The sequence below is a fragment of the Microcebus murinus genome, chromosome 4 (assembly GCF_040939455.1).
Source record: "Microcebus murinus isolate Inina chromosome 4, M.murinus_Inina_mat1.0, whole genome shotgun sequence".
NCBI classification, from domain to species: Eukaryota; Metazoa; Chordata; class Mammalia; order Primates; family Cheirogaleidae; genus Microcebus; species Microcebus murinus.
In genome coordinates this window covers 104,909,415-105,053,197 of record NC_134107.1, presented here as the reverse complement: position 1 = coordinate 105,053,197, position 143,783 = coordinate 104,909,415, and the positions used below count along the sequence as shown (strand labels likewise).

At 45.4% G+C, this 143,783-nt stretch overlaps 2 protein-coding genes and 1 pseudogene across 5 annotated transcripts; 1 reads left to right on the top strand and 2 right to left on the bottom strand.

The window, feature by feature from the left end:
• Positions 1–29,123: 29,123 nt before the first annotated feature.
• ZBTB44 (zinc finger and BTB domain containing 44) lies at positions 29,124–74,278 on the top strand. 3 transcript variants are annotated; one of them, XM_012783335.3, is made up of 6 exons: positions 29,124–29,531; positions 42,892–43,965; positions 58,165–58,249; positions 61,233–61,345; positions 62,711–63,011; positions 66,561–74,278. In XM_012783335.3, exons 2-6 carry the CDS (start codon positions 42,948–42,950, stop codon positions 66,841–66,843), a joined length of 1,800 nt encoding a protein of 599 aa, XP_012638789.1. In that variant the 5' UTR covers positions 29,124–29,531; positions 42,892–42,947; the 3' UTR covers positions 66,844–74,278. The 3 variants fall into 3 exon arrangements, with proteins under 3 accessions (XP_012638789.1, XP_012638792.1, XP_012638788.1); XM_012783338.3 differs by having other exon boundaries at positions 29,126–29,531; positions 61,182–61,345; positions 62,711–62,794; positions 66,561–66,693; XM_012783334.3 differs by having other exon boundaries at positions 29,127–29,531; positions 61,182–61,345.
• A 3,839-nt stretch (positions 74,279–78,117) lies between these two features.
• LOC142870551 (glutathione peroxidase 6-like) lies at positions 78,118–100,284 on the bottom strand (annotated as a pseudogene).
• On the bottom strand, positions 99,754–139,927 carry ST14 (ST14 transmembrane serine protease matriptase). Of its 2 annotated transcripts, XM_020286773.2 has the most exons (19): positions 139,686–139,927; positions 118,894–119,053; positions 118,507–118,634; positions 118,225–118,295; positions 117,252–117,409; positions 117,039–117,074; positions 116,522–116,762; positions 113,924–114,063; positions 113,375–113,472; positions 112,200–112,309; positions 111,953–112,083; positions 110,760–110,864; positions 110,290–110,400; positions 109,965–110,078; positions 109,505–109,627; positions 108,482–108,668; positions 101,366–101,640; positions 100,564–100,697; positions 99,754–100,467 (listed from the first exon to the last, which is right to left on the bottom strand). In XM_020286773.2, exons 1-19 carry the CDS (start codon positions 139,764–139,766, stop codon positions 100,306–100,308), a joined length of 2,565 nt encoding a protein of 854 aa, XP_020142362.2. In that variant the 5' UTR covers positions 139,767–139,927; the 3' UTR covers positions 99,754–100,305. The 2 variants fall into 2 exon arrangements, with proteins under 2 accessions (XP_020142362.2, XP_075858767.1); XM_076002652.1 differs by lacking the exon at positions 101,366–101,640 and having other exon boundaries at positions 100,362–100,467.
• Between the last annotated feature and the right edge of the window lie 3,856 nt (positions 139,928–143,783).

The window sequence follows — 143,783 nt, the reverse complement described above, 5'->3', positions numbered from 1 at the left end:
ATGTCTGCCCTTTGTCATTATCTTTATTATACTGAATAATAAGTATGACTGCCTTTTGCTCCAGAGAGAGACACTCATCTTTACTTTCCAAGGCTACTCAGTATACAAACATACTTGAAGAAATGTTAGTACCTTGCTCATAGATGTGCAGCAACATGAGAGATCCATGGAGAATTCTCTCTCCATAGTACCTAGAAACCAATGGTGGTAAATGTGTTATTAATATAATTCATAAGGCCAACATGCAAGAAGAAAAAGTGGAGTTATCTGAGCCCAGTGAGAGTTTAACCATGGAAAAAGACTTTTGTGTAATCCTTTGGACAGTTACTTATAGCTGTGTCCCAGTTCACTAATCATTTATTAAGCTCTATTAGTCTGTAAAAACCCACATATTTGGTTTTTATTTCAATAAAAATGTTTTTCATTTCTAGAAGTCTATTTGGTTCTCTTCCCTAGCTACCTGGTCAATTTTCACAGAGCATTATTCTTTCCTTATATATTAGTTACCTTCTTTCATCTGTTTAATCATTTTTCAAACTAATTTGTAATCTGTTAAAGACTATTCTATAAAATCAAGGCTTTGGAACTCAAATTATACACCATCTGACAAATATTTGCATAGTGGATCATTTCCCTATGTGGTTTGGAATTTAGACTATCAGCTCATTTTAAACAGGGATTGGTTTTCCCTTGTGAGTTTGTTGAGTTGTGCTACACAGTGCTACACAGTGGCTTTATAGTTGCATCTCCCAGGCACAAAAGGATTTCATTGTCCAGAATCAGCTTTTATACTAATACAGGTGGGGAACCTGCAGCCTTAAGGCCACATGTGACCTTCTAGGTCCTTAAATGCAGCCTTTTGACTGAATTCAAATTTTACAGAACAAATCCTTTTATATTTATTAATACATTTTGTTCATCTTTTATATTTTTATTTTCTTTTTAAAGTGAATGCATTTAAAATCCCAAAGAATAAAATAAGTTTCCACGAAATAATCTTTCCAGACTGACTGGCACAATTAGAACATTAGTAAGCCATAAGGGCTAAATTGACAGCTGCTACACTCATGGTTTAGTTCTAACTTCCCACACCTGACTGGTTGTCAAGAGTTTATGGGAGTCGAGTACGACAATCTGTTACCAGCTTTTCACAACGGTACAGTGTGTTTCGGTTTAAAGTGGAATTTGTGGGCCGGGCGCAGTGGCTCACGCCTGTAATCCTAGCACTCTGGGAGGCCGAGGCGGGTGGATTGCTTGAGGTCAGGAGCTCGAAACCAGCCTGAGCAAGAGCGAGGCCTCGTCTCTACTATAAATAGAAAGAAATTAATTGGCCAACTAATACATATAGAAAAAATTAGCCGGGCATGGTGGCGCATGCCTGTAGTCCCAGCTACTCAGGAGCCTGAGGCAGCAGGATTGCTTGAGCCCAGGAGTTTGAGATTGCTGTGAGCTAGGCTGATGCCAGGGCACTCACTCTAGCCTGGGCAACAAAGCGAGACTGTGTCTCAAAAAAAAAAAAAAAAAAAAAAGAATTTGTGAATAGTTGCACACCTCAGTAGTATTTTTTAATTCTGTCTGCTTAACAGCCCATCATGTCAAAGAAGACCAAGAGAATGCTGAAGGAAGAAAACAGGTTTTTAAATGAGGATTGAGAATTGCAATATTATCTTTTTTATGCTAAAGATAAGATGATTTGCCTGTTTTGTGATATTGCAATATAAACATTAAAGAAATTCAATGCTCATCAGCATTAAATACTTATAAGGACCATAAATATTTTAAATTAGAGGAAGAAGCACAAAAGGTTGTATTGAAGAAATTAAAAGATGAAAAGCAAAAGCAAAGCCAATTCTTTCAAGCAGCAGTAAGACCTGGAAATAATGCCACTGAAGCAACTTGTAAAGTAGTTTATGTACTTAGGAAAAAGGGGAAGCCATTCAGTGATGTATTATATAAATTGTGAGAGAATACATTGTTGAAGTTGTAGGATGCTTAGACCCCAATAATATTTCAAAGTGCAAACACTGCCTCTTTCAAAGAGAACCAAACTGATTGGCAGCATGAATTAGCCTTAAGAACAACTTCATGCAATACTTCTAAAGGAAAATATATATTATTCAATTGCTTTGGATGAATCAACTGATACTACTGACTCAGTGAAGGTTTTAGACTTTATTTGGGTCATAACAGAAGATTTTCTGTGCTATGAAGAGTTACTTGCTTTGGGCACTCTTGTGAAAAGAACACAGGGAATAGGCTGGGCACAGTGGCTCACGCCTGTAATCCTAGCCCTCTGGGAGGCCAAGGCGGGCAGATCACTCAAGGTCAGGAGTTCAAAACCAGCCTGAGTAAGAGTGAGACCCCATTTCTACTAAAAATAGAAAGAAATTAATTGGACAACTAAAAATATATAGAAAAAAATTAGCCGGGCATGGTAGCGCATGCTACTTGGGAGCTACTTGGGAGGCTGAGGCAGAAGGATCACCTGAGCCCAGGAGTGTGAGGTTGCTGTGAGCTAGGCTGAAGCCATGGCACTCTAGCCCAGGCAACAGAGTGAGACTCTGTCTCAAAAAAAAAAAAAAAAAAAAAAAAAAAAAAAAAAAGCCTGTGTTTGGCCAAATAAATAAATAAATAAATGTTTTAGAGAGTTCTCATTCTAAAGAACTACCTTATTTGCGTTTATGGGAGGTTCAAATTTAAAAAAATAAAGACACACAATAGTTATGACCAGCCTTAGAAATTCTCTTGACAAAATTAAAGAGAAAAAAATATGATCTAGGCTAGGCACGGTGGCTCACGTCTGTAATCCTAGCACTCTGGGAGGCTGAGGCAGGCAGATTGCTCAAGGTCAGGAGTTGAAAATCAGCTTGAGCAAGAGTGAGACCCCATCTCTACTATAAATAGAAAGAAATTAATTGGCCAACTAATATATACAGAAAAAATTAGTTGGGCATGGTGGCACATGCCTGTAATCCCAGCTACTCAGGAGGCTGAGGCAGCAGGATTGCCTGAGCCCAGGAGTTTGAGATTGCTGTGAGCTAGGCTGACGCCATGGCACTCACTCTAGCCTGGGAAACAAAGTGAGACTCTTGTCTCAAAAAAAAAACCAAAAAATATGATCTAAAACAAAGTCAAATCCTTTGTATGCTCAAACTGCCTGCTTTGCATTCCCTGCAGGATTTACAAAAAAAAAAGGCGAAGGCAATCCACCCTGATGGTTAGGATTTGTCACTTCCATTATCGTGGCCCAGGTTCTATTCCCAGTCAGGGAATCAGTGCCTGCAGATGTAAATCCTTTAACTTCAGGAGGAGAAACACTTATCAAAAATTGGTTTGACCATACCATGCTCACGTGTGGGCAGAATCAACATTGTTAAGATGTCTATACTACCCAAAGTGATCTACAGATTCAATGCAATCCCTATTAAAATACCAACGGCATCTTGCACAGATATAGAAAAAATAATTTTATGCTTTGTATGGAACCAGAGAAGACCACGTATAACAAAAACAATCCTAGACAAAAGGAATAAAATGGGAGGCATCAATTTACCAGGCTTCAAACTATACTACAAGTCTATAATAATTAAAACAGTACAGGGGACTCTGACTCGAGGAGGGAGGGGGGCACGGGCAATATATGTAACCTTAACATTTGTACCCCCATCATATGCTGAAATAAATAAATAAATAAATAAATAGTAGCTAATTGTAAGATTAAAAAAAAAAAAACAGTATGGGACTGGCACAAGAACAGGGACATACACCTACGGAACAGAACTGAGAACCCAGATACAAAACCAGCCTCATATAGCCATCTAATCTTTGACAAAGCAGACAAAAACACACACTGGGGAAAAGAATCCTTATTCAATAAATGGTGCTGGGTAAACTGGATAGCCACCTGCAGAAGACTGAAACAGGACCCACACCTTTCACCTCTCATAAAAATCAACTCACAGTGGATAACAGACTTAAACCTAAGGCGTGAAACTATAAGAATTCTAGAGTAAAATGTTGGAAATTCTCTTCTAGACATTGGCCTGGCAAAGAATTTATGAAGAAGACCCCAAAGGCAATCGCAGAAACAACAAAAATAAATAAATGGGACCTGATCAAATTAAAAAGCTTCTGCACAGCCAAAGAAACTATCACAAGAGTAAACAGACAACCTACAGAATGGGAAAAAATATTCACATGCTACACATCTGATAAAGGGCTGATAACTAGAATCTATTTAGAACTCAGGAAATTCTGCAAGAAAAAAATCAAACACCCCTATCAAAAAGTGGGCAAAGGACATGAACAGAAACTTTTCAAAGGAAGACAGAATAATGGCCAACAAACATGAAAAAATGCTCACCATCTCTAATCATTAGGGAGATGCAAATCAAAACCACAATGAGATATCACTTATCTCCAGTGAGAATGGCCTTTATCAAAAAGTCCCAAAACAATAAATGTTGGTGTGGATGCAGAGAGATAAGAACACTCATACACTGCTGGTGGGACTGCAAACTAGTGCAACCTAATCTCTTTACTGGGCATCTACCCAAAAGAACAAAAGACATTCTATAAAAAAGACATCTGCACTCGAATGTTTATAGCAGCACAATTCACAATTGCAAAGATGTGGAAACAACCCAAGTGCCCATCAATACATGAGTGGATTAATAAAATGTGGTATATATATACCATGGAGTACTATTCAGCTATAACAAACAATGGTAATAAAGCACCTCTTGTATTTTCCTGGATAGAGCTGGAACCCACTCTACTAAGTGAAGTATCCCAAGAATGGAAAAATAAGCACCACATGTACTCACCAGCAAATTGGTTTCACTGATCAACACCTAAGTGCACATATAGGAATAACATTTATCAGGCGTCGGGCAGATGGAAGGGGGGAAGAGGGAATGGGCATATACATACAAAATAAGTGCTATTTGCACCATCTGGGGGATGGACACACTTGAAGTTCTGACTGGGATGGGAAAGGGCAATATATGTAACCTAAACATTTGTACTCCCATAATATGCTGAAATTAGGGGAAAAAAAGTTTATGAAAGAAATAAGAAAATTACCAGCTCGAATAAATGAGACAGCATGAAATAGAAAAAAAAATTGGTTTGAGATCAAAGGACAGGAATAAACATTCTCAAGAAAGGACATACAGGCCAACTAATATATAGTGGAAAAAATTAGCCAGGCATTGTGGTGCATGCCTGTAGTCCCAGCTACTTGGGAGGCTGAGACAGGAGGATTGCTTGAGCCCAGGAGTTTGAGGTTGCTGTGAGCTAGGCTGACACCACGGCACTCACTCTAGTCTGGACAACAAAGCAATACTCTGTCTCAAAAAAAAAAAAAAAGAAAAAGAAATGACATACAAATACCCAACAGGTGTATGAAAAAATGTTAAACATCACATCATTAGTCATCAGGGAAATGCAAATTGAAAGGACAGTGACATATCGTCTTATCCTAGTTAGAATGGCAATTATTAGAAAGACAATGGGACATGGTCTGAAGGTCCCAAATGAAACAAAAAAAAGAAAAAAGTAACAGATGCTGGTGAGGATGTGGAAAAGGGAACTCTTATACACTGTTGGTGGGAATGTAAATTAGTACAGCCATTATGGAAAACAGCATGGAGATTTATCAAAAAACTAAAAATAAAACTACCATACAATCCACCAATCCTTCTACTGGGTATTTATCCAGAAGAAAGGAAATTGGCATATCAAAGGAATACCTTGGCTGGGCACAGTGGCTCATACCTGTAATCTTAGCACTCTGGGAGGCTGAGGTGGGAGGATCACTTGAGATCAGGAGTTCTAGACCAGAAGGAATAAGAACTAGATCCTGTCTCTACTAAAAATAGAAAAGATAAGCTGGGCATGATGGCGCATGCCTCTAGTCCTAGCTACTTGGAGGCTGAGGCAGGAGGATTGCTTGAGCCCAGGAGTTTGAGGTTGCTGTGAGCAAGGCTGATGTCATGGCACTCTAGCCCAGGTGACAGAGCAAGACTCTGTCTCAAAAAAAAGGAGGAGGAGATACCTGTCCTCCATGTTCATGGTGGCAGTAGTCACAATAACAAAGATATGGAATGAATGGATAAAGAAAATATGGTATATATACACAACAGAATACTATTTAGCCACAAAAAGAATGAAATCCTGTCAGTTGCAGCAACATGGATGGAACTGGAGGTCATTATGTCCAGTGAAATAACAGAAAGACAAATAACACATGGTCCCACTTATGAGTAAAAACTAAAAAGTTGATCTCTCAGAGGTAGCAACTAGGATAGTTACCAGAGACTGGGAAGGGGTTTGGGGGAGTGAATAGAGGTTGGCTAATTAATACAAACATACAGTTAGATAGAAGAAATAAATTCTAATGTTCCACAGCAGAGAAGGAAGACTATAGTTAAAAATAATGTATTGTGGGCCAGGTGAGGTTGCTCACACCTGTAATCCTACTCTCTGGGAGGCCAAAGTGGGAGATTCACACACTTCCAATTTGGCTCCTATAAGGTCACACAAGGTCAGAAGTCTGAAATCAGCCTCAGCAAGAGCGAGACCCCATCTCCACTAAAAATAAAAAGAAATTAATTGGACAACTAAAAATATATTTTAAAAAATTAGCCGGGCATGGTAGCGCATGCCTGTAGTCCCAGCTACTGGGGCGGCTGAGGCAGGAGGATCGCTTGAGCCCAGAAGTTTGAGGTTGCTGTGAGCTAGGGTGATGCCATGGCACTCTAGCCTGGGCAATGAGTGAGACTCTGTCTCAAAAATAAAAAAGAAAGAAAGAAAAAAACAATAATGTATTGTGTATTTCAAAATAGAACAGAGGGCTTGAAATGTTCCAAACACATAAAAATGGTACTAGAGGAGATGGATACCCAAAATACCCTGACTTGATCATTATACATTCTGTGCATGTAAAAAAATATCACATGTACCCCATAAATATATACACTTTTTTTAAATTTTTATTTTTCTAGAGATGGGGTCTCAATATGTTGCAGGCTGGTCTTGAACTCCTGGCTCCAAGTGATTCTCCCCCTCAGCCTCCCAAAGTGCTAGAATTACAGGGATGAGCTACTGAGACCAGCCTATACAAGTATTATGTGTCAAAAAATTTTTTTGTTAAAAAATGTGTATGACCTTAACTTTTGGGGATACTCATTTGTTATTGATTCTTTTCCCTTCTATGGACAGCTTTTGATTTCCTGTCTTACCAACTGTCCCTTTTTAATCTGTCATGTGAGGCGCACACAGGACGGTCGGACTTGGTGTGTAACTGGTCAGCTGAAAATCTGAGACCTAGCAAATATGGCCAGACAGAAACGTGGGTCATACCTTGCTTGCAGCCAGCAAATCTTTCCCTTCTTTGACCTGTCTCTGTGATGGGTCTCGAACTTGTGAGGACTGCTTTGCACCTGTTTGGAAACTCCTCACGCATCCTTGCTTAAATCATAGCCTTGATTAAGTTAGTTTTTGTTTATGGTGAGTCATCTGAAAGGTACCTTTGCAAAAAAAAAAAAAAAAGTTCAAAAGGCAGAAATATTGGCTGTTTGTTGTGGCTAATATCCAATAGTAAGAGATTTGAAGAGAATTTTAAAAAGAGTCTACAGTCAAAAGTCAGCTTAATTAAAGGCTAATATTCCAGCTATTGTTTTTTGTTTTTCCCAAGTTCATTCTGCTTTTCCCTTTGGGATTCTGTTTCTAGGAATTATTTTCAGTTGACTAAAATACCTTTTTAATTATGTTTGGTCCCTTTGTTTGCTTCCTTTCTTGTTAACGTGATTTTGTGCTTAAAAAATAAAAGTAAAATTTCATTGACATTTCTGGAAAGCTTAAAATCTCCAATTTGGCTCCTATAAGGCTTGTTCTTTCATTTCCTTCCACTCTTACCCCTACCTTTTTTCCACATTTGATTCCACATGAAGAAATCTAGAGGGGACTTCCAGTGGCCCTGAAACCCCTTGAGGAACACAAGAAGGCACCACACACACCCTTTTTGGGGTCTTCTGTTTTCCTCCTGGAGCCCCAAGAGTCATGGGCAGGTTCCTCTCACATCTAAAGCTCTGCTCTTTTTTGCACTGAATTCGCTGATCTCCCTGGCTTTGGGGGGTACTGAGGATCACTTGGTACTGTGGGAGAAAACTGGACCTTTGTGTGGGGATGGCCGGTGGGTCAGTAGTGAGGCCTGCAGTTTTGGAGGTGCCCGGCAGCAGTTGTTCATAGTAGGTGGTTATTACTGCAGTCGGCTACTCATTTCTTTCCATGTTTTGTTTTGTTTTTTAATTTATTTTTTTAGAGACAGAGTCTCACTTTGTTGCCCAGGCTAGAGTGAGTGCAGTGGCATCAGCCTAGCTCACAGCAACCTCAAACTCCTGGGCTCAAGCAATCCTGCTGCCTCAGCCTCCCGAGTAGCTGGGACTACAGGCATGCACCTCCATGCCCAGCTAATTTATATATATATATATTAGTTGGCCAATTAATTTCTTTCTATTTATAGTAGAGATGGGGTCTCTCTCTTGCTCAGGCTGGTTTCGAACTCTTAACCTCAAGCCTCCCAGAGTGCTAGGATTACAAGCGTGAGCCACCATGCCCGGCCTCCAAACTTCTTGAAAATGTTAAAATTCTCTCTTTGTGCTTTAAGGTGTAAATTTCTTACACTGTTTTCTCTAAAACTCAGTAAGGTCTTCACCTATGTGGGCCATATAAACTTTAACTTGTTCCATTTACAGAGGCACAACTGAATCCAACTGCCCCCTTTAAACCAGTGAGTTTTACCTAGCTCCAAATGATTCTCCCCCTTCAGCCTTCCAAAGTGCTAGGATTACAAGGGTGAGCCACCAAGACCAGCCTATACAAATATTATGTATCAAAAACAATTTTTTATTAAAAAATTTGTTGGATTATTTGTGTGATCCCCTTTAAATTACTGAGTTTTACCTGTCTCATGCTAAAATTTTAAAATCAAACTTACATAATCCTGTGTTTGTCTGTATTTGCATGTATATATGTATACATGCTATATGATACTAAATTGACCTATAAGTAAATGAATATTCATAAATTTAAAAACTAGCCCAAAGGCTTTTCAAATTCATGTGACTTGGCCAGGTGTGGTGGCTCATGCCTGTAATCCTAGCACTCTGGGAGGCTCAGGCAGGCAGATCGTTTCAGCTCTGGAGTTCGAGACCAGCCTGAGCATGAGCAAGACCCCGTCTCTACTAAAAAAAAAAAAAATAGAAAGAAATTAGCCGGACAACTAAAAAATATATAGAAAAAATTAGCTGGGCATGGTGACGCATGCCTATAGTCCCAGCTACTTGGGAGGCTGAGGCAGAAGGATTGCTTGAGCCCAGGAGTTGGAGGTTGCTGTGAGCTAGGCTGTTGCCATAGCACTCTAGCCCGGGAAACAGAGAGACCCTGTCTCAAAATAAATCCATAAATAAATAAATAAAATAAAAATAACAAAAAAAAATAAAATAAAACTTTGATATTTGACAAACTACCTAAAATCAAATTTCAAACTCTAAACTGTCTTTTTGATCTTGAACTAACTTTCAGACATTCCAAAAAGGACCCCTGGAACTCCAAGAAAGACAAATTAGGCTTATTTGGTCTGTCAAAATCATATAGGAAGCATTGTCAAATGAGAAATGGTTTTTAATTTTCTTTGAGTTATAGAGTTATATTTGCATAAATATGTTAATATATGTTCTGAAACTGTATGAGAGTCCTAAAAATCTGATATATCTTAGTAAAGCACTTTATTCTGATGCTTTTTTGCCCTAAAAAAACCTCTTTCGAAATCCTAAGATGTTGTGTCTTCAAGGAGGTTCATGGAAAATATTCTAACAGGTACTCTGAAATACAGACCTCTGCTTATGGCTTTGAGATTATTCAGTGGATTGGGTAAAACAATTTTTTTAAAAATCCAGTGGAAGAAAACTGTTGTAGACAAACTAAAGCTTAGAGACAAAAAAATTTGACTTACAAAATGGCTAACCTAACATCAGGCAGAACAAGAATTAATTATATGGTACTAAACTGATAAAGGACTGATTATTTTTATGACTTGTTTGCTTGAAACATGGCTGATTCTTTTTATATTTTGTTTTTCAGAGTTAAGAAAAGCTTTTTCTTTTCTCTTAAACTACTTATAGCTTACATCAATTGGGTAAAGTATACTTTTGTGAGCAAAATTCAAATATTTACCTTGCTCTCTGATTTCTCGAGAATTCAGAAGCTATTCATGAGTGTTCTTATTTTATGGCAATATAGTTATTTGTGTGAGTTCAATAAGAATCTGTAACGGGACACAATTGGAGACACTGGTTATTTCACCAAGGCTTTGACTGGAATGTCATATTTTCATATATGACCAGGCTGCTTTGAGAAATTGAGGTTGACTTTAAAGCCAGTAGACCCTGGAAAAAGATTGCCCTGGTACCTTGTCTACATGGTTCCCTTACAGCTATGGTCCTCAACCTCTGAGTCAAGAACCAATACTGGTCTGTGGCCTGTTAGGAACCCGGCCACACAGCAGGAGGTGAGTGGTGGGGAAGCGAGTGAAGTTTCGTCACTGTCTCCCATCACCCCTAGATGGGACCGTCTAGTTGCAGGAAAACAAGCTCAGGACTCCCACTGATTCTGCATTATGGTGAGTTGCATAATTATTTCATTATATATTGCAATGTAATAATAATAGAAATAAAATGCACAATAAATGTAATGCACTTGAATCATCCCCCAACCATCCCCCTGCCCCCTGGTCCATGTAAAAATTGTCTTCCATGAAACTGGTCCCTGGTGCCAAAAAGATTGGGGTCTGCTGCCTAACAGGATTCCTGACCTTGAGGTAAGTAAAGAATCCCACTTTCTGATAGGCTCAGGAACCTCAAGATATTTGAGGGACCTCAAGAAGAAACTAATTCACCCTGTTTGTACAGGTATTACAGGTATAGTCTGATGGTGAATCCTTGGCTTAACTTCCTATCCTTCAGAGACTTTTTAAAGTATAAAAAATGAGATTCCCTATTTTAAAAGATCCAGCAAAGCCATTTTTTAAAAACCCTATATGACCAATCACTATTCTTGATGTCCTTTTTGCAAATAATCAGGCCAAGTATAATAGACTAAAATTATTCTACAAATTATAATTTATTTTTCATAGAGATAAGGGACTAGAGAGAGAAAAATTGTGTTGCAGAAGAAAACTGTAATGCACCTGTTATTACATACTAGCACTGACCATTGTTTTTGAGTTTTTATTATTTGCCTAGAATTTGTACTGAATCTTGAACTCATTCCAAGCTACAAGTCTCCAAACTAACATTTCCAAATTTTTCTTCCATTCTTCTAACTTGGACTCACTGAAATTGCTACTACCTTTTCCCTGAAACCCTGCAAGCTGAAGCTCGTGTATAAACAGCCCTGTGACCTACAAACCACAGATAAGAAAAATCTGTCAGATTGACACTGCTTACTTCCACTTTAACCGACGGTGCTTTGAGTCTAACATCTAGACACCTCAACTGACTGCCCTCCAACTGATATAGAAACTAGCTTATGACTATTCCAAACATTAGCCTTTGTGTTCCTTCTGTTTAAGAGCCTGTCTGCAACACCACCTCCTAAAATGAATGAGACACAACTATTTAATTGAACTGGCCTATTCCCAGAAATAACAGATTAGTTTAATGGGATCCTTTGCCACCAAGCTATTAACTTGATTTTTCTGTCCACAGCCACCAACTCAGCTTTTTGTATGTAAAACTTCTAGGGAAATTTCTGATGGGAACGTTGAGGTGCAGAATGTGATTCCTCCAAAATATGGCATGTTAGCATGTTGAATACTTTTGAAAATTGATAAGCCTCAGAAAGAAGGTCCCTCTATCCTTATTTAGTTTCTGCTCATCCAAGGGCAGGGAGGGGCTCTCTGTAGAATTTTCTTGTCTGACCAAGAAGACTTTTTGCCAAAAGAAACACAATTGCCTTCTATCCACTCCTGAAATCTTATTTATTTATTTATTTTTAGACAGGGTCTCCCCCAGTCACCCAGGCTGATGTACAGTAGTGCAATCGCAGCTAACTGCAACCTTGAACTCCTGGGAGCTCAAGTAATCCCCCCCACCTCAGCCTCCTGAGTAGCTAGGACCACAGGCATGGGCCACCACACCTGGCTAATTTTATTTATTTTATTGTATTATTTTTCATGGCAGAGTCTCGCTATGTTGCCCAGGCTAGTTTCCAACTCCTGGGCTCAAGCAAGCCTCTGCTTGGGCCTCCCTAAATGCTGGGATTACAGGCATGAGCCACAATGCCCAACTAATCTCATTATCTATTTCAGAAAAGAAGACTCAAGATGACCTTTAGACATAGTTAATCAAAACATGGCTCTCCTGATGTACAGCTAATTGCTGTAGACTAATGTGGGCCTCCTTTTAAAAATGGATCTCTTGTTATCCAAATCTGGCCAATCTCTGAAACCTTGGATGCACATTGACTTTCGACAAACCCCCCTCCATGGGACGGGGCACTCTAGAAACATGTGTTTCTAGGGAAACAGATAACAAATCTGTGGCCAACCAACTGATAATTGATCAGCAATGCTTCTTCATGTCAGCTCTTCATCAAAAACAGGGAACATGAAATGTGATATACAAATGCTGTCACTGTAGTTCAAAGCTCAAAAAAGAGTTAGAAAGCCGTTCTAAGAAGTACTACCCACACAACCTGCAACGTTGCAAAAATAGAAACCAGGGACTTGCATTGAACCTTAGAACTAGGCCAGACCCCCACGAGATACTGGAAACTAGCTCAGTGGCACCAGTGAGGCAACTCCTCAGCAGCGACAACCAATGAACTACGGACTCATGTACTCAGCCAGCCTCCTCCACCAGTGATAATTCTTTAAAAACAACTTGTATAATTACCCTCAGTATCCTGGTAAAAATTCTTACTTTTCTTCCTCTCCTCCAGACACAATTCGGGCTTTAGCCAAATCTGTTGTCTACCAAATTGCAATTCCTAATAACCCCAGTGAATTCCTTCTTTTACTCCTTGACAGTCTGGTGTTTTGCCTCTTCTTGGCTGACAGAAGTGACATGAGAAGCTTACATTTTAATGACATCATTCTGTTTTGTTGAGTATTGACTGCAGAGAGGCAAGAGCAGACTCAGAGAGACTAGTTAGAAGGCTATGGAAACAGTCCAAGAAACAGATATTGATGCCCTGCCTCAAGGCGGTACCAGTTAAGGTGGAGAGAAATGGTCAGATTCTATATATATTCTGCAGGAAGTGCTGACAGTATATGCTAATAGACTGGATATAGGGTGGGAGAGATATTGAGGAATGAAAGATGATTCCAGGACTTTTACCTAAGCAACTAGAAGGATCTTGTCAAATTAGTTCAGAAAAACTGAGAGGAGTAGATTTTGTTGGGGAAGATAGGGTTGAGAAGGAATTTAGTTTTGGACATGTTAACTGTAAGATTCCCACCTAATATGCAAGGGAAGATGTCACATAGATAGTTGGAGTTGCCATAATATTGGATGATATCACTAAGGGAGTAAGTATAGATAGTAAAGAGAATAGGTCCAGAGACAGGGTTGGTGAGGGTGGGGCCAGGGGAGTGAGGATGATTAGCAAAGGAGACTAGGAAAGAGTGGCTAGTGAGATAGGAGGAAAATTGGGAGTATATAGTAGTGTCCTGGATGTTAATTGAAAAAAGAGATTTCAAGGAGGAGGTAATGATCAACTCAGTCAAATGGCACTAAATTATATAAAATGAGAATTGACCATTGGCTATTGCAACTCAGAGCTCATCGGTAACCCTGACAAGACAGTTTGGGTTGAGCAATGGAGAGGGAATGCCTAACTTAAGTGGATTTAAGAGAACTGACTCAGTAGATACTTGTGTGCAAATGTTAATGGCGACATTATTTACAATAGCCCAAGGGTGGAAACAACCCAAGGGTCCATCAACAGAAGAATGGATAAACACAACATGCTATGTACATACCATGGGATATTGCTCAGCCATTGAAAGGAAGGAAATTCTGACTTATGCTACAACAAAGATGAACCATGAAAACATTACGTTATGTGAAATAAGACACAAAGGACAAAAGGATTCCACTTATATGAGGTACTTAGAGTAGTCAAATTCATACAGACAGGAAGTAGACCATGCTTACCAGGAGCTGGGGCGGGGGACAGAATGGAAGCTATTAAATGAGTATTGAGTTTCTTTTCGGGATGATGAAAACGTTCTAGAAATGGATAGTGGTGATGATTGCACAACAGTGTGAATGTACTTAGTGCCACTGAATTGTACACTTAGAAATGGTTAAAACTGTAACAAAATGTATTTTTCTTGAAAGGTGGTTCAAGTAAAAAAAAGAAAAGAAATAGGGGTTAAAACAGTGAATCCTATGATATGTCTATTTAACCACAATAAAAACAGAAGTGAAAAAGAAGAATGGTTAGAACATGTGGAGAAAGGCAAAAAAAAAAAAATAGAAAAAGAAAAAAAAAGAAAAAGACGAATGGGCCTGTCGGGTGGCTCACAGGCGAAAGGTTCCCTTGAGATCAGCCTGAAAACATTAAAAAACAAAACAAACAAACAAAAAAAACCTGTCTCTATGAAAAATAAAAAAAAAAAATATCCGGGCGCAGTGCCATGCGACTATAGTCCCAGCTACTCTGGAGGCTGAGGCAGGAGGACCACTTGAGCCCAGGTAGCAATGAGCTATGATGGCACCACTGCACTCCACCCTGGGCCTTAAAGCGGCTGTCTCAAAAGAAGAAAGAAAAGAAAAGAAAGACTAGAGGGAGGAAGGGAGGGAGGAAGAAAGAAGAATTGAAAACAATATAGACAAATCTTTCAGTAAGTTTTGTTGTAAAGGGTGAGGGGGCAAAGAAATGAGGCAGTAGCAGGAAAGAGAAGAGGGGTAAAGAAGAGATTTTGTTTTAAGAAGAGTGAAATGACAAGTTATTTTATGCCTATTGGAGTGACCCCAGAGGGAGAAGAGAGGGGAAGAATAGCTCCAGCGGTGCCACTGAGTAAGCGAGAGGGGCCGGGCCGGGGCTGAGTGGCAGTGTGGCCTTTCCCAGAAGGAAAAGAAGGAGCCTCTCTCCAGGCAGTGCTGGGAAAATGAGAGTCTCAACCACCCTGACAGGACGGAGGCAGAGGACGTGGACCCACAAGCTGAGGGATGGGGAGGTGGCTATAGAGAGTTTGTCAAAATTCCCTTTTTTTAAATATAAATTTCCCCCAACCTAAAACTTAACTTTATTTTTTAGCAATGCCTTTTAATAAATCAGTACTTAAATTTTTTTTTTAATTGTGTTTCTTTGGAGACAGGGTCTTGCTTTGTTGCCCAGGCTGGCCTCAAATTCCTGGGCTCAAGAGAGCCTCTCGCATCAGCTTCCCAAGTAGCTAGGACTATAGATAAACACCACCATGTCTGGACAGAATTCTCTTCTGACAGCTTTGCTTTCTCTCTGAAATAGGAAGGATATTCCTTGTGGTAAACAGAGTAATGACCCCCCAGCATGTCCGTGTCCTAAACCCTGGAACCTATGAATATGTTACCTTATGTGTCCAAAGGGACTTTGCAGGTGTGAGTCAGGGTAAGGACCTGGAGATGGGCGGTTTTGCTGGATTATCTGGCTAGGCCCAATGTAATCACGTGAGGCCTTAGAAGTGGAAGACGGGAATGAAGAGCAGATACATGCTACGATGTGGATGAACCTTGAAAACATGCCAAGTAAAAAAAGCCAGGGACAAAGGACATACAGTATATGATTCCATTTATATGAAATGTCCAGAATAGGAAAATCCATAGAGACAGAAAGCAGATTAGTGGTTACCAGCGGTTGGGGATGAACAAGAGGAGAGAATGAAGGGTAACTGCTAAAGGGCGCAGGGATTCCTGGGGATGACAAAAATATTCTAGACTTGGTGCTGGGGATGGTTGCACAACTTCGTGGATACATAATGCTAATGACATTGAATTGTCACTTTAAATGCATGAATTGTATGGTATGGGGGCCAAGGAGAAGCTTCCCCTTCACCTTCTGAAGGCTCACTGAACATTCAACTGACAAAAGGCAGAGTAATTGGAGAAAAGTCACACAGACTTATCTAAGCGCACAGAGGAGAATCACAGAGGGCCCGTCCACCCCAGTGAGCTTCAGTAGCGGATCCGCCATCCGAGCAAAACAGGTTATGGGAGGGGCAGAGGGGAATTCTGTTGAAGGGCAACAAAGGATTACTAGGGACAATGAATGGATCCAGCTTAACATGTAAATAGTTCTCTTAGACAGTGAAGGGTCTGTTCAGGTGAGGTTACATTCTTGGTCTTAAAGGGAGCAGAAGAAAAAAAACAATTGTTCTCCTAAGTGGTTCTGCATCTTAGGCAGATAAAGGCCTGTGCTGTGGCGGGAAGAAGGTCAGAAGGACCTTGAGGCTTCAGCTCAGCATGTCAACATGTCATATTTTGGGGTATCAGTTTATGAACCCCAACAATGGCATATAAATTATATCTTCAGGAAAGCTGTTACAAAAAACTGTAGGAAAGGGAGGCAGAAGACTGGCTCAGAGAAACATGTGGCAATGAGGACAGGGTCAATGTTTCTGGCTTTGAAGATGGAGAGGACCATGAGCCAAGGAGTGCAGGTGGCCTCTAAAAGGGAGAAAGGGCTTCTCCCTAGGGCCTCCAGAAAGGGCACAGCCCTGCCCACTCCTTAAATTTAGCCCAGGGAGACCTGTGTCCAACTTCTTACTTACAGACTGTAAGATAATAAATTTGAATTGTTTGAAGCCACTATGTTTGTAGTAATATTTTATGTCAGTCATCAATTGAGAGTGAGAGTAGGGAAGGAGGTATTGCAGGTATGAGAGAAGAGTCTACGGCCGTACCACCCTGAACGCGCCTGATCTCGGAAGCTAAGCAGGGTTGGGCCTGGTTAGTACTTGGATGGGAGAGAAGACGAGATGGCAGAAAATAGTCATATAGGAAAGCAAAAGAATTAATTAACCAGGAAAATGTAGTATAACTGCCAAGCAACATTGAAAACACACTTAAGGGCATTGGGAGGATCGCTTGAACTCAGGAGTTGGAGGTTGCATCGAGCTGTGATCACACCACTGCACTCCAGCCTGGGCAACAGATGAGACTCTGTCTCAAAAAAATAAAGAAAGAAATAAAGAAAAGAACATCTAGAAATGATTAAACTTACTGAGGAAGGCATGTCAAAAGGCAAGATAGCCTGAAAACTAGGCCTCTTACACCAGTTAGCCAAGCTGTGAATGCAAAGGGAAAGGTTTTTGTTGTTGTTGTTTTTAATTAGAGACGGGGTCTCGCTCTTGTTCAGCTGGTCTCGAACTCGTGCCCTCAATCTATCCTCCCGCCTTGGCCTCCCAGAGTGCTAGGATTACAGGTGTGAGCCACCGTGCCTGGCCCCATAGGAAAAGTTCTTGAAGAAAATTGAAAATGCTACTCCAGCGAACATGCCAAATGATGAGAAAGTAAAACAGACTAATTGCTGATATGCAGAACGTTTTAGTGATGTAGCTGGAAAATCAAACCAGCCACAATTTTCCCTTAAGCCAAAACCTAATCCAGAGAAAGGCCCTAACTCTCTTCAATTCTATGAGGTGAGAGAGGTGAGGAAGCTTTGGAAGAAGAGTTGGAAGCTAGCAGAGGTTGTTGGTTCATGAGATTTAAACCATCTCTAGAACATAAAAATGCAAGATGAACCAGAAAGTGCTGATGTAGAAGCTGCAGCAAAATTATTGAGAAGATCTAGCTAAGATCCTTGAAAGGTGGTTACACTAAACAACAAATGAAGAATGATAGAATTACATCACCATTTAAAACTCCTAATAAAAGAATTGATCTAGGCATTTCTCATCAATGGCTGCTAACTTTATAAAAAAGAGAGACAAGCATATATTTATTGTGTGTCTTCTAATGAAAAAGAACACTGCTACCTATGAAGTAATCTTGACAAAAATTAAACTTGAATCTGATAAAACATTTAGATCCTACTACCAATTTACAGAAGATGTAGAGGACAAGGGAATATGTTAAGTACACTGTAGAGAAGTAACTGACAAAATCCAGATGTAGCAAACACTATAGAACAAACAACCTAGTCCTTTAAAAAAATATTGCTGGGAAAAGAAGAGAGAGAAAGAAATGCATAAAAAAATATTACATGGCAAATCTGTACTGACAGATCAGTTAGTGGTTGCCTAGGTCTGACTGAGGAGTTGGGGGAAAATGAGTGAGTGAGTGAGTTTCTTTCTGGGTGATGAGAATGTTAAAAAATTGACTGTGGTAATGGTTTCAAAACTCTGTGAATATACTAAAAACCATTGAATTATACACCTGAAGTAGGTGAATTGTATGGAATGGGAATTATATCTCAATAAAGGTGACATATGTGTATGTATGTGCATGTATATATGCATATAAATACATAACTAAAAGAAGAGATCAGGATGGAGAAGAAACTAGCTAAGGAATGGAACACAGTATTTCTATACAGAAGGAATACTGTGTGCAATGCAGAAAAGAGTATGGCATTTTAGAAGATGTGAAAAGAAAAAACATCTGTGACTGGAACATTCCTTGGAGGAGTACAGTGAGAGATGAAGCTAAAGACATTGAAAGGGCCCAGATGGTGCAGTGTGAAAACCATGCTAAGGGTTTGGAACCTTATCCTGAGCACAATAGGAAGTCATTGTTGGGCGGCATTATTACTATGCATTACAACTCTGGCTAACAGGTAGAGAACGAAGACAAGGGAGAGTATATTTGGGAAACCCAATAACAAGAATATTACAATTCTCCAGGCATAAGATACCGTCATCTTATTTTATGGTGGCGGCAGTGGGAATGGGCAGATTCAACAGGACTTGCTGATGGATTGGAATGGAGCTATAATTGAGTAGTAAAGGAATAAAGCTGACTTACTCAACTGTGTTAAGGGAGAGATGGGAACACTAAAAGAGGTGCAAGTTTCAGGGTAAGGGAGCCAGATTAATTTTTATACATATTGTCAATAGAAAAGAATTCAAACTCTGCAAAATGGTTTGAAGAGGTATATTCTGAGCTGACTATGTGAGACGGGGTGGCCTAGAGGGTCACATCCAAGAAGCCTTGAGCAAGTGGACTTGCTGTGGTTGGGTTACAGTTTGGTTTCATACTTTTCAGGGAGACAGAAATTACATGTAAAGTCATAAATCAATACACAGAAAGCATACATTGCCATTGGTTTGGCCAGAAAAGGCAGGACATTTTGAAGTGGGGCATTACAGGTTATACACAGGTTTAAAGATTGATTTGCAGTTGGTTAAAGAAATGAAGATTTGTATAATTGCTTAAAATGTTTTAAGTTGAGGAAGTCTGTTAATCAGAGACGAGCCACCAGACATATAGCAGACATATACCCAGACTCAAGGGATCTGTTAAGTAAATTGGTGCCCTGCAGGTGTGGTTTAAGCTTTGTCTCGTATAGCCTTAGGCCTGATGGTAAGTTACAAAGGAATGCCCAAGAAGGGATGAGGGCATGACGAGGATGTCTGATCTCCCTTCTCATAGCCAGTAACTCAGCTTTAGGGTATTTCTGGGGCCACTTGGCCAAAAGGGGGTCCATTCATTTAGCTGGGGGGTTTAAGATTTTATTTTGGTTCACAATATAGCTGAAACAATCTAGTAAGGAAGTAAGGTTGACTTGTACAACAATGGCTCTCCTCATTGGAATTATTCAAGAAAGACTATTATTGAAACTGAAAGGGGGTTTCTGTGTAGGTCCAGTAAAAATCCAATTACTGAGACAAGGAGGATAGCCATGGAAGAAAGGAATTTTTAGTATGACAGACGTCTTGTTGGGAGAAGCTGCCTCAAACCTGTCTCTCCACTAAGGAATATCATGGGCTCTTTTTTTTTTTAAGGCTAGTCAAGTGATCATGGGCTCTTAAAGGAGGGGCCATGTGCTTTGGGGCAAGTCCTGATGTGTCTCACAAGGGGATATGTGTGCACTGGGGACAGGTGGAGGGTGAATCTTGGTCAGAAGTGTGTCCTGGGGCCTTAAGAATCTCAATTCCTTTGTCTCGTATTATTGAAAAATCCATCATTTTGAGGACATTGGTACTTTAAGAAGGGAGCCTGCTAATCTCCTTATTTGCCAGCAAATTAATAAACTTTCTTTTCCTTTTCCTCAAACCACTAGTCATCATTCTTCCAATGTGACCTCAGGGACAAGTGCCAAATGTTCAGTAACAGAATTTGGCATTCCTGGGTGGGCCCATAGGCACCCCAGTCAAATGGCACCCCAAGACTGCCGGAAGAAGCAGGGAGTGGCCCCAGGTCAAAGCTATGGGTCTTTGTGGGTAGGAGCAACTTATTTTCAAGGTAAGAGAGCAAGGAACAGCCCCAGCAGCTGCTGGAGCCTGTTTTAGCTCTGAGGAACTCCCACCTCTGTCTCCTCGAAGTAGACCCAGCTCCCCACAACCTGGCCTGAGTTGAGGAGAAGAAATTGGATTTGGAAAGTGTCCAGACTCCAGGCCTATTGTTGGGTATATTCCCCGGCATGCACACTGGGACCCTGATTCCACCCATATGGGAGGGTTTCAGACCTTCCTGTTGGTTTTGTTTGTTTTGAGGAGCTTTTGGGGGATGGAAGTCATGAAGTTGAGTGGAACTAAGGAATTTGGTTTGAATTGGAGCTCATTTGTAGTTCCCACGGAATGTGGGTGACTAGGCCACCATTTGGGGAGAGTTTCCCAGGGAACAGGGGGATTAAGCCACCCATTTGGGCAGGGGTTTGAACCTTCCAGCTGTTTGGGGTGGCATTTATCCACTTTGGATTCCCATTTGTGAGCCTTCCAGCCCTGTGGCAGGGCATTTGAGGCACCGTTTGAGGCACCATTAGGGGTGGCCTTTGTCCCTTTTGGAGTCCTGTTTGTTTGATAGGCCCTGGCATTTTAGATTGTTTGTGTTTGGAGTTCACTGTATTGTTTGTGTTTGCTAAAGATTATTGTCGGGAGTGTGACCAAAAGTGGGGATTGATGGTCCTTGGTTTATCCTGAGCTGTTGGTTCTTTTGTGGTGTTTGGTACCACTTGTATTGAGTGTGAAGAAAAATGGTGGTTTATGGTCCTTGGTTTATTCCCAGCAATCTGTTGTTTGGATCCTCATTTTGATTTGGAGGTGCATTCTTTTTTTATTATTATTATTTCGGCATATTATGGGGGTACAGATTTTAAGGTTTCAATAAATGCCCATTCCCCTCCTCCCCCCTGGAGGTGCATTCTAAAGGGTCTTCTCCATTGCCTCTTCCTCCCAAAATTAATCTCAATTTGGCCTTTCTGTGCTTTTGTAAAAGGCAAAACCAAACTGTCTCCTTTATAGATAAATGAGAGCCTGAGTCACACGTAAGAGGGTGGGAACAGCTCAGGGGTGAAACACCATGGAGTTCAACCCCAATCAGCATACTCCCATCCACTGCGCTAAACCCCAGAGCACATAGGAATGGGAAACAAATCCTTAAAAAAAAAAAAGGAAATACAAGGAGAATGACCCCCTTTGGGTACCCCAGTTGGTTTATGGCACCTCTAATTGCAAGTATTTGTATAAACAGGAGGGTTCAAAGGCATGCCAGGTTTTCTAGATAGCCAATTCCTGTGCGTGAGTTTTTACTGAAGGGCAAATTATATCAAGGAAAATTCAGAGCTCAAATGGTCAACTTGCCATTATAGAGTTAAAATGTTGACTCTCTGCTGGGTGCGGTGGCTCACCCAGTAATCCTAGCACTCTGGGAGGCCGAGGAGGGCGGATAGCTCAAGGTCAGGAGTTCAAAACCAGCCTGAGCAAGAGCAAGACCCCATCTCTACTATAAATAGAAAGAAATTAATTGGCCAACTAAAAATATATAGAAAAAATAGCCAGGGGTGGTGGCGCATGCCTGTAGTCCCAGCTACTCGTGAGCCTGAGGCAGGAGGATCGCTTGAGCCCAGGAGTTTGAGGTTGCTGTGAGCTAGGCTGACACCACGGCACTCTAGCCTGGGCAACAGAGTGAGACTCTGTCTCAAAACAAAACAAAACGTTGACTCTCACGCTCCCTGCTTGAGATAAACTAATTGTTTATGGTATACAAAATGATCTGTGTTTGTATGATTTGTGATAAATGAGGTCCTCCTGCCCCCACCGGAACCCCCACAACTGGCCAGGGTGAGGTGCCAGGTGGGGCCACAGCCCTGGGGCAGACCTCCCAGGAGGGAGGACCAGCACACAGCAAGGGGGAAGGTGCATCTGCTGCCACTACCATCTTGGCCCCATGGGAGGGGTTGGGGAGGTGACCGCCTGAACTAACTCTTCAGTCCCACTCTCAGTAAATTATGGCTCAGGGTTCAGAATGGTCCCTGCAGCAAACTCAATTTGGGCCAGAAGGAACCCATAGCCGGGGCAGGTGATTTGCAGCAATATCAGATTGGGGCTTGAATGTGCAAGAACAGGCTGGGCGCGGTGGCTCATGACTATAATCCTAGCACTCTGGGTGGCCAAGGTGGGTGGATTGCTCCAGGTCAGGAGTTCGAAACCAGCCTAAGCAAGAGCAAGACCCCATCTCTACTATAAATAGAAAGAAATTAATTGACCAACTAATATACATAGAAAAAATTAGCTGGGCATGGTGGCACATGCCTGTAGTCCCAGCTACTTGGGAGGCTGAGGCAGGAGGATCACTTGAGCCCAGGAGTTTGAGGTTGCTGTGAGCTAGGCTGATGCCATGGCACTCACTCTAGCCTGGGCAACAAAGTGAGACTCTGTCTCAAAAAAAAAAAAAAAAAGAATGTGCAAGAACAGCTGAAGGGGCCTTTGAAATAGTCAAAAGGAATGGGTGAAAAAGCCACCCCAGACTGACTTTTTGTAAAGAAGAAGGAGCTTGAAAGTAACATTGCCAAAAATTGTAAAGGACTCTGGGTGGCAGGAAGCCTCCAGGAAAGCAAATATAAGTCCAGGACTTATATTGTTTTTAAGTCCAGGACTGAGACGTTGAAGGAGGGCACCTGGAGCTCCCTGCCTCCAACTATCCCCACAGGAGCCCTGGGCAAAATTGACAGTGGGGATTCGATTGGCACTAGCCTAACAGGCAGAAGTGGTTCAAGAGGCCCCTTTTCCTGGCCACCACCCCGATCCTTGGCACTAACCGTGCCTGGTGTTCTGCGAGCCAGGCAGGGGGCTGCAGGGGAGGGGCCAGGTGGCAGTGAGGCAGCCATAGACTAGCGGTGGCTGAGAAACTTGTCACAGTGGGCCCAGGAGGTGGAAGTGGGCAAGGAGCAGGAGCACTGGGGATTGTTTCAGAAGCAGCAGACGCTCACCTCCAGGGGGGTGAGGGAGGTGTGCCCCCAAGCTCCTGCTGGATTAATACCATGGCCTGGAGAAGTATGTTGGGAGTCGACTACCTCTCACCACCCTACCCAACAGAGAGACAGAGACATTGAGGATGCAAACACACAAGAGGAGTTTATTTTCTGGCTAGCCAGGGTCCAAGCCTTGAGCACCAACACAGTGGCCACTCTGGTAGGCAAGGCCCCCGACTGGGGTTGCAGCGTGCCTTTTATCCCTATGGTGCATACGCTATGCATTGGCTAATCACGCGTGGATCATGCATTGACCTTTAACATGATTGGTTGGCTGGTAGCCCCACTATACAGGGGTTCAAACAATGCAAAGTTGGCGCAAGCAAGCAAGCAACAGTTTCCATGGCACAGGCAAGCAAGCAACAGTTTCCAAAAGCCAGATGTTGCTTCCTGTTTCACTGGGGGTGCGGGGCCTTGCAGGTGTGCAATGACTCGACCCCTCACAAGTATACAGGAGACTGCCATTGCGCTTTAAAGTTTGGGCCTCAGCAAGCCTGCACATCGTTCAGTCAAGAAAAAGAGGCCGAGCAGGGAGACAATGGCACGCTGGTGATGGACACGTGGACAGACAGCTCAGCAAGGAAGTTGGCATGCACCCCATTGTCAACAGGACCTAGGAGCATACTCCGAAGAGCCCTGGACATTTCACGGGAGTGATAACAGACGCCCCTTTGTAGCGGAGGTAACCTAACCCAACAAGTAAGCAAAGCTCTGCACCTACAATAGAAATTACATACACCCTGGAATTGATTTAAGAAACCCATCTAAAGCGAGATAGGATGTTGCCGCTTGACCTGTTGGATAAGGGTAGCCCTTTAGAAACAGGCTTAAGTTAAGCCCCTAAAAAAATAGTTTCTGAGACCTTTCCTAGCACCCCGAGGAAGTATGGTAATGTAACCATAAGTAAAAGAGACTAGAGTAAAACAATATGTCACATGAGTGGGTCAGGTGCTACCACTATACATGAGTTTGCCTCTTTCAGGTCCCTGCCCCAGTTGGAAGCAGAGAAGTAGAAGTGACCCTGTGAAGTGCCTCTAATAACTCATCCATTGTTAAAATTGTCAGAAGTGAAACTTTGGTCCATTATATCTTTCCGTTGAGTAGAAAACGTTTTTGCTCCAGAATATGTTTTGGACTAAATAACTGAGTTCCTATTCTCCTCCACTGGTTTACCACATGAAAGTGTCTTTTTTTTTTTTTTTTTTTTTTGCCAGAAGTGCAGCCATAAACTGTCCCCAAAAGAGCTCATGGCTGAAATAAAACCCCTGGTATTTGCCTGGAATTTAAATTCCTCAGAATCATTCATGCTGGATTAATATTAATAATTAAAGTTTCCTCATACTGTCTAAATTTATTTCACCTGTGTACAGGATTCTGATTTCACAAAATCCTCCCAGCAGTATTATTTAACCTAGTGCCAGAGAAAGATGTGTGTATTCCTGCAACACAAAGGCAAGTCTCTACCAGCTCAGGAAGAGAAAAGGTAGGAGGCTGCAGAAGCCACAGAAACTGACCCTGCCCAAAGCCAAAACAGACAAGAGGGCTCTGGCAAAGATAATCTTCTTTGTGTTTTTTCTCACACCCTTTTCAAGTATCTAGTACTGTGCCCTTAAGGGCCCAACAGCTATTTGTTGGTTAATAGATTCTTCAGACCTGGGGCATGGGTTGGGTGGGAGGATGATAAAATGTTTAAATGTAAAATGAGAAATAGAAAAGAGAAAGAAGGGAAAGAGAGAGAAGGCAGGAAAATAATCTAAGGGGAAAAAATCATTTTTTTAAAAACAATATATGACAAACCTATAGCTAATATCATAGTGAATGGGGAAAAATGAAGGCCTTTCCACCAAGATCTAAAACAATACAAGATACCCACTTTCACCACTTTTATTCAACATAGTTCTGGAAGTCATAGCTAGAGCAGTTAGGCAACATAATTTTTTTTTTTTTTTGAGGCAGAGTCTCACTCTCTTGTCTGGGCTAGCGTGCAGTGGCATCAGCCTAGCTCACAGCAATCTCAAACTCCTGGGCTTAAGCGATCCTCCTGCCTCAGCCTCCTGAGTAGCTGGAACTACAGGCACACGCCACTGTGCCCAGCTAATTTTTTCTATTTTAGTAGTTTGGATAATTTCTTTCTATTTCTCACTCTTGCTCAGGCGGGTCCCAAACTCCTGAGCTCAAGCAATCTTTCCGCTTTGGCGTCCCAGAGTGCTAGGATTATAGGCATGAGCCACCTCTCCCAGCCAGGCAAAATAAATAAGTAAAGGGCATATCTATCTTACTAGAAAGGTGTCTCTCTCTCTCTCTCTCTCTCTCTCTCTCTCTCTCTCTCTCTATATATATATATATATATATATATATATATATATATATATATATATATGGCATATCTAAATTGGAAAGGAAGAAGTGAAATTATCCTTGTTTGCAGAAAAACTTATAAGACTCCACCAAAAAAACCTCTTAGAATTTATTTTATTTATTTTTTTAAATACATTGAGACAGGAACCTCTTAGAATTTATAAACAAATCCAATAAAGTTGCAGGAGACAAAATCAACATATAAAAATCAGTAGCTTTACTATATGCCAATAGCAATCAATCTGAAAAAGAAATGAAGAAAGCAATCTCATTTACAAGAGCTACAAAAATAAAATATCTAGGGATAAATTTAACCAAAGAAATGAAAGATATCCTTTTTATTTGAGACATGGGCTCGCTCTGTTGCCCAGGCTGGGGTGCAGTGGCATGATCGTAGCTCACTGCTGCCTGGAACTCCTGGGCTCAAGGGATCTTTCTGCCTCAGCCTACCGAGTATCTGGTACTACAGGCATGTGCAACTGCATCTGGCTATTTTTTTTTTTTTTTTTTTTTTTTGTAGAAAGTGGGGGGTAAATCTCACTATGTTGCCCAGGCTGGTCTCAAACTCCAGGCCTCAAGTGATCCTCCTTCTTTGGCTTCCCAAAATGGTGGGATTACTGGCATGAGCCACTGCACCTGGCCAGAAATGAAAAATCTCTGTAAAGAAAACTATAAAACTCTGATGAAAGAAACTGGAAAGGATACACTGGAAATGGGAAGATATCCCATGCTCATGGATTGAAAGAATTAATATCACTAAAATGTTCATACTACCCAAAGCGATCTACAGGTTCAGTGCAATCCCTATCAAAATATCAATGACGTTCTTCACAGAAATAAAAAAAAAAAAATCCAAAAATTTGCACGAAACCAAAAAACAAACCCCACATAACTAAAGCAATCCTGAGAAAAAAGAACAAAGCTGGAGGCATTACACTACCTGACTTCAAATTTTACTACAAAGGAAAGCAATTTTTGGTGTCATTGCTGCCAGTTGGGCAGCGGAGGAGCTGCCACCTTAGTCCCTTGAGACACACTTAGTAAAGACTTGCGTATATGGCCGGGCACGGTGGCTCACGCCTGTAATCCTAGCACTCTGGGAGGCCAAGGCAGGCGGATTGTTCAAGGGCAGGAGTTCGAAACCAGCCTGAGCAAGAGTGAGACCCCCTATCTCTACTAAAAATAGAAAGAAATTAATTGGACAACTAAAAATATATAGAAAACATTAGCCGGGCATGGTGGCGCATGCCTGCAGTCCCAGCTACTCAGGAGGCTGAGGCAGGAGGATTGCTTGAGCCCAGGAGTTTGAGGTTGCTGTGAGCTAGGCTGATGCCACAGCACTCTAGCTGGGGCAACACAGCGAGACTCTGTCTCAAAAAATAAAAAGAAAAGGACTTGCGTAGTATGATCTTTCGTTGACTATCCTATTTTAATGCCCTAGAAGAGGTAGGCTGAATTTATTTGACTACTTTATTCCCACCCTGATTCTTCTGCAGTGGTTCACCTTGTGCATACACTCTCAACACTCCCACCAGGGCCCCTTCCAGAGCCACTGTCTGTGGCTGCCTATCCCAGGTAAGCGCTCTGCCTTCTTTCCCTTCCCCTGCTGCAAATCTCCAAGCAAAACTTTCTGGGCCTAATTAGCATCTTTCTGATTTTTCTCATCCCTGAGATGTGGACAATAAAAATGATAGTGAGAATAATAATAAAAACCTGTGGATTACAGTTGCCGAGAGGATTAAATAACATGTCTACTTGAAACTTGTTAGAGACTGCAAAGGACTATACAAACAAGTTTTTATTGCCTGTATTTCTAAAGTGGATTTCAATTGCTAGAATTAGAGTGCTCAGGTGCTCAGCTGCTTGTCTCTCAGGGAGAGGATTAATGTGAGATGTTGCCAACTGTTTCAGAACAAAAATCCACTCTACTTCAGCGGGACGTCCACCCACCTTGCACAACGCCCTTTGGAAAGAAGACTTTCGGTTTGAAAGCTGGAGGCGTGGGAAACGAAGTGAAGTATGTAACCAGGAGCGCTGGAGGCCCATCAGCCTTGCCCCCGACCCGACCTATGCCCCATCCACCTCCACGCACCTGGGGCGCTGCCCCTGCAGCCCGGGGCGCCCCTGTAACGCTGGGGGTCGGTGCGGAGCCCGGCAGCCCACCAGGCCAGGCCCGGGAAAGCCAAGACTTGGGGCCCTGGGAGTCTTCACACCTTACAGGACTGGTTTTGCAGTTGACCAAGAACTCGAAAACCCCCAGGCAGTACGGGTTACTTTGGGGTGACGCTCACACTCTGTCCTAGGAAGGCCAGGGAAGTAAGTGACGGTGTGTGTAAAGAAAATGACAGATTCACGGTTGTGGAAGGGATAGGTTTATTTTTGGAACAAGTGTAGGTGTCCTGTGGTGAGGGAAGAAGTCCATTTCTCCAGCCATCTCAGAACTGCATGTCCTGCCAGTTCACCCAGGAAAATGCCAGAACCACCTTCCAGCACTATGAGGATGCCAGAGGAGGCAAGGCCGTGGGTAGGGGATCGGACCCACCCGCCGCAGGTCCGCGGTCCATCCAGGAGCGCGAGCAGGGGCGCGCTGGGTTCTCTGCATCCTCACTGCCTGCCGGCCGCCCCTTGGCAGGCCTCAGTTTCCACGTGAAAAATGGGCACATTACCAACTAACCTCCCTTGCCAAGAGAGAAGGGTTGGGGTGTTTCGGTTTCAACCCGCTACAGAAACCACCCTAGCAAACAGGAGCTGCTTCTTGTTAATTCAAAGAAAAAAAAAATGCGAGAAGCGTGAATCCTGAGGAGAAACGCTTCTTTCAGCGTAAGCCCTGAGGAGAAACGCTTCTCTCAGCGTAAGCGTGGAGCTGGCCCAGATGGCTGGAGGAAGGACGAACTGGACAGGGCTTTTGGAGCATATGAACGTAAATCTGCACTTGTGCACACAGGCAACAACGCATACAGTGTCAAGACACACAAGTCTGCGTCGTGCGGGTTTCAACACCTTAGGAGACTGAATCGCCCACTGTGCAAGTCCCGACGACCGGGAGGGCCCCTTTTCTGCGCTTGCGCGGTAATCACTTCTCCACAGCCTCGAGCCCCGCCCCCGAGCTCGCTCCGCCCCACCCCTTCCCCTCCCCTTCCTCTGCGAGGCCGCCCGCGCAGAGCATTGTGGGACACAAACAAAGTGCCCCCAAACAGGCTGGAGTGAGCGGAGCGGCAACGGCGGCGCCGGCCCGCACGCGCGCGGCGGCGGCTCCCTCCCAACCTCCCCCTCCCCTCCCCTCACTCCCCATCCCCTTCCCCACCCCGCCCCGCCGGGAAAACGCGAGCCGTCGCCGCGCTCCCCAAATCGCCGCCTGCCCTCGGCCAACCGTCCCCAACGGCCGCCCGCGCACGGCTCCCGGGCCCCCGGCTCTTCCCCGCACGCCCCTCCGAGCGCCGGGGGGTGCTTCCTCCCCGCCGCGTTGCACTTTCCCCCCTCACAGGCGCGCCGGTGGGCAGTGCCGCCATGCCCCAGCCACAGGCTGCTCACGGGCCTAGGCGCGGCGGCCCGAGATAGGGTCCCTGAGCCTCCCGGGGGAGGAGAGGGAGCGAGCCGCGCGCTCCGCCCCCTCCCCCCGGGCTGTCGCCGCCGCCGCCACCTCGCCGCTTCAGCCTGGCGGGGAGGAGGAGGAGCAGCAGCAGGCCTCCGGGCCCTGGCACCGCCGCCCGCAGGTAAGGGGAGGGGAGGGCCGGCGGGCCGCCCTGCCCGAGCCGGGGGTGACCGGGCGCTGCTCGCCGCCGGGGGCTGACACCACGCGTCTCGCACCTGGGCGCTGGAGGGAAAGGAAAGCATGGTCTGTCACCCCCATCTGCGCAGGGAGACACCCCACAGGGTACTAAATGCCACCCCCAGTAGCATTTAATCCCTCTGGGAGGAGACTGGCCTTGGGCCCCTCAGTCCACAGGCGATTGCCCCGATCTTTCAGGGTGCTGCCGGGCATTTGCACGCCCATTTGCCCAAAACCCTAACCCACAGCAGTCGGAAGTGTTACCTTCTCTCACCTGATCGGAACCAGGGGGCCTGAGACCTGTTTTTTTCCTCTTCTCTCTTAATGCTTTTTCCCTGGTACAGGAAATAAAAAGATGGCACTTCTTAAAAAATAAGATAAAATCACTTCTTTTCTTTCCTACCTGAGGATCGTTCTGCATCTAGTCCTTTCACTGCTGGCCTAATCAGAAAAACAGGTTACCTGCAAGTGAAATGATAAGTACATTAGAACTGATGAAAAGAAATTGCATCCGTGTGAGTTCTATGAACCTTAGCAGGATTTAGAATAAAGCCCAATAATTGTGTGCTTTATTTGAACCTACTTATAGAAACGAAGACAGAAACTTTAATTTCTTTTTTAACATGTAGGTAGATTATCTGTTGAGGTCAGGAAAAAATTCCTTATAACTTCCACTTATATTCTTAGTGTTTTATTTGGAAATAGGCTAATAGCAGCAAACTGCACAATTTGATAGATACCAGAGAGTTTGGATAGATGAGAATTTTTATTCCCTTTTCAGTTGGAATTCTTGGATTTAAAAAAAATTATATAAATCTTCATTTCCCCTATTACTTCACTTTGACTTCCAGTGGATTAGTAATATTTAGTTTTATCTAAGTAGTTTCCCCTTATAGAATCGGAGTATAATGTTTCCTCTAGTCTTGTATTTTAGGATGATTATATTCATTAATTATGAAAACCAGATTTACTCATTTTGTGCAACACTGCTTGGCATTTTACATATGTAATCTTATTTAATTCTGAGAACAACCTAATGAATTATTACTTAATTTTATAGATGAGATGGAAATTTACTGCTATTAAATAATTTGCTTTGGGCCACACAACTAATAAGTAATAGTTTAGATTTGAACCCAGATATAATTCCAATGTAGGTGTACTTTCTACTGTACCTTTTCATAGCCAGACAATTTTTTTTAACCTTGTTATGAAAAAATTTCATTCTGACAGTTGTGAGGAAATATAGTGAATAATCCATTCAGTGATTAGCATTTTTGCGGTATTGTTACCTCCCCCCCTTTTTTTAATGTGGAAGGCTTCATGAAATTGTCATCCTTGTGCCTCCCCCTTCTCTGTATGTGTGTAACCATTTGACAGTAAATTGCAAACAGTAACCCTAATATTTAGTATACCCTAGTATACTATACTATAATATACTATAATTTACTATAATATAGTAAACCCTAATATTTCAACATGCACTTCTCAAAATAAGGACATTCTCCTCTTAATATCATTATCAATACCTATGAAAATAAAAAATTCCAATCCATGTTCAAAAGTCTCTTTGAGCCCCCCCCATAGTCAGTTAAGATTCCTGCATTGCATTTGGTGATTCTTTATTCCCTTTTATTAAAAAACAGAATGGTACCCATTCCTTCTTTTTGTGACACCTAATTGACCAAATTAGTTGTCTTGTAGAATACACCCACATTCATGACTTGTTTTGTCTTCCTAATGTCATTTCATTTATTTCTCTATCTCCCTCAATTTTAACTGGAAGTTAGGTCTAAAAAATGGCTTGGTTACCATAAAGTAAAACTTATTTGGTGAGAATATTTAATAGGTGATGCTATGTATCTCATACTGCATCATGTATGAGGTACATAAGTCAGGTTGCCATCCTTAATGATGCTAAATGTGATCATGTGATCAAAGCAGTGACTTACCTGACCTATTATAATGATGTAAGGTTTGTGATTAATATGTAATCTTGGGGTAAAACTCGGACACCAAGCAAATATCCTGTTTCTATCTTTTGCTTAGTGATTTTTAGCACCCATAGTGACTCTTGCTTAAATCAGTTATTTTATTGGAGGTTCTCTATAAGGAAGAGACTTTCCTCATTAAATAGGGGTGAACAAATGTTCTAAAAATGCAGACTAACTGCTTAATTTTGTTCTTTTAGATTTCAATATTGAGTAAAGAGCTGAAGTAATAGTCACCTGAAAGATGGCAAATAAGGACTTTTTTTGTTATATTTTTGGGGTGATACCACTATGGACTGTGGATTCAAATTTATTCATTGTTTTATTACCAGTTATAGTTCTTTTTAATGACCAATTTGTCCCATATTTGGTCAGTAGAAACCATTTCAAGCTGGTTCTTTTGTCTTTTCTTTCTTTTTAAATTTCTTTTTTTTTTTAATTTTTATATTTTTGGGGGGAAAGGGAAGTTCCTCAGTTCTTCTTAACAGTCATATGTCTTTTGACACCCCTGCTCACCTTTAATCTTGGAGTGCTTTTTGGCACAATGTATCTCCAGCTTACCTTGTTTTTTTCTTTGCTTCACATCTGAAAAGGGCTGTTTATCCTGGGAATCTTGGTTCTTTTTAGTGAGAAATGGTATATAGAAACCAAGATTTGGATGTTTGGCACATGCATTTCTGCTGGGGTATCATTGCTTCTAGGTCCTTTAAGAGGAGAGAATTGAAAAATGGTTTTTTGTGTGTTTGTTTAAATGAGCTCATAGGGACATATTTAGTTCAATTCAGATTTAGCGTAACAGTTTTTTCTTTGTTTCTATATTTGTTTTGTCTTAAATGAAAATCTTGGTACCTAATAAAATTAATATTTGCTTTCTCCTGTATACATAAAATTATTTCTAAATTACAATACCAGTATTACTACTATCAAGATTTCTTTGTATCTATTTATAATCAGAGTACTATGTTCAAAAGTCACTTAATACTCTTTTCTGGTTATGCTACCAATTTGATATAGTTCATTGGTTTCATATTTTAAGATTTTATTTTTGAATATGCAAAATATACACATTTCAAAAGTCAAAATAGTGTTTTAAAACTATACTTAAAGAAACCTCACTCAAATTAGTTTTTTAATATGAAGTATTCTTTACCTTTGCCATATTCCTTTTTTTGTGAGACAGAGTCTCACTCTGTTGCCCAGGCTGGAGTGCTGGCTAATTTTTTCTATATATTTTTAGTTGTCCAGCTAATTTCTTTTTTTTTTTTCTTTTTTCTTTTTTTTTTTTTTTTTTAGTAGAGATGGGCTCTTGCTCTTGCTCAGGCTGGTCTCAAACTCCTGAGCTCAAACGATCCGCCCACCTCAGCCTCCCAGAATGCTAGGATTATAGGCGTGAGCCGCCGCTCCTGGCCCATATTCTTTTTAATACCTGTTATATTCTTATGTATCTTAAGTGCAGAAAGCTTACTGGAAGTTACTACATAGGATTACTGCAAAATTTTATAATTAGATTCTGATTCCTCTGGCAGAAAAAGCTGAGACTAATTATTTATTTATTCATTTATGAATGAATGACAGGGTCTCACTCTGTTGCCCAGGCTAGAGTACAGTGGTGTGATCATAGCTTACTGCAACTTCAAACTCCTGGGCTCAAGTGATCCTCCCACCTCAGCCTCTGAGGTAGCTGGGACTACTGCCCTGTGCCACCAAGCCCAGCTGTTTTTTGTTTTTTCTTTTCTTTTCTTTTTTTCTCTGTAGAGAAGAGTCTCACTGTGTTGCCTAGGCTGAACTCTTGGCCTCAAGTGATCCTCCTGCCTTGGCCTCCCAAAGTGCTAGGATTACAGGTGTGACCTACCACACCTGGCCTAGAAGTTAGCAGAGAATTAGATTTCAGGCTTGCTTTTGCAGATTTCTTATGTTTTTTAATTCCATAAAGGTAGAACTGTAGCTTTTACTTGAAAATTATGTCAGTGAAGAAGGCTGGATGTGGTAGCCATGTCTGTAATCCTAGAGCTCTGGGAGGCTGAGGCAGGAGGATCTGTTGAGGTTAGGAGTTGGAGACCAGCCTGAGCAAGGGTGAGACTGCCATCTCTACTAAAAACAGAAAAACTACCTGGGTGCAGTGGTGCATGCCTGTGGTTTCATCTGCTGCGGAGGCTGAGGCAGAAGGATCACTTGAGCCTAGGACTTTGAGGTTTCATTGAGCTCTGATGACGCCACTGCACTCCACAGGCGACAAGACCCTGTCTCAAAAAAAAAAGAAAAAAAGCAGCGCGTAGTTAGTAGAGGTTTTATGAATCTATCTACTTTTATGCCATACAGCATAATTGGCATACATACGCTATCTGCAGATATGAAGACATTTGGACATGTGATCAGTGGAGATAGTACATTTTGTTTGGATTGGAACAAATTTTGATAGAAATTCATAATTTTGTGGTCTCAAATAGAGAGCAGTGGTTGTCTAAAGTAGGCAGAGCACAATTATCAACCTCCTATCAACCAGGTGCTGAAAAACAAAAGCTGTGCCCATGGTGTGTTTTCCTGTGTTGGTTGTCATTGCTTTTGGTAATACAGCAAACATCTATTTCCTTCAGGGAGTGGAGTGGCAAAATGAGCATATGTACTGTGGATCCACCCACCCTCATTCAGTTTATAGTCTCAAGTAAAATAGACTGCCCAAGATTATTAGAACATACAAATTAATGAAGAATGCTACAAACAGTTGCATGGGTATGTATAGCCATGTAGCAGCTACAGCCCATTGTCATGGGATGAAGGAATTAATATGATGATGGTAATTGCTAACATCTGTTGTGCCCTTTCTATATGTTAGCTCTGCTAAACATTTTATACAGTATTGACACGGAAAATGTCGGGCACCAGGACATGGCCGCCCGCCGCCTCCCCGTGGCTCCTCATCTCCGTGGGCCAGCACTGTGCATGGCCGGTTGGAGGGCAGGCTGCTGGGGCTGGGCTGGAGTGCCACTGGGCCCAAGTGCAGCCGCTGGCTCCTGTCATCTGGCTGTGCCGCTCACATGATCCCGATTGGGTAATTTTTGAATCCCACTGTTGCTGATTGGATGTTAAAGCTTGTTGCTGATTGGACACTTTTTGGAGTCCTACCAAGGGTATAAAAGCAGGAGGAGAGCAAGGAAGGGGGTCAGAAGATCAGAAGACATGAAGAGAGCTGTGTAACAGTTGCTGGGTTGAGCCTGCTGTGGAAGAACAAAGACTGTTCTCCGACTCTTCACATGCCACTCGGTTCTTTCCCCAGTCAAGAGCTGTAACGCTAGCTGTACACTTGCTGTAACAGTATCTCATTTAAATCTCCCATTAACCACAAGTACCTGGGACTACAAGCATGTGCCACCATGCCCAGCGAATTTTTTCTATGTATTTTTAGCTGGCCAATTAATTTCTTTCTATTTTTAGTAGAGGCGGGTCTTGCTCAGGCTGGTTTCGAACTCCTGACCTTGAGAGATCCTCCCACCTCAGCCTCCCAGAGTGCTAGGATTACAGGTGTGAGCCACCGCTCCTGGCCTTAGGTACCTCTTTAATACACACTTAAAAAGTATAAAAAGTGAAGTATCAAAAATCAAGATAGACTGATGGATGGATAGATAATGTGATAAAACAATTATAATAGGATGTTAATGACAGAAATCTAGGTATGGCTATTCAGGCACTCCACCAGAAAATTCTTTAAATTTTGCTCTATCTGAAAATTTTCATAATCAAATGTTAAAGGAAGCAACTAAAAATGTATTCTTATATTACAGTATTGACAACTGTATAAAAACCAGTAACATGCTATATCCTTCATGTGCTTGTCTACAATGATCCTTTGAAACTTTTAGTAACTCTTCCTAGCCTTATAAAGGATAAAACTTTGCTCTGAAAATGGTCAAGCATCAAAGGCTGTTTGTTATAAAGAAGATTCCCTCATTAATTAGGCTCCTTTCAACTATAATTTTTAATACCCTTATAAATATTACATATATAGAATATAAATTTCCTTCCTGTGATTTTGCAACATTTTGTAGACTGATATTGAGTCTGAATTTATATAATCTTTATGGGGTATTTTTGCTTTAAATGCCACCTCATTTGCTGCTGAAAACAGTTCTCAGAATGATTGTTTGAAATTTATCTCTTGTTAAGTGAATATAACATTGGCTGTTCTTTGTTGTTTATATTAATATGTTTCTAATATTAGAAACCCAATTTTCACCCAATTTTAGGGAATGATCTGGAAATGTTTAGATTCTTTACCATGGGATCTAAGATAGTGGCTGTGTATGTGCCTTTAAAAAACATAAAGACATAAGATTTGTATTATACTCCTGTTTGAAAACCACATTAAGATATTGTATTCATTTCTTCATTATTATTTGTGCCAAGGGTGATCTTGGCTGGCACATTTTCACATAACTCATCATGGAGTAAATCACTGGCTTGTATTACCATGGTATTTCACATTGATAACTTTGTCTTACAGGAGCGAAAATAGGTGGGTAAAGCTTAAGAGATAACATCTTCCTGTTTCCACATTAAATATTCTTCCCTTTTAATACTTACATAGCTTTTTAAAAGATTATAAATGTTTGACACACCCAGTCATTTTACAATTTCAGTATTGTGTTACGTCAGGATATTACTATCTTTCTGCAGGTATTAAATGTATATATTTCTTTATGTTGAAGTGATTTGCTATTAATTTGGTTTTGGTGTATTCAGCACAGCTACAAACATGTTGGTACTGTATAACCAAGACTGAGTCTCTGGAATCTAATTTTTGTGGAACTACTACTCTCTGGCTTCTGAAACAACTTTAGATGATACCTTTTTTTTTTTGAGACAGTCTCGCTTGTTGCCCAGGCTATAGTGAGTGCCGTGGTGTCAGCCTAGCTCACAACAACCTCAAACTCCTGGGCTCAAGTAATCCTTCTGCCTCACCCTCCCGAGTAGCTGGGACTACAGGCATGTGCCACCATGCCCGGCTAATTTTTATATATATATATTAGTTGGTCAATTAATTTCTTTCTATTTATAGTAGAGACAGGGTCTCGCTCTTGCTCAGGCTGGTTTCGAACTCCTGACCTCAAGCAATCCGCCCGCCTCGGCCTCCTAGAGTGCTAGGATTACAGGCGTGAGCCACCACGCCCGGCCTAGATGATACCTTTTAAAAACTGTTTCCTCTTGGAATTAGATATAGCTTGAGAAGGGAGGATGTTTAGACTTTAAATAAGGCTGGAGTTTCAATCTAACTCTCAATAGGACTTTAAAATTTTCTGCTATAAGTCTATTTATATAATAGAAACTAAAAATTTAAGCTATGGGACAGATCCATATTTTTTCCCAGGAGAAAGACAGAACAGGTTTACTTCACTATGAAGTCTAACTTTTTCAATAAGCTACTTAAAATACTTCTGAAAGCTCAGAAATAGCTTATAGAGCGGAGGTGGGAAATGGCCTGGATGAGACAGGTGAACTAGGTGGGGCCAGGTGATGGAGGGCACCAAGGGCCTTGTTATGGATTTTGGTCTCTATCCTCATTAAAATAGAACTGTAAATAAGACCCCAAGCTCTCCAGACAAGATAGACTCTGTGCGACTAATAGAAATGCCCAAATTAAAATAATAAAAACCAAGCAGCCATGGTGAGGTAAAAAAGAAAATTATTTCCTCTTATTCAAATTTTTTTTTCTTGAGACAGAGTCTCACTCTGTTGCCCCAGCTAGAGTGAGTACTGTGACATCAGCCTAGCTCATAGCAACCTCAAACTCTTGGGCTTAAGTGATCCTCCTTCTTCAGCCTCCTGAGTAGCTGGGACTATAGGCATGCACCACCATGCCCGGCTGATTTTTTCTATATTTTTAATTGTCCAGCTAATTTCTTTCTTTCTTTTTTTTTTTTTTAGTAGAGATGGGGTCTTGCTGTTGCTCAGGCTAGTCTCAAACTCCTAACCTCAAGCCATCCTCCCAGAGTGCTAGGATTACAGATGTGAGCCACCACGGCCAACCTGTTTCCTCTTACTCAAATCTTAACCTGCTGTGCATTATGTTATCTATCTGATCATTGCCTACTCTTGGCAAGCAAGTATATTCAGTACTATACTGTCTAAGGAAAGGAACCCAAGCTCTGTAAAAATAATTTAAAGAGGTTTATTCTGAAGTGAATATATGCAACCTTGGCCCAGAGAGCCACGCCTAAGAAGCCTTGAGCAAGTGGTTCTGCTGTGGTTGGTTTACAGTTTGGTTTTATACATTTTAGGGAGATAGGAATTACATGTAAAATCATAAATCAATACGTAGAAGGCATACATTGGTTTGGCCCAGAAAGGCAGAATTTCTTGAAGTTGGCTTATAGGTCATAGGTAGGTTTAAAGATTCTATGATTTTCAATTGGTTAAAGAAATGAAACCTGGTCTAGAGGGTTGGAATATTCTAAGTTAATGTAAGAGGAAGTCTGTTAAGCAAAGAAAAGCCATGGTATCTGAGACTCAAGTGATCTATTGAGTAAATGGATGACCTGCAGGTGTGGTTTAACTTTTGCCTTACGTGGCCTTAGGCCTCTTAATGATTTTGTATCTTGTTACAAAGAATAACTCCAAAAGGCATGGGGAATAAATAACTAGGTGTGTGTGACCTCTCTTACCATGGCCCACAACTCAGCTTTAAGGTTTTTCTGTGGTCCCCTTGCCAAGAGAGGGTGTCCACTTAGCCATCTGGGGTGCTTAAGATTTTATTTTAGTTCCTATTACTATATTAAATGTTTGTGCTCTTTGATTAACAACATTTGGGTATTCTTTAGCCCAAACAAAATAAAGAATAAGACTTTCCAGGGACTTAGACATTCTTGTTTTGCTTCCATTTCATTTTTCTCTTTTACTGGTGGTATTTATGGGAGTGTGTGTTTTCTTTCTTCTACTTTTAGCTTTTTCTCCTTTTTACGTTTTGACTATGTGAGGTTTTTACTTTTTCTTTGGCTGTTTCCTTTTTTTCCTTTTGCTTTGAATTTTCTCACTGCTAATCTCCTTGTTGTGGCTTTCCATTGCTGTGTGAGGATAGTTTTATCTTTGGTACCTTAACTTACAAACCATACTTCTCAGATAATTGTTATTTACAGGAACCACTGCTTCTCATTTTTTGCCCCACCTAATACTGTTTTTTCCTTATTTGTTTCTACTTTCTTTTTTATTTTGTTTTTTGTTCGTTTGGCAATGTCTGGAGATATCTTTCTACTTTTTTCAACTAGGTTTGCTTAGCTTTACTTTGAGAGGCAGTATGGCATAGTGTAAGGAGCACAAATTAGCATGCTTCCTGGGTTCAGAACTTGACTCTGTTACTTACTAGATTGCATGGCCGTGGGCTGATTCCTTAATTTCGCTGCTTCATTTCCTCACTGGTGAAATGAAAATACCAAGTGATACCTATCTCAAGAGGTTGTGTGGAAATTAAATTATTTAATATGTAAAAAGTACTTAGAGCAATGTTTGGCACATATTAAATATTGTGTAAATATTAACTAATTGCTATTTTAACAAAAAGTAGTTCAAAGTAATTAGGTCTTCAGTACCTCCTAGGCATCCTTCTGTTTTGTTTTTTTCTCCACATTATTTTTCATATTTCATTTTCCTCAAAATTTTACTTTGTCTCCTCCTTTTTCAGCAGTCTACCTCTACTTATGACTTGGAAGAGAAATAAAGCCAGATAAGAACTCGCTACTTCTCCCAGTACCCCAGCAGTAAACTTAACTGTAGCTATACCCTTTCCTGTACCTTGCTCCCCCAGCTCCCAATTGCTAGGTCTTCTGTTTAAGGCTAATCCTTTCCCATATTGTGAATTTCATTTCCTTCTGCCTATCCAGAGACCTTAGACATCATTATGACCTGTTTCCTGTATCTTTAATTTTGCCTCTTCTCTGAATCTTTTCCAAAAATCATCAAAACATTCTCTTTATATTTTACCACAATAAAAAATACACATATCTGGAGGGGAAAGAGGAGAAAAACTATATTTTCTAGTTTCTCCATTCTATAAAAATATCAGTATCTTCTCTGGACCCATTATTTCCCTCCACCTAACCCCCTCGTTCTGTCTGTAGAACCAAACTACTTCTGATTGAATTGTCTGTACTCACAGTTTCTATTTCTTCATTTATTTGTATTTTTTATCTTTGTCTATGTCAAGTCTTCTAACTCTTCTACTTTTCCCTTATGTGCTATTATAAGGTCATCACTGACTCCTTTGTAGCTAAATAAAATAGACTTTGGTTTATATATTATTTGGCCAATCAGTAGCATTTGACACTGTCAATCATCACTCCTTGAAATACCCTACATACACCCTTGGTTTCTGAAATATGCTACTATCCTGGTTATTCTATCCATCTCTTTCCCGGGCTTTCCTTCTGCTGCCCCCGCCCTCATTTTTTTCTCCTCTTTTTTCTTAATCTGTCTAGCAAAGGTTTATCAATTTTGCTTATTTTTTCAGAGAACCAGTTTTGGCTTTAATTTTTTTCTACGATATGTCTGTTTCCTTTCATTTATGTCTGTGCTTTATTTCCTTCTATTTATTTTGATTTTACTTTGCTCTTTTTCTAGCTTGTTAAGGCCGAAGCCTAGGCCATTGCTTTTCTTTTTCCGTGACCATCATGAACTGTACAGTTCAGTGGCATGAAGTACATTCATGTTGTTATGCAACCATCACCACCACCCATCTCCAGAACTCTTTTTGTTTTTCAAAACTGTATCTCTAGGTGCAGTAGCTCACACCTGTAATCCTAGTACTCTGGTAGGCCGAGGCAGGAGGTTTGTTTGAACTCAGGAGTTGGAGACCAGCCTTTCCTCTTCCCTTTCCTCTTCTCTTCCCTTCCCTTCCCTTCCCCTTCCCCTTCCCCTTCCCCTTCCCCTTCCCCATGCCGTGGTGTCAGCCTAGCTCACAGCAACCTCAAACTCAGGGGCTCAAGCAATCCTGCTGCCTCAGCCTCCCGAGTAGCTGGGACTACAGGCATGCACCACCATGCCCAGCTAATTTTTTCTATATATATTAGTTGGCCAATTAATTTCTTTCTATTTATAGTAGAGATGGGATCTCGCTCTTGCTCAGGCTGGTTTTCAACTCCTGACCTCAAGCAATCCGCCTCGGCCTCCCAGAGTGCTAGGTTTACAGGCGTGAACCACTGCGCCGGGCCTCCCAGTCTAATTTTCATCTTCCTCTCATCCTATACCTCCAGCTATATTAAAATTTATACTATATATATGAATAAGCATGACTTGCGGGAGATTCTCATAATCCATTTTATTTGTCTTCTGCCCATTAAGTTTATTCTGAGTGTCCTGAGTGTCCTTCATATCATTTTCAGGAAATACAATCTTTTCAAGAACTAATAAACTTGGAGTTAAAGGTTTCCCTCCTTTACCACCTCAGCCTACTATAGGCCTGCAGTGGAAAACTAGGGTTTGGTTTGCTTCCTTTTTCTTTCCCTCTCTTACCCTACTCTGTCCTTTTACTCTTCCCCATTTGCTGACTATGGTTTCTGGCCCTTCCAGGATTAGGGGAGGCAGAGGTTGAAGAAGGAGAAATGTCAGTAATGTCAGTAGCAGCAACTAACATTTCTAATAGCATTGATTATGTAACTAGTTACTGTTCTAAACAAGTTAGCAGATAAAGTTAGTAAATACTAGGTCATCTAATCCTCAGAACTCTATGAGGTATTAGATTCTATTGTTATTATTTTACTGCTGAAGAAATTAAGATACAGAGAGTTTAGTGACTTGCCTAAGGTCACAAAGGTATAAATGACAGAACCAGGATGCAGGCCCAGCTTTATGGCTCCAGAAGTCTATGCCTTCAACCACTCCACTGTATTGTTTTTATATGACGTTGCCTTAGTCTTGGGCAATGTTTAAATCAGATTTGTGTCCTTTAGAGTTTTTCCAAGTATGTCACATTTTCCATAGACCTGAGACAAAGGGCAAAACAGGCCTCAAAGCCTCTTCCGTTGCAGGGGAGTAGGAGAGACTAGGATGGGGTTTGGAACTTACAACACACTGATTATTCTCAGCAAAAATCCTTTTAGATTTTTGAGATAAAGATAAAAATCTTTATCTTTGAACATCGAAGGTGGATATAACTCAAGGTTGAAAAATAGTTGTCCACTACTCCCTTGAATAGGTGGCCTTGCCCCTCACTTGGGAATGTAGTACAGCATCTGTTGCTGGGGCCTTCACCCATTCCAAGACTGAAGTGGTTTCATGTTAACATTCTGAGGCACATGTTCTCTAAATCACTGTTTAATTTCTTGCCCTCACACCTTTGTTCATGCAGATGGTCCCTGGATTATGACCATGTCACTTGCTCTAAAGGCATGTTTCCTCCCTCAGCCACATGATCCAGTCAGAGTAAGCACTCTTGAAGGCCAGGCTTCAAAAGCAGAAGCCAGTTTCTTGGGATGGAACAAATGAACAACACACTTTGTATATAGCACTCATATTTTCTTCCTTTTCCTCTCATTCCTATGAGAGAGATCAGCAAATATGTTAAATGATGGTTTGCATAGTAGACCAGTTCTAGCTGTCTAGTGTCTTGTGATTAGTTCTGTTCAGGAAGGATATATGGAGCAAGTTTATATTCGAACTATTACCACTCACTGTGGTCAACATGATTATTTCAATGCCTTTACCTGGCTGCCTTAGCACAGGAATTTATACTTTTTATCCTTTCTATTGTGATGTCAGATGGGGAATAGTCCCAGCATGAGCATTTTATCTTCTCAAATTAGAATAGTCAGTGACCTTTTTTATTCATCTTAAAAATCTCTTTCTTTTTCTTTTCCACTTCCCCCCCTTTTTCCTTTCCCTGTCTGTCTTTTCCCCTGTACATTTACCTGCATAGAACATTCAAAGGGACAATTATGTAATGGATGGTTTAGTGTTTAAACTGGCATTACCCACTGCATGCTTGCATTTAGAAACAGGAATAGTATGTACCTACTGACAAAGATACCATGACAATCAATCAATTAAAATGTGAAGCATTTAGAATACTGTCTGGCACATATAAAGCACTCTACAATTATTGTTACTTACAAACTGTTGCAGCCCTGCAGCTCATAAACCATTCACTGACTCCACTGACTGAACAATTTGGAAGGCAGGTAGGGAGAATATATTTTAATACATTCCCTACCTTGAAGTTTCTCACTGCCATCTTTCTTTTTTATTTAGCACACTGGCCACATGAAAATGATCTAAATCTCCTAGTTAAACTATTAAACCATCAATTAATGCTTTATTTTATATATTTTTTAGGACATTTCTGATTCATTTGCATCCTTGAAGAGCATCTGTAGAAGAGGAAGGAAAAGATGGGTGTGAAAACATTTACTCATAGCTCCTCTTCTCACAGCCAGGAAATGCTTGGAAAGCTAAATATGCTGCGAAATGATGGACATTTTTGTGATATCACTATTCGTGTCCAGGACAAAATCTTCAGGGCACATAAAGTAGTACTAGCAGCTTGCAGTGATTTCTTTCGCACCAAACTTGTAGGCCAAGCAGAGGATGAGAACAAGAATGTGTTGGATCTGCATCATGTTACCGTGACTGGCTTTATACCCCTTCTAGAATATGCTTACACGGCCACTTTGTCCATTAACACAGAAAATATTATTGATGTTCTCGCTGCAGCCAGCTATATGCAAATGTTTAGTGTTGCTAGCACCTGCTCAGAATTTATGAAATCAAGCATTTTATGGAATACACCCAACAGCCAACCAGAAAAGGGTCTAGATGCTGGACAAGAAAATAATTCTAACTGCAATTTTACTTCTCGAGATGGAAGCATTTCTCCAGTGTCTTCAGAGTGCAGTGTGGTAGAAAGAACCATTCCTGTCTGCCGAGAATCACGGAGAAAGCGCAAAAGCTACATTGTTATGTCTCCTGAAAGTCCTGTAAAGTGTAGCACACAAACAGGTTCACCCCAGGTATTGAATTCTTCAGCTTCCTACTCAGAAAATAGAAATCAGCCAGTTGACTCTTCTTTAGCTTTTCCCTGGACTTTTCCTTTTGGAATTGATCGAAGGATTCAACCTGAGAAGGTTAAGCAGGCAGAAAATACCCGGACTTTAGAATTACCTGGCCCGTCTGAGACAGGTAGAAGAATTGCTGATTATGTGACTTGTGAAAGCACAAAAACTACCTTGCCTCTGAGTACAGAAGAAGATGTCCGGGTCAAAGTAGAAAGGTTAAGTGATGAGGAGGTCCATGAGGAAGTGTCCCAGCCTGTCAGTGCATCTCAGAGTTCCCTGAGCGATCAGCAGACAGTGCCAGGAAGTGAACAAGTCCAAGAGGACCTTCTGATTAGTCCACAGTCTTCCTCTATAGGTATAAAGTCTTCTTTGTTTTTCATGATGGTATAAAGTTAATTCAAACATTTTGAAGTTCCTATTAGATAAGAGGTTTTGTGCTCAATCCTGTAGAAAATAGAAGAATAAAACATGATAACTGGATTTTTGAAGATGCTATTAGCACTACAGTTTTGGTTTTTTTTTACAAGTTACTATTGGGGAAGGTAAAAATATTTGGACGATATCTGATGGGACAAAGTCTGAGATAAGAATTCTGAATTAACTTTCAACGCAAAAAAATCCAGTTAATGTTTTATTCCTTATTCAAATACTCATTTGAAACTTAACCATGTGCCAAACATTGGTGATATGTAAAGAAAAACGCATAGTCACTGCAAAGAAGGAGTTAATAGTCTAATAGGGGAAGTAGATATGTAAATAAGTGATTACAATGAGCTATTAAGGTGCTAGGCTAGAGGAATGAAGAAAGTATTATGGGTACAACAAAGGAATAAGCAAGTGAATGCTACATAGTTGAGCTGGATCTTAATGCGGTAAGTAAGAGTTTGCCTAAGCAAAGGAATGACATTTCTATGAAAATGTATAAAAGCACAGAGCATGTATGCAAGCACAAAAGTGTGGAAGAAGACTGTGTGTTTGGTAAGCAGTGAATTCAGTATAAAATGATGTGAATAAACACAGATGCCTGAAAATGTGGGGATTAATGGGAGGTAAGACAAAAAAGGTGTGGTTGAGAGCAGGCTGTGACAAGACTTGAATGCTAGTTTCCTTTAGGGTTGCATTTAACTGCATATAAGAGAGTCCCTCCTGCAGTGGCTTGACCAAAAAGGATTTTATTTTTATCATGTAAAGTTATTCAGAAATAGGAAGTCCAGAGCTAGTATAGTGGATCTACACTGTAATTGGTGACCTAGGCCCCTTGTATATTTTTAATCTACCATCTTTAGGTTTTGTCAGTTGCATTTTACCCATTTATACTTAATTGCTTCATGGTTACAAGATGCTCACTTCATCTTTAACTTTGTGTTATAAAAAGGGACAGTGCTTATATCAAGAAAGCACAAGTGTTCTCAGAAATCCCTGAAAAACTTTTGCCAGACTATGCCACATGATCGTTCTTAGCTGCAAGGGAATCTGGGAAGATACTATATATTAGTTTGGTGCAAACTGCCTCAAACAAAATCAGAGCAGAATGTAGATTGGATATGCAACTAGCAGTGTGTGCCACAGCTAGGCCATGTAAGCTTGGATTTTATCTCATGGTATTAAGGGTCTACCTTAAAGGGAATGAAAAATAAAACATGTAGATATTTTAGGAAAATAGTGTGGTATTGGTATGCAGGGAATTTCGTTGAGGAGAGACAGTCTTAAAAAACCAGTTATAGTAGTTATCTTGGTATGAATGAAGACTAAAACTGTATATAAAGGAAATAGATACTGTGAGACTTTGAAAAAAAAAAAACCTGATGATTGAAGGAATAGGAGAGGTCAGAGTACTCTGATGACTAGGAAATTGTGGTAATACTTTTGATTATATCCTATTGATTCTAAGTCATAATTTTTCATATCTTATCATCTCTGAATCCAGATGTGTCTTACATCTGTAGTCCCCAGCCACTGGGCCTCAGACCAATACTGGTCCGTGGCCTGTTAGGGACAGAGCTGCAGAGTTCCACCTCTCCCCACCCCACCCACCTCGTGGAAAAATCGTCTTCCGTGAAAGTTAGGAACAGAGGGCAGCACGGTAGGAGGTGAGCGGCAGGCAAGCAGGTGTATTTATAGCTGGTCCCCATCACCAGCACCACTGCTGGAGCTCTGCCTCCTCCTGAACCCCCCACCCCCATCCATGGAAAAATTGTCTCCCATGAAACTGGTCCCTGGTGCCAAAATGTTGGGGACTGCTATGTTACATTACATTTTATAATCATTTAGTTATATTTTTGTTTCTTAATGGTACAAAAAAATGTGATAACCATATAATGGAATAGCTCTTTTAGCATATATTAATATTAAATGCAGTAACTGCAGTATGAAAATTAGTAGAAGAAGGTAGGAATCCAGATTTTGAGAAATGTGAGGTAAATTTTTTTTTTTACAGGGACAGGGTCTCTCTCTATTACACAGGCTAGAGTGCAGTACCATGATCATAGCTTACTGCAGCCTTGAAATCCAGGGCTCAGGTGATCCTCCTGCCTCAGCCTCTCAAGTAAGTAGGCCTACAGACAGGTGCTATCACATCCAGCTAATCTTTTTTACTTTTTTCTAGAGATAGGATCTTGCTATAGTGCCCAAATTGGTCTCAAGCAATCCTGCTTTCACCTCCCAAAGTGCTGGGATTTATAGGCATGACTCACCATGCCTGGCTCAACTCAGTCTTAAAAGTAATTCAGCGGCCAGGCGCGGTGGCTCACGCCTGTAATCCTGGCAATCTGGGAGGCTGAGGCAAGAGGATCGTTCCAGGTCAGGAGTTCAAGACCAGCCTGAGCAAGAGCAAGATCTGCTAAAAATAGAAATTAATTGGCCAACTAAAAATATATAAAAAAAATTAGCTGGGCTTGGTGACGCATGCCTGTAGTCCCAACTACTCGGGAGGCTGAGGCAGGAGGATTGCTTGAGCCCAGGAGTTTGAGGTTGCTGTGAGCTAGGCTAATGCCACAGCACTCTAGCTGGGGCAACAGAGTGAGACTCTGTCTCAAATAAATAAATAAATAAATGTAATTCAGCAAGGTCAATTTTGTGTAAATTATGCTTGCACAGTGACCAAGGAATGTCATACCACAAAGTGGTCAAAAAGGCAGGATTGGTGAGATTACCAATTTGAGACTTTTCCCAGATAGCAGTGGCAAATTCAATCTTAGTAGGAAAATATATAAGCTTAGTCGCAAGGGGCTAATCTTTGGGAAATATCTATATTCAAGCTTTGGAAGGAATAGAAGAAAAGGCAACAGTGAATCGGGATTTGTCCAAAAGATTAAAGAACCAGAAAGCCATATTGACATTGTTAATACCTTGTGTTTTTACCCTCTGTGTGAGTTTCTGCTGCTGCAACCTAGTACTGAGCTGCTGCAACAAAGTACCACAAGCTTAGTGGTTTAAAACAACAGAAATTTTGAGAGAGTCTTGCTCTGTTGCCCAGGCTGGAGTGCAGTGGCATGTCATCATAGCTCACTGCACCTTCAAACTTCTGCCTCTTGGGCTCAAGTGATCCTTCTGCCTCAGCCTCCTGAGTAGCTGGGACTACAGGCGTAAGTCACCACACCCAGCTTATTAGTATTATTTTTTTTTCATAGAGAAAGGGGTCTCACTATGTTGCTATAAGGCTTGTACCAAACTCCTAGCCTCAAATGATCCTTCCGGCTCAGCCTCCAAAGTGCTAGGATTACAGGTGTGAGCCACCTCAGCCAATCTCCATCTTTTGATTTAGAGCCCTCCCTAATCTAATGTGACCTCATCTTAACTTGATTACATCTGCAAAGACCCTGTTTCCAAATAAGGGCACATTAATTGGAAGCAGGGGTTAAGATTTCAGTGTATCTTTTGGGGGGACACAGTTTTACCCACAATATCCACTGAAGTTCATATTCCAGAATTTGGGTCAAGGTACTCATGAAGAATTAAGTACATTAAGTGAACACACATCCAATATGGTGTTGAATGGCAGAAAATCATTTGTTGATCTGACCAAGTTTTTGTTAAGCTAGAGTCTTTAATCTTCAGAACACTTTGGGGCCTTCTGGATGATGAACTGCTTAACAGATAATTATTATTTTAATCATTTATCTGAAAACGTAGAAACCCAAATACTAGCCTAATTGACTATCTTTGCTAGCTAGGCATGTGAAATAGTCATCTTTACTACTCTCAAGTGTATATAATCAGTTCAGATTCTGCCTTTATGATCTTTTTAACATGATTAGAGAAGTTATGAACATAAGTAGCATAAATCTTTCAGTTACATAAATAGAATTTATTGCCTGTATATTATTTTGAAGGTGGATTCTGTTACGAATCAGACATGAGAATAACTCTGACCTGTATATCATGTAATCATGTAATCCAAATGTGGTTTTTTTCCTTGCCTTTATAGCAAGTGTACTAATCAATCACTCGCAACAACCCTATTTTAACTCCAAATTTATACACTAACAGTCACACAGAAAAGAGTAAATTCCTGGAGTATCCTAGGAATCAATAAATGTAGGAAGGAGAAAAGAAAGATGTGCATGGTACTTTTCCCCGTATTTCATAAGAATACTTCCATAAGAGTACTTAATTTTACTTATTACTGACTTATTTATTTAGAGACAGAGTCTCACTCTGTTGCCCAGGCTAGAGTGCTGTGGCGTCAGCCTAGCTAACAGCAACCTCAAACACCTTGGCTCAAGGGATCCTTCTGCCTCAGCCTCCCGGGTAGCTGGAACTACAGGCATGCGCCACCATGCCCGGCTAATTTTTTTTTCTAGTTTTAGTTGTTTGGCTAATTTCTTTTTAATTTATAGTAGAAATGGGGTCTTGCTCTTGCTCAGACTGGTCTCCAACTCCTGAGCTCAAGCAATCCTGCCTTGGCCTCCCAGAGTGCTAGGTTACAGGCATGAGCCACCATGCCTAGCCAATTTTACTTACTAATTTAATAAAGAAGATATTTAAGAGGTAGCTTGTCATTCTAGCAACTGAGAATATAATATTTTATACTGTTTGAAAATTCTAAAATAATAATTTGAGTACCCATGAAATCAAATGAGATTTTACCTGTTATTTTAAGTTTTCTTTGTTGCCAGTTGCCCCATGAAATCAAATGAGATTTTACCTGTTATTTTAAGTTTTCTTTGTTGCCACTTGCCCACGGATAGGTTGTAAAATCTAACACCCTCAACTTGGGGCAAATAGAAGCGATAAATACAGCAAATTTAAAGGAAAAAAAAAAAGACTGCTGAGTTTATGTTGGCTCTTGTTACTTAACAAGATGACTCCCTATTCCCTCCTAGCCCTACTCCTACCCCTAGGCAAACTACTTTATAGATTTGACTGTTCTGGATATTTTATATTAAATGGGATCATGCAATATGTGATTTTTTTCGCACTGGCTTCTATTTTTACCATAATATTTTCACATTTCATGCATGTTATACCTGTAAAGTTTTGAAATGGTTTACCAACTAGAGATCTGAACTTGGCCTCTAGGGCTGGCTCAGATGGATCAATCAGGCCTATATCCATCCTCACATCATAGTTTATTCCTCATGAGTCACCATGCTAGGTACGCAGACAGATCACAGGAACAGGTGTTAGAAGGCAAGAATACAATTTCACCAAGGAGCAACACAATCTGAATAACCAAAATATTCCCAAAAGACTCTTTCTGAGAAAACAAAATAAACTCAGTAGTGAAGGACTTCACTGAAATATTTGAGCTCTATTCAGCATGAATTTGCTTCCCAGTCAAGGGCGCAGGTTTGCTCCTCAAAAGGGATTTCAGATCTGTACTCTTACAAGGTTCCTGGGCAAAGCAACAAGGACTTCTGAGTCGCAATGGGATCTCCCATTTCTGCCAATGCACTATAGCCAGAAGCCTCCTAGAATTGAACAAATTGAGTTTATTGGTCATCTGTAGCAAGGGAGATTACACTCTATGGGGTTTTTAGGGCTTCTTGGTAAGAAGGTGTTAGAAAGGACTTAGCAGAGGATTTGAGCTTGTGTTAGGTGATTTTAGGGAGCATTTGAGGGAGTGGGGTTTGCTCAGGACTGGTGATATCAGAATGTAGGGATAATTACAGGACTGAGTGTCTTAATAAATATTATCTGAGAATGCTGACTAAGGTGAAACTACAGCAACAGTGCCTCATTAGCTAGAGAGGAGGATGGTTGGTATTTTTGTGATTGCACATTGACCTTGTTTTTGTCTGTGCTTAAAAATATTTTTTTGGTCTCAATAAGGGTCACAGTGTGACCTGGTCTGACATTGGTGTTACATGAGACTCTTTATGTCCAACAGGAGAATACCATGGTCTAAATAAAAACACCAGGCCCACTCCTGAGTGTCAGGCCAGTTCCTGAATATTAGGGGCTGCTTTTCTCTTTTTTAAGTATGAAAATAGAACATTTTCAAAAATGTGTTGAATATATTTAGAAAAATGTCTCATACATGGTAACTGTTCAGCACAAGGTGATCACTATAATTATTTTTTAATTCCAGGAGAGTTTTTGTAAGTGTCTTGAGTACCTGAACAGTGGTAGCAACAACTTGAGTTTGATAAAACAGAAGCTATTATATCATACAGATTATTGGGGAAGAGAGTGAACTCTCTTGATAAGCCAGCCCTTACCATTTAAAGCTAATTGTCTCCTTAACCACTTCCATACGGCGCTCACTGGCTGGGAAACCTTGCCCACAGCCGGCACTCATAGTCCGCGCGATAGTCTGTGCTGTGCATTGACGACGAGTCAGTTTTGCTCTTGTGTGATGAGGAAAGCTTTAAAGCACTGAAAGCTTGTTTTACTTTACAGGCAGCTTTACTTGTAATGTAAATCAGAATAGGGAACATATACATATATGTTTTCATTATGTTATTTTTAAATGTTCACAATTTTATTTTGATAAATGAAAAATTAGAAAAGTCAAGTTTTATTATTAATGCTACAGTCGCCACTCGGCTCTGCACGTTCATCTGTGTCTATTGACTATAGTCGACGCTCGTACCGAAGTGGTTAAAGCAGCTCTGTTATTTCATGAGGTGAAAAGGTTCTGTCTAGAATTCTTAGTTTCTCACTTCCACTGAGAAGAGGATCCCTATAGCATAGAAAGGACTGTTCATTTTTTTTTCATTTCAGCATATTATGGGGTTACAAATGTTAAGGTTACGTATATTGCCTATGCCCCACCTCCCCCATCAAGTCAGAGCTTTAAGCGTGATCATCCCCCAAATGTTGCACATCTCAATCATTATGTTTGTATATACCCATCCCCTCCTGCCCCATCCCACCTGCCCGACACCCAATAAATGTTATTCCTATATGTCCACTTAGGTATTGATCCATTAATACCAATTTGCTGGTGTACACGTGGTGCTTGTTTTTCCATTCTTGAGATACTTCACTTAGTAGAATGGGTTCCAGCTCTATCCAGGAAAATACAAAAGGTGCTATATCACCATTGTTTCTTTCTTTTTTTTTTTTTTTTTTGAGACAGAGTCTCACTTTGTTGCTCAGGCTAGAGTGAGTGCCGTGGAGTCAGCCTAGCTCACAGCAACCTCAGTCTCCTGGGCTCAAGCAATCCTGCTGCCTCAGCCTCCCGAGTAGCTGGGACTATAGGTATGCGCCACCATGCCCGGCTAATTTTTTCTATATATATATTAGTTGGCTAATTAATTTCTTTCTATTTATAGTAGAGACGGGGTCTCACTCTTGCTCAGGCTGGTTTCGAACTCCTGACCTCGAGTAATCTGCCCAGTTTGGCCTCCCAGAGTGCTAGGATTACAGGCGTGAGCCACCGCGCCCAGCTGTTAACCAGCTTTTTAAATAAACCTTTGACAATACTAGAGTCAGTCCAAGGTAGCGTAGTTTTTATGTCTGCCTCACCAAGATTCCACTCACTCCTAGAAGTAGAATGGCCTGCCTGGTGTTGAGAAGCACGTGTGAATTAGATCAGTCTTCCTAGCCTGCCCTTACCACACCTCCAGGTGTTTTGTTTTTGTTTTTTTTTTTTGGGGGGGGGGTTGTTTTTTGTTTTATTTTACAAGTCTTTGCCTATAGGCTTTAATACTGGCTGCACTCTGAATAAGTTCACATATTGTAAAGTAGATTTTATGTCCATGGTAACCGAGTCCAAATATTGGGATTTTTCCAGGTTTTTATCTCAGGACAGATTTAACTTTTTTTTTTTGAGACAGAGTCTCACTTTGTTGCCCAGGCTAGACTGAGTGCCGTGGCATCAGCCTAGCTCACAGCAACCTCAAACTCAGGGGCTCAAGCCATCCTGCTGCCTCAGCCTCCCGAGTAGCTGGGACTACAGGCATGCGCCACCATGCCTGGCTAATTTTTTCTCTATATATTAGTTGGCCAATTAATTTCTTTCTATTTATAGTAGAGACGGGGTCTCGCTCTTGCTCAGGGTGGTTTCGAACTCCTGACCTCGAGCAATCCTCCCGGCCAGATTTAACTATTAGTGTTTAGTTCCCTTTTCTTTGAGAAAGAAGGTGAGACTGGGAAGACATTGGCAAGTGAACAGTTCTTTTTTAAAACAAAATGCAGCATTATTTGGTTTTCTATCCTACATCTCAATTAAAAATAAGTCAGAAGGATCAGGGATAAGTTGGATAGGTAGCCATGGGGAAAAGCATAAATGTCATTTACTAATAAGGAAAAGAGATAGAGGAAAGGCACGCCCAGAAATGTTAAACGCACCTATAGGGATAGGGTGGGAGGACCAGGAAGGATGGGGGTGCAGTTGGAGGGTGAATGTAAGCATCCATAGTCCAGCCTAATTAAAATGCCTATGAGTATATCAGTGTAGTAGAACACAGCATAATAACTGGTGTTCTTGATGGTTGCTATGAGTCATTAAGAAACAAAAAATAAATTATATTTAGTATTCTTTATTTAAGAAGTCAAGGCAGAATGCAACCCTGTCACAAATTTCAAGCATAAATAATTAAATAAAGTACATTTGGATGTCTTAAAAGGGATTAGGTTAGTTTTTCTGAAAATCTTAAGTGGAAAATTTACTTGTTTCCTAATGTCAGCTAATTCAAGTGCTCCAAAGGGGAAAATTGAAGTATTGGATTCTAAATTTTCATTAGGAGGAAATTCCATCCTATGTGTCCATTAACAGATGATATTTGTTAAGTGTTCACATGGATATAATGTTGTACTACTGTTAAAATTAGTGTATTTTAACTTCCATTAAAATATTGTAACCAGCCGGGTATGGTGGCTCATGCTTACTATGATCCCAGTAATTCAAGAGGTTGAGTTGGGAGGATAGCTAGAGCCCAGGGGTTCAAGAACAGCCTAGAAAATATAACAAGACCCTGTCTTTTAAAAAATGAAAACAGTTACCTGGGCATGTGACTGTATTCCCAGCTACTCAGGAAGCTGAGGCAGGAGGATTGCTTGAGCACAGGATTTCAAGGCTGTAGTAAGGTATGATCATATTTCTGCATTCCAGCCTGAATAACAAAGTGAGACCCCATCTATGAAAAAACTTTGGAAAAAACAGTATTGCAACCAAAAGCTTATTTGCTATTAAGGGACTCAAAGTTTCAGAGGCTTGGATTTGTTCAATTGGTACAATACAGGTTATTTGCATATGGTAAAGAAATGCAAAGTTCATTACCTAATGAGAACAGGCTAGGTTGTTTGGATCCATGGTCCCACTTATAAACAACAAATTGTAGATTTTTTAAAATTCACCTTAAACGTATTTGAAAAGCAGCAAAGATGGTCAAGGAACTTCCAGGTTACATTTGGGGAAAGCCTGGCCCAGGGAGGTAAGTAGATTATCAGAGCACTAAAACCAATTTTGCCTTTAAGACATTTGCTGAGACACAAATGGCCTTTTGGGTCATCAACTCAAAGAGCAAGGGGAATGGAAGTCATGGCCTAAAGTGTGTAAAAGTTTGAAGTCTTAGAGAAGTTGCTCCATGCTTATATAGTGACTACAAAGGACTATACCACTAGAACCTGATCCCTGTCCTCCAAACGCCAGCATACTGTAGGAAAAGCTGTTTTGGCAGTGAAAAGACTAGAAAATTAAAAGGAAAAAGGAAGGAAAACACATCCCTGAGAAGTGCTACCCACTAGCCCACTTGCATTTGACATCCTGGTATACCTAGTTTGGGTATGCCAAGGAATCTCAAACATCAAATTTGGTTTAGGTAATGCTGCCCTGAAACATAGCAGAAGCAAATATAAAGTTTCTCCGGAAGAGGGCCATATTTACCTTAACCCCAGAAAATCAGTCTCCTATAAATAATTTTCATGGGCAGCAACCACTGTCAGAAGTTAACCAGTGACACACAAAGAAACAAGGCCGAGAAGATGGGGAAAATTTTAAAAACAGGTAGCAGAAATAAATTGACATAGCCGATTGACATAGTTTTCAGACACAGATAATGAAACAAATATACTTAACTGTGTTCAATTAAATAATCACACTTGAATAATAATTGCAGAGAACAGTAAATGTAAAAAGTAAGATAGTAGATTTGAGAAAAAAATCCAAATAGGACTTCTAGGGGGAAAAATGATCCAAATAAAATCTCAGTGAACATTTTGGCATCAGATTGGACTTAGCTGAAGAAAGGATTGGGAAATAAGAAGATAAAGTAGAAGAAATTACTTCAGTATTACAGAGAGACACAAAATGGTGGAGACTACACAGTGGAGAAGAGGAGACAGGTGTGAAAGATACGCGTGTAGGTTTGGCAGAAGTCCTAAAAAGAGAAGAGAAAATGGCTGAGAATTTTCCAGAATTGTTGAAAGATACCAGTCCACTAGAGTTCAGCAAATCCCAAACAGGAATAATAAAAAGATACAGACCTAGGTACATTGTAGAGAAAATTCAGAAAAATTTTTAAATGACAGATTACCTTCAAAAGAGTATCTGACTTTTAAACATCAGAAGCCAGTGGGATGATATCCGTAGTGTGCTGAAATAAAATAACTGCCAATCTAGATTTCTGCACAGTGAAAAATAACTTTCAAGAATGAAGGTAAAATAGACATTTCGACACAAAAAGAAGGGGAAAAAGGAAACAGAATTTATCATCAGCAAATCTCATTTAAGAAAATTCATAATGATGGACTTAAGGCAGAAGTAAAGTGAGCACAGATGGGAGGTTTCATATACAAGAAAGAATGAAGAGAAGAGGTAAAGGTAAATATACAAACATGTATATAATGTCTGTGGGGATTAGTTAGAACAAAGAAGAAAAATATCAGACAATAATAATTTATAAATTGCCAGGTAGGACTGGATAGGAAATGGAGTTAAAGCTTCTGAGATCCTTGTGTACGGAAGGAAGTAAAGGTTTTAACTTTAGACTTTGATAAGTCTATTTCTAATTTCTAAGGTAACCAATAAAAACAAATAAGAAAATATTGCATAATTTCCAAACTGATAGAAAGTGGAAAATGGAATGACTATTACCACTGTGTTCAACAACTGATTCTAAAATGTATATAGAAATGTAAAAGGCTGGCTGGGCACGGTGACTCACGTCTAATCCTAGCACTCTGGGAAGCCCAGGTGGGCGGATTGCTTGAGGTCAGGAGTTTGAAACCAGCCTGAGCAAGAGCGAGACCCCGTCTCTACTATAAATAGAAAGAAATTAATTGGCCAACTAATATATATAGAAAAAATTAGCTGGGCATGGTGGCGCATGCCTGTAGTCCCAGCTACTTGGGAGGCTGAGGCAGAAGGATTGCTTGAGCCCAGGAGTTTGAGGCTGCTGTGAGCTAGGCTGACGCCACAGCACTCACTCTAGCCTGGGCAACAAAGCGAGACTCTGTCTCAAAAAAAAAAGAAATGTAAAAGGCCAAGAATAGTCAGAATGTTCAGGAAACAAATGAACAAGGTAAGAGAACTTTCTCTGCTTGGTATCAAGATTTATTATAAACTTATGATAGGCCAGGCATGGTGGCTCATGCCTGTAATCCTAGCACTCTGGGAGGTTGAGGCGGGTGGATTGTTTGAGCTCAGGAGTTCAAGACCACCCTGAGCAAGAGTGGGACCCCCATCTCTACTAAAAATAGAAAGAAATTAGTCAAACAACTAAAATTATATAGAAAAAATTAGCTGGGCATGGTGGCACATGCCTGTAGTCCCAGGTACTCAAGAGGCTGAGGCAGAAGGAGGATTGCTTGAGCCCAGGAGCTTGAGGTTGCAGTGAGCTAGGCTGACGCCACGGCACTGTAGCCTGGGCAACAGAGTGAGACTCTGTCTCAAAAAACAAAAAAACAAAACAAAAAAAACTTGTGGTAAATAGAGATTGGCATTAACACAAGGACAGACAAGCAAATGGAACTAATAGAGAACCTGGAAAGAGACCCATGCACCTATGTACACTGAATCTATGAAAGCGGTGGCACTGCAAAACAGAAAAAGACAGACTTTTCAGTATGTATGTTTGGTCACAAAATTAACTGCAGATAGATTAAAGAAAAGTCCTGAACTTCAAAGGCATACAGGTTTTTTATAAGATAACTGGAGAAAAAGATTTTTAAAAACAAGACCAAAAAGCGTAGCAACAGAGAAGAAGGTTAATAATTATAAAAACATTATAAACACACGCCATGGAAGGGGAAAGGTATTTATAATGTCTATCACTGACAAAAAGGGCTTGTATTAGAAATATGAAAAAAAAAAAAAAAAAAGACAGCTTTGCTCTGTTGCCCAGCCTGGAGTGCAGTGGGGCACGATCATAGATCACTGCAGCCTCCAACTTGTGGGTTCAAGCCATCCTCCTTCCTCAGCCTCCCCAGTAGCTGGGACAATAGGCACATGCCACCATGCCTACCTCTGAAAAGAACTCTTATAGTTAATAGGCAGACAACTCAATAAGGAGATTTGCATGGGCATTTCACAGAGGGAGGTTTAGTAAATATATGAAATGATACTCACTAATCACCTCATTAGGGAAATGAAACACAAAGCACAATGAAATATTACTATACCCACCAGATCAGCAGTCCAACTATACCATTGTTATAATCCAACAATACCAAGTGTCGATGAGGGTGTGGAGGAACACAACTCTCACACACTGCTAGAGTCTGATAGCAATGTAAATTTAGCGCACTTTAGAAGAGATTGGCATTTTCTAATAAAGTTGAAAATACACATATTCAATGACCTAGCAATTTGAATTTGTAAGTGTATGATAGAGAAAAAGCATGCTCATGTGCATTTCCTGTTTCCTGTATAAAATATTCACAGCACTGTTGTTCTTAATAGCCTGAACTGTCCATCGAGAGTAAAATGGATAGATTTGGGATGTTTTACAACAATGAAAATTAACTTCAGTTACATATAAGAACAAAGACGAGCTCACAGTATTGAAGGAAAGAAGCAGGACACAAGAATACATACAGTATGGCTCAGTTTATATAAACTTTACAACCAGACAACACTAAAATATAGTGTTTATGACGAACATTGGCAAACTTTGCCTTAAAGACCAGATAGTAAATATTTTAGACTTTACTTCCACATAGTCTCTGTTACAACCACAGCTCCTTGACTCTGCCACTCTAGTGCAAAATCAACCCTTGGATAGCCAAGGCTGTGTTCTAGCAAGAACCAACCCCAAGTTTATGGGTACATGTATTTGAGATAAAATAACTTTTTAAAGAAAAGGGATGGGAGGAAGGAAATGTTAACCATAGAAGATCAGCTTTTGTTTGTTTTTTGGAGACAGGGTCTAACTTTATTGCCCAGACATGAGGGCAGTGGTATGATCAAAGAAGCTCACTGCAACCTCAAATTCCTGGGTGCAAGTGATCCTCCTGCCTCAGCCTCCCAAGTAGCTGAGAATATAAGCGTGTGCCACCACACCCATCTAATATTTTAAATTTTTGTAGGAGATAGGGTCTCGGTGTCTTGCTCAGGCTGGTCTTGAACTTCTGACCTGAGATGATCCTCCTGCCCCAGCCTGCCAAAGTGCTAGCATTGCAGACATGAGCCACCATGCCCGGCCTAAGACAGGCTTTTAGAAGGGGAAGAGGATTACAATTGGGGTAAATGGGGACTTCTAGGATGCTGGCAGTACTTTTGTGTGGCTCATTGGAGGTTGCCTAGGTGTTCACTTTACCTTTTAAATTCTGTGTAAAAATTGTACAATAAGTAAATTGTATGTCACAATAAAATAAGTTTTAAAAACTAAAAATGTCAGTGCTTCCTTAAATGGTTGTTAATTATTAATGTATATTTTTTTAGTTTGCATTTGAATTGCTCTGCTTGTTTTCTGAAATTTTTGTCAAAGAAATATTCCTAAAAGAATTTAAATAGTAATGTAAGGCTATTGTCTTAACGTCTGACTTATTTTTAAATCATATAAACATTTAAATAAAAACAAAATATAGAACACTACTATTTTTGATTGGTAATTCAGGATATGAACCCTAGATAATGTATGTTAGAGGCTTGGATAGTTTGGAGTTACCATCATGGCTTATTCACACCAAAGTATTGACGCTGTCCTCTTTCTTTTATTCACAGGCTCAGTAGACGAAGGCGTTACCGAGGGACTGCCTACACTTCAAAGCACCTCTGGCACTAATGCTCATGCAGATGATGATGATCGGTTAGTACAACGGAGCAAGTAGTTCTCTTATAAGGGTTAGGCTTACACTCAATTCAAGCATTTTATCTCAGAATTGTGTAAGAACTTAGCATCATCACATTATAAGTGAGAGCCCCTATCTAAGCCTTCATTGGCACTTCCAAAACCATCTAGTCATTGCTTTAAATAGTATATGTATAAAGAGTTGGCAAACTATGGGCTAGAAGCCAGTTCTAGCCACTACCTTTGTAAATCAAGTATGATTGGAACATAGCCACACTCATTTATTTACGTACTGTTTGTGGGTACAGACTTGAATAGTTGAAACAGAGACTGTGTGGTGTGCAAAGCCAAAATATTTACTCTCTGGCCTGTTACAAAACAAAATTTGCCTAATTCTGATATATACACACCCGTAATTTACAAGCTATCTTCACATTGATCCTTTCTGCTTGATGTTTCCGTACATACGTATGAAAGCATTTCACATTTAACAAGGCTGAGACAGAACTCTTGATTTCTAACTGCCTGTCTCAATCCTGTTCTTCTGATCTTTCTCCCATTTTAGTAAGCAGCAGCAGCATCCTCAAATTTCTCAAGCAATCTCTCTTGAGAATTAATCTTTTTTTCCTTTATCACTCTCCATTCTTCCTCCTTATATTTAATCCTTAAGCGAATCTTGTCAACTCTACCTATGGATTATATCCCTAATCAGCCTATTTTTCCTGTCTGTACGTGTACTACAGCCACCCTTGTCTAAATCACAACCAAATTTTGACTTGACTACTGCAATAGCTTTCAAACTGGTCCCTCATTTCATTCTTCGGCTCCTCTAGTCCATTTTCCACATAACAACTAGAATCATCTTCTTTCTCTTTTAATTAAGTCAGATTATGTTACTTTTAAGTTATAGATTCTTTACATTCTCCATTCATACCTAAAATCTACACTCCTTACTATATCTTTTGGTTTTTTGTGGTTTTTTTTGAGATAGATCACTTTTGAGCTAGAGTGCCATGGCTTCAGCTTAGCTCATAGCAACCTCAATCTCCTGGGCTCAAGCGATCCTCCTGCCTCAGCCTCCCAAGTAGCTGGGACTACAGGCATGCACCACCATGCCTGGCTAATTTATATATTTATATGTTGGCCAATTAATTTCTTTCTATTTATAGTAGAGACAGGGTCTCGATCTTGCTCAGGCTGGTTTTGAACTCCTGACCTTGAGTAATCCACCTGCTTCGGCCTCCCAGAGTGCTAGGATTACAAGTGTGAGCCACCGCACCCGGCCTTTTGGTATATCTTTAAAAACCCTACATGATACAACTTCTGCCTAACTCCCTTTAGACCATTCTCCATCCTGTGTACTACTTTCTAGCCACATTGACCTTTCGGTTCCTGGAATAGCCATGACCACCAGTCTCAAGCAGCACCCAATCACTATTGCATCCTCCTAATTTAATCCTCTGCTCTGATAATTATTTGTCTCTCATCACTGAATATAGGTTCCACCAAATAACTGAATTCCTCCTCATAGAGAGTCCAAGACAATCTTAAAAACCATACTTGTTCAAAACTTGAAGGATTAAAGACATTCAAGCAAGTTTTCTTTTTTTTTATTTTGCAGGGGAGACTTGGTCTCTCCTGTCTCCCAGGCGATCCTCCTGCCTCAGCCTCCTGAGTAGTTGGGGCTACAGGTGTGTACCACCATGCCTGGCTAATTTTTCTGATTTTTGTGGAGATGGGGGTCTCTTGCTCATGTTTGTCTCAAACTCCTGGCCTCAAGCAATCCTCCTGCGTTGGCCTCCCAAAGTGCTAGGATTAAAGGCGTGAGCCACCACGCCCAACCTTTTTTTCTTTAATGGTTAAATTAAACCTGGTAGAGGAGGTTATGAAGCAGAATTACTTGAATAAGTTACTGAAAGTATAACAAGCAGAAATGTGCCTAGGTTCCTTAATTTCAAGTATTAATCAGGTCATGTGTTCTATATTAGATACTGTGCTGAGTAGTGGTGATATAGAGATGAAATGTGTGGTCCTTTTCCCTCAGGGAGCCAAATCAATTTTGAGGGAAGGAGAGGGGTTGAAGATAGACAAGTAACCAGGTAATAAGTCATTTGCAGAGAGTTCTGTTGCTCTGCATAGGAAGGTGCCTACCTGAGTCACTGATAAATCAAAGAAAGCTTCCTGGAGGAGCACGTGACTTTTTAGCTACATTTTGTAAAATTTGTGGCATTTGATACAGGGCAGCAGTCCCCAACCATTTTGGCACTGGGGACTGGTTTCATGGAAGACAATTTTTCCATGGATCCGGCTGGGGCGGGCGGGGAGCAGAGCTCAGGCAATGCTCAGCCCAGTTCCTAACAGACCGTGGACTGGTACCCAGACCTTGGCCTGATGGTTGGGGACTGCAGATAGAGGGTATATTTGGGGAGTATGACAAGAAATGAGGCTGGAAAGGTACACAGAGCTCAGATCATGAGGAGTCTTGTATCCCTACCATTTAGACTTTATTCCGAAGATAATGTCCATCGCAGGGTTTTAGACCCGGGACTGATATAATCGGAGAGATCACTGTAATACAGTGTGAGAAGGGTAGATTAGAGAGTGTGGAGCTAAAAGGAGAGCACTATTAATTCAGGCTTATATTAATGAGGCCTAAATTAAAGGAGTAGTTGGAAGTAAAGAATTAGTGAAATTGAGGATATCTAAGGTAAGATAGTTTATGAAATGTTCTATGGTTGTATGTCCATGCTAAATTTAAGATGCTAGACATGTTGGACAATAACATTATTCTTCATATTGTTATAAATAAAACTTGTAATCTAACAGTTAAACCATTTCAAAAAGTCTTTAAGTTTTTTTATCTCCTGTTTCTTTAACATTTATCTACTGAAATGTTTATTTAACTTAAAAATCAGAGCCTGGTTGCCTTCTGTGATCTGTTTTTTTTTAGATTGGAAAATGTTCAGTATCCCTACCAACTCTACATTGCTCCTTCTACCAGCAGTACAGAACGACCAAGCCCAAATGGTCCAGACAGACCTTTTCAGTGTCCGACCTGTGGGGTGCGATTCACCCGTATTCAGAACCTAAAACAGCACATGCTCATCCACTCAGGTAAAGTCGTCTTTCCTGTTGTTGCATAAATGAGCACTCTAAAACATTTTATTTTGGAATCCCAGTTAAAATAAAAAACAGTTGCTTCTGAGTTAAAAACAAAACAGAACTCTGGGAAGTCAAATGAGAATAGATTAGCTTAGGTCTCTTGGTGAAATGGTGCAGTATCAGAAAACTATTTGCTTAATTCATTTGCCACAGGCATTGAGTATTCTGGTTAAAATGTAGAGGTAATATGTAATGTGTAAGTTTGTATAAAAAGGTATTGGATATATTAGGTGTGTGTATATATGTGAGATAGAGAATCACAAACACAGATGGTAAAAAAATCGAGTTAAAAAAGTATATGTAGCTATTCTTTGTACTGTTCCTGTAATGTCTGTAAGTTTGAAATTATTTCCCAATAAAACTTGTTCTTGAAATTTTAACATTTTATTATTAACTTAATTCTATAATCCTAAATCTGTGTCCTGATAAGTCAGCTCTGTATTTATATATATATATGTATATATGTGTATATATATATATATAAGAGATTTTGGGTAGAAGGGATTTGAAACTAAGTTCAGTGATCACATGAGGTGACAGGATTCTTGTGGGCAAAGCACTGACCTCAGGGGTAAGAGCTCTTTGCTGCTGTTCTTAGCTGTTAGTATCTCATTTCCCCTTGATAAGCTAGGTTTTACAGTCCCTGTCCTAGCACCAATTCATGTGACTTTGATAAATCTACAGATTGTGTTTTGAAGAGTTTTTAAATTTTTCCCCAAAACTGTGATAATAAATTTGGGGAGATGATTAATATACTTTATAATTCACTTACTGATTTGTCAGTATTACATTAAATACTGAAAAAGCCAATCTATGAGAATGATGGTTCTATTACATTCAGAGATGTTAGGATTTTCCTTTTTTTTTTCTTCTCATTTCTCTGTGAGATAGAGAATGGAGAGTAGGTACTGGTTATTTACACATCTTTTCAACATAAATGTCTCTAATGAAATAAAACAATAAATGCTGTCACTTGGGGATTTTAGTTCTGTCCACGTACTGTGGTTAAATTGTATTTTGAAGTTAGCAAAATGAATGATTTAGAAGAGTATTCAAAAAATCAGTTGCAGTATATATTACCTTGTTTGCCTCCCTCCCCCTGCCTCTTTTATATCTTTTCTGTTTTAAGGACTTGAGACTTTTCACATATTCTGTACCTTTTCTGAAATACTTAATTAGAATACATTTTTGCTGGTAGTTTTTATCTTTTCAGATTATCTCTTACTATATAACATTATAGTTCAGAAATCTGTGAGGTTTATGACATTTCCGTTTATTTTGTTTTTAGATGATATTTTGTTTTGCTTTATTTTATAGGAATTAAACCATTTCAGTGTGACCGCTGTGGGAAAAAGTTCACCAGGGCTTACTCGCTAAAGATGCATCGCCTAAAGCATGAAGGTAAACGCTGTTTCCGGTGCCAGATATGTAGTGCCACTTTCACTTCCTTCGGGGAATATAAACACCACATGAGGGTTTCCCGGCACATTATCCGCAAGCCTCGGATTTACGAGTGCAAAACATGTGGCGCCATGTTCACCAACTCTGGAAATTTAATCGTGCACCTGAGGAGTCTGAACCATGAAGCATCAGAGCTAGCAAACTACTTCCAGAGCAGGTGAGGTGCACAACGAAAACCCAACCAGGAAAACTGCTTTCTAAACTCTCTTTTCCTGCTTTCAGGGCAGCCTGCTGTGTTTTTTCATCAGGTTGCCAGCTAGTCAGTCAAATTTGTATTAAATTCCCACTATCCATACTCTGATCTCCTGATCTGATAAAATTTTGCTGAATCTATAAAATTATAAATACTTCATAGTTGGTATTGAAAATGTTTTTCTACAGAAGTAAACTATCCTCTTGATTTTTTTTTTTTAATAATATAAGGTTAAAGTAATCCTATAGTGGATCTTAAATAGATCTTATTGGAAAATTTATCATGTCAGATGATACTTAGTGATGTTACTTCAGACTCTGAATGTTAATAAAATTCTTGACCACTTCTCTCTTTTTTAAAATTTTATGTAAAGGAATATCCATTCACCAATAAGAAAAATTTTACCAGCACCTATAATGGATATGATTGTTTAGATCAAATGAAGTCTTTCCTATTTTGTTTCAGTTTAGAGCTCCATGCTTTTAATATTAATAATTATAATAGAGTTACCTTTCTGATTTATAGGGTATCCAAGGAAATCAGGTTCTAGTTCTAGCTCTGTCACTAACTGCTGCTGTTTGAGCATGTCACTTTACAGATGAAGAAGCTTGAAACTTAGAGAAAAATAAAATGTAAGCTTTATACAAGATGGTTTCTAAGGCCCCCTCTAGATATAAAACTCTATTGTCTATTTTTTTAATACTTTATAAGAATTATACTTCTGTAGGAATCTTTAGTTTCATATAAAATGAAATTTTTCTAAATTCTTACATTTTAAATCACCTTTATTTTTCAATTTATTTTTCTTTTTTTTTTTCAACTACAAATATTTAGGTGCAAATCAAATTTTTTTTAAATTTAAGAGATGGGATCTTGGTATATTGCCCAAGCTGGAGTGCAATGACTATTCATAGGGCACAATCATAGCACACTATGGCCTTGAACTTTGGGCTAAAATGATCCTCCTGCCTCAGCCTCCTAAATAACTAGGACTATAGGTACATGATGGTGCCTGGCTTAAAACCTTCTTTTTAAATAAATTTCAACTTATTCCTGCATATATTTTGTTTTTCCCTTCAAACCAGACATTCATTTGATTTAATGCAATCATTTCTCATTCTGAATATGTGGTTGTCATATCACTAAACCTAGACTATACATACCATAGTCAGCAGTTTGTTCGGGACTGAAATGGTGTTCCAGTTTACCACTCCTGTTGTCTGTATCTTCCCATTACAGAACCCTATAGCCTCCATTCCTCTTGTCTAACACTTGAAGACATTTTAGAAAATATAACATAGGACATTCTAAATTGTATTGCAGATGAACAGATTTTAATTTTTTAATTAATACTGAACAATTCATAAAATAACTGTACATACTGTTATTCAGTGTATTAATTATTGGTTCATTATTAGTATAATGAACTTTTTAGTTCAGTAATAAAGATTTAAATAAAGCATCTAAGACTTATTTCATATGTTTATTGTTTTTTTTTTTGTTTTTTTTTTTGTTTTTTTCAGACAGAGTCTCGCTTTGTTGCCCAGGCTAGAGTGAGTGCCGTGGCGTCAGCCTAGCTCACAGCAACCTCAAACTCCTGGGCTCAAGTAATCCTTCTGCCTCAGCCTCCCGGGTAGCTGGGACTACAGGCATGCGCCACCATGCCCGGCTAATTTTTTATATATATATCAGTTGGCCAATTAATTTCTTTCTATTTATAGTAGAGACGGGGTCTCGCTCTTGCTCAGGCTGGTTTTGAACTCCTGACCTTGAGCAATCCGCCCGCCTCGGCCTCCCAAGAGCTAGGATTACAGGCGTGAGCCACAGCGCCCGGCCATGTTTATTGTTTTAACTACCAAATTTTTTCTTTTTTTTTGAGACAGAGTCTCACTCTGCTGCCTGGGCTAGAGTGCCATGGCATCAGCCTAGCTCACAACAACCTCAAACTCCTGGGCTCAGGCAATCCTTCTACCTCAGCCTCCTGAGTAGCTGGGACTACAGGCATGCGCCACCATGCCCAGCTAATTTTTTCTATATATATTTAGTTGGCCAATTAATTTATTCCTATTTTTAGTAGAGACGGGGGTCTCACTCTTGCTCAGGCTGGTTTCAAACTCCTGACCTTGAGCGATCCGTCCACCTCGGCCTCCCAGAGAGCTAGGATTACAGGCGTGAGCCACCTCACCCAGCCCTACCAAAAAATTTTTATGGTAGAAAATTGGAAAATACAGAAAAGTATAAAGAAGACATTTAAAATCTTTTCTGATCTCACATGTGAAGAAAGTATCCTCTGTTGATAAATTTGGTATATTTTTTTTTTTTTTTTTTTTTTTTTTTTTTGAGACAGAGTCTCGCTTTGTTGCCCAGGCTAGAGTGAGTGCCGTGGCGTCAGCCTAGCTCACAGCAACCTCAAACTCCTGGGCTCCAGTGATCCTTCTGCCTCAGCCTCCCGGGTAGCTGGGACTACAGGCATGCACCACCATGCCCGGCTAATTTTTTTTTATATATATATCAGTTGGCCAATTAATTTCTTTCTATTATAGTAGAGACGGGGTCTCGCTCTTGCTCAGGCTGGTTTTGAACTCCTGACCTTGAGCAATCCGCCCGCCTCGGCCTCCCAAGAGCTAGGATTACAGGCGTGAGCCACAGCGCCCGGCCAAATTTGGTATATTTTACTGTCCATGTTCCCTGTGGGGATCAATAATTAAGTTTTTTTTTTTGAGACAGAGTCTCACTTTGTTGCCCAGGCTAGACTGAGTGCCATGGCGTCAGCCTAGCTCACAACGACCTCAAATTCATGGGCTCAAGCAATCCTGCTGCCTCAGCCTCCAGAGTAGCTGGGACTATAGGCATGCGCCACCATGCCCGGCTAATTTTTTCTATATATATTAGTTGGCCTAATTAAGTATTTTTTGAGGATTAACATATAACCAATCTCAGGACATACATTTCCAAATTGTAATTCCAAGGCACTTTATCACTATTCTCATATACCAAATCTAATAGGATGCACATAAATTATTTTCTACGTTTCTTATCTTTATATGCTAGATTATATATATGGTCATTTCTGTTAGTTTCTTAACTAACTTATATCCAGTTAATAATACAAAGCTAGGGTAATAAACCTCTTACTCAGTGTGTAACCAAGAAAAGTTAAGCATTTAAGTTAACTCAGATGATCTTTGCTTAAGTGAGCATGCTGCATTTGTTTTATATATATAAACTCCTCTACATAGAAAAAGAAAGGCTGTCTAGGTGTCCAAAGCTATAGTGAAAGTGATAATCTGATGTAGTGGTAGTAGGGAGAATTGGATACCCTTTGGTTTTAATGGCTTTTGTTCATATTTAGTAAAGTTTATAAGTTGAAAGTTCCTCAGTTTGAACTTAAATTGAAGAATTAGTGAAATGAAAAGTGCCAATCCTGTTTTACAAATCAGAACTTTTTATTGTAACTTATCTATCACTGGTGTGAAAATTAATAATATATTTCATCCTTTGCCTCTTATCTAGTGATTTCCTAGTACCGGACTACTTAAACCAGGAGCAAGAAGAGACCCTTGTTCAGTATGATCTTGGAGAACATGGTTTTGAAAGCAACTCCTCTGTTCAAATGCCTGTAATTTCGCAGGTCTCCTCGACCCAGAATTGCGAAAGCACTTTCCCCCTGGGGTCTCTTGGTGGGCTGGCAGAGAAGGAAGAAGAAGTGCCAGAGCAGCCAAAGACCAGTGGTTGTGCTGAGGCCACCAGAGATGATCCCCCCAAATCAGAGCTGTCTTCTATAACTATTGAGTAATTTTGTGGTTTGGCTTCATTTTTGGTTTTTAGAAAGTGCCTGTGCTTGGTCTTGTACATTTAATTTAAATTTTTAAACAAAAACAAAACAAAAAAAGTTTGGGAAAGAGTTTCCCTTTTTACTTTATAAGCCCTGCAACTGATGTTTTATTTTTCATAACTGAGAGATTGCTTCTGTAAGTACACAGTAACATAACGTTGAAACATAATAGGAACTACGAGACTTAAGGGGAACCAGTTGACTTTAAAACACATACTGGTTTCTTCTTCCATTGTTAAAAGTAGGCTAACAGCAGATCATTAGGTAGAGGAGAAATCAGATGATCATTGACCTTCCTGAGATGAAAGGGCACTCGAGAAACAGATTAAACAGAATTCACAAATGGCCTGGGTAGATATTTACTACTATATACAGGACGTTGTACAATATTTTGTTGAACCTGTTGTTTTTCAAAGTATTTATGGTAAGCTTTCTTAAAAATTATTAGGACAAATACTTCTGAAATATGGCATACTCTTTTAAACTTTGTGATTTCTGTTATGATTTTTAATGGTGAAAATTTGGTACTGAGAGAGGCATCCCCTATACCTTTATAGCACCACTCCAAAGGCCAAGAAGCATGATTGAGAATAGTCAGGCTGTGGATGAAATGACCAGGAATGGAGAATGAAGTATGTAAATCTCAGCTTCATAGGAACCTTTTAAATACTGCTTTTCTGACTAAAATTGATGTTTACCTGGTCTTTGAATGTTAATGCCTGATTCACTATGTCATTGCCCAAGTCAGTTTTCCCCTTACCCCATCACCAGTATGTTTTCTTGCATATACTGGCGTGCTACCATATAAAGGAAAAATATTGGAGATATTCTATATTTTATATATAGGTTTATGTATTGTTGGAGGTGTTTTTATTGTGCTGTTTTGGACAAAATAAATAATTCTCTGTTGAGGCTACATTCTTAACCCAAGTAAGATTGTTTACAAAATTCCATATGACAGCGATACATTGTACTTGTTCCAAAATATTTTTAGACATTGTTAAGTTTATTAAAAGCAGTTACTATAGTTTTTACACAATGTAAGCAATAATGTCAAAGATGAGAAGAAGCTATAAAGTGATCACCTTACAACTCATAAATCTGTTTTGGGAAAATTGCTAAGACTATTGAAAAACTAAAAACCTTAAATTAATGAATATCACCTTTTCTGCTGCTAAAAATATGAAACTTTTTGATTTATAACTTCAGACTTGGGTATACTTTTTATATAGTGCCATTAAAACATCTCTGATCTTGATCTTAAATATTCATGAGTCCATGAATAATAAACTTATGAGAAATTTTTTTTAATGGAGATAGTCAAAGCTTAATAATTATGAAAACACTTGATTGGATTATAAAAGAAAAACAAAATACAGTTCTTTGGTCAAAACACAAGATCTGAATTTGGTTCAATGCTAGACCTTAATATACTTTTTAAATCAAAGTGATTGTTTCCGTTTTAAAAATTGGCTAATTCTGTAGTATCTCCCCCCCCCCCATAAATGTAAAGAAAGGGAAAGTAAACTCATTAGGACATTTTTAGATTAAGGTTCTTCTTGTCTCTGTCCATATTCTGATTTCCTTAACTTATTTCCAAGTCTTTACTCATGCACCTGTTTTTTACCCATTTTTCCCAAACATAGATTTGTTACCGTCTGGAAAATTAGCATGTACAGGTTATGACGGGGCTTCCACCACTTACTGATAGGGTTGAATTATTTTCTGCAACAGACTGTGATACTTAACTACAGTACTGCTGTGTCTCAACTGGAAAGGTCAGGAATTTTTATTTTTAATGTTATATATAGTCTTAGGAAGTATTATGCTTACAAATAAGTAAATTTCAAAATTAGTTTTAAAATCCCATATTGGCAAAACAAAGAATAGGTAAAATTATGACCAGGACTCATTGTTGCCCTTAGTTTCAAGAGGTTTTTTGTTTTTGTTTTTTGGTTTTTTATTTTCTTCTTAAAGAGCAAAATATAATTAAAGAAGGAAAGAAATAGAAGTAAAGAAATGTGTGAGAATTGTTTGCAGATGTATTGGTTGAAAGTGTTTTTAGCACATCCCCTATCTTGAGAACTCTACATTATGAGAGCACTGCACAATTTTGGCAGCTCTAAGGTATTCTGTGTTCTCAAAATGAGGAATTACCCATTACTGGATATTCTTTCCCAAATAGATTGGTATTTACAAATTGCACAGACTTCCAAGTTTTATGGAAAATTTGAATGTACTGTGAAAATGCATATCTGGTTAATAGTCTATTATCCAAATCTTATCAATACAGGTAACCAACCAGTATTTAACATAACATGATACAAACAAAGGCCTTTTTCTGCTTCAGTGAGGCTCTACATTTTCTTGAGATTTAGTTTAAGGATATTTAGTTTATGGGTCTGTTTTAAAAAACAAAGCTACAAGGGATGATTGTATATATAGTAATATTTAGATTTATTTAAAATTCATCTAAGAGAAGGAAGCCTAGATGTATAATTTTTACCAGAACATATGGAAAAATTGCAAAAAGATGAAAGCCAGTTATATTATCCCATCCACTAGAAATTACCAGTATAATTAAACATAAAAATATTCCAGTTTAGAATATTTAAGCATAGATAGCTATCTTTCTTAAGGCCGAAGAGGATAATTTTGTCATATTTAAAGGGCTTAAATTTTAGAATTCACAATAAATTGCCTTTTTAAAAATCAAGCATTTTATACAAGAAAAGATTTTATTTTCAATTTTTTAACTACCAAATAGGTGTGATATACTTTAGAAGTAATCAAAGGTGTTCACTTATGACACTGGATGTTATAATTCCTACAGTTGTTCTTTTCATTTTTAAACTGTATTTTAACAGTGGAAGCATCTAGCATGTAAGTGATTCTAATAATTAAAAAACAAAGGGATTAATATTGGTCGTTATATGTTTGCATTTTAAGTTTTCTATAAATGGATGTAAATGTAGGTTTTTGCCCACAAATATATTTAAATGGATTTTTCTTAATTTGAGTTGCATTTAATCTTTTTATTTCAAGTAATTAGTTACACATTGAGTTACATTGCCAGTTATTTTAAAGTTCTCAACTTCAGTGAGACAAAATATACTAAAATGTTTAAATAGCCTTATTTGGTCTTACATCTCAACATTTTAGTAACTTGGCTTACAGTAATCAGGTTCCATGTGATGACATATGTCCTTTGGTTTTAAAAACAAGCTTCCATTTTGTTAAAATATTTTACCACATGGAATAGACTAGTCTGCACAACTAATGTACTTAATTACTGGTAACTCAGTTACCTTCTAACTACTGAGCCACATTCTCCCAGTTTATAAATGATTCCCTGGGAACCCTCGGAATCTGTATTAAATCTTTCAGTCTTTTATCTCTTCTGATTGTATTCTCTTAATCTAAGTAGAGGCTAATTATCTAGTTTATTGGCTTCTATTTTGAAGATTTTCAGATCATGTTTTAGTCTCTTTTAGTTTTATAGTCCCTGAAAGATACAACACTATATAATGTAATGACAATTCTATAATAGTATACCACATAGAATTACTGTTATTACTTGATGAATGAACAGTCCTAAAATTTTTATATTTTAGCTGAAAGGAGTTTGAGATTTGTGGAACCGATGAACAAGTGAATTAGAAACTTTTATGTGGTACTTACCGTTCCACTCATCTGCAAAATATGAAGTTATAACTGAAATATACGTGCAAGTGAATGAGAATAAATAATTTTCTAGATATTAATTGGGGAAAAAACTAATAAAGTTCACATTTGAAAGAAATAGACTCAAAGTTGACAAAAGATAAGTGTGGTTTTCACTGTAAGTTATTGACATAAGATGCTTTATTTATAATATATTTAAAAAGTTATTGAGAGAAGAATGTTTAAGACTAGATTTGGTTTTTGGAAACAGCAGAACAAAATTGGGGAATGATGAAGCTCTATTGTGGTACATGTGTCTACAAGGAATATTTATAACTAAACATGTTCTCACAGGCTTTACACTGAAATCATGAAAATTTAAATTAACTCATTTCTTATTTTGCCTCTCTCTCTCTCTCTCTCTCTCTCTCTCTCTCTCTCTCTCTCTCTCTCTCTCTCTCTCTCTCTCTCTTTCTTTCTCTCTTTTTTTTAAACAGGATCTCACTGTGTTGTATAGGCTGGTCTCAAACTACTCCTGGGCCCAAGCAGTTCTCCCATCTTAGCCTCCCAAGTAGCTTTTATCTTTTAGTGTCATTTTTGCTTGACACAGGATATGATGACATAGAGTATTTTTATTTGGAAAGTGCTCAGAAAGATGAAGTAGCCAAAAGCAATAATGGCTCAGATTAAACAATGAAGTAAAATTGAACCATTCCCCAGATTCTACCAAGGAATGGTAGATGTGGGTGTTTCACTTTAGAATGTAGATAATGTTGAGATTTATGAGGAATAAAGGCTTTGTCAGTTATGGGATGAGAATTGTAACTGGTATATCCATGGTCATACTTTTTTTACTTTATACTAAATTACTATAGTTGGTATTTCCACTGTATCATAATGATTACATTTTTATGATAAAAAACAGTTCAATGTTTTTTAGTCACTGCAGAGATTTCAGGTTATATTATTGGAATCTCAGTTTGGCAGTATCTTAAAAAACGAGACTGCCTTGAAAGTGTTTGTGCAACTTCTAGCTAAGTAAGCTCCTTCTGTATAGGACCAGGCCAGTTCCAGCTAATACCATGTTCCTATGTATATAATGGTTTACAGGAATTTAAGAGTACCAACCATAGATTAAAAACAAAAACTTCTTAAAATTTTTTTTTGGCCAGGCGTGGTGGCTCACACCTATAATCCTAGCACTCTGAGAGACTGAGGCGAGCAAATCATTCGAGCTTAGGAGTTTGAAACCAGCCTGAGCAAGAGTGAGACCATCTCTACCAAAAATAGAAAAAATTAGCCAGGCATGGTGGCACATGCCTGTAGTCTCAGCTACTCGGGAGGCTGAGGCAGGATCACTTGAGCCCAGGAATTTGAGGTTGCTGTGAACTAGGCTGACACCACCGCACTCTAGCCCGGGCAACAGAGTGAGACTCTGTCTGAAAAAAAAACTTTTTTTTGCCTCAAAAAAAAAATTTTTTTTTAATTTTAAAGTGCCTGGTTTATAAGATCAAATTCTTTATTTATTTCCTTTCTTTTAAATTGACTGATTTGGCTGATTAAGCTCAAAAGTCCTGGGCTCAGTTGTGATAGATTTATTGATAAAATTGTTGCTTAATGGTTCGAGGAGCTACAGTGTCATGACTTATAATCAATTGTCCTTCTTTTCCAAAATGCCAATCTAACTATATCCAGATTTTATTATTCAATCAAGCAAGTTAAAAATCATTGTAAATGAATGTTCAGGTTACCAAAGTACATCACCTGCTGAGGAAGGATAAATCTTCCTGCTTTAAGAGAAGCCTGTGTCTCCTCTTAATATGTGTTGTTTCCCTTGGTGTTAGTGGAAGCTGTGTTCAAGATAGGAAGCCTTTTATGCAGCTCTTAGAAACACCTGCTTTCTAAAGAGAGCCTTTTCTATAATTAAGTTGTGTGTATTTTCTCTAGATTTCTTTTTATTTCAGTTATCAATTTAGTTTTCAAGTTAACAGATGCTATGTAAAGTCTCTCATACTGAGAGTAGTCCATTAAATTCTTGAAAGTTGCACTGCTTTTCATCTTTTCAGGTACCTGAAATGAATGACATCAGGTATTTGGAAGGAGTAAGATCATAAACTTTATTCGTTTTCTTCCTTGTATAAAGTGATGGCTTCTAATACTTATATTTCAAGGTATTTTTTAAAAAAGCAACAGTCCCTAATAGAGTAAAATTTGGTTTCAATGCAAGTTCCCAATAATATATTTAATTTTTCTGTTGTTACTGGTGCCTCTTGCTGCATCAGATAGAGATTGTCTGCCTCTTTGTAGGGCACCCTTGTGGCACCTTATGTGTAATTTGGAGGGTAGTATATGGCTTCTTTCTGCCTCTACTATCTTTTCAAAAGCCATTTTATAAAAATCCTAGGTAGCCTATTTTAATATTTAAATATATATATTTGTGAAAGATACTTTTAAAACAGACTTTTTTTTTTACTTTAAAAAATTCCTGTATTTCCATTTTTAAGAGTAAATTTAAACTTTTCCAGGACTAGGAAGTGTCTTTTTCCAGAGCAGCATAATGAGAAAGTCAGATTGAGTAATAGATCAGAATTCAGTGATAGGAGAAAATGATGTCTGGTTAGGGAGACGAAGGGAAAAGGTTTTGATGTAATAAATGAGTTTTTAAAATTGCGTTTTTGTTTCTGTAATTTCATATTTGCTGCTACAGTAGCTCAATATTTTACAGGGCTAACATAAATCTGGCTCCATTTAAAAACTGGAGTACTTTCTAGGGCGACCAGCCTAGGAGGAAACTGCACCAAGGTCTTCCAGATGGGTGACTGCTTTGTTTAGCTGATGCATGCTTTAATATTTGCCTAGAGCCCAGCAGAAAGGAATTCTGGGGGGAACTTTTTTAACCCTGCCGGTTATGGCATTATGATTCTTTTTGGGCACTGGCATTTTGTGAAACTCTCGAGGGAGGGTAATGCTGGAGAGAAAATGTGCATTAAATTGTGTAGATGGGTGTTTTTATGTCTTCTACCCCTCTCCTAGAACAGTACAGCTCTTAACTGTGCCAGTCCCCAGTTCACCAGCTTTGTATCCAGTCGTCATCTCATTCAAGTATGGCTTTACTTGGTGACAGTGGCCATAGCTAAGTTACTTGGCATGTTTGACTTTCGACAATAACAAAAATGGTTTTGGATTTTGTTTTGTTTTATTTCCTAAAAATGTATACACTGTCAGAACTTCACATTTTATATAATAGTATCTGGCTATTAGTATTTTACAGGAACCATAGTTCTTGGTGACTATATATATATATTTTTGTGACTTTTTTGTAAACTAAGTGCCGTTTCAACGTTACAATCATTTTTAGAGTTATTGTAATCAATGTGAATATCATGTTTTTTCAAATCTGTTCTGAGCCTATAGTGTTTGCTTTGTGAACATATGTGTATTGTATATATTCTGTATAGTTACATTGTACTGAAATATTAGCTTGTTTGATATAAGGAAAGTATGTATTGAGTACCTTTTTGCTAGCCTGATTGTTTAATCTTTTTAAAAAAGGTTTAAACTTTTTTAAAAAAAAAATCTTTAAACTGGCCTTTATTACATGGTCACAAATAAAGTTGCAGTTAGAAGGGATGGGCAGGGAAAAACTAGTTTTGAGTGTCTTTGGATAGAAACATGAGATTAAGATTTGTTTTTGTTTTCTCATTAAAATATCTTAATGCTTTATGGAATAAAACTTCCTGCTGTTGTTATTTATTACTGGCTGGAAGGAAGAATTGGTGATGGTCTTGACTGAGGTCAAGTGGATGAGAAAAGTCATCAGAATAATTCATTACTTAAGCAAATATCCATTGAATACGCACAAACTAGAGAGTATTACATTAGACAGCACACGTCAGTTTCTTGGTCAAGTAAGAAAAGAGCTATAAGTGCAAAGATTGCACAAACACCATACCCCAAATTGGAAGGAGGAAGCTAGTTGGAAGTCAGTCATCAAATCCTAGAGCTGTTGAACCAGGTTCTGTGTAAAGCTATGTACTGATTGGTTGGTTGCACCTTTAGAAGTTGTGATTTTTTCTGAAGTAATGCTCTACTGACTAGACCCATTGGTACCATTTCAGTGATATCTTACAACCAGGGAGTAAAAAATAGGTACATGGCCAGTGGGAAACAGCTCATCATATAGGTAATACACCTAAAGTCAGGAAGGGCATTCTAACTTTACATTCATCAATGTGGATTTTGACAATACTAGTCAAATACAGTACTTTTCCTTTCCTCCCCTTCTCTCCCCTCCTCTCCCGTATGGGAGAGTATTCTCTTCCCTGTGTCTCCTTTTTCTGTCATCCTCCTCTTCTCCACTTTATTGCCTAGGCTGGTCTCAAGCTATCCTCCCAAGTAGCTAGAACCACAGGCACATACCACTGTGCCCAGCAGTAATACTGGTCTTTAGAATGACAGCAAAGGCAAAGAAAAGTATTTTAGTGGCCCCGAGCTATCGGGGTCCTTTTAGAATTAAGTTCAGAGGAGAAGAGAGTAAATTTTAAGAAGCATTCTCTTCTAGTTGAGTGTGCTGAGCATTTTTAACAGCATTTTACCAAATCATTCAGGGTCATCAAACTGTGTTGATTTTCTCAGTAGCCTCAGCCACAAGATGATATATGTAAGTGTAGAATGTAGCATTTAAAATAATCACATGCTACAATTTGCATGTTTGCATATAAATTATGTACCAGAAAGATTCCTTTTAGAGAATGATACTAAAAGTAATAGCCAAAGATGTGTATCCCCCTCAACTGATAGAGTTGAAATGAATAGTTTTGGCTTTTGCTCTTTTGAATAAGAATGTTTATTCTAAATACACTTATGTGAGAAAGTTAGCAAAATAAAATCTACAAACATAGCAAAAATTTAAAGGGGGAAGACTTGCTTGCAAACATCAAATCCCAAAGTTTAATGTAATTTTTTTATGAGTAAATTTTTATACAGATGAAAAACTGCCTAAGGGCACATTCAGTCTAGAAAGAGGAAGGTCCCTCTTTGGCAAACATTTATAACTAAGGTTTTATTTGGGGATTTTTTGTGTCTGTTGTAGTCCAGAGTGGAGTGCAGCGGCGTGATCATACCTCACTGCAGCCTTAAACTCCAGGGCTCAAGTGATCTTGCCTCAAGCTAATTTTTAAATTTTTTGTAGAGACAGGGTCGCGCTATATTGTCCAAGCTTACCACTAGGGGTTGAATACCCTTGTGGATAAAGAGAAAGCTGTTTTGTTGTTGTTTCCTTAAATACCAATTGATTTACTCGAATTTTCCTGCAAAAAATATTAAGACTTTTATACCTACCCTCTTTATAGGTAAGGGAACAAAACGTGGCAGAGGTTGTAAGCAGAGTTGATATTCGAATCGTTCTGCAGGCCAGGCGTGGTCGCTCATGCCTATAATCCTAGCACTCTGGGAGGCCGAGATGGGCGGATCGTTTGAGCTCAGGGGTTCGAGACCAGCAAGAGCGAGACCCCATCTCTACTAAAAATAGAAAAATTACTTGGACAGCTAAAAAATATGTAGAAAAAATTAGCCAGGCATGGTGGCTCATGCCTGTAGTCCCAGCTACTCGTGAGGCTAAAGCAGAAGAATCACTTGAGCCCAGGAGTTTGAGGTTGCTGTGAACTAGGCTGACGCCACGGCACTGTAGCACAGGCAACAGAGTGAGACTCTGTCTCAAAAAAAAAAAATCGTTTTGCAGATTTGTACACATATCCCATACCCTTCTTTTGACCCCTGCCTAACATTTCTGGCTGCCTTTGGCTGGCAGTTGTGTAGAAAATGAGTGTCCCATTTATTAGAGAACCTGAAAAGTTAGACTGGCTCAGTACCCCCACACACCCCTAAAGGGCTGGCCTGGAATGAACTGCCTCCGATGATTCTTGCTGTCTAGACACCTCTGTTAGGAAAGCTGCCTTAGAACATAACAAGAAAAGATCACATCAAGTAAAAATCCTGTAGTCCATTTTAAATTAGGGGCTGAGGCAAATGCTCTCTTTGCCTCTCAAGCAACAACAGTACAAATAGTAAGACCTCATGATAACTTTTATCTAGGAACAGAATTCTTTATTGAATGCAAAGGAGACTACTTATAAAATTAATAAAAATTCCTTTTTGCTGTTTCAGTTTTTTTTTTTTGTTTTTTTTTTTGAGATAGATTCTTGCTCTGTTGCCCAGGCTAGAGTGCTGTGGCATCAGCCTAGCTCACCACAACCTCAAAATTCCTGGGCCTCAGCCATCCTCCTGCCTCAGCCTCCCAAGTAGCTGAGATTACAAGTGTGGCCACCATGTCCGGCTAATTTTTTTCTATTTTTAATAGACATGGGGTCTCCCTCTCACTGAGGCTGGTCTTGAACTCCTGACTTCAAGCAATCCTCCCTCCTTGGCCTCCCAGAGTGCTGGGATTATAGGCGTGAGCCACCGCACCCAGCCAGTGTTTTACATTTTATATAAAGCTAGCACTTTGAGCTGTACAGTCTTCAGAAACCCAGTAAGACTGGCAGGAAAAATAAGAACATCTGTGATCCATATAAATAGTTGAGTGCCCTTCCTCCCCATGACAGAGACATTAGATCCACGGTGAAATCTCCAGGCCACTAACAGGGCTGGGGTCCATATCCGTGTGGACTCTGTGCTCTCTCCCAAACAGTCATCGGAAGAGAGGCCAGGAACTTCTTGCCCTGCCAGTTCTAGCCTTGCAATTGCCTTTGGGCCTGGGCATTTTGCAGAATCCTTGAGGGAGGGCAATGCTGTGGGGAAATATGAATTAAGTTATGCAGGGGACATTTTTATGTCTTTATGCCAGGATCTAGTTCTCTTAAATGAGAGTCATTGTAACTTTTTCTTACAATGTGAAAAGACTTGCTCATGACCTTCTAAAGATGTGGACTGGTGGATGTTTTCTTCTCTGCGCTCTTACGTGATTAATAGTAATACCGCCACAGGGCTATCTTTCCCACCCCTTTTGATGACATTTTCCATTATTTTCTTTATCCCCACTGCACCTGGCTTAATTCTAGCCTTTGTTATATCTGTCCTAATAACATAAGCAGCTCTTAAGTGCTGTTCACTCTCTTTAGTCAGGCCCTCCCACCCATCCCTCACATTGCACTGAAGTCCCCTCTAATCCAGCCACTGCCTGCTTACGGTCCCCTGCCGTCCTTCCGCCGGATCCCTCTCCCAGTTTGTTTTATCTGGACTTAAGAGATAGCTCAGGCTTCCCTGTCTCAGAACCTGCCCCCAATCCCTGCTTCTACCTACCTCCAATTTCAGGTTAAAGGTCCCTGCTACTTCTTCGCATAGCACATTTTGTTTAGCTCTACCAAACCACTTCTCAGTCACACTGTCTTACAAATCTACCTCATAGATTAGTTGTGAGAATTACATAAAATACGTAAAATGCTTGGAACACAGTGCCTGTGTTCTAAGAATACAGTAAACTTTTTTTTATTCCCTGCAGAGTATTGTTAATTTGAGAATGATAAGAACAAGTTGAAAGTTAGGGGGACTCAGGGTGAGAAGAAAGCCCATCGTTCAGAATAAAGGGACATCGCTGCCCAGGTGCGTGAGCTGAATGCACTAAGGGACAGGCACCAAGGAAGGCTCTGGTAGGGTCTGACCCAGAGGGTTTGGGGACCCACCATGATGGAGATGCCCCTCCCTTCATGTGAGGTGAGGTTTCTGCTCTCACTCTGTATTCAGAGGTTCTACAAGAGAACTACTTGGTGGCAGAAGAACACAGGACTAGTTAGGGACAGGACGAGTTTAACAAGGCGTGCCTATTTGTTAGAGGGGAGAGGAGGCCACAAAGGGGACCTAGAGAGTCTTACTGCCAGTTCCTGCTTTTTTTAAACCTTCAGGATGGGGAAAGGATATCAAAACTTCTGTGGTTTGCTTTTTTAGGGGCATGGGTAGTCTGAACCCTAAAGTATGATTTTCCCCTGGAATACATTGGAAAAAATCTGATATTTCAGTATCAGAGAGTTGGGGATATGGGTTTTCTTTCCCTTAATCTTCTAACACACACACACACATACACAAACACACATGCACATACACACAAATACACGCCCACATATCCATGCTCACGCGCACATGCACGAGCACATGCTGGTTTGGGCTCATAGAGGCGGGGTAGGAAGAAGCGTGGAGCAAAGGCGGATCCTTTGTTAGCATGTCCTTCGTGATAAGCAGGGTGGTGATTTCTGCCGGTCACTAGCCCTTCCCTCTGAGTACTGAGGTGCTTCATGTACTCTGGGACGTCTGATGGGACTGTGCTGACGGGAGCCCGGTGGAGCCAGCGCATGGCAGGACTCCAGTGGGCCCCACCGGGGACTTCTCAAAGTTCTAGCAGATGTCAGGGACCTCAAGGGCTCCCAGAAGAGTTGGCTCGATGAGCCCAAAGGATCAGTGGTCAGAGGGCAGGAGTTCTTAAGGAAAACAAAGACCTTTTGTTCATTTTCTCCATTCACACCCCCTTTTTCAAAGAGCAGGAAACTGGGGACAAAGCCTCCACCTGCATCCACATACTTGAGCCCAGAAAGGGTTTCTGAGTTCTTTCCTGGTTCTTGTTTTCCAAACTGGTTGCAGGGAAAGCCCGACACAATGACACCAAAATTCCTCAGCTCCTCCTGTAGGGCATTCAGTTCAGGACACTGAGCTGCCAAGCCTCAACAGGCGGCGCATTGACGGGGAGGACACGCTTGCCTGCACGCCGCTTGAACTGCATGTACTCGCCATCAAGGCTGAGGGCTCCATCCTCACAGACGGTACCTGTCACATTTTCATTGCAGTCCGTCCTACCCCCTGCAAGTGATTGGCAGTTCCTAGGTGCTGGCTCCACATCCAGTAAAGCCCTAGTAACTATTTCATAAGTCTTGACTATTATTACAAAACACTGGCGTCACACACACTGTGTCTCCCCCATCTGACTAAATTCTGGCAGTCAGGGAGTCTGTCTCATATTTGTGTATCCCATGCAGAACCTGGCAGAGTAGAACTCAAAAACTGTTGCATGGATTATTGAATGTTACTAGGAAATGGTCATAAGCTCATTTTACCACATTGTTTGGAGGCACTGATCAGGAAAATTTATGACAAAATACCTAGAATTCTTTTCATCGAATTGCCTGATGATTGGCCTCAACTCTCAGCAAACATATCAGAGTCTTAAGTCATTTTTCAATGAAGGTCTGAAATAAAATCCTATAGGGCTTATGAATAAATACTAACTTTTTTTTTTTTCTTTTTGAGACAGAATCTCACTCTATTGCCCAGGCTAGAGTGCCGTGGCATCAGCCTAGCTCACGGCAACCTCAAACTCCTGGGCTCAAGCGATCCTCCTGTCTCAGCCTCCCGAGTAGCTGGGACTATAGGCACGTGGCACCATGCCTGCCTAATTTTTTTCTTTTTTTAGTTGTTTGGCTAATTTCTTTCTATTTATGGTAAAGATGGAGTCTTGCTCTTGCTCAGGCTGGTCTTGAACTCCTGAGCTCAAGCAATCTGCCCACCTCGCCCTCCCAGAGTGCTAGGATTACAGGCGTGAGCCACCGCGCCCAGCCTGAATACTAACTTTAATCCTCCGAACAACTGCCATCAGCCTGGTCAGAATTTCCCCAGGCTGTTCTCTGGATCACTGGTGTGTTCCATTTTCTCCCCTTCACCTGTTTTCTTAACCATTGAATCATCACTTCTCAAGGAAGCTTTCCCAGAGCCTCCCACACGAGGTTGGGACTTTTTACTGATGTTCACATAATCTCTTGTACTTACATTACAGTGGCAATGCACTCTTCAAAAGCAGTTGGACTGAACCCCATTAGTTCCCATTGAGTTCCTGTAGGACAGTGTCCATATCTGTCCAGATATCTGTCCAGATATGGACAGTGTCCATATCTGTCACTTGTACCAAGGGGTCCCCAGATCCAGAGCTGGTTGAATGCATGAAGTCTCTGATCTTAAGGAGCTTATGGTTTCGAAAGTAAAGAACTATAGAAATAAAACTGATAAAGAATTAACTGTTTGCCATGAGAGAAACACCAAAAAGTATGCTTTGGAAATTTGGAGGAGGGAGAGACCTGGCTTGGAAGGGTGAGGGAAGGCAGCGTGGAGGGGGCCACAAAAAGAGAGGTGGCATTTGTACAGAGAGAAATGACGAAGGAGACTGCTCCCGGAAGCAGCACAGAGCCTAAGAGGTCGAGTGTTGAGAGAACGAAGGTGGTTTAATTTGCCAAGCATTACAGGATCCCTGAAGGGGAAGGATGGAAGAAAACATTATTATAACTAGACTAGGACCAGATCAAAGAAGGCCTGAAAAATTGGAATCATATTCGATAGAAAATAGAGAACCATCACGAATTTTCAGGCAGAGGAACAACATGATCAGAGCTCTCTCTAGGAAGATCAAGAAAAGAGTAGATTAAAGAGAATGCATACAAATGTAACTGAGATTACTTAGGGATTACATCAGAACTTCAGGCAAGAGCCCGACAGAAAGGCATGGGAGGCCGGGCACGGGGACTCACACCTGTAATCCTAGCACTCTGGATGGCCGAGGCGGGTGGATTGCTCGAGGTCAGGAGTTCGAAACCAGCCTGAGCAAGACCCCGTCTCTACTATAAATAGAAAGAAATTAATTAGCCATTCATTAGCTATTTTTATATAGAAAAAATTAGCCGGGCATGGTGGCGCATGCCTGTAGTCCCAGCTACTCGGGAGGCTGAGGCAGCAGGATCGCTTGAGCCCAGGAGTTTGAGGTTGCTGAGAGCTAGGCTGACACCATGGCACTCACTGTAGCCTGGGCAACGAGCAAGACTCTGTCTCAAAAAAATAAATAAAAAAAGGCATGGGAGTGAGACAAGAAGGAGGGCTGTGTACTCGGGACAGCAGGGCTGCAATGAGTGCGGCGCAGCAGGCTGGGGAGAGTTTGCTGAGAAGTGGGCCTGTGCTCTCACACCTAGTTCTCATCTGAGCAATGGAGGATACCTGCTGTGTTCTAAGCCAGCAGTCCCCACCCCTTTTGGCACTAGGGACCGGTTTCATGGAAGACAATTTTTCCGCAGGCCACGGGGAGGGTGGGGATGGTTTCGGGATGATTCTAGCGCATTACATTTATTGTGCAGTCAAACCTCTCTGCTGATGACAATCTGCATTTGCAGCCGCTCCCCAGCGCTGGCATCACCGCCTCAGCCCCACCTCAGACCATCAGTAGATGCCCACAAGGAGCGCGCAGCCTGGATCCCTCACGTGTGCAGTTTACCGTAGGGCTCACACTCTTCTGAGAATCTGCTGCTGCTGCTGATCTGACAGGAGGCGGAGCTCAGGCGGGGCTGCGAGTGACGGGGAGCCGCTCACCTGCTGCCGTGCAGCCCTGCTCCTAACAGGCCATGGACTGGGTACCTGTCCACGTCCAGGTGCTGAGGGCCCTGGGGGTTGGGGACCACAGTTCTGAACTATACCAACACTACAAAAATGACTTCCTCAGATGCTTAGGCAGCCTCCCCGTTTTGAGCGGGAACTCTGTGTCTGGGAGAAAAATAGGGCAAGAATTAGGCAAAGCTCTGAGCCAGGTTCAAGAGTTGAGTTTCAGAGTTAGGCTGAGGAGAGTTTCCATCCCCCACTCTCCACCCTAACCCCCCCAGGAATAGTCACGCAAATGCAGTTGTTTAGCTGGTTATTTCGTTGTTATTTGCTTTCTAACAGTTTAGTTTCTAGTAAACCAGGTTGGTGGGGTAGAAAGCTCCGGAGATATTGCTCAGGTCCTACCCCTCTGCTGCCTGCTCCTCCTCCTCTCCTTCAGCAGCACCGAGCGACCGCACACAGGCTCCGCACGGGCAGCGCCGAGTGGAACCAGAGACCCTGCGGCTGGAGGTTGCATTCTTGGTGGGGGAACAGGGAGGGGAGGGGGGTATGACCAACAATAAACGAGGTAAACATAGCATGTTAGCCGGTAGTAGGTGCTAAGGAGAAAAATCAGAGAAGGAGCAGGGAAATGGAGGTGTTGGTGGCCATGTGAGGTAGTGACAGGACAGTGGGATGAGGGCAGGAGTGAAGCAGTGTGCCGCTTGGCCTGCAGCCCAGCAGCCAGGCAGCCTCCTCACCAGGGGGACTTTGTTTTGAGGTCTCTGTGGGGAGTAGCCAAATAGAATGGGCAATGCCAGAGAGATTAACACGTGAAACAGCAGAGAAGCCCAACATGCACGAGCTTTGCTTCCAGGCATCTTTTCCTGGACTAACTCAGAGGAAGCCTGTTTCTACAACACATGCCAAGTTGCTCTGAGGTAGAGCCAGGTGCTAGCAGCAGTCGTAGGTTTTAAATTTTTAAAAAGAGCAGAGCTCATTATCATATCAAAATTTTTGGCTTCTGTATGATTTTTTTTTTTTTTTTTTTGAGACAGAGCCTCAGTCTATCTCCCAGGCTAGAGTGCCATGGCATCAGCCTAGCTCACAGCAACCTCAAACTCCTGGGTTTAAGCAGTCCTCCTGCCTCAGCCTCCTGAGTAGCTGCGACTACAAGCACTCACCACCATGCCTGGCTAATTTTTTCTATTTTTAGTAGAGATGGGAGTCTTGATCTTGCTCAGACTGGTCTCAAACTCCTGAGCTCAAGGATCCTCTGGCCTCGGCCTCCCAGGGGGCTAGGATTACAGGCATAAGCCACTGGGCCAGCTCTTCTGTAGGAGTTTAAAATGGCATTTAAAAGCCCGCACCCAGACACATCCTTTCCTACAGGGGACTACACAGCCTATGTCTGCTAACCCCAGAATGCACACACATGCAGGTGTCCTTCACAAACATGCACACTTCTTCCACCCAGTAAACATGAAGTGGCTTTTGTAAAACCATTTCCCTTCCCCAAGAACTGCCAACGGGTGAGGAGACACACATAGCTACTCTGGAGAGGCCTGTGAAGGGGGTGAGATTTAAACAGGAGACGATGTGCATTTGCAGGGGAAAACTAAGCACCCGTCATCCACTGGTACTCAACTCATGTGGCAGCACATTCGTGCATAATTCCTCCCCCGAGCCGGGGTTCCACGGCACCCCAGAGCCCCCAGCCCATCTGTGTGACACCCACGAGAATTCCAAGCCACTACATGGACTCAGACTGTCAGGCGTGGTCCTAAGAGAAAGAAACTGACTTTGGAGCAGACTTCTACCTTGACTTTGCACATTGTAAGTGCCCCCAAACATGCAAATAGATACACACAGACACATACACGTGTACATGGAACTTCTCTCACTGCAGAGCAGGGGACGCTGGAGGAGAGGGCCTTCCCAGTTCAGTAAGGGGGCCCCTGGGGAGCCCCGGTCCTCACGTCACTGGGATGCCCTATAACCATTAGTCACGCCCACCCAAGTGCCCACTCCCAGGACTCCTGCCAGACCCCGGCCGACTGCGTGGCCCTGAACCTCCACCCTTGAAGCACATGCGACCAAAAGCCTTGTCACATGGAGTGAAATTGGTGCTGGCCTGCCCCCGCTCCCACACCCCTCCTCGCTGTGGGTAACAGGCACCAGTGGTGGAAGGAATGTCCCCAGTTTGCTGATTCTCTCCGCCCCGGGGCCTTTTGTGCGCAGCCGTTGCTTCCTCCCAGCTCTCACGTGTGCAGCCGACTTTCCAGGTCCTCTCCCACCGGGAAGTGTATGTTGGAGTGGGGTGCAGGGGGAGCAAAGCCAAGAGCCGAGGACAGCAAGCAGCTCAGCTTTGCCCTGCGAGCCCATCTCCCCCGGACGCAGCTGCCAGCCGCATGGCACTTGGCACCGGGTCCCTGAACCCTGAAGCGTGTCCGTGCGGTGACTAGGAAGTTGCATAACCTGTTCGGTGTCGACACCAAGGATGGGTCCTTGCTCGCCAGAGGCTAGCCCTGGTGCAGTCCGAGAATAACCGACGTGCAGGTGGACGTCCACTAATCCCAATGAGAAGGTGTCCGGGGCGTCACGCGGAGGCGCATTTGGACGCTGTCTGCGGTCCAGGGAATCAAGGGTGACAGGAACGCGTGGAAGGTAACAAATACGCTTACCTTTCCAGATCGAAAACTCATCTTTCAGTAGCTGGGCGTTAAAAAAGTGTTCATGACGCACAGGTGTGCTCCCTGCTGCCCCTTGAAGGTTCTTTCCTGCCTCCTGTGACAGGCAGGCCAGGCCCCGAGAGCGCTCACTGGCCTGGTCAGGAGAGGCGCCCCTACCTCCGCCTCTTCCTCCTCCTGGAGTTACGTTGAGGATGATGGCCGTGCCCATAGCGCCCCAGTGCCCAGCACCAGGCCTGGTGCGGTCAGAAGTCACGACGAATCACTCAGACGTGAGGCTACAGGACATGGGGCCACAGTAGTGGAAGCCCGGTGATCAGGGCAGAGTTGGCTCTCATAAAAAACCAAGGATCGTAAGAGCCTTAACATACTTCCTAACCGCCTCTGCCACCGCGCCCGAAATAACGAGGAAGCACCACAGGGAGGGCAAGCTCCTCACAGCCAGGGCCGCCCTTTGGCGCAACCCTGCCCCGCCGTCCGCCCAGCTGCCCTGGTACTTGGTGTGGACGTGGCTAGAAAAGCTAGAAAAGAAAACTTCAAGGAACTGTGGACGCAAAAATCCAAACTCTGAAACATTTGAAAGAGGTTTATTCAGAGCCAAATTTGAGGACCATGACCGGAGCCACTCCCAAGAAGCCTTGGGCAAGTGGACTGGCTGTGGCGGGGTCACAGTTTGGTTTTACACGTTTCAGGGAGACAGGGGTTACAGGTAAGGTCATCAGTCAGTACGTGGGAGGCATACATTGGTTTGGCCCAAAAAGGTGGGACACCTCGCAGCACGCAGGCTTACAGGTTATAGGTGGGTTTAAAGAGTCTTTGGCTGAGAGTTAGGCTTCATCTAAAAGACCAGAAAGGAAATGCTTAATTTAAGATAAAGGTGTGAGCACTCTGGGAGGTCCAGACCGGAGAATCTCTCAAGTGAAGATAAGGGTCTGCTAGGATGCTTGAGTTAAGATGAGGGGCTTTCTATGTTTTAGGTGATGCTAACGCTATACGGGGATGAGGCTGGGAAGCAAACCACACTGTATTTGGTTAACAAAACCTGCTTAGTGGGATTCTACCATTTGTGAGTGCGAGTCATCTGGCACCCTTAGGAAGGAATTTTGAGTAAGAGAAAAGATCAGAGTTCAGTCCTCAAGGTTAACACTGTTTAACCTTGGGGGAGCAAAGCTTCAGAGCTGTGAAGGCTTCCAGACACATTGCGTGGCATGAAAGCCGGGCTCTGGCAGAGGTGACCTGGGTGGTGTCATGCGTGGGTGGGTGGGGCTCTCTCTACCGTAAGGAGAGTGCTTGGCTCCCCAGAGCAGCGACCATGGTCCCCAGATCCCTTGGACTCCCTGAACCTGCTCCAGCCCAGGAATCTGCCAAGGACTCCCTTGCGATTCCAGCCTGGCCACTCCCAGGTCACATGAAGGAGGCCTGCGCCACTAGTGCAGAGACCGGCCGTCCAGGCCGAGAGCTCAGGGAACTGCTTGGGACTTTAGAAAGTGTCCTCCACGGCACGGGAGGCACTGCGTGATGGAAACACCCAGCAACCCGCGCCAGCCTTGGAGCGGGGCGGGGAGCGGGGCTATGGACCCGAGCGCCGCCCCAGCGCCCTCCCGCAGGCCCGACCCGCGCCCGCACCAAGCCTGCTGCTCCGGCCAGGACCGGCCCTGGCGGGGCTGAAGCCAAAGCCATCTTGCTTTACCCTCAACCCAAACTCACAAAACATTCTTTTTAAAACCAAATCAAAAGGCTTTTGTTTAATATAAATACCCAATGAAACAAACTATTTTTTTCAAAAGCCTTTGAACTAGAACAAAATGGAATTATATTTTCGGCTCTGGCTCTTGCTACATTCCCCCAGGTCCCAGTGAAAATCCTCGTCGCTGGTAATGCAGAAATATTTCTGTCCCCTCACACAGGTTCAGCTCGTGGGTGCTCTTTGGGACTGGCCAGCCTGGCACAGGGGATGGCCCTGGGCTGGGCAGGACCGGGCCGGCTCCGCAGCCCCGCGGGAGCGCCGTCAATCCTGGTTCCACCGCTCCGGGCTGAGGCCTCTGTTCCCTTTGCTGGGCTCCTCCAGGCCAAGCAGCATTCAGCGGAAATGCATGGCTCCACCGAGGAAGATGAGGGTCACAGAATGATCCTTCTGAATCAGAGGACGGAACATGTGGTTCTCTTGCCCACGGCCAGGACCTCAAGGAAACATTTTCTCCCTCCAGTCCCCGCCGCCCCAGGCAAGGCAGTAAGAGGAAGCAGATGGTTTGGCCCCCGAGGAAGGGAAAGGCCCCGGGGCTGCTGGGGGGAGCCAAGGAAATGGGAGTGGGAAAGATCTGGAAACTGCTGAAGGAGCCATTTCAGAGCCCAACTAGTAAAAGTGCGTGTTGGCCTTTTCCTCGGGTGCCCAAGCCAGTGAGTTTATTACCTGGCAAGGACGTCTGGGGGCCAGCATCCCAAGCTCCAGGTGGAGATGGCACGGGCTCGGAAGGCAGCGCCCAGGCTTTGGAGCCAGCAGCTGGGCCACGTCCCTCCTCTTCCCTTACTGAGAACCTTGGGCAAGATGCTCACGGGACCGTCTCCCAGCCTCAGTTTCCTCTCATGTGAAAAGAATAAAATCCAGTTCATAGGACTGTGATGGCGATGACGTGAGGTGACGTGTACAAGGCACTTAGTGCACACTCCTGGGTGTCGCTTACGTATGTTATATACTACGGGGAGTCGACCGCCTTCCTGATCCTACCCAGCGCCCGTCCCCAGAGGGGAGAGACAGAGGTGGCTTGGAATCCCCCTGGGCGAGGGCAGAGAGGGGTGGAGGCGCAGCGAGAGCCTGTCTGTGCTCTCAACAGTGTTAGGAGCAGATGCAAATGCCTTGCTGTAGTTTGGCCTAGGTGACCTTGAATTTGTTTTTTTTTTTTTTTTTGAGACAGAGTCTTACTCTGTTACCCAAGCTAGAGTGCTGTGGCGTCAGCCTAGCTCACAGCAACCTCAAACTCCTGGGCTCAAGGGATCCTCCTGCCTCAGCCTCCCGAGTAGCTGGGACAACAGGCATGTGCCACCATGCCCGGCTAATTTTTTATATATATCTTTTTGTACAGCTAATTTCTTTCTATTTATAGTAGAGATGGGGTCTTGTTCTTGCTCAGGCTGTTCTCGAACTCCTGACCTCAAGCAATCCACCCGCCTCAGCCTCTCAGAGTGCTAGGATTACAGGTGTGAGCCACCGCACCTGGCCAACCTTGAATTGAAAGTTTTCCCAATTATGAGGTTGGCTGGATGGTGGCACTCTTCCAGTTTCCAAAGGATGCCCCTCAGGCAGCAGCTGTCCCAGGAAGTGCATTCAATGGAGCAACTGAAGGTTCCTGGAACGTCCTTGCAGACACCCAAAAAGGCTTCGGGCAGAGGCACGTTTTCCTGTGCTCAGCCCAGGCGGGGCAGCCAGACCACGTGACCTCCCCCTGCTCTGGACGCCTCAAGACCCTGCTTCCTTTTTTTTTTTTTTTTTTTGAGACAGAGTCTCACTCTGTTGCCCAGGCTAGAGTAAGTGCCGTAGCGTCAGCCTAGCTCATAGCAGCCTCAAACTCCTGGGCTCAAGCAATCCTCCTGCCTCAGCCTCCCAAGTAGCTGGGACTACAGGCATGCACCACCATGCCCGGCTAATTTTCTCTATATATTAGTTGGCCAATTAATTTATTTCTATTTATAGTAGAGAGCGGGCCTCATCCTTGCTCAGGCTGGTTTCGAACTCCTGACCTCGAGCAATCTGCCCACCTTGGCCTCTCAGAGAGCTAGGATTACAGGCGTGAGCCACCGCGCCCTGCCAAGACCCTGCTTCCTTGACAGCCTAAGCTTCGAGTTCCCTTCTCCCTGGTCAGGCCCAGACGGCACAGATTTGCTGAATTAATGGACAGCTTCTCCTCTCATCCCTCCCCCTGGCTTATATAAATACAATCGTTGCCCAATTTTCACAACAGTGTCAGATGTTTCAAACACAGATTTTACATTTTTCCTAGTCTGTACCTATGTGTTTCTTTTGTCCTGTTTTTCTTCCTTGAGTGTTTGGGCAGTACTTCAATTATGAATTTCAAAGAGGTGTCAGAAGCCCTGTATATTGGGACTTGTTCTCTGAAGGCACGCCCGTGTGGAGAGAGATCCTCTCTCCACGTCGCTGGTGGACCCGGCCCCTCTCCCCATCCTGCCCCCACGCCGTGTCCTTGCAGCTCTGTGGAAAAAGAGCAGAAGCCAGGATGGAAGAATTCCCCTGTTGAGTCAAACAGGACCATAGGAGCTTCCAGAGAGGCCTGGCGCAGAGACTGAGCTGTTCCCCACCCCAGGGGTGTGGGAGGGAAACAGTGATAACCTCAAGGTGAAGGCAGCGTGCGGGGAGGGGACTACGGCCAGCCAAGGGGAAAGGAAAGTCAAGTTCACATCCCAGGAAAATACACACATCCTTCCTGCTGGAAGATTCTGAGACAATGGAACAAACAGACAATGGAGTTGACTCCACCTAGGCCTGGACACAACTCTGGACGGTGGCTTTTTAGGAAACCATGGGAGGTGAGTGGAAAGAGCAGAATGAGCACACAGTCTCCCAGCTGCAGGCGCGGATGGTGGGGCTGGGGAGCGACAGTCCTCCTGAGAAGAAAAGGAAAGAAACAGAAAAGGGATCGTCATGCTCATTGGAATCCTAAGAGTTAGGATTTCCTCATCTAAATACAGTGTCCTCACTACAGGCCACAAAAACAATTAGTGTGATGAAGCCATAACCCCCAGGCCAGGAACAGCCAAGTATGAAGATGATGGGACAGGGGCCTCCCTTCGTGGTCAGCCAGTGCCCTGGAGTGGAGCCAGGCCAGTCCCCCTGCTGGCACCTGCTGGCTGTGGCTTGTGGGAGCCTGTGCCACCCCACGGACCTAAGGGAAATGGCCCCCCTGACATCCCCCGTCATCAATGCCTGGCCTGTTGTCTCGTAGTGAAGCAGTTTGAACCATTGTCTAGGAGTCCCAACATTTAAAACCAGGTGAGAAATATTCCCATTCCTGCTTTGGGGTTTGGAGTCACCACTCTCAGGGGTAGTTAGGGCCTTCCCAAGCTCCCTCCCTGACTGTCCCCCTGAGGAACCCCAGCCTGGCAGCTGGCCTGAGACAAGCATCGTCCCCACCTCCTCCAACCAACACTCTCCCCTCCTCCCTGCCGCAACCAGCCATCCTTACTGGGCACATTGAGATGGCTCATGGCTAATGAAAATCACCCTCCCTCCGGCTAGGTGGACTCCAGGACCCAACAAGCAGTGACATCCTGTTCCACCCAGGCTGGCAAAGCAGAGGAAAGATGAGTGCATGACCAGCCTGGAGCCAACCCCAGCCTGGGAAGCGGGTCTTCTGGCAGCCAGGTCTCTCTGGGAGGTTTGCCAGGATTTCCAAAAGAAAGGGGAGCTCATGCTCAGAGGAATGTTCCCGAATGTTGGTCCACACGTATATGCCGCCCTGAGACAGTCCGAGTGTTTGCACAAAAATTAAAGCATTTAGAAGACTGCCTTCTGTACTAAGAGTATGACCTACCTCCAGTCTACATGTTAACATTTCCTTTCTTTATGAAATGATGGTGACAGTCTGAATAACTGTGCGGAGGGATGGACATGCATTACACAGCACAGTGCTGGAAGGCTGGAGCCCCAGCACCGGCATTCAGATCCTTGACCCAGTGCTGCACTTCCTAGCTGTGGGACTTTGCACATGTCATTCAAACTCTTGGTGCTTTGGTGCCTGTAAAATGGAAATGATCATAAGGTTGTGAGTTTTATTTTTATTTTATTTATTTTTTTTGAGACAGAGTCTCACTTTGTTGCCCAGGCTAGAGTGAGTGCCGTGGCGTCAGCCTAGCTCACAGCAACCTCAAACTCCTGGGCTCGAGTGATCCTTCTGCCTCAGCCTCCCGGGTAGCTGGGACTACAGGCATGCGCCACCATGCCCGGCTAATTTTTTATATATATATCAGTTAGTCAATTAATTTCTTTCTATTTATAGTAGAGACGGGGTCTCGCTCTTGCTCAGGCTGGTTTTGAACTCCTGACCTTGAGCAATCCGCCCGCCTCGGCCTCCCAAGAGCTAGGATTACAGGCGTGAGCTACAGCGCCCGGCCAGGTTGTGAGTTTTAAATGAAACAGGACACATACAGCACCTGGAACACTTGGGAGCATTCTTCATTAAATGTTGGCCATGCTGGACCTGAGTTTCTCCCATCATTTCACTGCTCCATGAAATTCAGATGTCTGAGAATCTCTGGCTAAAAGATCCAGTTTCCCTTCCATGTGGTTGCAGGTGGGCAACACACGTGCACACGCATGCGCATGCATCTCACGCCTACAGAAGTGACAAGCAACGCTTGGTCACATGCAACTGACTTAGAGTCTGTGAGCATCTTGGGTGCCCTGGAGGGGAGGGAGATGACCTGGTGTCCCAGCCAGGTCAAGTTCTTGTGGCATCTTCTACTCAGTTTATTCCCAGACTGGGGAGGTCAATCCACAACACACACACACTCACGGTTCTACCCCTAAAATGCCTGCGTGTGTGCGTGTCAGAACAGACCTGCCTACGTGTCGTAGGTGACCTTGCACAGCTGTCTCTAGTGCCAGTTGCGTAACGTTTCACACCTGCTTGCTTATTTATGGAGGTAACACCCACCTCTGCCCACAGGCCACCTCTCTGTTCTCAACCCCAAAGCCATCTTTCCGGGCTTCCCTGGGAATGTGTCGTCCTCCAGGTCCCAGTGCGTGTGTGCTGGCAGGTCCTGCCTGCAGACTGGAGTAGGGGTGGGGGCACTAAGGAGCTGAAGGACTGACCAGGGAAAGCTTTGCGGGGGAGGGGGGGCCTCCTTGGATGCTCACTCCAATACAGGCCTGGCTGCACTGCACTGCGCTGACATGAGACCAGGGAGCAGCAGCAGCCTAGTGAGAGCAGATGGCCCCGGCGCCAGCCGGCCGGTGAGCGCGCTCCCCTGAACAGCCCAACATCGCCACCGTGTGGCCAGCAGCAGGAACAACGGCCTCCCGGCCCCAGGGTGCCTGGCTCTGGGTCTCTGGAGACCTCCTATTCAAAACCTTAACTCTCACAAAGTTTGTCCTCACTAATCCAAATTTCACTGTGATTCCTGCAGAATCTAGGTCAGGGTCAGACTCCGTGTGACTACAACGGGCAGGACCTGGAGTTAAACATTCGTGAAACTACATGCTTTTGATTAGTGGCTAAAACAACTGAGATAAAAGGTGGCTTGGGGGGACCAGAGAGATGGATCACTTCAAGATCCCAGCAACAAAAAAGCCTCCACGGGGAGCACTGAGATTGTGGGGCCCAACCACAGCGCCTCGATCTCCCTAGGACGCCCAGGCCTCGGTGCACGGGGTCTGCCCCAGCTCGCCCAGCCGCCCTCCTCTCACCCTCCGACCCCAGCTGCAGCACCCCCGGGGGTGTGTGGGGGGGGGGAGGCAGGTCAGTAGAGGCCCACGCAGGCCTCTGCCCGATGTCCGTTGTCAACTCAGATTGTTTATACCAGCCATGTCCGTCTTCATTGGAGCTATCAGCAATGTGTCTCTGTGATGCGTCTGACTTCCCACTGGTTAAGGGTGCTAGCCTAGTCTGATCCACAGTCGAAGGTAACTTGGCTCCATAATGTTTTTTGTTTGTTTGTTTGTTTTGTTTGTTTTTTTTACAGTGGAATATTTTTACTTTTGCCAAAAACATATGCATGGGGTCACAAATCCAATGGAGAGGGTGATAATGAAAGTCACCGTTCACCACTCTGCCTTGCCATGCGAACAGCTGTCATCTCCTCTCTCGACTGCTTCTTTCTTCCATTAGGAGATGAATGCTACAAGGTCTATTATTTGTTGCTTGGTTATTGCACGATTTCTATTGATTTCTGGAAATGAAAAACAGGATTTAGTTGAATTGCACTAGCCCAGTCTTCCTTTCTTCCAATGTTAGAGAGAGATATGATGTTTTAGGTTACATGGATCATTTTTGTAATGCTTGGGTCCTGGCTATAGGTGTGCCCATCACCCAAATGGTGTTCATAGTACCTATTAGGTTGGGTTTTTCCCCACCGCTCCTCCCTCCTCCTCCCTCCCCCCTGGTTGATTTCCAGGTATAGTAACAGCTCCGCCTCCATTCGCACTGGGCTTTGGCTTATGGGCTTCCCAGCTGCCCTCAATGCCCTGGGTCTTCCTGTCTACAGTTCCAGCATATGTCTCACTTTCAGACTGCAAACTACCTAATGTTTGGCACTGAAAAATAAACAAAGATATGGGCCACATTTTTAGGAAATAATGAAACGTTGAGAGAAACTATTGATTTGGGTGCTGGGAACATTCTCCTTGTAGCCGAGAAATAACATCTCATTCTAGCTCATGATTTGGTTCTGAGTTGGAAAATGTTTATATAATCATAATATGGAAACTCTGTTTTCCACTTTTACCATCAATCTAAGATCGAAGCAGAGATTTTTGGTTGCACGCAATGAAAACGTAAAGAAGCTTGTCCACGTACAGGAAAGCTGTATGAACCCGAAGGTGTGAGTGGACTCAGGAAAGAAAGGTAGAAGAACAAGAGCTCATATCTTCATCTTACTAAGAAGGGAGCCCTCACGAGTTCTGAAACACATTAGCTTTCAGAGAAAACTCAAGAATGAAAAACTAAACACCACATGCATTCACTAGTAAATTGGAACTAACTGATTGCACAGAAGAAAGTAAAACTCTGTGGAAATCAACCAGGGGGGAGGGAGGAGGAGGGAGGAGCGGTGGGGAAAAACCCAACCTAATAGGTACTATGAACACCATTTGGGTGATGGGCACACCTATAGCCAGGACCCAAGCATTACAAAAATGATCCATGTAACCTAAAACATTTGTACCCTCTTAATATTTTGAAATAAAAACAAAATCTGAGATGCATATAAAGTGCTCAGAGCAGAGCATGGCTTCTGTGAGGACTTAGTTAATATTCATATTTCTTTTTTAATCTTTATTATTTTTTTTTATTTCAGCATATTATGGGGGTACAGATTTTAAGGTTTCAATAAATGCCCATTTCCTCCCCTCCCCCCACAAGTCTGAGTCTCCAGCATGACCATCCCCCAGATGGTGCACATCTCACTCATTATATATGTATATACCCGCCCCCCTCCCCCCTGCCCAATACCCTATTACTGTAGTACCTATGTGACCGCTTAGGTGCTGTTCAGTTAATACCAATTTTCTGGTGAGTATATGTGGTGCTTGTTTTTCCATTCTTGGGAAACTTCACTTAATCATATGGGTTCCAGCTCTACCCAGGAAAATATAAGATGTGCTATATCACTATTGTTTCTTAGAGCTGAATAGTACTCCATGGTATACATATACCACATTTTATTAATCCATTCTTGGATTGATGGGCACTTGGGCTGTTTCCACAGCCTTGCAATTATGAATTGTGTTGCTATAAACATTCGAGTGCAGGTGTCTTTTTTGTAGAGTGTCATTGGATCTTTTGGGTAGATGCCCAGCAATGGGATTGCTGGATCAAATGGTAGGTTCACTTGTATCGCTTTAAGGTATCTCCATATTGCTTTCCACAGAGGTTGAACTAATTTGCAGTCCCACAAGCAGTGTAGGAGTATAGAATTTTTAAATTTCCATCTTGATTTCTTCATTTATGAAGTAATCATTTAGTAGGAGGTTGTTTAATTTCCACGTTTTTGTGTAGAAATGTGTGTTTCTGTTAGGGTTGATTTCTACTTTTATTCCACTGTGATCTGAGAAGGTACATGGTATGATTTCTATTTTTTTAAATTTCTTGAGATTTACTTTGTGTCCTAGGATATGGTCAATCTTAGAGAATGTCCCGTGAGCTGATGAGAAGAACGTATATTCAGTGGATTGTGGGTAGAATGTCCTGTAGATGTCAGTCAGACCCAGTTCTTCCAAGGTTTTAAGTCCATTATTTCTTTATTAATTTTCTGTTTGGAGGACCTGTCTTGTGCCGTCAGTGGGGTGTTGAAATCTCCGGTGATTATGGAGTTGCTATTAATCCATTTGCTTAGATCCAGTAGGGTTTGCTTTATGAAACTGGGTGCACCTAAGTTGGGTGCATATATATTTAAAATTGTTATCTCTTCTTGTTGAAGTGTGCCCTTCACCATTATATAATGACCCTCTTTGTCTTTCACTACTTTTGTTGCTTTAAAAACTAAATCGTCTGAAATTAGAACTGCCACGCCAGACTTCTTTTGGCTTCCACTTGCCTGGAATACTGATCTCCACCCTTTTACTTTTAGTCTATATGCATCCTTGCAGGTTAGATGTATTTCCTGAAGACAGCATATACTTGGCCTGTATTTTCTTATCCATTCAGCCAGCTTATGTCTCTTGAGTGGAGAGTTTAAGCCATTCACATTTATTGAGAGAACTGATAGGTAAGGTAGATTACTGTTCATTCTGTTGGGTTGGATGTTGTTGCTTTGATTTCTCTCTTGAGCCATTGTATTATCTGGCCTTTAATCTTTGGGTTTTGGTTGTTTTTATATTCGTGAGTTTTTATTATGGTGTTCTGTGGATAACACTGTTTTAAGTATTTCTTGTAGGGCTGGTCTTGTCTTGGTGAATTCTCTGAGACTTTGCTTGTCTGAGAATGTCTTTATTTCTCCTTCATATATGAAGCTTAGTTTTGCAGGGAAGAAGATTCTAGGCTGGGCATTGTTTTGTTTCAGAAGAGTGAGAATGGGGCCCCAGTCTCTCCTTGCTTATAAAGTCTCATTAGAGAAGTCTGGTGTTATTCGAATTGGCTTTCCCTTGTATGTCACATGCTTCTTTTGTCTTACAGCTCTTAGAAAGGCCTCTTTAGTTGATACTTTGGTCAGTCTGATGACTGCATGTCGTGACGTCTTCCTGTTTGCATTGAATCTCCCAGGGGTCCTCTGAGCTTCTTGAACTTGTATATTGAGATTTTGAGCAAGGCCTGGGAAATTTTCCTCTATTAGATCTTCAAATAGCTTGTCCAACCCTTGAGTGTTGTCCTCTTCCCCTTCTGGTAACCCTATGACCCTCACATTAGGTTTCTTCACATAATCCCACAGCTCTTTTAGGCTTTGCTCTTTTCTCTTGTTTCTCTGCTCTATCTCTGTGATGGTTTTATTTAGTTGGAGGGTGTTATCTTCAATCTCTGAGATTCTTTCTTCTGTTTGATCTACCCTGTTCTTGAGACTTTCCACTGTATTTTGTAGTTCCCTGAATTGATTCTTCATTTCCAGGAGTTCGGTTAAACTTTTCTTCATTGTGTCTATTTCTTTTTCCAGATCCTGGAGGTTTTTTGTGGTTTCTTTGTGTTGGTTATTGAGTTGTTGTTGCAGCTCAGTGAGTGTTCTTATGATCCACATACGAAATTCCTCTTCTGTCATTTTGGTTGCCTGATTTGGGTTGGTGTCCATTTCTAGGGGGCTGGTGCTCCTCTTTAGGGGTGTGTTTTCCGTTTGGTTCTTCATATTTCCTGAGTTCTTTCGCTGATTTCTTCCCATGTTGATCAGTTGTTGTTTCTTTCCTTTAGGTTTTTGTTTGGGTATTCACACACCTTGTTTAGTTTCTGAGCCGTTAGGTGGTGTCTGTGGGTGAGATTCGACCACTCCCTGTATATTGAGTCAGTGGGTGCCATGAAAAGGCTGTGCAGGATGCCGTCCCTGTCAGTAGGTGGCGCTTGCTTGGAGGAACAGGCTACGCTGTTGATTTTGTGTCCTGTTATCAGCTCTTGTTCTGGGCGGAGCTGGGTTGGGTAAGCCTGCCCTCAGGCACCTCCAGTGCGGTTAGCAGGGGTCAAAGTTCTGTTCTCTGCTTCCAGGAAAAGCTGTCAGGGCGGGGCTGGAATGGTCCCGCTCAGCCAGAAAGTCTGCTTGTGAGGGTGGGGCTGTCTGAGACTCACAGTCTGGAGCGGGCCTGGCTTCTTTCCACCCTCCCCAACTCCGCAGCTACTCCTGGGCCTCTGCCAGCAGGCCAGACCACATACCACCAGGCCTCCCCGGACTGTGATGCCAGCGGGGAGGTTCCCTGCACCAGAACGCCACCTGGGCTGGGCGCACGGCCTCCCTTTGGGGGGAGGGTTGCCCTCTAGGACACCGATCTGCCCCTGGAGGCACACACACCTCAGTAGGCTGTTCACGTATAGCCCTTCTGTGCCCAGGGCAATGCTAGACCTTGGTGCACGGGATCTGGTCTGCAGGTCCAACCTCTGGGTCCCAGAGTTCAAACTGTATCCCCACCAGGGAGAGGAGTTCTGGTCCCAATTCACCCACAGGGAGCCCAAGCTGTGTCTGTGTCTCTCAGCCTCTGAGTCGGCACCGTTCTCCTGGGAACACCGTGCCAGTAGCACCTGGGAGGGCTGGCGGGTAGGGAGCTCACAGTCTGAGTTCCCCTTAGTCAGTTGTAGGGTCCCAAAAGGGAAGGTCCCGTTCCCTGGAGGTGCCTCTGGCTGGTGGCTGTATTGTCTCTCTGGGCAGCCATGGGTAGGGTTGGCGGAGGGGAGGAGGAGGCAATATGGCGTCTGCCGCGCGGCTCGGGTCTGTGCATACGGAGGTGCCCCAAGGGAGTTGGGAGTCTGGTGCCGAGTCCGCTACAGGCTCACCGCTAGCTGGCGGTGGCCGTCTCTGGGCTGGTGTCCACAGGTCTCTCCACCCGCTGGGGAGCCCACCAGCAGTCCCAAATGCAGAGGAGGGGAAAGGTGATTTATCCACCTACCCTTCCCGCTGGTCTCCAGGCTGCTCTGGCGGTCTCAGCTTCCAGTTCTCCTTCATAGCCTCCTCCCATGGAGTCTCCCGGGGTCTCAGGTACCCCTCCTTCCGGCCCTCGTCTGCTGTATGCTCGCCTTCTTGCTTCTTTTTTCTAATTTCTGCTAGAATCTGTCTTTTCTGCAGAGACACTCTTTCTGGCGGTGTTTCTCGTCCGCCATCTTGATCCTCCTTCCTGTTTGTTTTTTTTGAGAAAAGAGTCTCACTCTGTCACCCCAGGTAGACTGCAATGGCTTCATCATAGCTCACTGCAACCTCAAACTCCTGGGCTCAAGCAATCCTCCTGCCGCAGCCTCCTGACTAGCTGAGACTACAGGCCTATGCCACTGCATCCGGCTAAGTTTTCTATGTTTTGTGGAGATGGGCTCTTGCTCAGCCTGGTCTTGAACTACTGGCCTCAAGTGATCCTCCCGCCTCAGCCTCCCAGAGTGCTAGGATTATAGGCGTGAGCTACCGCACCAGCTTCCATAATCTTTTTAAAGGCATTGACACTCCACTGATTTTCCAGGGATCAAATGCTTCTGTGAATTCCACCTGGATCCCGCCAGGATGCCAGGGCCAAGGGCAAGTCTGCAAACTGCAACTCTGGGTGCCCACCGGAGTGCCTGGTGATGCCATGAGTCCATGGCACTTTAAGTGGCAAGGCCCACTGCTAGGACAGTGCTTCTCAAACTTCACCATATATTAGAGTCATTTGGAAGTCCTCTTAGAGCCCAGACCACTGGCCTCTGACTGAGTTTCTGATCAGGGAGGTCTGGCTAAAACATGAGACTGTACCCAAGTCCCAGCGGGCCCGATGCTCCTGCCCAGGGAGCACACTGAGAGCCGCTGTCACAGTTGGGACGCCTAGTCACCACCCCAGACCTCCCACTGAGAGTCCTGGAAAGGCTGGGGGTGATCCTGAAGGACTCATCTGTGTTTTTAACTCCCTCCTCAGGTGGGAAACTGAGTCTGCTAAACCATATCAACCTAGAACAGGAGAACCAGAGCGAGATGCTGCCATTCAGGAGCAAGCAATTCACAGGAGTCTTCTGACAGCCCGGCCCGTGTATCTGACCGGGGGAGTGAGCTGGCAAGACAGATGTCAGGCCACGGAGGAAAGGGAGAGTGCTGTGGGTGGCACCGGCGGGACTGGCCTCCCTGAACCTCATGGTGTAGGCAACCACGTCTGCACCTGGGCTAAGCCCTGGCCACCAACGTTCACGCACACTTAGAAAGCAGATCACACACGCGCCGTGTGCAACCAGTCCATTTAACGTAGTCTCTTGCTCAGCACCTGCACTGGGCCACTTCTGTCCAACACAACCAGGAGGAAGTGACCATGTCAGGGGAGAAAAGAAATGACATTTACAACACGGTGCAGTCTGCACAGTCTTTTGGCGTCATCTTCATTCTTTGTACTTCCCACACCTTGATAAGAACAGATATTCCTTCCCTTCCCTGGGAGGAAAATCCAACATGAATGCTTGTGTGGGTTCCAGACAAAGCTTTTCTTTCCCTCCAGAGAGTGAAACACTCAGGCTAAAAGGAAAGAGGCAGCTAAACCCCATCTTCTCTGAGAAATCTTGCTGGATTGCTCCCACCAGACTGTATCCTTTCCTCTATTTTGTTTCCATAGTAGTAGACAGTAAAGACGACTCCTTTATCAAATGCATACGAGCATCTTCTAGAAACAGGCCTGACCTGGGGTCAGGTGCTCCCTTCCAAAGCTCCCTAACTCCTCCCCAGATCTTTGACGCAGTCCCTCTGGGCCACGCCAAGCAAAGAGAAAGTTAAATAGTAAAAATTAATTAATAATAAAAGTCAAGGGGGATGGCACAGGAGGTGCAGGTGCCCTTGAGCAAGGCAGCTTCATTCCTGTGAGGCCTCAGGACCCATCCACTCAGCCCCAGGCTGGACAGCAGGATTCATGCACAACCTTGTGTCTGTGTGCACCGGCATGCACACACATGCGCGTACACACATGCGCACACACACGTATAGCGCACATGATCACGTCCCCACCGAACACAAAGCCACACTGCCTCCCATCTCCCTCTGACAGAGTTCCTCCCTCTCCTGGGTGGGGCCCAGGCCTGGGCAGCAGGCGCATCCCCTCCCCGTAACACGCCAGGCTCCCCGCCAGCCGTGTGGCCCTCCGTGCAGGGCAGCAGCCCCTGGGCTCGGAAGCTGCAGCAGGAGCAGGAGCAGGAGCACAGCCCCTCGCCGGCCTGGAGGAGACGGGGCACGGGTGCCCGCTCAGCTGGAGTTCAGGATCTGTGCCGAGGGGGATTTAAATCCAGTTTCTTGCAAACAGAGCTAGAAGGAAGAAGAAAGGAAGGCCCAACTCTAGTAAGAAAAAAAACCGAAACACTTAAAAAGAAATAAAATGTTTTACTCATATACACAAACACACACACTGAGGCCTGCCTTGGGGGCCAATGAAACGTTCCCATCTGAGGCCTGTTTCCCAAGGTTCTTCTGGCCTGCGTTTCCCGATGAGTGTGACCCAGGACCCCACAGCCCAGAGCCTGCAGCCCCACCTCCACCCAGGAAGTCCCGGAAGCCGGCTGCGGCCACTCCTTGGACAGACGACGCACATCTGCAGGGAAGAGTCCTGGCCCAGCTCAGGGCTGCAAGGGGAGGCTGTGTCTTCAAACCTTTGCCCCTGGCTGGGCCACCAGCACCACCAGTGTCCTGCCCTGCTCCGCCCAGCCCACTTGGAGCAGAGTGGGGGCGGGCTCTCCGGCACGCAGTCCCGGGGATGCCGTTCACAGTCTGGGTTCTGGGGGCCCAAGGCAGGGATGCAGTAAGCAGTCCAGGCAGCCTGCAGGTGGGCGTGTTGGCGTGTCCGGTGGGCAGCCCTGCAGGTAGGGGTGTCCGGTGGCCCCAAAGATGTGCACATCGGGGTGGGCAGCCCCTGCGTCTACACCCCAGTTTGCTCTTTGATCCAGGCCCGCAACACAGGGAGCCTGGTGTACACGCCTGGCTTGTTCCTCTGCGCGCAGCCTTCCCCCCAGCTCACCACGCCAGCCTGGAAGATCCGTCCGCTCGCCTCCACGCTGGACAGGGGACCCCCGGAGTCACCCTGGGTGGAGACAGGCCAGCTGTGAGCCCCTGCCCCAGCCCCTGCCCTGCCTCTGCCCACCTGCCGCCCCTGCCTCCCTTGCTGTCAGCCACGCACCTGGCAGGCGTCCACGCCGCCGCTGAGGAAGCCCACGCACATCATGCGGGGCGTGATCTGCTGCAGGAGCTCCTCGCACGTGGTCTGGTTGATGACGCGGATCTCGCCCTTCTGCAGGACCAGCGCCGCGGAGCCTGGGGAGAGGGGGCAGGCTGAGCGGTGACCAACAGGTAAGTAACTGAGCGTATGTCTGGGAGGCAGCCACAGACAGCAAGTGGGGACGGGCTGTGATGGGAGACCCACAGACACCACGGTGACCAGGGCGCAGGAAGCAGCATGCGGGGAGACAGAAAGCGAGAACGCCACCGGGTTCTGTCAGGGCGGCAGAGCTGTCAGGTTGGCTTGTTCTTTTTCCTCCCCGTTCTACACCTTTTCTGCAACGTGTTACGTTAACATCAGCAGAATTTTTTCAATCTAGCATTTTCCAACTAGTGCCTGCTTCCCTCAGCCGCAGCAGAAGGGCCAGGTGGCAGTGGAGGCTTCTTTTTGCAGATAAAGCGACAGGGTCAGAGAGTTTAAGCACCTTGCCAAGGTCCCTCAGGTACTTAAGGGGCGCGGCCAGGCTGTCAGGGCCTCCAGTCCAGAGCCCGGCCTGCAAATCCCACACCCTCCTAACAGACACCTCCATTCTGCCCTGGACAGCCTGGTCCTGCCAGAGAGAGGGAAAGGGGGCGGGTGAGCCACCATCCCAGACGCCAGCAGACAGCAGACGTGCTGGGTACGCTGGCTGGAAACGCAGAGGCACCACAGAACAGGGAAGGTGCCAGGCGCTCTGCAGGTCCCCGGCCCTGCCAAGGCTCACCTCCCTGCTGGGTGTGCCCCCAGCCTGTGACCCAGATGGCCTTGCCCGCAGGGAAGACGTGGGAGGCATCGGGCAGGCAGATAGGCCGCACCACGGAGCTGTACTCCGCCGGCTGCTCCAGCTCCAGCAGTGCGATGTCGTAGTCGAAGGTGTAGTCGTTGAAGGAGGGGTGGGAGATGATGCGCTTGAGCTTGTGCTCCTGCACCCCAGGGGCGCTGCGCTTGCTCTGGTCGTGCAGGCCCAGGAAGGCCGTCCACTGCTTGGGGTCCGAGTACCTGGGAGGGAGAGCCGCGAGAGGCCGTGTGAGGACGCACGGCCCATGCACGCCGGCGCTGGCTCTGTGCCGGGACGCCTGGAGAAGGCGGAACCCGGCAGGCCAGGCGCCAGCAGCTGCTGCTGTGTGGGGTGGGGGCAGGGGTGGCCTCTTTCTTGGTCTTGACCCCAAACTGGAAACTTTACTAAGTGCCTCCCTCTGCAGCAATAAACCTTTCCTGACTGCTTTTCCCCCGCTCTTTGAATATACTTTTGATCTGATTATCAAAAAATAGGTATCTTGGGAACCTGATCTTTCCCAGAAGGAATAACACAAAAATCAATCCAAATAATTTTTGAACACAGTGGCATATACCCTAAGACCAAATGAACTGAAAACTACATTGAGTTTTATGTACTAGGTTTTTGTTAGTAGAGTAGGTTTAGCGACTCTGAAACTGTATCATGTCCAGGAGGACCCAGCAAACACGCAAATACACAGATGCTGCCCGGAGCCAACTCCCAGTGTGGGGACGGGGACACACAGACACGCACTGGGATCTGAGGTGTCAGTAAAAGCTCAGGATTTAAAAAAACTTGCCTGAAAGCAATGCCTTCCCCAATAGCGCCCAGGACTTGGTTTCTAAGTGCCCTTCTCTATTGAAAGGAGCCAGGGTTCCCTAGAGAAATGACTGATTTCAGATCTGGGGCAGGGAAAGCGTAAGGCAAACCCGGAACATTCTGTTTCTGCAGGAAGTGAACGAGCACTCAAACTCCGGCGCAGCCAACCTGACAAAGCGCTCACTAGCTAAAGTCAGGATAACACAAACACCAAAATAAATAATGACGGTGAAACTATTACACACTCAGAACACTAAAACAGGGTGGGGTGTGCAACAGTCCACCCTGAGTCTAAAATGTAAAAAAACTTATGAGGGCTGGACTAGGTGGCTCACGCCTGTAATCCTAGCACTCTGGGAGGATGAGGCAGGAGGATTGCTCGAGGTCAGGAGTTCGAAACCAGCCTGAGCAAGAGTGAGATCCTGTCTCTACTACAAATAGAAAGAAATTAATTAGGCAACTAAAAATATATAGAAAAATTTAGCCGGGCATGGTATCATATGCCTGTAGTCCCAGCTACTCGGGAGGCTGAGGCAGAAGGATTGCTTGAGCCCAGGAGTTTGAGGTTGCTGTGAGCTAGGCTGATGTCACGGCACTCTAGCTGGGGCAACAGAGTGAGACTCTGTCATAAAATAAAATAAAATAAAATAAAATAAAATAAAATAAAATAAAATAAAATAAAATAATAAAATAAAATAATAAAATAAAATAAATAAAATAAAATAAAATAAAATAAAATAAAGCTTATGAAGGGAGAAGAAAAGTTATTTTTTCTTTTTTTTTTCTTGTAGACACAGGGTCTCGCTCTATTACCCAGGCTGGTCTTGAACCCCTGGCCTCAAGTGATCCTCCTGCCTCGGCCTCCCAAAGTGCTGGAATTATAGGTGTGAGCCACCTCGCCTGGCCAAGAAAGCTATTCTTTCTAGAGAAAACCCAGGGGCTAAATTTAGAAGCAATCATCCCACAGGAATCCCATTTGCACCTGCCACAGCAACGATCTGCACACGCGAGAATCGTGGGCAGCGACTGCCGGGGACGAGACACTCCCACTCATCCAGTGTCGCCCGACGTGAGGCATTCGTAACCAAGGCGGATAGTCCCTTCAGGATGGACAACCCGGTGGGCCCACCTGAACCAGGTACCCTCCACCACGCGAGAGCACGTGCGTCCTGGGGGCCGCGCCGCCTGCGTAGCGCTTCCCAGCGCAGACCGCCAGCAACAACCAGCGGAGTCCGAACCGAGGGGCATCCTGCAAAGCGACTGGTCTGCACGCTTCGGAAACACCAATGCCGTGAGGCACGGCGAAGGAAAGGCCTGGGGAACCAGCCCAGGCCAGAAAGAGTCTGAAGAAACCTCGTGAGGCAGGACGAGGCATGACCCTTGACCGCATCCTAGAACTTTTCAAAAAGGCATAAAGAACACTGTTGGGACAACTCGGAGGGCTGCGCAGTGTGGACAGCATGCTGGCTCAGGGCACCGTGTCCGTGCCACCGTTTCTGGGCGTGACCTCTCACTGGCTAGGCGGGACAGGGTCCCTGTTCTCGCGAGACGCAGGCCGATGTTTCGGGAGAGGCGTGGCACAGCGGCGCCTGACTCGGAAATGGCTCCGAAACGCGCGAGCCGCGCGTGCGCGGAGAGAAGCTTTAACAGTGGCGGTGGAGCTGAGCGGTTAGTGAATGCAGACACAGGCCGGAGGTGCTCGCCGCGCCAGTCTTTTTTCATTTTTTGCTTTCATCGTATTTGCAACATTTTGTAGGTTTGAAAAATTTTCAAAATCAAACATTGGAAAAATGTATCTTTAAAATAGAAAATGTGTACGCCAGAGAAGAGCATAAAGACACACTTCATTTCCTGAGTTCTCAGGGAGGTCTGGAGGTGATGAGACCTTCCTCCCCCGACGCCAAACGGGGCCTCTTCCTCAGCACCCCTCCCCCACAGGCCCCACAGGAAGCCTCCCCCGCCTTCCCTGACCCCGCACCCCTTCCCCGCCATCCCTGAACCCCTTCCCCGCCATCCCTGCACCCCTCCCAGTCCCTGCACCCTTTCCCCGTCCCTGCACCCCTTCCCTGCCATCCCTGCACCCCTTCCCCGTTCCTGCACCCCTTCCTGCCATCCCTGCACCCCTTCCCTGTCCCTGCACCCCTTCCCTGCCCCTGCACGCCTTCCCCGCCCCTGCACCCCTTCCCCGCCCCTGCACCCCTTCCCCACCGCCCCTGCACCCCTTCCCTATTCCTGTACCCCTTCCCTGCCACCCCTGCACCCCTTCCCCGCCCCTGTACCCCTTCCTTTCCGCTACACCCCTTCCCTGTCCCTGCACCCCTTCCCTGCCATCCCTGCAGCACCTCCCTATAGAACCGCACACCCAGACGGAAGCTCTGGCCGCCACATGGGCCTCCCGTCCCTCTTCACTCTACTCTGTTGCTGCCACAAGATAACTTCCTAGAAACTGCTTTTGTGAGATCCTTTTTGTCTTATTCCCAAGACCGAAAATAATTCTCAAGACTTGACAAGTGAGGCCTTGGCGCCCACCCAGCGTCCGCCCATCGATTCGCTCTGCAACTGGCAGGCACCTAGGATGTCCCAGGATTGCGCTAGACCCAGGCTTCACGCTCACAGTGCACGTGGGGCGAGAGAGATGAAAGCCACCAATCACAGCACGAAGTGAAAAGCGTCCCGCAGAGGACTGGCAGGACGCTGTGGAAGAGGCCAGGGTGGGAGTCAGGAACCAAGGCCTGACGTCAAACAGGACCGGCCCACCAAAGCTGCCGGTGGGGGAGACAGCAGCATATTTAAAGGGAGCGAAGGGAATGTTCAGGAAGCCCCTAAATTGAATATGGGGAAGGTGTGAGGGCAGGACAGGAGACTGAGGCTGGAGAGACAGGCAGGGCCATGCCTGACACGTGAAGGAGCTCCTGCTTTGTCCCATGAGTGGCGGCAGGCACTGACGCAGGACTCCGACGTGACTGGACTTGGGAAGAGCGCTCTGGCCTCACGAGGGAGGCGGTGGGAGAGGTGCTGAGCCACCTGGGCCAGGGCGGGCACCCCAAGGCAGTGGCAGTTTTGCCATTTGGAAAACAGCAGAGATGTTTCAGGAACATCTCCGAGTGAGAACTCGGGGGCAAGGGCGCTGAACGGATGTGGTGGGATGGGAAGAGAGCAGAGCCACCCTGGACCCCACCCCCTGTGATCCTGAGCTCTCTGCCCTACGTCTGCAGCTTTCCACCTCCCTCCCCCATGCCAGCCCCTTCTCAGCCCTCTTCCTTCTCGAAGCCCTCGCTACTAATCCTGCCACAGTGGTCTTTCCCCTATAGCCAATGCAGCTTGGACGGTATCTAATTATATCAGCAGACCCGTCTCTGGTTGTTTATGGTATGCGCAGCTACCAGCAGCTGAGTGACCGGCTGTGGCCCACAGGCTGCAGAGCAGCTGGGCATGGCCAGCACTCAGGCAGAGCTCTGCTCAGTGCTGGCACACTGAGTCGCTGTACCCCCAAACGCCCTGCAAGGCAGGCCACCCTTTATAAGATGAGGACTCAGGCAGGCACTGACAGGTTAAGTAACTTGCCCAGTATCACACAGCTAATATGTCGTCACAGGCCACAGTTTGAACCAGGCAGCCTGCGCTCTTACAGTGTTACACCCCCTCTCAGCAACGCCCCCCGAACACTTGATGCTTCCGCAACCTATTCAGAGTAACCTGACTCCAGCCCCCCTGCCCCAGCACACTGCACACCAGGAAGGTCTGAGCCCCTAGTCCGGCTGGCAAACACCTTCGCCTTGCCACCCTCCTCTTAGACACCCCTGCTCATAAAGGTGTTTCCAAAAGTCTCTTGGGCAGAACTCTAACTCCACACGCTGTGCCTGAGGTAGCCATACATGGTTCTGGAACAGTGTGTGCATGTGTGTGTGTGTGCGTGCCTGTGTGTGTGTGTGACATCTCTCCCCACTCTGGCAGGTCTGCAAGGTACAGTCTGCAGAGACCAAGCCTTGCCCACGTGTCTCCCTAGCACTAACAGTAACAGCGGCTATGGAATGTATTAATTGCACTATTAACTGGCAGAAGTAGACTGATATCAACAGAAGGAGGAAAAGGAAATGAGAAATGAAATAATGAAGCAAAGGAAAGGAGGCAGTGGTGGTGCGTGAGGGCAGGGTGAGCTGTCAGAGAGTACGCACACGTCTGTTGCCCGCCATGACCTACCCAGGGGGCCAGGCACAGCAACACTGGCACCGTGAGCACACCGAGCACTCGGACCTTGGTTTCTAAATACCATCCCAGTAGAGGGCACTAAGAGAAATAGCTGATGCTAGGGCCAGAGCAGGGAAAATACAAGACGAGCCCAGAGTACCTGGCAATGCCCGTAAGCAAGGAAATGGCTCAAAAAAGCAAAAGGATGAGCACGTCAAACAGACACAGAAGTCAACCTCCAAGAGCTCCTGGTGGTCACATCTGGAACAATTTGAGCAACAAAGTAAATATCATAGTACTGGATTACAACCCCAAACATAAAATGAATATACAGGTCCATACAAATATAAATAAATGATTAAATAATTGGGAGACAAGAGACAAGCCTTCCTCACAGAATTCCAAGTGAACTCATATCCGAAGATCAGAGTATAGAAAGGAGAAAGTCAGCGAGGTCTACCTGAGCCAAATGAGAAAGACTGACCAGCGACAAGTCATGTTGGCGTCACTTACTGCCGGTATGACGTGATGCTCTTTGCAAACATTCATAACCCCAGTCCAATCATGAGAAGACCGTCAGAAACACCCAGCCTGGGAGGACAGCCTTCAGGACACATGGCCTCCAGACTGGCAAGGGACAGACTGAGAAAGTGTCACCACCTGGAAGAGGCTGGAGACAGGACACCGAGATGCAGTGTGCTGGCCTGGCCCAGCTCCTGGCACAGAAAAGAGGTCAGGCAGGAGCCCCGTGAAGTCTGGAGCTTAGTTGCCAGTGAAGGGCCAATGCTGGTTTCTTAATGTTGACAAACACGTCAGCAACGAGGGATGCTTGGCGAGGCTTATTCAGGAATTCTGTGCCATTTTTGCAATTTGTGTGTGTTCCAAAATATGTACTTAAAAAGATTCTTAAATAAGTTCACATCACCCCAAAAAGGAAATCACTCCTGCCCAAGGTGGAGTTGAGTGTGACAAAATGACGGTCTCGGGCTGGACCAGGCTGCTCTCCAAGCACCGAATGAGGCCCAGGGACCATCGAGCCGGCTCTGCTTCCTCCGGGCTTTTGCCATCCGTCTCCACGACGCATGCAAGGGGCATCTGCCTGACCGTGTGCCACATCTGTGCCTGAGGCCTCCTCCCCATGGTGGGCCCATCTCTCTTCCCTGTGGGACGGCGGCTGCCCCTGGAGCTGCCTACCGCGGGAGAGCACGCAGCCAGCAGGAAGTGCCTGCCTTCCGAGGGTGCGTCCCCCTGGAAGGCCGGTGCCCCTGTGCCTGCTTCTTCAGAGCAAGCTGTCCCGAGACTCCTTGCAGCCCATGGCCACGGGGCCTGGGTAGGCCGAGAGCTGAGACACAAATGGCCCCAGCCCTGCATCCTGGCCCCTGTTCCTGCTGATTCTCCGGCCTCGCAGACCCTGGCCCCTGCCACCTATCCTGGGACGCCAACGTGACCCTTCCTTCCAGGCCTCTTATCTGCCGTGTGTCTGAGGCTACGACATCCTGAGTACCTACTATGTGCCAGGCCCAGCACTAAGTGTCTCAAGCGCAGCATATTTAATTCTCACAGCTCTAAGGATGAGCACCAATAGCATTGCCATCATCAGTGAAGAACCCCAAGGCCTGGGAAGTTCGAATAATTTGCCCAAGGTCGCCTGCAAGCGGAGCTGGAACACTGAATCCAAGGCTGGTCTCAGCCAATCCCAAGGAGTCGAGCAGCACAGAGACTGCACAGGCTTCAAAATATCACGCTCCAGTCGCTCTGCCACTTAACAGCTGTGCAACCCCAAGCAAATGTCCTCACTTCTCTTGACCTTAGTTTCTGTCGAATGAGGATATAATTAGATCTGCCCAACTAACATGTTAGGAGCTGTTGGGAGAGGTGAGACTGAGAGTGGGCGTGACTAAGAGTGGGCACCTAATAAAAGTGCGTTTCCTTATTGCAATTGCTAATCCTTGTCCTGGGACATCTGTCCAGCCTCCCCTCCCTGCCCTGGTGCCAGCCCGCCCTGGCACGACTCGCAGACAGGGCCTGCGAGGAGGCTCCCTGCTGCACACGCACCTGAATCCTTTGTCGTCAATATAGCAGTGGGCCGCGGACACCAGCCAGTTGGGGGAGATGAGTGACGCCCCACACACGTGGCCCTGGCCCAGGGCGTGCAGGCTCACCTGCCAGGGCCACTCTCCCTCGTCTGCATCCGTGCCCCCAACGACCCGAGCCTGTTTGCTGAACGACCGCAACCCACAGTCTGCAGAGGGGACAGAAAACAAAAGGGCAAAGAGTCAAGGTAGGGACACATAACCCCAAGGGGGCACATACCAGTACAGCGAGACCCCACTCAGGAAGTCGCCTTTTGGGGTGCACAGCATTGCGGGAGCAGGCACAGTTCGAGGGACCCCCTAGAACTACTTTTGCGTATCACAGACCTTCTGACTCCCACTTTCCCACCCCCAATTCAAAACCCTCATGCCTATCACCCCCGACTCTACACGAACGCGGCGAGGGGCCCCCAGAGGCCTGCTGGTTTGCTTAGATTTGATTTGAGTGTCATTTGCCTAGATTTCCTCAGCGGATGCTGAAGGGCACAGCTCCCAGGGGGAAGAACAGATGGATGACATGAAGTCACACAATAGCTGCAGCTGTTCTCACACTTAACCCGTGGCCAGTCCTTCTGAAATACACAGAGGCTGCAAATTCAACGACGGGGCGGGCGAGGGTGAGACCCTGTCTAGTGCCTGGGCAAGCCGGGCCTCGCTTCTCCAGGACCCTCCTCTGTGGCCATGTCTACAGGGTAGGGGTCAGCCCAGCACCGCGGCCAGGATCCCAGGCAAACCACAGAGGTGATGTGCTGGCTGCCCGCGTCCTTTCTCCAGGACCAGAGCTAGCCTCTGGGGCAGTGCTTTTGAGCCAACTGGCAAAGTCACCCTTTCTTCCAGGAGACACGCCCTCTCACCCAGGCACAGAGCTGGGTGACTGAGGTGCTGGTGGGACTGCCACCTCCAGTGCACCACCTTGCACAGTGAACCCACCTGTGCATTTGCACAGTGAGCAACCTGCACAACCATACTCAGGGCCCTTGCTTACCACAGTCCTTCTCGTCCGAGCCATCGCTACAGTCCTTTGTCCCATCACACTCAGGGTTGCCCTTGCTCACACAGAGCCCATTTTGGCAGCGATAGGTGTGTTTGGTGCAACTGACCACACGCACTGTTCAAGGGGGAGGACACAGGGGAGGGAATCAATCCACAGCACCCAACCCGAAGCTGGGGCCAGTGCCAGAACGCCCCAGATGGCACCTCATGATCCCCACCCACACCTCACCCAGCCCCTCCCACCCAGCCACACCCACATCCACTGTCCTTCCAGCCCTGCTCTAGGTTCTCCACCTTCCAGAAGGTTCTCTCCCCACTGACACCCTTTCTCGTCACACTGAGCACACAGGTGGTTTGTGTTTACTACACTCTGGGCACACAGCGTGGAGCCGGGAGCAGCTTCACTAGGAGGAGAGCTCCCCAGCAGGAAGTCGGGTGGCGCCGGGCCTCACCACTGTCGCAGGTGGCTTCATCTGACCCGTCCCCACAGTTGTCCTTCCCGTCACACTGCTGGCTCTTCGGGAGGCACTTCCCATTGGAGCACTTGAAGGTCTGATCTGGACACGCTGGGGACACACGGGGACTTGGTAACCTGCCCCTGCCAGCACCAGCCCAGGAGGGAAGCCCAGGCCCTCCCCCCACCTGTACTCACTACACCTGGGCTCGCCCCCCCACTCCCTGCACCCAGACCCACCTACCTTCCACCTGCACTCCCTGCACCCAAGCCCAGCCCTGCTGGCACTCCCTGCACCCCAGTCCCACCCCCACAGCACTCACTGCACGTCAGCTCGTCACTGCTGTCCCCGCAGTCATTCATGCCATCGCAGACCCAGAAGAGGGGCTTGCAGAACTTGTTCGCACACGTGAACTGGTAGGAGGCGTTGCACCCTGGAGCAGGGGTGAGGGCAGGGTGAGCGCTGAGCTCAGCTGCCTCCCTACCTGGGCGACCATGGTGTGGGGGCGCCGGGGTGGGGGGGGGCGCCTGCCCTTTTGGAGAGCAGCCCACAGCTCCCTGCAACACTAGCTAGGGAAGCTGACCGCCCACTCAGGGACACTCCACTGCCGGCTCCCACAGAGACCAAGAGCTCCAAACGGCAGGGAGGGGGAAGGGGCAGATGTCTCTGCACAGCGGGGTGAGGACAAACTCCTGCCACCATGGGCCTTCCTGCCACAGGGGTCATCTAGGAGAAGCCATGGGGCATGGTGAGGGCAGGCGGGGACGGGCCGTGGCTGCCAGCCCAACTCACGGCAGTTGAGCTCATCGCTGTAGTCGGTACAGTCGGCCCAGCCGTCGCAGCGCAGCGACTTCTTGATGCACCGCCCAGTTTGGCACGTGAACATCCCGGGGCACGCTGCAGGGCACAGGTGGGCCTGAGGGTGGGCGTACACACCCACCTCCCTCAGCCAGCTCCCCCTTCCGCCCCTCCCACCCTCGGGCCAGCCTCACAAGTGGTGGGGCTCTGGGGCAGGGTAGGCGTCACCTGAGCCCACTGAGCTATGGCGACAGGGTTGCTACACCAGCAGCCTGCGTGCGGGAGGGCTGGCGTGGGAACCTCCGGCTGGAAAGCCCTGGGCACAGCGGAGACAGGCTGGCCGGGTCGAGGCCCTTCCACCGCCCTGTCCTGGGCCACCAGGTGCCTCTGAGGCCGGGCTCCCCGCCTACAACACGGGGCGACAGCAGCTCGGCAGGCCGCTGATGCATGCGTCCTATCCAAATGTAAAATGGCATCAGCTATTTCCTGCATGCTAAGATATTTTCCACATTTCATTGTTTCTGAAATCAGGAGACATCTGACAACTGCTGCCATCAGGCAGATGACAAAGCTGTAAGGCGGCCACTGTCACCACCTCTGCACAGGTATGCTCTGGTCACAGGTTAGTGTTTAGATCAAAGGTATCTGTTCATCCAATTATACCTTTGGTGGTAAGTCATGCAAGTGAATTTTACCTTAAATCTGGACTCCTAAGATCAGTTAAAATGCCTTCCAAGGTCATTCTATGACACAGGGTTGAAATAAAAAATCATTGTGTATGTGGAGGAATTGCTGTTCACACAGCCAAGAGTATTTTTTAATATGTCTAAAAATTATGCTATTAATCCTAAAGGTACTAAAAGGCCACAAAACAAGCCCAGATTGTCAAAGTCACAGTGATGCAGAAGCAGGGGGACAGATGGCCCAGAGGAGCCGGGAGGGGAGCACTTGGGCCCAGGTGCCGCATGGTGGGACCACAACCCCAGAGTGCACCGGCGGCCACCACCCACCTTCTTCAATAAATACACTAAAAGTAGCATGTTTTCCTCAAGTTACTAGAACGACAGGCATCTCACATTCTGTGCTGTCTCAAAATCAGGGAAGTGTGATGCCAGCAAGGTACAGGGTAGACAGTGATCTTGGGCCGCTCCTCTAACCAGGCCCTGCTCCTAAGGACATCCACTCACGGTCACTGGAGTCATAGGAGAGGTATTCAGCCAGGAAACCGGTGTCTGTGTAGGACTGGTCCGAATGGAAGCGAACTGTGATCTTGCTGCTCTTGCTGGTAACCACAAACTGGGGTCTCTCTCCGCAGTACCTGCAGGGGGTGGCGCAGGGTGAGGGGGGACAGCTCGAGACGGAGCACCAGGGGGCTCACGGGACCCCCTCCCCCCAGCACTGTGGGCCCAGGGCCCCCACGCCCCAGGGGCTCACTTCTCCCCGTTGATCTCCACGTAGTCCTTGGGGCAAGTGCCCAGTGGCACGTTGGGCTCCAGCAGGTAGAAGACTTTGAAGCGCAGCTTCACATTTTTGTTGTTGGGCACCTGAAGAGAGAGATGTCGCTGGGACTCTGTGGCTGCTGTCCCTCTTTCCCAAACCCAAAGACGTCACATGGGGTCGGGGGGTGGCATGGAGCTGGGAGAGAAACTATTCTATTACTAAGGACGGACGGACACTATTCCATTACTAAGGAAGGACGGGCAGTATTCCATTACTGAGGAAGCTGTTTGTTTCAAGGCAGGATCTCGCTCTGTTGCCCAGACTGGAGTGCAGTGGCACGATCATAGCTCACTGCAGCCCCGAACTCCTGGTCTCAAGAGATCCTCCCACCTCGGCCTCCCAAAGTGCTGGGATTACAGGTGTGAGTTTTAATAAAAAAGCTCTCCCAGCATTTTTTTTTTTTTGAGACAGAGTCTCACTTTGTTGCCCAGGCTAGAGTGAGTGCCGTGGCATCAGCCTAGCTCACAGCATCCTCAATCTCCTGGGCTCAAGCGATCCTCCTGCCTCAGCCTCCCGAGTAGCTGGGACTACAGGTATGCGCCACCATGCCCGGCTAATTTTTTGTATATATATTTTAGTTGGTCAATTAATTTCTTTCTATTTATAGTAGAGACGGGGTCTTGCTCTTGCTCAGGCTGGTTTTGAACTCCTGACCTCGAGCAATCCGCCCGCCTCGGCCTCCCAGAGTGCTAGGATTACATGCGTGAGCCACCGCGCCCGGCCTCTCCCAGCATTTTTAAAGACAAGAAAAAGAAAGAGAGACGGCTGTCTGGGAAGGCGTGAGGGGCACCTACGGGCGCTACTCTCCTGTCTTGCTGCCACTTAACAGGTGCTTTTTCTGGTCCCCCACACACCCTGCCTCATCCTGGCTGCACCTCTGAAACAGGCGCCCACACCTCACCTTACCTAGGGCGAGCTGGGGCTCAGAGCGGCTCAGTGACACCAAAGGTCCCTAGTAAGTCACCAGGCGAGGAGCTGGGATCGAGTGTGGGGCTGACTGACACTATCGTCCTTCCCTTCCTCTGTCCTTCCTCATCTGCCCGCCCGGAGCGTCCACCTCTGTCCCCCCTCCCCTTCCCTCTCTCTCAGACACAGCCCACAGCTCCTACCTCAATGTTCCACGTGCAGTCGATATTGGGCGGGTAGTGGCCCGGGTAGAAGGGGCTGCTAAAGGTCCCTTGGGCATCACGTAAGTGGCCTCCACAGCCTGGGGGGCAGGCAGGAGAAAGAGCGTGAGGACTGAGGCCCTGCTTGGCCAAGGACACTGGAGGCTGCACAGCGAGGTGGGGCGAGGGCGGGCGCTGGCGAGCTCTGAGGAGGATCCTGCCCCAGACAGCTGGCAAATGCCCTTTGGCTCCAACTTCAACCTCCGTCACTGACCTGAGCCAGTTTGACGGCCACAGGGTCAAGCAGACCCTTGGGTCTAGAGCCCTCTGGATCTGTGAGTGCCGCCTTTTGCCTGAACCCAAATTTTACAGAACACATCCTCTTAATAAAGGGATTTATTCTGTGAAGTTTGGACTGGGTCAAGGGGCTGCACTTGGGGATCTGGAGGGTCACGTGTGGCCTCGAGGCCAAAGGTTCCCACCCCTGGCAGCCTGTAGCCTTCTGGGCTCAGGTCACCCTCTAAGTCCCCAACCTGCCCGGCCCTGCCTTACTGCTCATCTTTGGCAGCTGGAAGAAGGTGGCCTCAAAGCCAGGATGTCGCCGCTCAGTGTTGGTTACCAGTGTGACCAGCAGGACGTTCTGGGAGGAAAGGAAGGTCAGGTTGTAGGACGGAGCGTAGGTGCCACACAGCCTGCGGGGCAGAGGGTGGACATTAGGGACAACAGCAGACCCGAAGTTCCACACGCCCGACCAGACTCCCCAGGCAGTGGGGCTGGGACCCCATCCCAGGCCCTGGTCCCATCCACAAAGGCCAAGGGTGGATCTGAAATTAGCCGGGCATGGTGACACATGCCTGTAGTCCCAGCTACTTGGGAGGCTGAGGCAGGAGGATCACTTGAGCCTGGCAGTTTGAGGCCAGAGTGAGCTGTGATTGTGCCACTGCACTCTAGCCTGGGTGACAGAGCAAGACTCTGTCTTTAAAAACAGAAAAACAAAAATAAACCCATGCTTAGAGACAAAGTGACTGATTTGGAAAGATCATCATAATATACTTCACTTTTAAAAAGCAGATGATAGGCCAGGTGCAGTGGCTCACGCCTGTAATCCTAGCTCTTGGGAGGCCGAGGCGGGCGGATTGCTCAAGGTCAGGAGTTCAAAACCAGCCTGAGCAAGAGCGAGACCCCGTCTCTACTATATATAGAAAAAAATTAATTGGCCAACTGATATATATATATAAAAAATTAACCGGGCATGGTGGCGCATGCCTGTAGTCCCAGCTACTCGGGAGGCTGAGGCAGAAGGATCGCTCGAGCCCAGGAGTCATGGCACTCACTCTAGCCTGGACAACAAAGCGAGACTCTGTCTCAAAAAAAAAAAAAAAAAAAAAGCAGATGACAAAACTGAACATACAATTCTATTGCACAAACTGAGTATAATCCTGTTTGTAAACACACACATAGTAAAAAAGTCTGGGAAAGTATGAGGTATACATCAAACACGTAACAGTGGTGTATTTCTTTTCTTTTTTCTTTTTTTTTGAGACGGAGTCTCACTTTGTTGCCCAGGCTACAGTGAGTGCCGTGGCGTCAGCCTAGCTCACAGCAACCTCAAACTCCTGGGCTCAAGCGAATCCTGCTGCCTCAGCCTCCCGAGTGGCCGGGACTACAGGCATGCACCACCATGCCTGGCTAATTTTTTCCTTATATATATTAGTTGGCCAATTAATTTATTTCTATTTATGGTAGAGATGGGGTCTCACTCTTGCTCAGGCTGTTTTCGAACTCCTGACCTCAAGCAATCTGCCCACATCGGCCTCCCAGAGTGCTAGGATTACAGGCGTGAGCCACCGCGCCCGGCCTCTTTTCTTTTTTTTTTTAATTTTAACAATTCTATTTCCTCTATTCCTCAGTATTTGTTGAGAAAATGGTGTATTTCTAGGTAGTAAGATGATGAATGGCTTTCATCCTCCCTTTAATGATTTCTTCTATTTGGGACCATGTATTTCTTTGCTGTGCAATTACTAAATTAGAGAGAGAGAAAAAAGAAGTCCTAGCTGCTCAGCTGTGGCAGCAGATGGTTCTAGCTTGTTTTGGGCCAGAATTTTAGCCCATTATCAATCACAAAACATCCACCCAGCTCATTTCCACAGATAGCAACAGAAGGCTCTGGCCCACTGGGTCAGGGAGCAGCAGCTCGCCCCCCCACCTGCAGCCCCGCCCAGAGGGCTCCACCTGGGCTGGGGTGTTCATCTGGGCACCCCGCCCCCTCAGCATGTATATGAATCATGCGCTTTTATTTTCTGTAATTCTGGGGGCTTTGGCATCTGGGGCCTTGCTGACCTGGAGAGACTGCCCTCCTAGGGCAGGGCCAGCCGATGCCTGGGGATAGCAAAGGAGTCACCTGCAAGTGGACCTTTCATGTGCAAACCAACCAGTCCAGGGCCCACCCTGCCCCCACCTCCTCTACCAAGATCTCACACCCAGGGCCACTATTCCTTGTCCAGGAGGAAGGAGAGACAGATCCTGTGTTCCACAGCCCACTGAAATGACCCAAACGAGCCAGTCCTATGCCTATTTTCATCTGCCTTGTCCTGCCTTTCCCAAGTAAACCATAACAAAGGCACTTGCCCACGTTTCCCCCTCACTCCCGCTGCCTCCCCACCAACCCTGGCGCTTCCCCGGGTGGCCCGAGTGCCAGCTGGGCCATGCTGGGCCCCGCCCCTCCTCTTGAAACTGTGAGTAACAAACTGCCTCTTGAATAGCAGTCATGCGCTGATCTGTTGGCCTTACTATACCTGAATAATATTAAAACCTACACTTTACAATTGTGGGCTCCCCGGTCTCTCGGGCAGTTAAAGAAGCACACCCTGCTCACAATGGATTTGTCACCTAGAGACCAGTGGGCCTTCCCACCCTTGCCAAAGCTGAGGAAATCACCTCCCAGACACTCAGCTGGAGCTCATGCTGAGGGTCACACCACATCTGTCCCTGCTGCCTGGAAGTCTGGCGGTGGCCCGGAGCCAAGAGTCATAAACTGTATCCCAAACCTACACTGCAATTTGCCCAGGAGGCAGGCCCCAGCAGAGACAGCTGCTCACCTCCCCCAGCCCCCAGCCCCACCTCACCTCCACCCGCTCTCTAGATACTCACTGCACCAGGGCGTGGGGCTCCATGGGGCTCAGGGTGTCATACACCATCACCAGGTCACTGCCATACTGGTCGCAGGAAGCGAGGTCAAAGCTGCGGAAGGTGAGGCTCAGCACCGAGTCGGCATCCCCTCGCAGGGCCCACTGGCAGCGGGCACGAGCGGGGTAGGGGCTGTCGGGGAAGCCGGGCGTGGTGAAGCGAGTCAGCTCCCCGCCGCGGGTGTGCAGGGCAAAGTTGCAGCTGTCTGTGCAGGAGAGAAGGAGGAGGGTGTGGGCGCACAAGGCTGGGCAGAGCTGGGGAGCAACCCTGAGACCCAGTGGGGGTGCACCCCAGGCCTGGCCCCTCTGAGGCATCCCAGGCTGCCCTTGACCTTGGGAGAGCAAGAAGGGGGCTTCTCAGCAGGGCGTGAAGGGGCGGAGGGATCAGCACCATGTGACTTCTGGGGACCCCCTGGCTCAAGGACGTTTGGCCACATCCCTCCAACTCTCCACCCACAGGAGGAAAAGGGCATGGTACTTACCGTCCTGGGTCCTCTGTACTGTTCTGGGGTCAGTGGCTGAGAACAAGAGGGAGAATAAGGTCTTTACTGATATGGTCTATTTCCTTATTCCTGCTTCCTTATTACGGGGAGGTGCCCAGCCGGCATGCAGTCTTCTCTGCCAGGCACTGGGCGCGTTGGTTCCCCCGAAATGGTCCAGGGCCCAGCCCCGCTCCCTGCGGCGCCCCGACTTACGGAAGGCCACCACCGAGGTCAGCACGAAGGCGTGCCGGGACCGCGCACGTGGCGGCAGCATGATCACGCGCTCCTCCGCCATGGCGCGCTCGGCGTCCTCCACCAGGTGCGGCGGGATGCTGAACTCCGACCAGTAGTAGGCGATGACGCTGCCCTCGCTGCGGGGACAGCCGGAGGCCTGAGATGCGGGGCTCTGGGTACCCCCTTCGTGCACACTCTCCAGGGCCACCCTTGGGGCAGATGGCAGCGCACCCGGGCCCGCCCCACTCTCCTGCGTGCACATGCCCCCTCCCAGCCCCTGCAGAGATCGCCCGTCTGTCCCCTGCTCTCACGGCCTCACGTCCAGCCAGACGGATGGACTCGGCCCAGCTCAGGCTTAGGACTGAGGAAAATACAAGGCGTTGGAGTTTGGCCACTAACTTGGGCACACCAAGTATCACCTTCTTGCGCCTGTTTTCCCATCTGGGAAAGGGGATAGGAATGCCACCTGCAAAATGGCATTCCTAAGGATTCAACTGAACATGCAACATAAAAAGTACTTTGGGATAAAGTCTATAAGGGGAGGGGAAAAAAAAAAAAGGAAAGGGGGAAAAAGTATGTTTGAAAACTGCCCACTCACAAAAAATGTGAGGACTCACTGAAGCCTGCCTGAGCACCCCAAGCCTCCCAAACCCAAACTTGTGAAAATCACAACTGAGCACGGCCATTACTGGCAGTGTGCCAAGCACTCCACGTGCCTTTGGGCACCTCACCCGGGACAACTGCTATGGGCACCCCTGCCTGCAGACAGAAGAGCCGGGCTGCCTGTCCAGTAACTTGCAGGAAGGGCAGAACAAGGACCTGCCCTAGCCCTCCAAGCCAGGACCTCCAGCTTCTCCCCTAGTGTCAGAAGGCATGTGGCACACACACTGCACCGGCTCCCGCTCCCAGACAGGCCAGGGACCAGCCCCCCCAGCCTCTGCGCCTCACCCACCTGAAGGCAGTCACGGCGGACTCCTTGTAGTAGGGGCCCAGGGCGGGGTCTCTGCTGTATAACAGCTTCAGCTGAGGAAGGAGAGCAGCATCACAGCAGGCCGCAGCGGCCTGAGAGAGGCAATGACCCCTAGCCCAAACCCAGGCCGCTCCCCTCCCCTCCTAGGTCAGCCCCCATCTGGGGACCTGGGGGCAGGGGTGAGGAGTGTCTTTTCTGCCCAGCAGACTGGGGGAGCCAGAGCAGGCAGCAGGGGCAAGCTCCCTGTCCAGGGCTTGGACTCACCGCTTCCTTCACCTTTTTGGCCAGGTTTACAAACTCAGTAGAGTTGGAGTTCTCATAGGCATCCAGAAAGTTCTCGTTTGTGATCCTCAGGTAGCCATTGAAGACCATCTGGACTCGCATGTTCCGGTCTGTGCCGGGACAGAAGGAGAAGGTAGGGGAAGTGGAATCGCCCGCCTGTGCCCCACCGGCCCCTCAGCTCCCTGGGGGCGGGAATGCCTGGAGGGGGCCAGTGGCTGGAAAGAGCCTGGGGAGACGGCACCCTAGACCCCTCCCACTCACCCCCTGCTGTCCCGCCTGTCCCCAGTAGGTGGCTCTGGGTCTGTCCACTGAGAGGAGGGACAGCCATTCCCACATCACCCTCTGTAGAGCCAGCCCAGCTTTACTCACACTGAAAGTGCCACACCAGGAAGCCGACTGTGAGCGAAACCGCGACGAGGCCGGTCAACACGGCCGCCAGCACTACCCAGCGCCTCGGGCCGCGCTTCTCCACCTTCTTGGCGTTGTTGACTGGCAAGAACTCCACGCCTTCTTCGAAGCCATTCATGTCCTGAACGCAGAGAGGCACTGAGACTCAGACACCTCACCCGACAGCCTCCCAGCCCTGCTCGGGGAAGGATGTTCACGTTTTGTGAGGTCTGGCTTGGACCAGAAGAGGTTCCCCCACGCGCAGGGGAGCCCCGTGCATCCGGCATGCTGCGGAGGAACTTGCGAGCCAGCCTTCCTGACCAGCCTTCTGGACAGTGCCAGGGAAAACCACTTAAGAATTGTTATTTTAAATTAAAATGCAATGAAGGGCGGTCTAATCCCAGTCCTGGAGATCTCCCCTGAGGTGAGTCATCATGGGCACAGGGAGATGGACACCAGGAATAGGGAGAGTGGCCCCAGCCCAGGGCCATGGCCGGCAACCGTGTGCGGACTTCTAAGGGCAGACCCCTTCCGGCAGATGCAGCCCCTACCAGATTCTGTCCCCACCATTGCCCAGGCCAGGAGCCTGAGGCGCATGTCAACTGCACACCCTACCCAGTGGCCTTGCCCTGCCAATGTTTAACCAGACAGAAGTAAAACTGCAGTAAACCCAGGCAGTCCTGCAGTGCTGCCGTGGAACAAACTGCTCTACGTTTAACCTTAGGTGCCCCAGCCCAGGACCTCAAGGTGAAGTGAGAGGGCCAAGTCTCTGCTGGAATCCACACCCATGCTCAGACTCAAGAGAGTGAAAGCAAACAGACACGTGACAAACAGGATAGCAGCTTACCTGGGCGTCTCCCTGCCGGGAGTGTCCAGGGTGAGAGGAATCTGGATATGGGGGATGGTGGATGTCCACCGAGCCTAGTGACAGACAGGCAAATGTTTCTACCTAGCCCACTATCTGCCTGCCCTGAATCCGGGACAGGTGTCATAGGCCTGCACTGTGGTGCCTTAGATTTAACCACTTCAAACCCACTCCAGTAGGGCTTACAATGAAAGCAATGGTCCCAACCCCAAATTCCACAGATACCATCACTTTTTAACTGTTTCCTCATGAAGTTCCTCAGAACTCTATATGTTTGAACTGACATTTCTTGATTTCTTACATTTACACATTATTTATTAACTCATTGCTATTAAAGATTCTCCCTGCTCCAGACACACTGGATAGGTGTATCTCCAATTTTAGTTTCCTGGCTATAATTGTGACTTTATCTATTAACACACATAGAAACACACCCTAGAGGCGACCGCTTAAAAATGATTTCCCTCTGCCTGTTCTGGAACTTGTCCCCGTATTTCTAAATAATATGCCAATACCACTATCTATTGATTCATCTACTTAGAATATCATCAACTGGCTTCCTATTTGATAATGTGGATTTTAATGTCCTTCCTTCCCTTTTCTGCCCTATACTCCTAATAGTTAAAGAATCAAAGTTTTAAAAAATTATATCCATACTCTATGTTTTCATTATTTTCCTTATTAGACTGTGAAAATATTGCTCATTATTATGTTTACTTTCCTGTATAATTTGTTTTTCCTGCTGCAAATTTTCGTATACTTGGATTTCTTTTTAATATATATTCAAATCTTTACATACAATCTAAGAGAATTGAGAAGAGTATAATACTCTTATCAATCTTCTACATATAAAATCTATCAAATAACTTATTTCATTTTTTTCCTGGGGGCCTCCCTCCTAGAGCTCTCTGTCCTTTCTCATAGTGGCTGTGTGGAACTTCTTTTACCATCCCTCTGGGAATTCCCTCAATCTCTTTCTGTGTTAAAACCCCTATTTCCTAGATTCCATGTCTTCCTCTCTCTTGGTTTACTTCATTTTGGTGGAACACATACTTCAGTAGCTTTCTGAGAAGGAAATTATTTGATACTTTGCATGTATCATGTATTCTGAAAATACCTTAATTCTACACGCATATTTGTTGATAGTTTCGCTAGGTATAGAACTATAGGTTCAAAATAATTTTCAGGCCGGGCGCGGTGGCTCACGCCTGTAATCCTAGCACTTTGGGAGGCCGAGGCGGGCGGATCGCTCAAGGTCAGGAGTTCGAAACCAGCCTGAGTGAGACCCCGTCTCTACCAAAAATAGAAAGAAACTAATTGACCAACTAAAAATATATATACAAAAAATTAGCCGGGCATGGTGGCGCATGCCTGTAGTCCCAGCTACTCGGGAGGCTGAGGCAGTAGGATTGCTGAGCCCAGGAGTTTGAGGTTGCTGTGAGCCAGGCTGACGCCACGGCACTCACTCTAGCCTGGGCAACAAAGTGAGACTCTGTCTCAAAAAAAAAAAAAAAAAAAATAATTTTCACTTAAAAGTCTGAAGGCTCCACTGTTTTTTAGCTTCTAATTTTGCTTTTGAGAAATATGATAGTATAATCCATTATCTTTTATTTATGACTTTATCTTTTTTTTAGGGATGTGCTTTGAATTGGGCCTTTAAATTTCATTATACTCAGCTCACCACATACCCTTTGAATTTGGAAATATGTATCTTTCAGTCTGGGAAACTTTCTTGTCTTATTTCTTAGGTTATGTCCTCTCCTTCACTTTCTCCAGTTTACCTTTCTTCAATCCTATTATATTTATTTTCTACTTATCCTTTCTTTATATTATCCATGTTATTATTTTAACCATTCTATTGAGTTTTTCATTTTTTGCTATGAGAATTTTAATTTCCAAAAGTTTTCTCGTTTGAATTTAGCTTTTTTATGGCATCTTGTGGTGGTTTCATGGGTGAAATCTTCTCATCTTTATATTTCTATTGTACCTTTTCTCTGTTTTTCACTTTCTCCTCCATGTTGAAGGCTCTCCTCAAATGCCTGAGGATCCTTGGTGGTTCATTTGTATTTAGTAATGAGCTCCTAAAGGCTATTTGGGAGCTCTGTGTGTTTGTGGCTTGCCACAGGTAGGGCACAAGTGGCTAGTGAGATCTTTTATACTAGGCACTCCCAACTCTTAGGTTATATAGATCTTTCTCTGGGTTTAATTGCTCCAGAGAATAACTTAGCCACTAGCATTCAGGAACCTGTAGGAGAATAGACTCATTCCCCTTCTTTGTACTCCTCACTACAGCCTTCCTTTGTTCCTGGTGTCCTAAGTCCAGATGTTCTCCTATTCTATCTCTCCAGACTATTCTTCCCATTCCTGGGGGAGTTTGGAGAGGTAGTTATCTTTTTGCTTGGGGCAGAGGTGGGGATTTGGGAATTTCTAACAATGCCATTCTTAATCTCACCCCTAACTTCCATAACACATAAACCCAATTCCTGAGCCTGGCAGAGAAGGGGACATTACCAAAGAAATATCAAATGGATAGTTCCAAGAGCTGAAGACAGGCATAAGTCTTCAGATTAAAGGGCTCACTGAATGGTGAGAAACATAAATGAACAGGCATACATTACTAAACAGACCGTGTCCTGATGAAATTTCAGATCTTTAAAAACAAAGAGTAGATCCTCGACACCTCTGTCTTCTTTTTTCTCCGATATTTTACATTTCTTCATCATTAGATTCTATTCTGAAAAAATTTTTTAACTTATTCCTACAAACCTTCTACTGAATGTTTTACTGAATTTTCACTGAGGTATCATTAGCACAAAATAAAATGTACACATTTAAAGTCCATAACTTTGGGCATCTATATACACGCATGAAACCATCACCACAATGAAGACAATGAACATTATCTGGCACCTTCAAAAGTTTCCTCCTGGTCACCCTTACCTGTTCCTCTCTGATTCATTTTCCTGTCCCCAAGCAAGCACTTACCTGCTTCCTGTCACAAAGATTAGTCTGCTTTTTCTAGAAATTTACATAAATGGAATTATGTAGTGCATACACTTTATTGCCTGGCTTCTTTTACTCAGCAAAATTGAGACTCATCCAAGTTACTGCATGTATCAATGGTGCGTTCCTTTCTATTACTGAACAGTATCCCACTGTATGGTTATACAACAATTAGTTTACCTGTTTACCTGATGAGGAACATTTGGGTTATTTCCAGTTTGTGGCAACTACAAATAAGCTGCTATAAACATTCCTGTACAAGTCTTTGTACTATCATATTAACAATGAACATATGGAAATTTAAACTAAAAAAAAAAAAATCACTATTAGCAATAGTGTCAGGCTGGTACAGTGGCTCACACTTGTAATCCTAGCACTTTGGGAGGCTGAGGCAGGAGGACTGCTTGAGGCCAAGAGTTTGAGACCAGACTGAGCAAGAGTGAGACCCCCATCTCTACAAAAAATAGAAAAATTAGCTGAGCGTGGTGGTGCATGCCTGTAGTCCCAGCTACTTAGGAGGCTGAGGCAGAAGGATCACTTGAGCCCAGGAGTTTGAAGTTGCAGTGAGCTATTAAGACACCACTGCACTCTTGCCTGGGTGACAAAGCAAGACATTATCTCAAAAAAAAAAAAAAAAAAATACTGTTAAACTGGGCACTGTGGCTCATGCCTATAATCCCAGCACTTTGGGAGGCTTAAGTGGGAGGATCGCTTAAGCCCAGAATTCAAGACCAGCCTGAACAACCACAGTGAGACCCTACCTGCACAAAAAATAAAAATTTAGAAAAATCAGCCAACCATGATGGCATGCACCTGTAATCCTAGCCACTTGGGAGGCTGAGACAAGAGAATCACTTGAGCCCAGAATTGGAGGCTGCAGTGACCTATGATCACTCTACTGCACTCCACCCTGGGTGACAGTGGGAGACTCTGTCTCAAAGAAAACAAAAAATAGTGTCAAAAATATGAAATAATTGGGGGTAAATCTGACAACTGTACAGAAGCTGTATACTGAAAAATCCAAAACATTGCTGAGAGGGATTTTGAAAGACCTAAATCAATTGAGCAACATATGATGTTCATGGATTAGAACTCAATATTGTTAAAATGTCTCTTCTTCTCAAATTTATCTATAAATTCAATGCAATCTTCATCAAAATTTCAGCGGGCTGGCGGGGCGAGGTGGCTCACGCCTGTAATCCTAGCACTCTGGGAGGCCGAGGCGGGCGGATTGCTCAAGGTCAGGAGTTCAAAACCAGCCTGAGCGAGACCCCGTCTCTACCATAAAAATAGAAAGAAATTAATTGGCCAACTAATATATATATATATAAATCAGCTGGGCATGGTGGCTTGTGCCTGTAGTCCCAGCTACTCGGGAGGCTGAGGCAGGAGGATCGCTTGAGCCCAGGAGTTTGAGGTTGCTGTGAGCTAGGCTGACGCCACGGCACTCACTCTAGCCTAGGCAAGAAAGCGAGACTCTGTCTCAAAAAAAAAAAAAAAAAAATGTAACAAAATCATAATTTATTATGTTTAGATGTATTTCCAATTTATAGAGTAAGTTGACAACTATTTTCTTAGCTAATCTTCACAAGAACCCTGTGAATCACGGAAGCCTCTCTGGTGCTATCATCCATTGTACACCCAGCTCTTGGTGGCAGATCCAGGATTGGATACTGGTTTTCTGCCTCCCAGTGTGATCAGCTTCCACAAATCAGGAAGCGAGGATTCTGGGAAATGGAAAAGCAAGCAGAAGTTCCCATAGTAAGGGGGAAGGAGCTGGGAGCATGGACAGTGGACCCCGGGGGCCACCCAGGCTGCTGTGGAAACAGGCTGTGAGCAGTGGTGCCGGCTCAGCGCAGGGCCTGGGTCCTCCCTGCAGTGTGAGTTCTGTGGCTTCACTCAGCCCAGAGTGCTGTTTAATCAGTAACTGGCCTGCTTCCTTTTATAACCCTAGCTCTTGGCTCCATTTTAAGGCATAATGGAGATCATCTTGTGTGTTCTCATCATTTTATTGTTAAGGAAACTGAGGCTGAGAGAGAGGGAGGAGCCCGTCCAAGGTTAGTGAAGTCAGCAAAGCAGCAAAGCTGAGACAAGAGCCAAGCTCTTCCGACTCCTGGCCGGGCTTTCAGGCACATGCGTGGTCAGCCCCAGAGCCCGTCAGCCCCAGAGCCCAGTGCAGGGAGCGTGTGGGAGAGGAAGGAGGAAGAAGTTTCAGGAGCCCCTTCCATCCTGATCTAACTGCACACTTAACAGTCTCTCTAGGCCACAGAGCCAACCCAAGAGACAGTAAGCTTGTACCTACGTTTGCCTCTCCTATCTCTTTCTTAAAAGCAAACACATCTGCAGGTGCACATACACAACTGTGCTATGAAGCCAGGTGCCTGCACACCGCACACACAGGTACAGGCCACATAACTATTGTGCCACTTCCCACCTGCCAGCTCTAGTTAGATCCTGGCCAGGGTGTCCAGGAACATAGCACGGCTCCAGGCCACTCAGACAAGGGAGCAAGGAATGACTTCCAGGAGGGTGGATGGGAATAAAGGGCTTGGGGTATACACAGAGCAGAGATCCTGGAGGGATAAAGGGAGAACCCACTGGGCAGGTGGTAGGGACCAGATCAGATACTGCCATTCCTACCCAGCCTCCTGGAGGGAGAGGGAGTCAGGCCCAGAAATCCAGGAAGAAAAACTGTAGAAGCCCTTGAGCATGTCGCATTTTCTGTTGTTTTAAGCACACTAGTGCAAGTGTTACACATCCTCCCCAAGGCTTGTCTTAAGAAAAAAAATACTGATTTATATAAGGTCAAATAAATATATATATAAGGTCAAATAAATACATAAGGTCAAACAAAAATGTTTTATTTGATAATATATTAATATAAGAAAGATAATGCAGTCAACCTACACCCATTAAGTAAGAAACTCACAGGGACCAAAAGCTAAATGCTGAGCTAACAAACCTGTGTCTGAGTCAACCAGTGAATCCTCCCACTACGAGAAACTCTCTCCCCAGGTACACACTCATGGGCCTGTCACCGGATGCAAACTGTCCAGCACCCACAACCCACTGGCTCTGAGGACCAGCAGATCCAGAGCCGGAACTTGCCATTGGTAGCGCACAGTGTGGTCCTTGTTGGAGAACAGCAACTGGCAAGTGCCTCTGTCTACACTTCTAAATAGCAAAAACACTACTGACTATCCACAAATCCACACAAGATTCCAACCAGACAGGGAAACAACCCAAATCTTCATGCCAGACTCTCTGTTAAAGATTGTTCCTCATTTGGCTAAGGTTGGGTATGGTCTGCTGGGCATGTAGGAGGTGAACCTGGAAATCTGAAGAGGTCACTCAGTGTCCCTGGGAGTCCCTCAAAGTCCCATGAAGGGCACTCACCTGACACCAGGTAACCTGCTGCTGAAGATCAAGGTCAAGAGACAGAGGCGGTGCCGCTGGCTGGGGACACAGGTGTGCTGCTCAGACTAAGACGAGGACTAGGGTGGCTGGATGTGTGTGCCAATGATTTGTGGCAGATGCTGTTCACTTACACGTTCAGTGACTCAGTGTACCCACCCACCAGATGGGACAAATTTCAATTCCATGATGTCAGCACCACCACCAGGGTCTGAGAACCATAAACGATCCCTGCGACTGTTTAAGCAGGAATGGAAAGTACAGCCTAAGCATCTGCAATGGCTTTCCAAGGAAGGTGGCACTCTGTGGCACAGTGAAGACGCTTTCCTTTGCAAGGGGAAAGAAAGCCCACGCCAGCACAACCTCGAGGCCACACCCCGCTGGCCAGCTCTGGCTAGATCCTGGCCAAAGTCCCCAGAAAAAAAGACATGGCGCAAGGCCACCTCAGAGGACACAGTGAGGAATGACATCCCCAAAACAAACACTATATTTCTCATCCGTGCAATGCTGAACTGAGGTAGATTCCAGAGGTGACGGTGCGGAAAGGTCTCTTCATCAAGTTGTTGATTCTAAAATGGCCCGTCTTCAGCCAGGAGGGGCCCACTGAGAGGGGCTGGCTCCAGTTAGACGCCAGCCGGCCCACTGCAGGCTCCCGAGGGCGGGAACTTCACCCGAGCCCTGCACAGGGCCTAATCCAGAGAGGACACTTGATCGCTCACCAAGGAATGACGAGAAGGGAACAGAAAGCCTATGCTCAATCCCCCACCACTCTCCAACCAGGGGCAACTGATCTCTCAAGAAGCCAGATTCTTAAGAAACCCACAAGAGGCTACAGTTCCCACTGAGCACCCCCCAGCGCTTCCCAGACTTGCCTGGTCATGAAAAATAACAATAAAAATAAATTAACACAAACACAGTGCTTGTTCAGCATCCAGCCGCCCAACCCCTCTACCAGGAGATGGACGCAGTCTGTCCAGAGCAGGGGCTGGGATCTGGAGGTTTTTAACAAGTGCCCCAGGTCATTCTTAGGAACCTGAAAGTTTGAGAAACTCCGCCTACCACTTCAGGAGAGTTTCAGCTGCTCTATTTTAAGTAACCACCTGGGGACACTCCCACAATTGGTTATAAGCATCTTCCCAGAAGTCCCTGAGGCCGTCACCAGTTTCCTCCTAACATACACTGCACTCCAGCTCATGCCTAATGGTGGACTCCCTACACCCCTGACCTTCTCACCCTTGCCCTTTGACCTGTCCTCAGCTGTCCCGCCAGAAGGAGCTGCTGGAAACAGGTGGGGCTTCGGGACTGCAAGGAGGATCCAGAATTATCTGGCGATCTGTAACCCCAGCCCATAAGGGGAACAAAAAGCTGACCCACAGCCAATACTCCCACTGAAGGAAGTAAACCCAAAGCCTCCACACCTGGTCAGGGCATGAAGGAAAGTCCCCCAGGGCCCTGACTCACCGATGGGCACTTTGTCAACACACAGAAACCCAGTGGTTCTCTGCCAGCGAGCAGCCAGCTCCTGCAGGTTTCGAGCCATGTCCTGTCCCCAACTCCCAGCACTGCTCAGGGCCCTGCACACAACACAGCCATGGGACCCGGAGACATACGCACCTGCAACAAGACCCCTGGAGGGCCAAGAACAGACTGGGGAAGACCCCTTGACACTGGTCTCTTCTTTCCTCTTTGGGGGTGTGGGGCATGTAACCAGATGAGGGGTTGGGGCTGAGACCCCTGAGCCACTGGGGACAAATACTTCTCACTGTGCCTCAGTTTCCCCCTCTTAAAAGTGGGTTAATAACCCATTATGGCATCCTAAGTAGAACTGTTGCAGAGCATAATTAGCTAATACCTGCTAATGACAGGTGCCGACACACTGTCTCCCTTTGATTTTGATTTCTCCACCCACCATCCCTTCCTGCCCAAAGCCAGGCAGTTGCATTCCTCCCTCTGCTCTGGTGGAGCAGCTGGAGTTCAACTGCAAACATTAAAACAAAATGAAAAACCTTAACAGCACAAGACTCAGGTGTGGGCGTCAAAGGGCAGGCAGGAGAAGAGTTGGCAGGTCTTCCTAGGAGCCACGGCCAGCCCACAGCCATGGGCTCCCTGTCAGTCTGCCCTGACCCAAGGCACCAGCAGGGCCTGTGCTCCTGTCCCCCTTCCCTGCAGCCCCTCCCTCCACGGAGGACGCAGGACTGGCCTAAGAGGGACAGAAGAAATCTGGCCAGGTCCTCCCCACCACTGGCAGCCTACTGTGATTATCCAGCCAGACTAGGTGCTAGCCAGTGGCACCTCAAGTTTCCAGTCATTTCTAAAAATGTTTCTTAGAACAATGAAAACCTTATTTCAAATGCAATTTTATGCAGAACCTCAAAATAATAAAACAATCAACATGGAGTTCTAAGCTTGAAGCAGCAAAACCCAGAGGGCCTCTGGTCATTCCTTAAGACATTGTCCCAAAAGACTGTGATGGGGATTCAAAACCCCCAACTGAGACAGCGCCTCACCCAGGCCCAGGCAGCCATCAGAACGGTCTGCCACAGGGCCTCGGCCACCACTCCTTCCTCGGCCCCACATGGCCACAACAGACACAGCCATTATTTGGGGGCATCTTTGTGCCATGTAAGACACTTTCATTAAATATCATCTCTAATTCTTACAATGAGGTTTCAGATGAGAAGATGGGTCAAAAGACGGTAACACTGAAAACCCAGACAGCTGCAATGAGGCAGAGCTGAATTTCAGACTCGAATCTGACTCCAAAGCCAGGGCTGTTCTCTCGGGTGCTCCGCTGCTTCTCCTGGGGGAGGGGCTCGCAGCTATTACCACTCCTACCCTGCCGTGTTGCAGACAAGCAAACAGAAGCTCAGAGACATTAACCACCTTCAGGAACACTCTGCAGATCCAGCAATCCCACTCCTGGGTATTTATCCAAAGGAACTGACATTAGGATCTAGAAGAGATGTCTGCACCCCATGTTCACTTCAGCATTATTCACAGTAGCCAAGATGTGTAAATAATCTATGCGTAAATAATCAGTAAATGAATGAACAAAATGTGGCATATACGTACAATAAGAGATCTTATATTAAATGTTCTCCCATCTCAGCCTCCTGAGTAGCTGGGACTACGGGCACATGCCACCGTGCCTGGCCAACTTTTTTTTCAGAAATGAGCTCTTTTTATATTGCCCAGGCTGGTCTTGAATTCCTGGCCTCAAGCAATCCTCCCAAAGTGCTGGGATTACTGGTGTGAGCCACTGTGCCCGGCCTGGAACACTGCAAAACTCTACTACGAAACCCACTTCTTGGGCCCAAGAGACTGGTCTTATTGTACCCACCAATGTGTATGCATTCCCACCCCTTCAACACTGGTCTGGGGGCATTGGGTCCCCCCAACTCTGACCTCCCCTCCAGCCAGGGCACCCTGAGCCTGTCAGGAGGCTGGTCTCATCCTGCCCATTTAGAATAGCTGGGCCCCTCCCACCACATCCCGAACAGAGCACGCCCACCCTCGAGCACGCAGGCCAAGGCCGAGCCCCTCTAAGAACCCTCCCCGGACTACTCCATGCCACAGGACTTTCTCCCTGGGGACTCCCCTCCTTTCTGACTTGTACCATCCACTTGGCATCCATGACACCCAATGCCACGCTGGGTAGACCTCCCAATCCTGGGTGGTCAGGGTGCCCCAGTTTTGTCTTCCTACTGCTTCTGTCCCTCCCCCTTAATTGACTGACTGAACGTCTTCTTCTCCATGGCCATACTTAGGGAGCCCTCTCAGGGCAGCCTGCCCCCCAAACTCCTCCTCCAGGTGGCCTCCTCACCCTGGAAGGGGAAAGAATGCTCAGTCCACACCCCAGCGCTCTGCTGGCAGCCCCGCAAGCCCTGTGGGGTCAGATCTGGCCTGGCCACCCACTGACCTCAGGCCCCATCGAGGGAACTCCGCTTGGCCTCTTCCTCTCCTGGTCCCGCAGCAGTGCCCGCCCCCGCCCACCAGGACACAACCTCTTCTGCTAATCCCAGCAGAGATTCCATCTCTGGCTCTCTGGTTCCACTCAGTTTGTACCGGCCCATCCTTATTTGCCAAAGACCCCCTTCCCCGCCCCAGCCACCCCACCTTCCTCTGGCCCCAAGTCACCGGACTCGGAGTAGCAGCACAACCAGGCAGATCCCTGAAACTACACGGTGTCAGAGAAACGAGCGGTGCAGCCAGCACCGCGTTAACCTCTTTTCATTCATTTTCTCGACTTTTCTCACCTTCTGATATCGTGGGCCAGTGTGCTTTTCATTACTGAAATATCTATTTACCTAGTTGTAGATTCTCATGCTGTTGTGTGGGGTTTTTAAAAATTTCAAAATCTTAAGGGGGTACAAATGTTTTTGATTACATGGATCGCCTCTGTAATGCTTGAGTCACAGCTGTAAGTGTGCCCATCACCCAGACAGTGTTCACTGTCCCATGCAGTCGTAAGAAATTATACCAAGAGATCCCTCGCACACTTTGCCCAGATTCCCCCAATGGCAGTAACACCCCATGCAACTATATCATAATTCCACAACACTGATACAATCCACTGATCCTGTTCAGATTTCCCTTGTATTTGTGCTAATGTGTGTATCTGAGTATTAAGTTCCATAGATGTCCTTGCGGTGCAGACCCCCCACGCAGCATCACAGTCAAGACTGAACAGCTCGGACACAGGATCCCTGTGGGGGCTTTCATACCCACGCCCACCTCCCTCCCGACCTAACCCTTCGGCTCTGCAACCACTAATCTGCCCTCCGTTTCTAACACTGTGCCACTTCCAAAATGCTACACAAATAAATCGTACGGTATGTATGAAACCGTTGGCTTCTTTCACCGCACAAGGTTCCCTGGAGAATCATTCAAGTCGTTCCATCTATCTAGTATGTTCCCTTTTCCATGGTATGTAAGTACCACAGTTTGCTTCTGCCTCAGTGGGCCCAGGCATCTGCAGGAGTTAACAGAAAAGCCCCAGCCCTGCCTGCAGCCTGCTAGAATTGGCAAGGTTCTCAAAGGCCTCTTCCCGCCTCAGGCTCCCAGCATGTTAATGAGATACAAACCTAAGAACATTTGGGGCAAATGAGGAGCCCTGCCCCAGGGGAGGGCACCTGGAGGCCCCTGTCCAGCAGTACAAAGCAGAGTCTCTCCCGGTGGAATCACAGGACACAGGCAGGAACTGCCTTTGAACCAGATTCTCAGGGCAGGGACAGATTCTAGAGGGTATTCCACTTCCAATCCTCCCAGGGCCATTCTTTCTGGGGGAAACATAATAGTGAGTATCATTTAGTGCCAATATGAGCAGGTTCTTCTTTCCAAGAAGTGTGACCAGCAAGGCCATAACCTCTGCACCGATGAGCACTGCAACAGAACCAGGCTGAGTTCTCCAGCTCAGGGGATACTCTGGTGAGAAATACTCATGCGCTCTCTTGGTCTGCTCTTCCTCTGGCCGTATGTGCTCAATTCCTCCGACCAATCAAGCAAAATGTTTACTAAACTTCTGGCCACCTGGTTGCACCCCACCAATAATCTTTTTTTTTGGGGGGGACAGAGTCTCAGTCTTTGCCCAGGGTAGAGGTAGAGTGCCATGGCAGCCTAGCTCACCCAACCTCAAACTCCTGGGCTCAAGCCATCCTGCCTCAGCCTCCCAAGTAGCTGGGACTACAGTCATGCACCACCATGCCCGGCTCATTTTTTCTATATATTTTTAGTTGGCCAATTAATTTCTTTCTATTTATAACAGAGATGGGGGTCTCGCTCTTGCTCAGGCTGGTTTTGAACTCCTGACCTTGAGCGATCCTCCTGCCTTGGCCTCCCAGAGTGCTAGGATTACAGGCATGAGCCACCATACCTGGCCCCCACCAATAATCATATTCCCCGAAGACAAGGTTTCCAGAATTCAAGAGCATAACCCACAAGTCGCCTGGCCGGTGTGGCCTTGCACGGCCGATTGCCTGTTCCCTCCCTCAGCCTGTTTGCTCTATTTCCATTAGTTCTCCAAGAATGCATTCAAGTAGCACATGCAAACAATAAGAAGAAAATAAGAAGAAAGAATATGTTCACGTGACGAAAGCTTATGCAGTAATAAAAAATGGTTTTTCAAAAAGTAGGTAATAGCAAGGAAAAACTAAGATAGAATGTTAAATGGAAAAAAAAGCCCAAAGTATATGGTTACTCCCTGCCCTTCAAAACCCAGCTCAGGCATCTCCTCTGAGAAAGTGTCAGGAGAGACCACCTCCCCACGACACCCTCACGAGATGGGGGAGGGGAGGATGTGCCTTGGCTCCATTACATTGCAACTCCATTTGAGGGACAGCGTGTGTACACACAAACATTAGTACATGCATAGAAGACTTGTGGGAGAGTAGAGCTAAACTATTTATAGGGGTTATAAAATCGGAGGGAGAGATTTTAGAGGAGTTTCACCTTTTACTCTGTACAATTCTATATTGTTTGACTTCAAAAAAAAAGTCCTGGCCGGGCACAGTGGCTCACACCTGTAATCCTGGCACTCTGGGAGGCCAAGGTGGGCGGATCGTTTGAGCTCAGGAGTTCAAGATCAGCCTGAGCAAGAGCAAGACCCCATCTCTATAAAAAATAGAAAGAAATTAATTGGCCAACTAAAAATATATAGAAAAAATTAGCTGGGCATGGTGGCGCATGCCTGTAGTCCCAGCTACTCGGGAGGCTGAGGCAGGAGGATTGCTTGAGCCCAGGAGTTTGAGGTTGCTATGAGCTAGGCTGATGCCATGGCACTCTAGCCCCGACAACAGAGTGAGACTCTGTCTCAAAAAACAAACAAACAAAAAAAACTTCCTAACTTTTGTAATCAGAAAAAAAAATCTTTTTTTTTTTTTTTTTTTTGAGACAGAGTCTCACTTTGTTGCCCAGGCTAGAGTGAGTGCCATGGTGTCAGCCTAGCTCACAGCAACCTCAAACTCCTGGGCTCAAGCGATCCTACTGCCTCAGCCTCCCGAGTAGCTGGGACTACAGGCATGCACCACCATGCCAGGCTAATTTTTTCTATATATTTTTAGTTAGCCAATTAATTTCTTTCTATTTATAGTAGAGACGGGGTCTCGCTCTTGCTCAGGCTGGTTTCGAACTCCTGACCTCGAGCAATCCGCCCGCCTCGGCCTCCCAGAGTGCTAGGATTACAGGCATGAGCCACTGCACCCAGCCAAAATCAACTTTTTTTTAAGAAAACTTGCATAGGAAATACCAAATTGTTAAAATGCCTCTGTATGGGTATTTTTCCCCACTTTGTTTTTGAGATGGGGTCTCACTATGTTGCCCAGGCTGATTTGGAACTCCAGGGCTCAAGCGATCCTCCCACCTCAGCCTCCTGAGTGGGGTGGATTATAGGCACGACCCACCACACCTGGCATTTTTCCCCATTTTTAAATTCTTACTACTTAGCTGAGTTGGTTAAGTTTTCTTTAAATATATATATAGTAGCCTTTTATAATAATTTAAAAAGGTATAACCAAATAAAAATATGAAGGGAAAAACTTACTTTAGACTTTTTAGGCAGCCACATTATACGCCTGGGCTTCACTGGGATTGCTGTCAACTCAAAATCCTGTATCTCCGGCAGTGGCTCCTCACGCCCTGACCACAGGAGGGAGGGGGTTTCTGCATCCACTGTTGAGCGCAGTGAGCACAACACTTACTCCTGACCCAGATGGACACGTTCTGTTCATTATAGCCTATCATGGAGGCTGTCCAGATCTTTCTGACTCATAATTAAGTCATCCAAGTATCAGCCTTTCCCTCCCAGCAGGGTGTCATCTACAGAGCTGATAGGCAAGTGCTCCCAGTCCTCAGCTGAGCTGTTACTGCGTAAGAAAAGGCACAGAACCCAGGAAGCAGTGAGGAGGCACAAACCTACCAGACCTTCGATCCTCCAGCCCCCAGGCCTCTGCCGTGCCCCGCAGATGGGAGGCTGATACCCCACCTTGCCCAGGACGCAAATGGCACGCGCACAACAACAAACTAGATAAAACATACGGAGTGGAAAGAGGCATGGGAAATGGAAACGACATGATTTGTTGGCTTGGGTGGGTGAATTATTTTTTATTTTATAATTTCCACCATGACTTTAAAATCCACACGTGCAATAAATAAAGCTGTATTTGTTTAAAGCCTTGTTGAAATCATATCTCCAGGTGTGCTGCTGGTCTAGCAGTCAACTAACCTCATCAAAAGGGGAAACCAGACGAGTCTGGTGTGAGACGTTTGCTGCGCACTCCTACTGGCGCCTGGCGATCACCACTTCCTTTTTTATGTGCTCACAACACTCTGTTTAATGATGTGTTCTAGTCGTTGTCTTTGGAATAAAATTTTATAATGGCATTGTGGCTAAGATCCTAGGCTTTGAAGTCACACAGACCTAGGTTTGAATTCTTACTCTACCTCCTACTGCCTTTGGGTCATCTACACAAACCCTTTGAGCCTCAGTCTTCTCATCTCTAAACTAGGCATTTTTCCCATATAGCTATAAAGTGAGGATAAAGTGAGGTAACGAATTGAAGCGTGTGTAGAAATGACTGTCATCGGTCTCCTGCACCTTTTTACCACCCCCATCCCCGGCCTCAGCATCATCCGTGGGGGCCAAGGTGGGACAGAGGGTCCAAGATGTGGGCCAGCTGCCACCATCACGGGTCTGGAAGAAAACTCCAAGATACTGCCAAGCTCAGAAGAGGCAAATTCTGAAACTATGAGTGCCTGAGATAGAAATTTTAGCAGAGGCTTGGTGTAGAAAAGCCCTTAACAAAGAGAAAAGGGCATTCGCTGCCCCTGAGCTCTAAGCAAACCCCAAACACACTTCTCCCCACCGCCACAGTGAGAATGCTGAGGAGCCCAGGCATTCCCATTTCTACACTGCTAAATAAATGGCTTTTATAATTTAGTCCCAGGCATCTCAGAAACATGCCAAGAAGAGAAGTCTAGTTTCTTACCCAAATCAAATGAATACTTAAGCTTAGTAATCCATTCTCCCCCAAGCCCCCTGCCTGACAGCCCTGTTTTGCATGTAAGAGTCCAGGTAGATTACAGCACAGCCAGATGGACCTGGGTTCCTTCCAATCCAGATTCCAATACTGTTTTGCTGTGTGACCTTGGACAAGTTACTTGGCTTCTCTGTGTGCTCCATTTTCCTCACCTATAAAAGGGTAATAATTATAATACTACTTTTAAAATGGGGTAACACATGGTACACGCTCAATAAATGATAGTGAGCATTAGTATTAGTGACTATTTATATCCTAGACCAGCAGTCCTGAACCTTTTTGGCACTAGGAATGGGAAGACAATTTTTCAACAGACAGCGGGGGGTGGGGGTTTGGCAGAGCTCAGGCGGTGATGCCAGTGATGGGGAGCAACTGTAAATACAGATGAAGCTTCCCTCACTTGCCCACCTGCCTGCCGCCACCCACCTGCCGCTCACCTCCTGCTGTGTGGCTCAGTTCCTAACAGGCCACACAGACTGACATCAGTCTGAGCCCCAGGGGTTGGGGACCGCAGTTCAGACACTCTACTGGCCATGTACACAATTTCAGAAGCAACATTATCTTTGGGAGCAGAGCTCCCTGGGGGCTGTGTTACATTCTCCCTCCTCTTCCGAAAACAGACCTTCTCTCTTAGGAAAGACATGAGCCAAGAGCCTGGGCAGAACCACAGACCAGAGAAGGAAAAGACATCAGGGGACTCCGGGACCGCAGTGTTCTGAGTAACAGAAGCCAATGGCCAGGTGGGGGCGGGGAGCTGAGACTGGTTCTCCTTCCCAGGCCTGTGAACAGGTGACTTGGGCTTCTTACCCACAGAAGCAGCCATCAAGCTAGAGTCGTCTTCTCCCATTCCTCAGTCTTCCCATCTTCTAAATGGGAGTGGTGAACATGCAGGAGTTGCCAGGGCCCAGGCTGGGGGAAGAGTCTGTACAGCCCCTGGAGAAGGCAGGCTCTGTCCCCTCGCACCTGTGAGTCCCCACCCACACAACAATCCTAGTTCCCTGCTGCTTACCACCTCCCCTACTCTGTCCCTCAGCCACCGCACACACTCCCAGAGCATGCTCAAGACAACAAAGGAGGAAGTTCTCTAAAGCTTTATTTTCTATGGTGGGAGGGGGAGGGGATGAGAGGGAGAAAGGGCTGAGCAGCCGCACACTTTTCTTTTTTTCTTTTTCTTTTTTTTTTTGAGAAAGAGTCTCGCTTTGTTGCCCAGGCTAGAGTGAGTGCCATGGCGTCAGCCTAACTCAGCAACCTCAAACTCCTGGGCTCAAGCAATCCTGCTGCCTCAGTCTCCCAGGTAGCTGGGACTACAGGCATGCGCCACCACGCCCGGCCAATTTTTTCTATATATATTAGTTGGCCAATTAATGTCTTTCTATTTATAGTAGAGACGGGGTCATGCTCTTGCTCAGGCTGGTTTCAAACTCCTGACCTCGAGCAATCTGCCCTCCTCAGCCTCCCAGAGTGCTAGGATTACAGGCGTGAGCCACCGCGCCCGGCCGTCAGCCTCTTGGCATGTGTCCTACTGATACCGTATCAGGACCAACCTTCCTGTTGGTCTTGAGCCTTTTCCAACTCAAAAACTCAAACTGCATGACTTGAACACCACGCTGCAACTTACAACTCTCACGCAAAGTATCTTTTAATCCTTGCAACAAACCTGGAACATATATGTCATCCCCATTTTAAAGCCACAGAAACAGAGACTTAGAGGGACTGGGTAACATCTCTGAGATCATGGGGCCAGACAGCAGCAGCACCAAGCTGGGTTCTGTGTTGGACACTCCTGCCACTGTGTCACAGATGCCTCCTGCCCCAATTCACCTTCCCTCGCCGTTCCAGCCTGGGTTAGAGATCCCCCTCCTAAGTGCCCGCCCGGAGCTTATCCAGAATATAGTACTCATGGCTCAGAATTTAACTCCTTGTATCCCACACTCCACTGGGTGGTCCCGAGGGCTGGAGTGTGCGATTGGGGTCCTCCTCACTGCTATTTCCCAGCACCTGGCACATGCCTGATCCAGTGGGCACCTAGTAGATATTTGTCATATGAGTAAGTGACTGAATGAATGAGTGAATGGTTGACTAATCAGCAAAGAGATGACTCTGAGGAGCCAGAGTTGTACAGCCCAGCGCCCAGACAGCTGATTTTGACCCCACAACATCTCATTTTCCAACCCTAGTCTCCGATGCCTTCAGGATGCTGAGTCTTACCTGGGGCTATCGTAACCAGAGAAGGAACCAATAGAAGCCACAGCAGCTTCACAGTCACCAATAAATATCAACAGAGACCAGAGTGCTCATCAAGGGAGGCTTCCGGTTCTCATTAATGGCCATAACAATGGCACCTGTACACCTGCTCCATGCAGGCAGGGCTGACACAGCACCATGCACCAGGGCCCCAGAGGCCATCAGAGCACTTGATGGGAACAGTGGGGACAAGGCAGGGGCCAGCCACGTACAAGGACCACCAAACAAGGATGCAGCAGTGGAAGCTGACTCTGGGGTCCAGCATGACCTGAGCCAGGCTCAGCTGACACAGACAGCAAACCCAAGAGCAGCAGCTGCACCTCCTTTGAGGGACTGAGACGTCAACTGCAGACACTGCCAGGTGATCCCGGAGAGTGAGATTTCTGCTGAGGCTCAGGTGCGGAGGAATATGCACAGAAATGACAACGAGCTTTGGCTCCTTTCGACTGGGCCTACGGCCACACATCTAACTGGTACGTGTCTCTCAGCTTCGCTCTCAAGGCCTTAAGTTCTTTAAGGGAAACACCCCCAACTTATTGGTCTTTGGGGAACCTTCCTTCAGCCATGCCGGTCCCAGCACTAGGTACCTGTTGGTTCAGTGAAGATCAGCGGGAGAAAAGACAGAGTGAGCCACCTGAAAGAACTACAGACTCACAGGTGGCAGGAGCAGCGCAGTGGCGTGGAGGAGGGATGAGCTTCCCAGGATAGAAGGGAATGAGCAGGGGCCAAGGGGAGACAGAAGGGAGGGATCCTGGCTGACAAGAGAAGTCAGCCAGAGCGGAGCCCACAGAGGAGGGTGGGGGTGAACCCCAGCCCTTGCCAGAGAGAGAGGAGGCTGGGCTGAGGCTTCCCCAGCATCTCGGCAGGAAAGTCCCAGAAAGGGAAGTCAAGAACTAACTCCCAGGGAGGAGGAAAAAACAGCCCTGAAATAACAAACACCAAATAGCATGCTGTCTGCTGAGTAGGCAGGTGTCCGTAGAGCCCCAAGTAGGCAATTACCACGGATTCACAAACACTGCAATTACAGAAAGAAAGAAAAGGTGAATCTGCCTCACAGCAGGGCAGAGGCACAGCCAGGGACAAGGGCCAGGCTGAGAAAACAACAGTGCCAGCCCCAGCTGCTGCTTGTGGTGTGGGTAGTAGCTGTAACTGCCCCAGAATCTGGTCTTCTCCAAGTCCTAAGTCAGGATGCTGCTTGGAGGAAGCGAATCCATCTGAGATCGCACCTACGTCTAGCCTGACCACAGAGCAAGGGCAGAGGTTAAGGGACCCTGGAACGCCCAGGAGAAAGTGAGGCAGGGCATGCCCATCGTGAGCAGAGGAGCAAAGCTTCCTCCCCAACAGCCCCACTCGCTGCCTGCTCTGATCTCCTGTGCTCTGGCCTTCCAGAAACCTGGGGTCCCTGCCAGACCGAGAGGATAGAGGCCAGGCTGCTGGTCACACCTGGGCACTGCCACCTAAGTGTGTCCTTCAACAGTGATTAACAACCCATTTCCAACTCCGAACACTAAGATGTAATGTTTTTGAGATCTTTTAATAGGTCTTTCATTATTCTTTCTGCCAAAGAAGAGCTTCCTGCTTCAGTATCGTCCAAAAGGCTCAAGACACATGTTCCCACGTCCCTGCCCACACAGCTGCCTTCCCAAAGGGCTGCATCCCCTCTTGGAGAGGCCCAGGCTGCAAAGGTCCCAATTGCCTTTTAACTAGGAAGGAACAAAACAAAACAAAATTCCTGCAGAGGCCAAGAATGGCTGAGCCCTCCAAGCCCAACTTCCAAATCACCCCAACTCCAAATCACCGTCCAAATTACCCAACTCCGACCCTCGCGCCCCCGTTCCTCCCAGATGCGCACTAGTACCAGCACGAAAGTAATGGACGGACCGAGACGGAGCGCTTTTTTTCAAGCCAGAGAAAGCACGGAGGAGGCAGGAAGGGGAGAGGAGCTTTTCGGCGCCTCCAAGCCCTGGGGCCTCCCGCCTCCGTCGTGGGGGCGCGCGGCAGGTCCGGTACCAAAGGTCCGGCCAGCCCCGCCCAGCCGCCGGCGGCCCGGCACCCGCCGAACAGGAAATTCCACCTGTGCGCCCAGCGCCCGGGCCACAACGGGCACAGGAGCGGAGCCTGGCCGAGGCCGAACGAGCGAGCGCCGCGCTGCAGGGCCGGGGCGAGCGGAGCGGGGTCCTCGGCGCCCGCCCCCCGGGGTCCCGGCCCTCGCCCACCTCCTTCCGCGAGCTGTACTTGAGTCCCGCGCCGAAGTCCTCCGAGCCCACTCCGCCCTTGCGGGCGCGATCGCTCCACATGGTTCCGGCGGCGGTCGAGGGTCTCAGAGGCGCGGTCCCCGCAGACGAGCGGCTCCCATGGCCCGCGGGTCGGGGCTCGGGGCGCGGCGCGGCGGGCAGAGGTGCGCGGCAGACCCAGCGCCCGGCCGGCGGCGGTGGCGGTGGCTCTCACTCTTCCCGGCCGGCGCAGGTAGTTTCAGGGAGTGGCCTCCCCGGACCGCCCCGCCCCGCCGGCCGGCCGCGCTCGCCCGCGCGCCTTTCCCAGGCCGGCCGCCCTCGGCCACCCGCCCACCTGCCCGGAGGCTCCTCCCCGTGCGGAGGCCGCGGAGAAGGCGCCGCCGGAGGTGAGCGGCGCGGAGGTGCGCCGCCCGACTGGTGGCCACCGAGGAACTGGCAGGACAGCGGCAACCGTCCCCTCCCCCACTCTTCCGCTCCTGCGAGGGGCCCTTTCCCGGGAAGGAGACCTCCCATCGGCTCCTGGGTGCCAGGCGCCTTTTCTGTCCCTTCCCCACGCACTCTCTCTCTCCCCACTGATCTGTCACCTCAGTCACTTTGCTACAGGACTCCTCTCAATTCTGACCCAAACCAAACCAGCCCCCAACGGCCCCTGACCAGCCTCGCTGTCGGGCCGCGGCCTCCCTTTCCCCCAGCCCCGTTTTCCGGTGGCGGTGGCTGCCGCTCCGTCACGGTTGGGACGTGCTTGCTGCGGCCTTCGCTCCCTGGGCAGGTCACCAGAGGTCTGAGGTGCTCGACCGAATGTCCCCTTAGCCGTTCCCAAGGCCCTTCACCCATTTCCACCACCTGATACTGACGGATCCTTTCTTCAAATCCCCGCCTTCCCTGGATTTGGGTCCTACTTTCTGGCCCCTGATGTCGTGGTTCCTAAAGTTTTCTCTTCAGTTTCCTCGTTTTTTTCTCCATATTTTATCTCCTGGCAACACATCTCATGTTACCACTTCAGATAGGTAAACTGCCTTCCTGGCATAGACAGCACCAAGGAATGCCAATTCTGCCAGTAATTGCCTAGGAACTTCTCCATTTAGGTTCTTCCAGTATTCTAGTCAACAAATATTATTGAGCACATATTACATACTAAGCCCTGTTCTAGGTACTGGGAAACAAGAGTGAACAAAATAAAAATCCCTGCTTTGAAATCAACAAGCTCCAAACTTCCTTCTGGGACTTGCTGGGCTATTGCTGTTTTCTATATTTATAGTAGTATCGTGCTCCTAGGCTAAAATTCTGGCATTATCTTTGACTCTGCACCTTTTTTACATCCCTCATGTCCAGTTAGTCAAGGCTTTCTCTCAAGTAGCCAATGGTATAGCCCTTTCTTTCCTCCCCATTTAGAAGACCCCTATTCAAGCCCTTTGCCTGGTTTTGTGTAAGAAGCAAAAGGACCTCCTGCCTCCAGTTGGCCACCCTCTGATCTCTCCTACACATCTTCTGAAAGCACAGCTCCTTTAAAAACTTCAGTGTCTCCTGAACCAAATCTAACCTCTTTCAGCCTGGCCTCCTCCCTTGCGGCCACGCCTCCCAGCATTTTGATTTGGACCCCCTCTCTGCAGCCGGAATTCCAGACCTTTGCAGCTTCCCTGAAGTTGCTCATCCACCGGGAAGCCCTCCTCCTTCACACTTACCTCTGCATTCTGGGTCGAATCACCGCTGGCAGTTATTAGTGTTCACTGAGTGTCTCTGGCTGTTTGTCTTCTGAGTACAGACTGGACTCGCATTGCCTCCCTTTTGGAGTTAGGTATGGCCAACTGTAGCCAGAAACTGTCAAACGAGGGGATATGGGGACTTCCACATAGGAGCAAAGGGAGGCGATGCACAATTCCCACGCTCGCTTCTGAGATTTTAAACCTCTGTCACCTGTGACCCTAAGTGGCCACAATGAGCAGAAACCCCTGCTGCTGGGCACTGGATGTGAAGCATGAATGGGGAGTCAGCTTTGGGATGTTAAACCACTGAGAGTTAAGGACTGCTCATTATTGCAGTAAAACTAGCTGCAATGGTATACTATCTCCTCCCTGAGGTACTCCCTCCTTTTTTTTGAGATAGTCTCACTGTGTCGTCCAGGCTGGGGTATAGTGCCACGATCATAGCTCACTGCAGCCTCAAACTCCTAGGCTCAAGCAATCCTCCTGTCTCAGCTTCCTGAGTAGCTGGGACTACAGGCGTGCATCAGCTTACTCTATTTTCAGTAGAGATGGGGTCTCGCTCTTGCTCAGGCTGTTCTAACTCCTGCGTTCAAGCGATCCTCCCTCCTGAGCCTCCAAGAGTGAATTACAGGATGAGCCACTGCACGCAGCACCTGTTCATTGCATTTCTGTCTGTCTCGCCTGCCTTTGAGTCCTCAGGGCCTAGCACAATAAATGGAGTCAATTTGATAAAATGGAAAATAAATCTGCCACCTCCCATCGTATAAAGTATTCCAAAGCTAAACAGAATATATCAAAAAAATTTTTTTGCTTTGTATTACCAATGGCACAATACCCTTCAGTGACTGTGAATAACTGAAAGTAAGCAGGATCCCATGTGACATAGATGAGATGGCACTCCTGGCACACAAACTTGCTATGCTGCTGTCATAGGAGTGACTCACATTTGTCTCCCAGGTTCATAAAGCATCATCTTTTATCTTACAGAGCTCAGCACTCAGTGCTATCATTTGAATTCAATACACATGCAAGGCATTGACTGCAAATCCCGAGGAAGAGGAAGCTATGTGGGCCAAGATCCTTACCCTAGGACCACTGTGCCAAGCCAGCTTGTTGAGTGCACCCTATGTGCACTCCTGTGTCCATTCCTGTGATGGAGGAGAAGTATAATTCTATTAAACCCATTTAGTTTCATCCTTATAAAATTATGACTTGTGAGGTAAGTGCTTTTGGTCCTAAATTATAGAAGAAGACCAAGTGCCTAAAAGGCATGGTCAAATTCCCACACTCATAGGGAGTAAATCCAACCCAAATCCACATTTCCACCTGAAGCCTGTGCCATTTCCCTGGCATAGAAGGAGTGACTCATGACCAAACTGTCCAACCTTCACCACCCCTGCCACCACCTCCACCACCACCACCTCCTCTCCATCCCCAATACTCCAAAGCCACCATCTCTCCTCTCTCCAGGAGGCCATCCTCTTCCTGACCCCAGGACTGCCTACTGGGAAGGTCAGGCCCGTGCCCCTGGGACCCCATCAAGGGCCTCTCCAACAAGCTCCAGTGTCCTTGGGTGTACAAATATGGGCCTGAACACAGGCTAAAAGACACTGGCTGAAGCTGGTGGTCTTGTGGGAGCCAGAGGGGCCACGTCAGGTGGACCTAGCCCAAGTTTAAAATCATCAGCGCCCTGTCACTGTCCTAGATAGTGAGACCGGGGGCAAGCTCGGCTGGGGCAGATTGTGGCAGGACCGCAGGCAATGCACACTCCTTCAAGGAGGAGACATCTGCAAACAGCAAGGGGTGTGGGAGAGCTTAAGGATGAACAGAATAAAGCAGAATGAGCCAGTGTGGAGCCATCATTCATGAAGGTACTTGAACTTCCAGGAACAACCTTAACCTTGTTCATATATTTGAACCTATTAATAGCACCACTTCTGCTTTTGTGCTAGTACAGCCTGTAGCACTTCCCTGTGGAAGGTGCTTTAGAGGAAAAACCTCACTTTCTAAATACCAGTTATTTAGCATCATCCACAGCCCTGGCCCCAGGAGCTGCCACATGTGCCTGCAGCCCTTCGTCACCCTCCCTGCCTCCTTCCTTCAGTGAGATCCAAATCCAGCTAAAATACCACTTCTGGGAACCTTTCCCCACCATAATCAATCTCTTATTCCTCAATTCTCCCCAAAATTGCTGCACACCTCAACTAGGGCTTATATTGTAATGTGTTTTGATTTTCTTGCTACACATGAGCACTCTCGAAATGCTATCGCAAGAAAGAGTGAATGAGGACAGTCCCTGAAGCGGATTAGTGTCCGTATAGTGAGCCCTTGTTCATCCGTCTGCTGTTGGCTTCCTCCATTTACAATTCAGGAAAAG

Excerpts from the sequence above, each read along its gene's own strand:
- ZBTB44 (XM_012783334.3), top strand. The coding sequence starts at position 42,948 with ATGGGTGTGAAAACATTTACTCATAGCTCCTCTTCTCACAGCCAGGAA. Across the intron at positions 61,346-62,710 it reads GCACATGCTCATCCACTCAG|GAATTAAACCATTTCAGTGT; the intron begins GTAAAGTCGTCT and ends TTTATTTTATAG. Across the intron at positions 63,012-66,560 it reads GCAAACTACTTCCAGAGCAG|TGATTTCCTAGTACCGGACT; the intron begins GTGAGGTGCACA and ends CCTCTTATCTAG.
- ST14 (XM_020286773.2), bottom strand. The coding sequence starts at position 139,766 with ATGTGGAGCGATCGCGCCCGCAAGGGCGGAGTGGGCTCGGAGGACTTC. Across the intron at positions 112,084-112,199 it reads GTGGAGATCAACGGGGAGAA|GTACTGCGGAGAGAGACCCC; the intron begins GTGAGCCCCTGG and ends CACCCCCTGCAG. Across the intron at positions 110,865-111,952 it reads CTCCTATGACTCCAGTGACC|CGTGCCCCGGGATGTTCACG; the intron begins GTGAGTGGATGT and ends TGTGCCCTGCAG.